This window comes from Bufo gargarizans, chromosome 2 (genome assembly GCF_014858855.1).
Source record: "Bufo gargarizans isolate SCDJY-AF-19 chromosome 2, ASM1485885v1, whole genome shotgun sequence".
Lineage (NCBI taxonomy): Eukaryota > Metazoa > Chordata > Amphibia > Anura > Bufonidae > Bufo > Bufo gargarizans.
The window spans coordinates 523627263-523771441 of record NC_058081.1 but is presented as its reverse complement, the minus strand read 5'-3'; the positions used below and the strand labels follow the sequence as shown (position 1 = coordinate 523771441).

Below are 144179 nucleotides of genomic sequence, written 5' to 3'. Positions count from 1 at the left end.
TCCGGACTTTAAGTAGTTGACTACACAGAGCGCCACCCAGGGATCTCCCTGCACTTACTATTATTCCTGGGCACCGCTACGTTCGCCCGTTGTGGCCCCCAATACCATCTCCTGCTCCGTATGCTAATTACTACTATCGGAGCAATGGGGAGGAGACATCAGCTTCTCTCCTGGGCGTTTCTTCTCCCTGGATGTGACGTTCTGAGCTGAGATTGGACAGTGCTACAGCAGGGAGAAGGAACGCCCAGGAGAGAAGCTGATGTCTCCTCCCCATCCCTCCGATAGTAGTAATTAGCATACGGAGCAGGAGACGGAAACTGGGCCACAACGGGCGAACGTAGCGGCGCCCAGGAATAATAGTAAGTGCAGGAAGATCCCTGGGCGCCGCTCTATGTAGCCTGCTAACTTAAAGTCCGGACCCATGAAAGGTCGTCTTTAACTTTTAATACAGGAGGCAGGTGCCGGCAGCAGAATCACATTGTCAGCACCCTGCCTCTGACAGGGAGCTGCGCTGATCTGCTGCCGGCACCCGCCTCCTGTACTAAAGGTTAATTATCTTTGGTGGCGCAGTGCGCCCTCAGCCCCCCCCCCAGTATTAAAATCATTGGCGGCAGTGGCCACAGGGTCCTCCCCCCTCCTCCTCATTGGTGGCAGCTTCAGATCGGAGCCCCAGCAGTGTAATCCTGCTGCCATGGTAATCTCCTGAAGCCCTGGCTGCCATGGTAATCTCCCTGCTGCTGTGTGCACAAAGCCCGGGGCAGCAGGGAGAGTGTGAAGTCCTATTCACCCTAATAGAGCTATATCAGGGTGAATAGGACAAGGGATGAAAAAATCCCAGGTTCTAGCCCCTAAGGGGGAAATGGCTATTAAATAAAAAGTATATAAAAAATACTTATAAGTATATAAAATAATATAAGTATATATAATATATATATAATAATATAAGTATAGTATATATAATAATATAAGTATATAATAATAATATAATATAAGTATATAAAATAAGTATATAAAATAATATAAAAGTATATAAAATGGCTATTAAATAAAAAGTAGACCCTGTCTTTGCTATGGAGCTCATGCCTGTAATAGGGCTCCATAGGAAAGTAGTAAATAATCATAGACTCCAATGCAAATGCATCTATGATAATAGCAATCAGATGATCGACTGTTATAGTTCCCTATGGGAACTATAAAAAAAAGTAAAAAATAAAACTCCCCTTCTTTTCCCAAAATAAAAATAAAAGAACTAAAAAAAAAATTTAAAAAAAAACACACACACATCATGTTTGTCGCGATGTGCGAAAACGCCTATAGTATAAAAATATATTCCCCATATGGCAAACAGCAAAACGGAAAAAAGCGTCAAAATGGCCGATTCGCCGTTTTTGGTCGCTTCATTTTCTACAAAAAAATTAAATAAAAAGTGATCGAAAAGTCATACACACCACAGAATGGTATCAATGACAAGTTCAGCTCAACCTCCAAAAAATGAGCCCCATACAGCTCCGTACATATAATTACAAAAAAGTTATAGGGGTCACAATATGGCGACAAAAAATAAAACTTTTCAACATTTTTTTATCACTATCAAAACGCAAGAAAAACTATACATATAAAAGGTATCGCTGGATTCGTACTGACCTGTAGAATAAAAGTAACTGGTCAGTTTTATCGCACATCAAAAAAAAAAAAAAAACTGTAAAACTGTGGTGGAATTGCTTTTTTTTTTTGCAATTTCACCCCATTTGGAATTTTTTTCCCGCTTCCCACTACATCATATGCAATATTAAATGGTGGCGTTGGAAAGTACAACTTGTCCTGCAAAAAACAAGCCCTCAAGGCAGGGAGCACAAAATGAAAACAAAAAAAACATCAGGGGTGAAAGGGTTAAAAGTATAGAAATTGAAATGACGAGTGTCAGATTTGCAAAAAATGGCGTGGTCCTTAACCCGTTCCCGACTGCCATACGGCTATATAGGTGCTATCTGCACATACCCCGTGCAGATAGCATGTATATAAAAGTTCTGGCAGCTCTTTAATCCAAGCGCTGCAAAGAGCTTGGATTAACCCTGCTTTCACACCTGAGCGTTTCTCAAACGCGCGTTTTTATGCGCGTTCTTTGTAATAGTAAACGCGCGTTTGACGCGCGTTTGTGTGATTGACTGCAGTGTCCTATGGCCACAAACGCGCGTCAAAACGCCCCAAAGAAGCTCAAGTACTTGTGTGAACCATTCCCATAGGGAAGCATTGGTTTTCATGTCTTGAGCGTTTTACAGCGCGTTTGAACGCGCTGTAAAACGCTCAGGTGTGAACTTAGGGTAAAGCTTCTGCCCCTGCACTGCCGCTGTCAGGGACAGTGCAGAGTCCAGTAATGCCGGCAAGGGACCAGAATGGTCCCTTGTTGGCGATCGCTCCAACTGGTTAGTCTATCTTTTTATATCTCTCCGGGCAGTCCACAAAATCTGGATTGGAATCTCATTTTCGCATGATGCGGTTTCAGTGCGTTTCTAATGCGGTTTTAAAATCGCATATGCGTTTTTTGTTGTATTTGAACCGCAACATCTTGGTATACAATCATATGCCAAAACACAATGATAAGACAATATACAATTAATCTACAAAATGTCAAAAAATATTAAAAAAGGAGTAAATATTGCATTAATATTGCATTATAACTAGGTTTGCAGAAAAATAAAAAAGTTATGGGTCTTAGATTTTGGTGATGCAAAAAATAAATAAAAAAAGTTTACTAAAAAGTGATTTTATGATATCAAAGTCGTAGAACAGGAAAAAACCAATACAAATTTGGTGCTGCCATAACCGCATCAAGGTGCTGCCATAACCGCATCAACCCGCAGAATAAAATTATCATATCAACTATACCACATGGAGAACCCCATAAAAAAATAAAAATAAACACTGACAGAAATGCAATTTTTGCTTGCTTCACCTCCTAAAATAAAAAAAATGGAATAAAAAAAACACTCAAAAAGTCATATTGACCCCAATATTGTACCAGTAAAACTTACAGTCCTGTCTTGCAAAAAAAATAAAAAAATCAAGCTCTCACACTCTGATGCAAAAAATAAAAATACAAGTTTAATAAAAAGTGATTTTATGATAAAAAAAAGTGGTAGAACAAATAAAACAATATAAATTTGGTATCACCATAACCGTATCAACCCACGGGTTAAAAGTATCTTATCAAATATACCACATGGAGAACCCCATATAAAAAATAAATAAAAAAAATAAAAAACAATACAATAACAATACAATATTAACCCACTTTACCTCAGAACAAATTTAATAAAAAGCGATGAAAAAAGTCATATGTACCTAAAAATGGTACCATTAAAAACTACAGCCCATCCCACAGGAAATGAGCCGCTACACGGCTTAATAAACCAAAAAATAAAAAAGCTGTGGCCTTAAAATCTATTTCGGCAAGTTTCACATTAGAAAATGCAATTCTGCCGTCTGCTCATACGGCAGTTTACGACCACATGTGAGGTGTTGCTGTATTCAGGAGAAAATGGGTAACAATTTATGGGGTGCATGTTCTCCAGTTATCCTTGTTAAAATGAAAAATTTGAACTTGAGCGACTTTTTCTTGTAAAAAATAAAAATTTTCAACACCCGCTGAGGTAAAAGTGGTCAGTAAACCCCTCAATAAATTCTTTGAGGGGTGTAGTTTCCAAAATGGAGTCACTTTCGGGGGGTTTCTTCTGTAGGGGTGCCTTAATGTGCCTTCAAATATGACACGACACCCAGAAGCCATAACCTCCAAAAACCATATGTTGCTCCTTTCCTTCTAAACCCTGCCGTGTGCCCATACAGCAGTTTACGAACATAAATGGGGTGTTTTTCTAAACTGCAGAATCAGGGTAATAAATACTGAGCTTTGTTTTGCTGTTAAACCTTGCTGTGTTAAAGGAAAAATTTGCACAAAAACTGAAAATTGTACATTTTACCTCCATTTTCATCTAATTCTTGTGGAACACCTAAAGGGTTAACGGTTTGTGAAACCAGTTTTGAGTAATTTGAGGGGCGTAGTTTCTAAAAAGGTAATTTATGGGTGGTTACTATTATGTGGGAACTTCGAAGTGACTTCAGAACTGAGCCGGTCCTTGAAAAAGTCTGTTTTGAAAATTTAAAAAATTGATTCTTAAATTCTGAGCCTTTTAACATCCTAAAAAAAATAATAATAAAAAATGTAATTTTTAAAATGATGCCAACATAAAGTAGACATATAGGGAATCTTAAGTAAAAACGCTAATGAGGTATCACTATATGCCTTTAATGCGTAGAACTAAAAATTTAGAAAATTATTTTTTTGCCCAAATTTTGGATTTTTTAGAATATCGTCCCAAATTTACTCCTAACATGAAGTACGAGTACGATGGATAAATAAAAGCATTCCAAAGTTATTAGCACATAAAATGACATCTCAGATTTGCAAAATTAAGCCTGGTCACAAAGGTGAAAAATGGCCTGGTCCTGAAGCGGTTAATATCAACCACTTGAAATGTATTATTGTCCATATTGCTTCCTTTGCTGTCTGGATTCATTTTTCCATCGCATTATTCACTGCTCGTTTCCATGGTTACCACCACCTTGCAATCCATCAGTGGTGGCCGTGCTTGGACTTGGTGGCCAGGACCGTGGGAGCTCACGTCAGCTGGTACTCATTTAATTTTTTACAAGTACCACTTACTTTTCCAGCCGGTTGGTAAGGCCTCATTCACACGTCAGTGACTGTGAGCCAAAACCAGGAGTGGAGCCTCCGCAGAGATGAGGTCTAAGGGAAAGATCTGCTCCTGTTCTGTGTTTAGGCTCAAAATCACTGATGGAAATCACTGACCAAACACTGACGTGTGAACCTGACCCAACTTTTTGGATGCTTTGCTGCCACCAAGTTCTAAATGAGTTATTTTTTTTTCATGAAATGGTTAAATATCTCACTTTCTACATCTGATATGTGTTCTATGATCTACTGGGAAGAAAATACGGGATTTGTAAATCGCTGCATTCTGCCGTTTTACATTATACACAGCGGATGGACTTTTTTAAAATTGAGGTTGTAAAAGGCTACGTTCACACTCGCGTTTTGTGCGGATCCATCATGGAGGGATCCGTTCAGATAATGCACCCGCATGCATCCGTTCTCAACGGATCCGGTTGTATTAACAGAGCCAAGACGGCTCCGTCATGAACTCCATTGAAAGTCAATGGAGGACGGATACGTTTTCTGTTGTGTCAGAGAAAACGGATCCGTCCCCATTGACTTACATTGTGTGTCAGGACGTATCCGTTTGGATCAGTTTCGTCAGGCGGACATTTTGGTGTCTGCCTCCAGAGTGGAATGGAGACTGATCGGAGGCAAACTGATGCATTCTGAGCGGATCCTTATCCATTCAGAATGCATTAGGGCAAAACTGATCCGTTTTGGGCCACTTGTGAGATCCCTGAGCGGATCTCACAAACGGAAACCAAAACGCGAATGTGAAAAAAGTGTGCTGACCCCTTCATTATGTATCTACTCAGCATGAGACATCCTCACTCCAGGACTCAGGGAGAAGAACCACTCCCATCATCACCACTCCAGGACTCGATCACGTGACTAGCTCACATGTCCCAGAAGCGTAAGCGTACACAAATACAACGCTTCAGGGCTCCGATTATGTGATCAACTGACGCGACCCCGAGAGATGACGTGTATGTGGCACTCAACACAGTATGTTCCTATAATACTCAATAAAAAAGTTACGGCATTTGAAAGGTAGGAAATAAAAATTAAAAAACTAGACAGCGGCTGAGGTAGGAAGGGGTTATGCTGAAGGTAAATGCAGGTGACAGATGGTGGAGGAGGAAATCTCTACTGAATCCAAGTGTCACATGAAGACTACACCGTTCTTCACCGTGTGACCCAACATCAGCGCATCATCATACAACTCCCAATGCGGAGCACAGCCTCCCGGTGAACTACACGCCTAAGGCACAGCCACCAACTTATCTGGCCACTGCCTGAAGAGCACTTCCATTACCCAAGAGGATGTGAAGGACTTTCTGGTCTCAGGGACACACAGGCAGGTTACAGACATGGTCCCCCCAGATCCTCAGGATGCAAAGATGAAGCCCCCCCCCCCCCCCCAAAGGCAGAGGTGAGACATGTCGCCCCCAATAGCTCAGGTGATACAGATGTCGGCCCCCCATAGCTCAGGTGACACAGATGTCGGCCCCCCATAGCTCAGGTGACACAGATGTCGGCCCCCCATAGCTCAGGTGACACAGATGTCGGCTCCCCCATAGCTCAGGTGACAAAGATGTCGGCCCCCCATAGCTCAGGTGACACAGATGTCGGCCCCCCATAGCTCAGGTGACACAGATGTCGGCCCCCCATAGCTCAGGTGACACAGATGTCGCCCCCCCATAGCTCAGGTGACACAGATGTCTGCCCCCCACCATAGCTCAGGTGACACAGATGTCGGACCCCCACCATAGCTCAGGTGACACAGATGTCGGACCCCCACCATAGCTCAGGTGACACAGATGTCGGACCCCCACCATAGCTCAGGTGACACAGATGTCGGACCCCCACCATAGCTCAGGTGACACAGATGTCGGACCCCCACCATAGCTCAGGTGACACAGATGTCGGACCCCCACCATAGCTCAGGTGACACAGATGTCGGACCCCCACCATAGCTCAGGTGACACAGATGTCGGACCCCCACCATAGCTCAGGTGACACAGATGTCGGACCCCCACCATAGCTCAGGTGACACAGATGTCGGACCCCCACCATAGCTCAGGTGACACAGATGTCGGACCCCCACCATAGCTCAGGTGACACAGATGTCGGACCCCCACCATAGCTCAGGTGACACAGATGTCGGACCCCCACCATAGCTCAGGTGACACAGATGTCGGACCCCCATAGCTCAGGTGACATAGATGTCTGCCCCCACCATAGCTCAGGTGACACAGATGTGAGCCCCCCCATAGCTCAGGTGACACAGATGTCTGCCCCCACCATAGCTCTGGTGACACAGATGTCGAACCCCCATAGCTCAGGTGACACAGATGTCGGACCCCCATAGCTCAGGTGACACAGATGTCTGCCCCCCACCATAGCTCAGGTGACACAGATGTCTGCCCCCCACCATAGCTCAGGTGACACAGATGTCTGCCCCCCACCATAGCTCAGGTGACACAGATGTCGGACCCCCACCATAGCTCAGGTGACATAGATGTCTGCCCCCCACCATAGCTCAGGTGACACAGATGTCTGCCCCCCACCATAGCTCAGGTGACACAGATGTCTGCCCCCACCATAGCTCAGGTGACACAGATGTCGGACCCCCACCATAGCTCAGGTGACACAGATGTCGGACCCCCACCATAGCTCAGGTGACACAGATGTCGGACCCCCACCATAGCTCAGGTGACACAGATGTCGGACCCCCACCATAGCTCAGGTGACACAGATGTCGGACCCCCACCATAGCTCAGGTGACACAGATGTCGGACCCCCACCATAGCTCAGGTGACACAGATGTCGGACCCCCATAGCTCAGGTGACATAGATGTCTGCCCCCACCATAGCTCAGGTGACACAGATGTGAGCCCCCCCATAGCTCAGGTGACACAGATGTCTGCCCCCACCATAGCTCAGGTGACACAGATGTCGAACCCCCATAGCTCAGGTGACACAGATGTCGGACCCCCATAGCTCAGGTGACACAGATGTCACCCCCCCCCCCACCCCCCACCATAGCTCAGGTGACACAGATGTCTGCCCCCCACCATAGCTCAGGTGACACAGATGTCGGACCCCCATAGCTCAGGTGACACAGAAGTTAGTCCCTCCCACAGCTCACTTTACGTTCTTGCTGACAACTCTCTACTTTTCCTGTGGCGCCCCCGGCCCCCACACAGGTGACAGAGCTGACGGCCTCCCTCATGACTGTCCATGTCAGGTCCCAGCTGTCCCGGGCACTCACCTTGTTAGTAGGGATAGAGCGGAGCCGCTTGAAGATGGCGGCAATGTCCTGCTTGTGAGGCTCACTCATGATTCCTCCGCTGACTACACACCGAACAGCCGGCGCCGTACACAGCTAGGGCCACGTCAACGGCTAAACTACATGCACGGATTGGACCTCCTAACGTCACTCGGTCACGTGACAGTCTCTTGTCACGTGCGCTCATGCTGATTGTAGATCGGGTTATGGATGGCTGCTCATCACTCAGAGAGTGTCTGTCAGTGCTGCAGGTACATGTGTGGGGAACTGTATGCAGGGAGATTGTAAGCAAAGGTGGGGGCCCTGTAATATTGTGTGCGGGGGGAAGGTGTAAGATTGTATGGAGGGGAGGGGGGGGGGGGTGTAAGATTGTATGGAGGGGGGGGGGGGGGCAGGTAATATTGTATAGAGGGGGAAGGTGTAAGATTGTATGGGAGGGGGAAGGTGTAAGATTGTATGGGAGGGGGGAAGGTGTAAGATTGTATGGGAGGGGGGAAGGTGTAAGATTGTATGGGAGGGGGGAAGGTGTAAGATTGTATGGGAGGGGGGAAGGTGTCAGATTGTATGGGGGAGGGGGAAGGTGTAAGATTGTATGGGAGGGGGAAGGTGTCAGATTGTATGGGGGGGGAAGGTGTCAGATTGTATGGGAGGGGGGAAGGTGTCAGATTGTATGGGAGGGGGAAGGTGTAAGATTGTATGGGAGGGGGAAGGTGTAAGATTGTATGGGAGGGGGAAGGTGTCAGATTGTATGGGAGGGGGAAGGTGTCAGATTGTATGGGAGGGGGAAGGTGTCAGATTGTATGGGAGGGGGAAGGTGTCAGATTGTATGGGAGGGGGAAGGTGTCAGATTGTATGGGAGGGGGAAGGTGTCAGATTGTATGGGAGGGGGAAGGTGTCAGATTGTATGGGAGGGGGAAGGTGTCAGATTGTATGGGAGGGGGAAGGTGTCAGATTGTATGGGAGGGGGAAGGTGTCAGATTGTATGGAGGGGGGGCAGGTAATATTGTATCGAGAAAGAGTGTCTGTATGTAGGCCATGTAAGAGTTAATGTTGGGGGGAGGGGTCGTATGGGATTGTATACTGAGACTCATTTGCATATTAATAAAATACTTGATTTCTCTGCATCGGATCAGAATGTAGGTCCTGTGTGGATCGGTGTGACGTGCCTGCAGTGCTGTGAATTTACTATGGGTAAGGCCACATGCACACAAACGTTGTGTGTTTTGCGGTACGCAAATTGCGGATCCGCAAAACACGGATGGCGTCCGTGTGCTTTCCACAATTTGCAGAACGGCACGGACAGCCATTAATATGACTGCCTGTTTTTGTCCGCAAAACGGACAAGAATAGGACAGGTTAAGTTTTTGGGGCGGACCACGGAACGGAGTAACGGATGCAGACAGCACACAGAGTGATGTCCTCATCTTTTGCTGCCCCATTAAAGTGAATTAAAGCTGCAAAAACTGCGCCTCGGATGCGGAACAAAGCAACGTTCGTGTGTATGAGGCATAAAGCCTCCTGCATACGAACTTGTGCTGCCCGTTGCAGTATTGCGGACAGCGTTTGCGGATCCGCAATATACTGGCGCCGTTCTGTGGGCATTCTGTATCACAGATGTGGACCCATTCACTTTAATGGGTCCGCGGAATGGAACCCCATGGCTTCCGTGGGGTTTCGTCCCGTGCTGCCATTCCGCAAAAAGATAGAACATGTCCTATCTTTTGCGGAACGAGCGGATCGCAGACCCATTAAAGTGAATGGGTCCGCGATCCGCTGCAGCTGCTCCATGGTCGGTGTTTTATTGTAACAATGCCTAAAACAGACAAGAATAGGACATGTTCTATTGTGGTTTTTTTTTTGCGGGACTATGGAATGGTTATACTGATGCAGACAGCATGCGGTGTGCTGGACACATTTTTTGTGGACCTATTGAAATGAATGGGTCCGCATCCTATCCGCAAAAACAAAACGGAATGGACATGGAAACAAACAATGTTCGTGTGCAGGTAGCCTAAGGCTACATTCACACTGCTGTGCCCATGTGGCAGACTGTACAAGAAGACCACATTGTATGTAACATACCGGCTACTATCAGTACGGGGAGACCACATTGTATGTAACATACCGGCTGCTGTCTGTACAGGGAGAACACAATGTATGTAACATACCGGCTGCTGTCTGTACGGGGAGAACACAATGTATGTAACATACCGGCTGCTATCTGTACAGGGAGAACACAATGTATGTAATATACCGGCTGCTATCAGTACGGGGAGAGCACAATGTATGTAACATACCGGCTGCTATCTGTACGGGGAGAACACAATGTATGTAACATACCGGCTGCTATCAGTACGAGGAGAACACAATGTATGTAACCTACCGGCTGCTGTCTGTACAGGGAGAACACATTGTATGTAATATACCGGCTGCTGTCTGTACGGGGAGAACACAATGTATGTAACATACCGGCTGCCGTCTGTACGAGGAGAACACAATGTATGTAACATACCGGCTGCTATCAGTACGGGGAGAACACAATGTATGTAACATACCGGCTGCTGTCTGTACTGGGAGAACACAATGTATGTAACATACCGGCTGCTGTCTGTACGAGGAGAACACAATGTATGTAACATACCGGCTGCTGTCTGTACGGGGAGAACACAATGTATGTAACATACCGGCTGCTATCTGTACGGGGAGAACACAATGTATGTAACATACCGGCTGCTGTCTGTACGGGGAGAACACAATGTATGTAACATACCGGCTGCTGTCTGTACGGGGAGAACACAATGTATGTAACATACCGGCTGCTGTCTGTACTGGGAGAACACAATGTATGTAACATACCGGCTGCCGTCTGTACGGGGAGAACACAATGTATGTAACATACCGGCTGCTGTCTGTACGGGGAGGACACATTCTATGTAACATACCGGCTGCTGTCTGTACGGGGAGAACACAATGTATGTAACATACCGGCTGCCATCTGTACGGGGAGAACACAATGTATGTAACATACCGGCTGCTATCTGTACAGGGAGAACACAATGTATGTAATATACCGGCTGCTATCAGTACGGGGAGAGCACAATGTATGTAACATACCGGCTGCTATCTGTACGGGGAGAACACAATGTATGTAACATACCGGCTGCTATCAGTACGAGGAGAACACAATGTATGTAACCTACCGGCTGCTGTCTGTACAGGGAGAACACATTGTATGTAATATACCGGCTGCTGTCTGTACGGGGAGAACACAATGTATGTAACATACCGGCTGCTGTCTGTACAGGGAGAACACATTGTATGTAACATACCGGCTGCTGTCTGTACGGGGAGAACACAATGTATGTAACATACCGGCTGCTGTCTGTACGGGGAGAACACAATGTATGTAACATACCGGCTGCTGTCTGTACGGGGAGAACACTATGTATGTAACATACCGGCTGCTATCAGTACGGGGAGAACACAATGTATGTAACATACCGGCTGCTATCTGTACAGGGAGAACACAATGTATGTAACATACCGGCTGCTGTCTGTACGGGGAGAACACAATGTATGTAACATACCGGCTGCCATCTGTACAGGGAGAACACAATGTATGTAACATACCGGCTGCTGTCTGTACGAGGAGAACACAATGTATGTAACATACCGGCTGCTGTCAGTACGGGGAGGACACAATGTATGTAACATACCGGCTGCTGTCTGTACGGGGAGAACACAATGTATGTAACATACCGGCTGCTGTCTGTACGAGGAGAACACAATGTATGTAACATACCGGCTGCTGTCTGTACGGGGAGAACACAATGTATGTAACATACCGGCTGCTATCTGTACGAGGAGAACACAATGTATGTAACATACCGGCTGCCGTCTGTACGAGGAGAACACAATGTATGTAACATACCGGCTGCTGTCTGTACGGGGAGAACACAATGTATGTAACATACCGGCTGCTATCAGTACGGGGAGAACACAATGTATGTAACATACCGGCTGCTGTCTGTACTGGGAGAACACAATGTATGTAACATACCGGCTGCTGTCTGTACGAGGAGAACACAATGTATGTAACATACCGGCTGCTGTCTGTACGGGGAGAACACAATGTATGTAACATACCGGCTGCTATCAGTACGGGGAGAACACAATGTATGTAACATACCGGCTGCTGTCTGTACGGGGAGAACACAATGTATGTAACATACCGGCTGCTGTCTGTACGGGGAGAACACAATGTATGTAACATACCGGCTGCTGTCTGTACTGGGAGAACACAATGTATGTAACATACCGGCTGCCGTCTGTACGGGGAGAACACAATGTATGTAACATACCGGCTGCTGTCTGTACGGGGAGGACACATTCTATGTAACATACCGGCTGCTGTCTGTACGGGGAGAACACAATGTATGTAACATACCGGCTGCCATCTGTACGGGGAGAACACAATGTATGTAACATACCGGCTGCTGTCTGTACGGGGAGAACACAATGTATGTAACATACCGGCTGCTGTCTGTACGGGGAGAACACAATGTATGTAACATACCGGCTGCCATCTGTACGAGGAGAACACAATGTATGTAACATACCGGCTGCCATCTGTACGGGGAGAACACAATGTATGTAACCTACCGGCTGCTGTCTGTACGGGGAGAACACAATGTATGTAACATGTTTTACTGAATACAGTATGTTCTCTGTGCCTGATATGTATTTCTATATATTTTCTACTGTACAAGTCTAATTGAAAGTTGCTGGTTTTACTGCTTTTAATAAAAACTTATTGTTGAAGGAAAAAAAATGTTTTCTATATATATTTTTTCATTTCTCTATTTTTGTAAATTTGTTTTTTTTAAGTAACTGTTGGCATTCTTCTGATTTGCTAGTAGCTTGTAGCTGTGCATAGAGATAGGCATAGATGTTTACAATGGCCTAACAGACACACACATTACACCGCCCTGCTGTCCTGTCCTAGTGAGGAGCAATAGGACTCCCTGCATTGTACAATGCTTTAACCCCTTCCCGAACGCCCAACGTAAACATACGTTGGTGGGTGGGTATTTAAAATAAGCGTACTTTCACACTAACGTTATTCTTTTCCGGCATTGAGTTCCGCCCTAGGGGCTCAATACCGAAAAATAACTGATCAGTTTTATCCTAATGCATTCTGAATGGAGAGCAATCCGTTCAGGATGTCTTCAGTTCAGTCTTTCTGCCTTTTCTGGCTGGAGATAATGCTGCGGTTTTATCTCCGTCCACAATTCCAGAACACTTGGCGGATCCGGCATTTTTTCCCATTGAAATGCATTAATGCCGAATCCGGCCCTGAGTGTTCCGGCAAAACGGATCCGTTTTTGTGGTCTGCGCATGCTCAGACCGCAAAAAATGTGAAAAAAATAAATGCTAGATTCGTTTTCCTAGACACCAGAGAGACGGATCCGGCATTTAAATGCATTTGACCCTTTTGATGCGTTTGATCCTGATCCGTTTGATAAATGCCATCAGTTTGCATATTTTTTGACGGAACTGCCTCCAGGAATCCTCTGCCGCAAGTGTGAAAGTACCCTAAGGCTACTTTCACACTCGCGTTTTGGGCGGATCCGTCATGGATCTGCAAAAACTGATCCGTTACAATAATACAACCGCATGCATCCGCCATTAACGTCATCAAATCCCCATACATATAGTGAGTTTCCTAATCACCTACAGTGTAGAGTAAAACAAAAATGACAAATTACATTATAGATCAATTGGGCTGAAATCATATAAGTAGCTTCATTGCGGTAAGTATCTATTTCATCCCAAGTAAAGTCCGATTCACTGAGTTAGATGGGGTTAGGCGAGGTATCAATTAACTACGGATTCAATGCATGCAAAATAGTTCCTTATATATGGCAAAAATAGGGCGTTGCCCCAAGATGGAGTAATGCTGGTAGTGCAAAGATAATGTATAATAATCGGGTGCTCAAATGATGGTTAGATGGTTGGTCCCAATACGTATATTCAAATATAATCGGTATAGTTATATCTCTTATACCCCAATTAGTTTGGTTTTACCGTATTGTTGGCTTCTGCATTGGTGGTCATTGGTAGGTGCGTTTGTGTTCCACTCTCCGTCAGAGATGTATATTACCTTATCTTGCGGTCTGTGGATCTCCTGGTAATCCAGTTCACTGCTGCAGCCATTTGTGGCGAAAGCGTTTAGTGGCCTATGTCAGTGCAGAAAGAAAAATATATTCTCAGTTCACGTTGGCGGTTATATATATATATATATATATATATATATATATATATATTACCACAAATAGTGCAGCACAGTCAGAAGTTGTGCACTGGTTGCAAGATTCCTCAGAGAGGCAGGCTTCTCCTCCAGGATATATATTCAGCAAATGAAGAGGCAGCACTTCCAGTTTTTGGTGATAGGGTGACGACCCCAAACTTTATTCCCAGCAACGTTTCAGCCTTCTCAATGAGGCCTTTGTCAAGCTACAACAGTGCTCAACTGTGGGGTCTATATACCCACAATTCATTACAAATTCAATGCAATCAGTGAAACCACATGTTAACAATAAAATCACATGACCATCAGACATCACATTATCACATGACTTTCTGTGTACATTCAATATATATATCAAAAAGATAAAACTATCATAAAAACTGTATGACATCAATCAATAGTGTGGATCATACATCCTAGGCATTATTCAATTTATACAAAGTGGTCTGATGTACTGTGTTCTTATCCCTTGTATCCAACATCCAATCAAACATATGTGAACATAAAAGTGCTCTGTACACTAAGGGTTAAAATCACCAGTTCATAATACAGCTGTATCTTATTACACTTTAAAAACTCATGGGTCAGCCAAGTGCGCCTGCTTCAGCGTGTCCCCATCTGCCAAGCGCATGCATCGCGCAATGCGTCCCTCGTCCACCTCCCCACGTAGCCGCGTCATCACGCACGTACCCTGGACTGCAGCGTCGCCCAGTGGAACGCATCGCGAGTACAGCGGCAATGGGGGGAGGGAATGAGTAGACACACGCCCGGACCGCATCACCAAGGCGTCAAGGGGGCGTGTAAGTGGCCATGGTAACGCAGTATAGTACAATATAAAGAAGAGGCAACAAAGTAGCCACACAGCGCACAATTTTCAGACCGACCTCTATCCAGATGTGTAAATGTACCCAGGAGTAGCGACCACCAAGGCATCGGTATAAAACCGAAGTAGTGTCGCCCCCTAGGTCCATAACCACATCCTCGACAATGATGTATGTGCAGTTACAATGGGAGGGACCCTTCCCATCTCCATGCACTAATAGCTTGATATACGTAAAAGTGCCATCTGGCATATAGGTTCCAGGCCAGAATTAGCATCTAATATCATCTCAATGTAAATTGGTGCAGGTCAGAAATCCATAGCATGCAGTGTGTGGCTCGTCATTAATGCCCCTCCTTCACATCAGCCAATGGTCACCGTCACGCACGCGCACCGGGGTGGTCCATATACGGTATAGTCCAACCATAAGACAAGGGATCATTAAATTTTCCATGCTTCTATCTGTGAATACACAAGAGAGTATATAAATAAACTTATACTACAATAAATTCAAAGTAGCACTGTATATCCTCCCCACTTGACTAAACAAGTATTATCACCTCCACGTCTGATGAGCAAATAACACATTATCTATCCACATAATTCCCATCTGCATTCCGCATTAAGACCTTCAGGCCTAAGTGTGCCTAACTTGTGTATCCACATAATCTCACGTTGTTTCAGCTTCTTCTCCCTGTTACCTCCCCTTTTAAGTGGGGGGATATGGTCTATCACCCTAAACTTAAAGGGACACTGACAGCCCCAATTAGCATATTTAGGTATATATACGTGAGTACAGGTCTTATAAAGTCTATTAAAATGATCTAAGTATCCCCCTGTCCACCTTATAAGTACCAAAATATAAAGTTATATAACCTGCTTGTCCGGTCACCAATCTGCCCAAGGGGCGGCGTTTCATCACAAAATGCGCCCAGCCAGCCGCTCCCAACTGCCGTTCTGAAGCCCCGCCCAGCTCATCAATATTCACTTAGCTGGGCGGCGGCTACAACTCTCCTGTCACCTCTGCTGCGGAGGATAAGTTCATCCAAGTCACCAGCCCCAGAAATCGCAGGTTAACAGCAACTCAGATTTTCATAGTCATGGAAATAAAGAAAACTCTTTGAATGAGAAGGTGTGTCCAAACTTTTGGTCTGTACTGTATGTCGACAAATTTCTCCAAAAAAACGTCCAACTGCTTCCTTTCCTACCTGAAAGACACTGCCCACCTCATTAATCTCTTAGATTTATTGCAATGGCACAGGGAATACATGTGGGTTACTTTATATGTTACCTCCCTATACAGCAATATTCAACACGAGCTGGGTCTTTTGGCCATAAAACATTTTCACGGAACAGATTTCGCTATGCCAGATTCTAAAAAATAATTCATTTTGAGAGCAATCGAATTCATATTACATCACAACTACTTTACTTTTAACAAGGTGTTCTACATTCAAAACAAGGGGACCGCAATGGATACTAAATTCGCCCTCTCCTATGCTAATCTTTTCATGGGGTTCTTCAAAAAACAATATGGCTTACTCTCCCATCCAAACATAACGTTTTTTCGCCGTTGTATTGACGATATCTTCTTCAAAAAAGTAGATGCAAATGGTTATTTAGATTACACCAGCTGTCATCTTTCTAAGTGGAAGAGAAACATTCCCTTTAGTCAGATGAAAAGAATAAGAAGAAACTGCTCTGACAACCACACCATGAAGCAACAACTTCACACTCTTTGGGACTGTTTTAAAGAAAAAGGATATCCCAAAACACTTGTCAATGAGTCTATAAAGAGAACTATGAAATTAGACCAAAAAGAGGCACTGAGACCAAAATCAACAGAAACAGTTTGCCAAAGAGACCCCCAGTTTAATCTCATTACTAGATATAACATAAAACATACAGTGATTAGGCAGATATTAACTAAACACTGGGGGATACTTTTAAAAGACCCCATCCTGAATATTACCTCTTTCCCCGTCCATAACCTTGAGAAGGGCACAAACCCTAAAAAACATTATCGCACCTTCTTGCCCCAAGGTCAGAAGAGATAAACTCTCCTCCCTAAAAGTTGACAACCAAAACAAAAAAGGGCTTTCAAATGCAAAGTAAAAGATGTAAATGTTGTGACATGATTACCCACAACAAAAAAGATGTAAGCATCCCCACCTCTGACGAGAAATTCGTTCTCAAACATGCAATGAACTGTGGGACGAAAAATTTAATCTATCTCCTACAGTGCCCATGTAAGCTGCAATATGTAGGTAGGACTACCCAAACCCTCAGAGGGAGGATGAATGTACACCGTTCAAATATCAACCGCAAAACACTAATGCATAGTGTTCCTAGACATTTTTTAGAATATCGCAAAAGTCACCCCTCACCGTCACTCCTTTTGGAATAGGTTCCACACTCCTACCAACAGCTATCCAGAAAAGAGATGTACTGGATATATCGACTGAATACTCAGGATAGGTCAGCAATATCAGATCTATGACGCGGTCTTCCCTACACATATAGCCACTAGTGGCAGCCATCCCCTATATCCTCTTAGTCAAATCAATTGGCACCCTGCAGTTATTCCTTGACCCCTTTGGAGGCCCATCCAGGAGGGTCTTTGATTAACACTCTTTTTTATAATTTATCCTTACCCCTAACTCCAGATTCTGTCATTGTGCCACTTGGTGGTCTTCTGATGCTGCTGCTGCCGCCACCTTCAGACTCTGTCATTGTGCCACTCGTTGGCCTCCTCATACTGCTGCCACCTCCAGACTCTGTCATTGTGCCACTCGGTGGCCTCCTCATACTGCTGCCACTTCCAGACTCTGTCATTGTGCCACTCGGTGGCCTCCTCATACTGCTGCCAACTCCAGACTCTGTCATTGTGCCACTCGGTGGCTTCCTCATACTGCTGCCAACTCCAGACTCTGTCATTGTGCCACTCGGTGGCCTCCTGATACTGCTGTGCAGTGATTCTAAGAGCGTCGCCTGTCATCTGCATGTCATACGGACTCACAGTATTATTTCACTACCAAGGCAGACTCCTATGCGTGTTACTGCAAGGCATAGTATTCTACCCCACTATAAAGGCTCTCTGCAGCCAGGAAATAGAAGTTTTTAACTAAATTTGTCGCAAATAAATTCAGATAAAATCGAATTTTGGGCAAAAAATTTGGCAAACAGGCAAATCGAATTTTTGAAACATTCGCTCATCTCTAGTAACCACCATTTGAGATCTTGACCTGTGGATGCTCTTAATTTGACCTGGGCTCCCAAGTTGTGATGATTGTAATGCCAGACTTGTAACATGTCTTGTTGGAGATCTCTCATATGAATTCTTGCCCAGGTAACAGCATCTATCACTGCAGTTAGGTGACCAAGAGTCTTCATCACCCTGTGGACTTAAGGTATTGGAGAAGAGATTAGAGCTTTTACTTCTTTCTTTAGAGAATTGATCTTCGGTAGAGGTAAGTAAAGGGTAATGGCACATGTATCTATCTGGAATTATCACGACCGGCGTGCTGATCACATACGTGACGCAAAGGGAGGGAAAAGGGAAGGCCCTGTCCAAGGGAGAGGGAAAGGTGGTGACCCCTAACTCACCTTGAGGCCGGCACCTGACTGCCCTGACGTCCCTAGACGGGTTTCTCACCCGTACGCCAATCACGTGCCTAAACCCTGGCTTTCCCTAAGATGAGCCCTAAGTAGTGAATAGGGCAGTGGGGACACTAGTCCTCACCACTAACACTAAAGGAAAACACCAATGAGAGGATAGACAATACAGACAAAACATATAATCCCAGGTGGGCGACAACAGCGGACAACAAAAGCCCAACAGGGATCCGGAGGGTAACGCTCTGGAACGACAACCAGGAATCACAGCTACACAACACAGCTCCAGTGGGTCAGTATAGAAGTCCAGGCAGGAAACTCTATATCTGGCAACCAGAAAAGTGGGAGGGAGAATATAAGGAGGTTGGGAGTGACAGATAAGAAACAGCTGAGGAGAAGAAGCTACGGATCCCTGAGTGAGACAAAAAGGATTGCAAGGCAAATATAGAAAGCTACCATTAAGAAACAGCGGGATCTTTAGACATAGAGTGCGCAGCCACCTGCTGGGACTTCCTGACCCCGGGTATAATGGAGTCAGACGTGGCTCTTGACACCCTCGTGACAGGAATCCCAGAAAAAGCTTGGAAGTGGTAGGGTAGATGTCTGATTTTTTCCAGTTGATCAGGAACCCTAGAGTGAAGAAGGTTGGTGACCGTAAGATAGTGCTTTGAACTGGAAATGTCCTATTTTGCCATTCTTGAGAATAGTCACTCTCAGGAATTTTCTTGAAGACTGTCTTAGGGCTCATGCACACGAACCATGGGCATAGGGATCACTATAGCGGCAGTCCTACTGGCCGGAAGTGGAAGAGGCGGCGCGTACAGCGATGCTGCGTGCTGCTGGGCCAGGCAGCGCTGCTGGAGTGTGGGCGCGCAGGCGTTCAAGTGGCTGTGAGGTGAGGGCTGGCTGACTCTGGGACTGGTAAAATTTACTCTGGAGTCCTGGACCATTATATCTAGGGAGGAGGGGGGAGCAGGACCCTGAAGGTCTGGACCAGTACATTTAAGGAGAAGGGGGGAGCTGGACCCTGGAGGTCTGGACCAGTACATTTAAGGAGAAGGGGGGAGCAGGACCTGGAGGTATGGTCTGGACCATTATATAGGGGGGAACAGGACACTGGATCATTATATCTGGGGAGGAGGGGGAGCAGGACCCTTGAGGTCTGGACCATTATATTTAGGGGAGAGCAGGACCCCGGAGGTCTGGACCAATTTATTGAGGGGGGAGCCGCAGGATGTCCAAGGTCTGGACCATTAAATTGAGGGGGGGAGCAGGACACTTGATGTCTGGACCATTATATCTGGGGACTGGCGGTGGGAGATTTAGGATGAGTGTGGGGGTGGGAGGTCTAGGAGGGGTGTGGGGATGTTGGGGTGGGAGGTACTGGAGGGGTGTTTGGGTCTGAGCTCTGGAAGGGGTGGGAGGTCTGAGAGGTATGTGGGGGTGGGAGATCCGGGAGGCGGGGCCCATAATTTTTTTTTGCTATGGGGCCCAGTCATTTCTAGCTACGCCCCTGACACGAACATTTATTTTTCCCATTTACGGGCCGTTTTTTGCGTTCCGTTATTCGGTCTGTATGCGGAACCATTCATTTCAACGGGTCTGCAAAAAAAAAAAAGTACTCCCTAAGCATTCCGTTTCTGTTCCTCTCAAAGATAGAACATGTCCCAAGTCAATGGGTCTGCAAAAAATACGGAATGCATTCGGAACACATCCGTATGTCATCCGTTTTTTGAGGATTCGTGATTTAGAAATGCTAGGCCCAGCCCACTGATGCCATGTGTTTGGTGTTTACAAATATTACCAGAACACATGTCCAAGTGCTGAAACAGACCCCAGCATGTCTGCCTTGCATGATAACAAGCAACATGGATGTGGAGAAGCTCATCTCGCTGATACAAGAGCGTCCCGAGCTATGGGACACCAGAAAGGATGCATATTATGACTGCATTACCAAGGAGCGAGCATGGGACGATGTGACTCGGGATATGTTGGCCAGAGAGTGGGAGAAGGCCAATGCCTCCAAACGCCACAAATTAGGTAAGTCAACACATGCGGATGTGTTGTCTTTTACAAATATGTAGTATTTTTATGTGCTAACTGAGATGTAGTGGTGTATATATTTGCGAAGCAGGGAAATGAGGGCATGTCTTTTTGAAGGTGCACCATGAGGATGTTTAATACAACAATTAATTTCAAAGTCAACGTCCACAGCACTATATATTGTTTCATGACATCAGCCATGGCCACCGGTGGCTCTCCTGCTGTAGTGAAACTACAAATGTCACCATGCCCTGCTGTAGGCTGCTATATTTCTTATGTGTGGACATGCTTTCAGTTGTAGTTATTATACAGCTGTCGACCTTCATATTGTTTATCCATGTATTTTAACCTGTTGGGGACACATGACGTACCAGTACGTCATAATGCCCTGGTACTTAAGGACACATGACGTACCGGTATGTCATGTGTATTTACGATCACCGCCACGCGGTGATCGGAACAGAGTGCCTGCTGAAATCATTCAGCAGGCACTCTGTGATAATGCCGAGGGGGGTCCTGTGACCCCCCTGTATCGGTGATTGCTGCAAACCGCAGGTCAATTCAGACCTGCGATTTGCAGCGTTTACGGGCCATTTCGGCAGGGATCAGCGGTGCCATCGCGTCCCCGTGCTGCTGTAATGGGGACCCGATGGCATGGAAGGCAGTGCAATGCCTTTCTTAGGCATCGGGGCTGCCTTCCATTGAAGAGCCTGTGAGATCCAGCCCCCTGGATCTCACAGACAGGTAGCTGTATGAGTAATACACACTGTATTATTCATACAGCCAATGCATTCCAATGCAGAAGTGAAAAAATAAAGTGAAAAAAAGTTGAGAAAATAAAGTTTCCCCCCCAAAAAATTAAAAGTTTCAAGCAAAAAAAAACAACAAAAATACATCATTTTCCCCAAATAAAGCAAACAAAAATTGGGGAAAAATAGGGAAGAAAAAAAAAGTACACATATTAGGTATTGCCGCATCTGTATCGACCGGCTCTATAAACATATCACATGACCTAACCCCTCAGATGAACACCGTAAAAAATAAAAACTGTGCTAAATAAACCATTTTTTGTCACCTTACATCTAAAAGTACAACAGCAAGTGATCAAAAAAGCATATGACCACCAAAATAGTACCAATCTGTCACCTCATCCCGCAAAAAATGAGCCCCTACCTAAGACAATCGGCCAAAAAATAAAAAACTATGGCTCAGACTATGGAGACACTAAAACATAATTTTTTTTTGTTTTAAAAAAGCTGTTATTATGGAAAACTTAAGTAAAAAAAAAAAAAAAGTATACATATTAGGTATCGCCAAGTCCGTAATAATTCTATAAGAATATCACATGACCGAACCCCTCAGGTGAATACCGTAAAGAAAATATATATAAAAACTGTGTAAAAAAAAGCAATTTTTTGTCCCCTTACATCACAAAAAGTGTAATAGCAAGCGATTAAAAAGTCATACGCACCCCAAAATAGTGCCAATCAAACCGTCATCTCATCCCGAAAAAAATGAGCCCTAACACAAGGTCGTAGTCATATTTGGTATTGTCGCATCCGTGACAACCTGCTCTATAAAAATACCACATGATCTAACCTGTCAGATGAATAACAAAAAATAAAAACTGTGCCAAAACAGCTATTTTGGTTATTAGTGTAATATAGAGCAACCAAAAATCATATGTACCCTAAAATAGTACCAACAAAACTGCCACCCTATCCCGTAGTTTCTAAAATGGGGTCACTTTTTGGGAGTTTCTACTCTAGGGGTGCATCAGGGGGGCTTCAAATGGGACATGGTGTAAAAAAAAAAACAGTCCAGCAAAGTCTGCTTTCCAAAAACCGTATGGCATTCCTTTCATTCTGCGCCCTGCCGTGTGCCCGTACAGCAGTTTACGACCACATATGGGGTGTTTCTGTAAACTACAGAATCAGGGCCATGAATATTGAGTTTTGTTTGGCTGTTAACCCTTGCTTTGTAACTGGAAAAAAAATATTAAAATGGAAAATCTGCCAATAAAGTGAAATGTTATCTCTATTTTCTATTAATTCTTGTGGAACACCTAAAGGGTTAACAAAGTTTGTAAAATCAGTTTTGTATACCTTGAGGGGTGTACTTTCTAAAATGGGGTCACTTTTTTGGAGTTTCTACTCTAGGGAGGCTTCAAATGGGACATGGTGTCAAAAAAACTGTACAGCAAAATCTGCCTTCCAAAAACTGTATGGCATTCCTTTCCTTCTGCGCCCTGCCGTGTGCCTGTACAGCATTTTACGACTACATATGGGGTGTTTCTGTAAACTACAGAATCAGGGCAATAAAAAGTGAAATTTTGAAATGTTATCTCTATTTTCCATTAATTCTTGTGGAACACCTAAAGGGTTAACAAAGTTTGTAAAATCAGTTTTGAATACCTTGAGGGTGTCGTTTTTAAAATAGGGTCATTTTTGGGTGGTTTCTATTATGTAAGCCTCACAAAGTGACTTCAGACCTGAACTGGTCCTGAAAAAGTGGGTTTTAGAAATTTTCTGAAAAATTTCAAGATTTGCTTCTAAACTTCTAAGCCTTCTAACGTCCCCAAAAAATAAAATGGCATTCACAAAATGATCCAAACATGAAGTAGACATATGGGGAATGTAAAGTAATAACTATTTTTGGAGGTATCACTATCTATTATAATTAGTAGAGAAATTGAAATTTGGAAATTAGCTAATTTTTCCAACTTTTTTTAAATTTGGAATTTTTCTATAGATAAAAATGTATTTTTTTGACTCAATTTTACCACTGTCATGAAGTACAATACGTGACGAGAAAACATTCTCAGAATGGCCTGGATAAGTAAAAGCGTTTTAAAGTTATCACCACATAAAGTGACACTAGTCAGATTTGCAAAAAATGGCCTGGTCCTTAAGGTTAAAATAAGCCTGGTCCTCAAGGGGTTAAACATATAACTGGTGACTACTGTTTTAGCCCTGTCACATTTCCGTGGTTACAACAACCCTGCTATCCAGCAGTGGTGGCCATGCTTGCATAGTATTGTTACATGTGCCACACTCTCTGTTGGCTAGGACCGCTGGAGGTGGGATAGTTCAGCTTGTTTTCCTGTACTGGTCAAGTGTGGTCACTGCAGATAGATTTCATGGTTTATGTAACCATAGAAACAAGAAGTTTTGGAAGTTATGTTAACATGAGGTCAGCCAGCATAGGAAGATATAAAAGTTACTGTATATGATATCAACTAAAATGTATTTGCATGTATAAATGTTGTAGTAACCATGTATTTGCATGTGCTTTTATACGTGTTTTTAGATATCTTAATCTAGAATGGTTGTTATGTTATATTTCTACAGTCCAACGTGTCAAGACCCGCTTGCAGTCGTGCCGCGACCAATACCGCTGGGAACGTGTCCAATCAAGGGGACATAGTGGCGATGGGGGCCATCGGAAAAAGCCCTATCTATATACTAGGCAACTCCGTTTTTTTTAAACCAGTGCTGGACCTTAGGCCATGAGTATCAAATGTATTTATTCTTTATAATGTAATGGTATTAATAATTGTGATAAAATATTTGCTAGTGGCATTTCTTTTGTAAGATAGTTAACATCAGAGAAGTAATGGTTTAGCCTAGGCTACAACTAGGCCTGCATTGCACAAGTCAGGTACACGTTGTTCTCTGGCGGTAATATACTGGCCTTTTCAACACCATGCTAGAAGAAGTCTTCCATCTACCATTGTTTATCCTAATATGACCTGCACAAATGGCTGACATTAGAAACAGGTGAGGAGAGCGATAAGGAACATCCATCTGTGCAGGTCCCTTTAACAGGTCGTCAACATTGTTAGGCGGAAGTCGGTCTCTGCCATAGTGTGGACAAGGACAGTACATCACTGTCCGTACTGAAACAGGCCTTGACCTCTGCAATGCAGCACATAGCAAAAGGGAAAAATGGACCAAGACAGGAAAATACATGATGTACTTAGTTTAGCGTATATGAGATATAATGGGTGTTTATTCGTGTTCAATGTAAAAAGCAAATAAAATAGCACTTTTTTATGACCTTCTCCAGCCTTATGTTAAAAGGCTACTGGACCCATGTAATGTAGTGTTGGTTCTGATATGTGGTTTATTTTTTAGTAAACTTTTATATATACACTTTTTTTTATTGATCTCTCATTCAACAGCACCGTTGACATCCTGGAGGAACAGGGGTGCCATTGCTCAAGCTCCTGTGAAGAGGAGCATGCTGCTGCTCCCCTGGAGTGCCTTCATCCTGGGCAAGAAGAGACGGAAGCATCCCAGCAGATGGGTCGGACCGAGAGGGAGGAGTCCTCTGCTGTGGAGGGAGTTGCAGATTTACCTTCAAGCCCAGAACCCCCAAAGAGACAAGCAAGGCGTAGAAGGGTGGTGTCACGATACTAGTGGAATACTGCTGGAATCCAATGGCAGGGACAAGGCCTAAATACAGGAAGCACTGGAGTCTTGAACAGGAGGTAGCAGGAATGCAGATGAAGGCAAGGATCCAGACGAGAAGTCAGGAGGAAAACCGGCGAGCGGTCAGCAGGTGTCCAGGAGTTGCAGGGTAAACCGCAAGGAGCAGGACCAAACCAGAGAGAAAGTTCCAGGCGAGAGGACTGCACAAGCAGGAGGTAAAACACAATACTGAAGCAATGAGTAACAGGCTTGAGAGGTCTATATACAAAACAGGAAATAAGATGGCACCCAGCTGAGACACAATCCATCTTAACTGAGGGATAACTTAAAGAGGACCTTTCATCAGAATTAAACTTCTAAAGTAACTATGCAGGCATGTAGAGCAGCGCCCAGGGACCCCCCTGCACTTACTGGGTATACCTGGGCGCCGCTCCGTTCTCCGGTAATTGCCTCCGGTATCTTTACAGTTAGGCTCCACCCAGGGGAACCTGCCGTGGGAGAATGAGCCGACGGCAGGTTCCCCTGGGTGGAGCCTAACTGTAAAGATACCGGAGGCAATTACCGGAGAACGGAGCGGCGCCCAGGTATACCAGTAAGTGCAGGGGGGTCCCTGGGCGCCGCTCTACATGCCTGCATAGTTACTTTAGAAGTTTAATTCTGATGAAAGGTCCTCTTTAAGGGCAAGATAGTCTGAACTAAACAGCAAACACCAAACATAGCACGATGATTCCTGACAGGTGGCACCACAACCTCCCAAACCTGCCTCAAATGCTCGAGCCCTGGTTGATAGACAGGTGCTCGAGTATTTGAGGCAGAGACGGGCAGAAGTAAAGGAAGAGCGCATGCTCTGTGGGCTTGCTCCACTTATAGAAACATTAAGTTCAGAAAGAAAAGATACTTTTGTTTCTATAAATGCTACTGTGGCCCAAATTTTAAAAAGCCCTCTTGACCCCATCAAAATTGTTCGTGCGGTGGATAGCATTAAATACAGAGCTTTAATGTTAGCCACAGAGGCACAACTTGGGCCCAGCATGGTGTCCCAACAACCGAGGGCAAGCTCCTATTCACAGCCTATTCACTATTTAGTCAGGAGCCAGAATTTATTGCTCACCCCCATTATCCTGGGCCCAGGATGAACAACCCACCACCAAGTAATGTGGCTGGACCTAGAGCAAAGGGCCCTTTTATGCAAGAACTTATGGAACTGTAGATTTTGTTTTTATATGTGAATATTTTCTGAATATTAAGCATTTTTTATTTTAAAAAAGTTTTATTTTGCATGTAAACATATCTGAAAATTTACATGTCTCGTGTTTTATTTAACATTTGCGAAAAATTAAAACTTTACAACATTCCATGTTTTTATTACATTCCAACAGTAGAAACGTCATGCACATATCATTTAGTTTCATCCTTCCAACTAGGGCTGTGCATATACTTTAAAAGTCAGCGCTGCTCAACCTGCCACCCTCCAGCTGTAAGAAAACTACACCTCCCAGCATGCCCTAAGAGCTGGAGACTATCCAGCCATACCGGGACTTTGGCTGGATGGCCACCAGACGTTCTTTACCAAAAAGATACATATGCCACATCTATTAGCAAAAAGTTGTAAGTGCTGGGATAATCTCCAAATCTGGGACCTTGGACAGCTCCGTCAAGTCTTCAGCATGCCTTAAATAAAAATAAAATATGTTGTCATAAGTATTTAAACACATGGGCATGTATGCAAACACGACATAGTTCATAGAGGTATTAGACGCTTTTAATCGACACACATTAACCAAAATCTATAGTCAGGAAAAAAATCTAATATGACACATTTTTTAAGACAGATGTTTTTAAAATTTGCATATATTTTAACCCCAGCCCACATCAAGGGTCCTCTTTGTCTTGTGAGTCCCTACACTATCAACATATAACCCCACCATCCAAAACAAAACATCTAGAAAATAATAAATACTACGATAACCAGAGTCGAGAAATATTCAGAGTCTGCCATGCACTACATCCATCTGCCACGGCAATGCATCCTCAGAACTTGAAAAATACTCTTCATAGAGGGCCCGAACTGCAAGGCCTGCAGTTCCAGGTCATCCATTAAGGGTCTGGTCCAATCCTGATGAAGAAGATGTACCAGGTTCTAAAAATTCAACTTCGGAGGGACCATCACGAATCCTGACAAAGTTATGTAGGCTCAAACATGCTTTAATACCCAAGGTGGCATTCTCCAGGGCCATCTGTAAGGATGACAGTAATATTCTACTACTACAGAACATGTCATGTGTATATACACTGTATACTGCTACAAAACCAAGTCATGTGTATATACTGTATACTGCTACAGAACCAAGTCATGTGTATATACTTGATATATGATGTCCAGTGAGCAGGGACTGCAGTGATAATATTACACTGTATAAATTGACAGCAAAGCTGAATGAAATAGCAACTGTCCATTGATGGGCATAATGCCATTTGCCTACTGGATAAAATAATAGGGTCCTTTATACAATTGAGCTGACCTATACAGACTAAGCGAAAGGTGTATGTCTCGCAGATGTATTACTGATATAAATATAAGAAGTAACAAAGGAGTGGTTCGCAATGAATAGAATTAAGATTTTAAAATGTATCCTGGACCATAATTATTATTATTTTTTTGAAAATTCTCTTTTTGGTATAAGACTTGACTATGAAAATTGATCTGAATTGTAGATATTGGAGTTTTAACTTAAACACATAATTAAATTATCTGTTTTAATGGCTGTTAACAATTGATGCAAAATGGCCGTTTAAAATGGACAAAAAAATTGATGTACAAATGGTTGATAGGTCATCAGTATCTGATCTGTGTGGGTCCAACACCAGGGACCCCCATGATCAGCTCTTTGAGAAGTGTCGGGGGGTAATAATTGAATTAAGAATTATTAATTATGGTCATAAAAATAATTAACCATAAAAAATAACATTTGTCATAAATTCTTAAAATCATGACCTGGTGAATTGTAGACAACCTAATTGATACAATTCACATCTGAGTCCGACTATTTCCTCAGATAAATAAGTTATTTTTGACGTGAGATGACGTTAATGATAAAACTGTAGTCCTACAAAGGTATTATAAAATATGCAGATTTATTGGATACAAGGTTATAAACATATATAAGTAAATAAACACAATGATACATGCAAATTAATATATATAGCATTAATATAAAGCATTACAAGCTTAACAATACACGTGAGTGGAAATAACTTGTCACATTATAACCAAGCTATTATTAGGTTAGGATATCAAAGTAGGAACATAATATATACATCACTTCTGTTCAGAGAAAGCCTCATGATATCAGGACGGGCATGTCTAATCCTAGACATCAATATAGAATACTAAATACATTCCGCCCCCCGCTAACCAACTACACATCACATGACTTCAGGCATGGGCAAATCCATTCAAGGATATAACTTAGAAGAGATACCTGTATCCTTCCGCCCCATCCTGGACTATTTTCACACATATAACTTTGGTAAGACTATTAAGACAAATAACGGGGATCTAGGATCTTTCCTAGACCATATCTTAAACGGGAAGGACTTGAAATAAGTCTTTCCTGTGGGAATCCATCACTTAGCTTGGCGAAGAATGTTCTATCTATCTATCTATCTATCAAAATTCACCAGCAGCACCACCAGGTCAAAAAACAAATATAGAGGGTGCACTGTCCGAGTATGGTAACTGGTGCTTACCCACTAATACGGAACAAAGAAATCGGACTGCACTCCAGTTGAATCTTCAGTGAAAAAAAGGTTTATTCACCCATAGGTGGCACAAGCGACGTTTCGGCTCGCATATGAGCCTTTCTCAAGCATTGGTAAGATGTGAACAGGTTACATATAAAGGTGTGTCAATCATAACACTTAGTGATTAAACTTAATTGATACTTTAGAACATATCTGCAGAAAAATATTACAAATAAAACAACATACTGCCAATTCAATGTGATAAATTAAAGTGAGAGGTACAATGAGTGCATAAAGTGCATAGTGCATCAAAATTATATCTAAATTCATCCAACTCCAAAAGTAGTCTCAGCTGTATTCTACTCGGAACGTGATGATTACATAAATCCTAATGATACACATGTGTGGGAGGAGAAAATGAGTTGATTGATACCTTGGTCAGTGCTAGCGACCACGCTGTCCATCGCGCTGTACAGCGCGTCCTTGTATTGTCTATGCGCATGTCCCGACCGGCTGTTGCGTCACTCTCCGGCGCCCTCCATGGGACACACATACGTAATCCAGACACATATCAGTGACGTGAGCGACGCTTGCTGCAGTAACTCACGTCAACCTGTGTGTCTATCAAGGGAGGGTGCGCATGCGCATAAGTAATCCCCAATGTACTAGCCACCATTTTGGATAAGGGAATACTGCCCTATTGTTAATATGTACTGTATACTATACGGACTGCCGTTTTTCGTTCCACATTATGTCACTTCAATATGTCTGCAGGTTGGAAGAGTCCCCTCCCTTTCCAAGCAGGAGACTCAATTCCAATCGTTACCCCAGTCCTGTAAGCACGTCAGTGCCATCAGTGCTGCGGGTTCCTCACCTGCTGGAATACGTGACAGGGGGGTTCTCCCCATCTTCATGTATCAGAACGTTACCTATTAGCAGGTCGGCACCAGAAACAAGTTATAGACGTAAATTACATCCTATTTAAAGATTGGGAGAAAAAGGGGATGAATCAAGGAAAATTCCCTATTTTCAACCTTCGGGACATGTGCAAGACACCAAAAGACACCATTATATAAAAGAAAAAGAAAAAAATATATATTTTTTCAACGTAGGCCTCTCATCCACTGTCCAGGTCCATCAACTTTACAAGATACCTTCTCCAAAAGTATAAGTGCGCCTAAAATGATGAAATAAAAAAATTATCAGTGATATATATAAAATTTATTTCACATTTTTCATTTACTAATTTTTGAGTTACTGTTTTAAAAAAAATATATATTATTGCCAATAAATCCGTCTCCTGCAAGAGGATTACCTAACGCACAACCAAAGCATAAAAGGGCAAGCCACCACTCTCACACCCCACCTACATATCTATAGTCAATATTTAGTCCATTAGGGTGTAGACTGTTTAAGGTCTGTATCCAGTACATTTCTCTTTTTTTAAGTAGGGATATTCGATCCCCACCTCTCCGTGGCATATGAACCTGATCGATGATCCAGCACCTAAGGTCTTTTTCACTGTGCTTGTTTAAGCTAAAATGTCTTGGAACTGGAAGATCTACACGTCCCTTTCTAATAGTAAAGCGGTGGTTGTTCAGTCTGGTCTTTAAATCAGTGGAGGTCTCTCCCACATAAAGGAGTTGACATGGGCATGATAAAACGTATATGACATATGACGAGTCACAAGTCAGGTGAAACTTGATAGGGTATATTTGCCCTGTCACAGGGTGTGTGAATGCCCTCGACCTACAAATTACACGGCAGTTAACACAATGTAGGCATGGGTAACACCCAGTGCCCAATGGTGCTAACGTTGTTTGTCTGGAAACTACTTTGGGTCCCACGTCAGCTCTCACCAGCTGATCTCGGATGTTCTTACACCTGCGGTAGGCACACAGTGGTAGTGCCTTAAATTCTGGTACTGTCACCCGGCAACATCTTAATATTGCCCAATTTTTCTTAAGTATTTTGTTGATAGCGCTACTGTGCTCTGAGTAAGTGGACACAAACGTAATTCTACTACAGTCCTTTCCCTTTTGATTGCCCAGCAACAGGGTATCCCTGTCAACCGCTGCCGCCTTCAACTTTTGAGCCTCAAGCAGTGTGCTGGGGTACCCTCGTTGTTTAAATTTGGTAATCATACCATCCACTGTTTGTTCAAAAGTGTTATTGGCTGCCACAATCCTCCTAGCCCTTAAAAATTGTGAGTAAGGCAAATGCTTTACCATACTCCTGGGGTGACAGCTTTCATATCTTAACATCATATTTTTGTCAGTGGGTTTAGTATATAGTTCAGTAGAAATAACCCCATTGGACACCATTACATTAGTGTCCAAAAACTGAACGGCAGTATCCGAGTAAGTGACGGTGAACTGTAGTTCATCGTCAACTCCATTCAGATATCTGTGGAAGTCCTTCAGTTGTTGTTCGGTCCCAGTCCAGATGAGGAAGATGTCGTCTATGTACCTCCACCACCCCAGAATATACTGGGCATGGTGGGAGCCATAGACGACATCCTCCTCAAACCGGCGCATATATATGTTCGTATAGGTTGGGGCCACATTGGACCCCATCGCTACGCCCCGCCTCTGGACATAATATGTGTCTTGAAACAGGAAGTAGTTATGTTCAAGTACAATCGTGAGTAACTCAATGATAAAGGAACAAGCCTCTGGTGTCAATGATGACATATTCAACATGTTTCTAACTGCAAGGATACCTTTAGTATGGTCAATTGAAGTGTAGAGAGATACAACATCAAAAGAGACCAGAATACTTACTCTAGTCTCATCCAAATTCACTTGTCTTAGTTTTGTTAAGAAATCAGATGTGTCTCTAATATAGGACTGACCACCAGTAGAGAAGACACGTAGCACCTTATCAAGAAAGATTGCCACGTGGCCAAATACCGAGTCAGTGCCCGAAACAATGGGGCGCCCTGGTGGGTCCACCATTGTTTTGTGGACCTTGGGTAATACATATATTACCGGCGTGATGGGATGAGAAACCATTAAGTATTCTTCGAGTCCCTCATCTATAATGCCTGCCCTCAGGGCCCCAGAAACACATGTATCAATCATACGCATAATACTGAATTTTGGATCATGTGACAACGAATTGTACACTTTAGTATCACTCAATTGCCTGAGAATTTCTTTCACATACTTATCAGTGTCCATCACCACAACAGCACCGCCTTTATCGGCGGGTTTAACCGATTTGACGGTTAAACCCGCCGATAAAGGCGGTGCTGTTGTGGTGATGGACACTGATAAGTATGTGAAAGAAATTCTCAGGCAATTGAGTGATACTAAAGTGTACAATTCGTTGTCACATGATCCAAAATTCAGTATTATGCGTATGATTGATACATGTGTTTCTGGGGCCCTGAGGGCAGGCATTATAGATGAGGGACTCGAAGAATACTTAATGGTGGCAACGGTTGACAGGGATACCCTGTTGCTGGGCAATCAAAAGGGAAAGGACTGTAGTAGAATTACGTTTGTGTCCACTTACTCAGAGCACAGTAGCGCTATCAACAAAATACTTAAGAAAAATTGGGCAATATTAAGATGTTGCCGGGTGACAGTACCAGAATTTGAGGCACTACCACTGTGTGCCTACCGCAGGTGTAAGAACATCCGAGATCAGCTGGTGAGAGCTGACGTGGGACCCAAAGTAGTTTCCAGACAAACAACGTTAGCACCATTGGGCACTGGGTGTTACCCATGCCTACATTGTGTTAACTGCCGCGTAATTTGTAGGTCGAGGGCATTCACACACCCTGTGACAGGGCAAATATACCCTATCAAGTTTCACCTGACTTGTGACTCGTCATATGTCATATACGTTTTATCATGCCCATGTCAACTCCTTTATGTGGGAGAGACCTCCACTGATTTAAAGACCAGACTGAACAACCACCGCTTTACTATTAGAAAGGGACGTGTAGATCTTCCAGTTCCAAGACATTTTAGCTTAAACAAGCACAGTGAAAAAGACCTTAGGTGCTGGATCATCGATCAGGTTCATATGCCACGGAGAGGTGGGGATCGAATATCCCTACTTAAAAAAAGAGAAATGTACTGGATACAGACCTTAAACAGTCTACACCCTAATGGACTAAATATTGACTATAGATATGTAGGTGGGGTGTGGGAGTGGTGGCTTGCCCTTTTATGCTTTGGTTGTGCGTTAGGTAATCCTCTTGCAGGAGACGGATTTATTGGCAATAATATATATTTTTTTAAAAACAGTAACTCAAAAATTAGTAACTAAAAAATGAAAAATGTGAAATAAATTATATATATCACTGATAATTTTTTTATTTCATCATTTTAGGCGCACTTATACTTTTGGAGAAGGTATCTTGTAAAGTTGATGGACCTGGACAGTGGATGAGAGGCCTACGTTGAAAAAAAATATTTTTTTTTCTTTTTCTTTTTTCTTTTATATAATGGTGTCTTTTGGTGTCTTGCACATGTCCCGAAGGTTGAAAATAGGGAATTTTCCTTGATTCATCCCCTTTTTCTCCCAATCTTTAAATAGGATGTAATTTACGTCTATAACTTGTTTCTGGTGCCGACCTGCTAATAGGTAACGTTCTGATACATGAAGATGGGGAGAACCCCCCTGTCACGTATTCCAGCAGGTGAGGAACCCGCAGCACTGATGGCACTGACGTGCTTACAGGACTGGGGTAACGATTGGAATTGAGTCTCCTGCTTGGAAAGGGAGGGGACTCTTCCAACCTGCAGACATATTGAAGTGACATAATGTGGAACGAAAAACGGCAGTCCGTATAGTATACAGTACATATTAACAATAGGGCAGTATTCCCTTATCCAAAATGGTGGCTAGTACATTGGGGATTACTTATGCGCATGCAGGTTGACGTGAGTTACTGCAGCAAGCGTCGCTCACGTCACTGATATGTGTCTGGATTACGTACGTGCGTCCCATGGAGGGCGCCGGAGAGTGACGCAACAGCCGGTCGGGACATGCGCATAGACAATACAAGGACGCGCTGTACAGCGCGATGGACAGCGTGGTCGCTAGCACTGACCAAGGTATCAATCAACTCATTTTCTCCTCCCACACATGTGTATCATTAGGATTTATGTAATCATCACGTTCCGAGTAGAATACAGCTGAGACTACTTTTGGAGTTGGATGAATTTAGATATAATTTTGATGCACTATGCACTTTATGCACTCATTGTACCTCTCACTTTATTAATCACATTGAATTGGCAGTATGTTGTTTTATTTGTAATATTTTTCTGCAGATATGTTCTAAAGTATCAATTAAGTTTAATCACTAAGTGTTATGATTGACACACCTTTATATGTAACCTGTTCACATCTTACCAATGCTTGAGAAAGGCTCATATGCGAGCCGAAACGTCGCTTGTGCCACCTATGGGTGAATAAACCTTTTTTTCACTGAAGATTCAACTGGAGTGCAGTCCGATTTCTTTGTTCTATATATATATATATATATATATATATAAATAAGCAATTATTTAATGCTTTGCTAGATTATGAGTCTTGATTCTTCTGCAGGTAGAATGAAGTCTCACAATATCCTAAGACTACATCTCAATATGGAGATGATCAATTAATTAATGTATTTATTTATTTGCCAATCTAGATGGTATGATTTCACCCACACTATCAAATTAGTCTTAATAAAATGAAATATAATTTTCTGTGTCTCTTACCAATTCGTAGTAGAAATCTCACTTCTGCTCCTAGGAAAGCTGGGTGGTCCATCATAGCGCATCTCACCATGGCTTCCATCCTGATAGACCCCTCTAGAGAGCTCCACTTCTCTCTCCTCTTTCTTGTGTGTGTTTTCGTCTCCCTCTATGTATGGTTTATGATCACAAACTTATCAGTTAGACACACCTTCCTAGTTTGGAACTTTCCAATCATAGTCGGATGGGCATGACCATTGATAAAAAATGGGACATCATAACCTTACCCAGAATGCACTTTTGCTACTGTTGTAATGTCACCTACTGATTCTCCTAATGAGAAATATATATAATATACTGGATACATGTCTTCATAACATATAACAATATAATATAAAGTTATATATACACTCACCTAAAGAATTATTAGGAACACCTGTTCTATTTCTCATTAATGCGATTATCTAGTCAACCAATCACATGGAAGTTGCTTCAATTCATGTAGGGTTGTGGTCCTGGTCAAGACAATCTCCTGAACTCCAAACTGAATATCAGAATGGGAAAGAAAGGTGATTTAAGCAATTTTGAGCGTGGCATGGTTGTTGGTGCCAGATGGGCCGGTCTGAGTATTTCACAATCTGCTCAGTTACTGGGATTTTCATGCACAACCATTTCTACGGTTTACAAAGAATGGTGTGAAAAGGGAAAAACATCCAGTATGCGGCAGTCCTGTGGGCGAAAATGCCTTGTTGATGCTAGAGGTCAGAGTAGAATAAGCCGACTGATTCAAGCTGATAGAAGAGCAACGTTGACTGAAATAACCACTCGTTACAACCGAGGTATGCAGCAAAGCATTTGTGAAGCCACAACATGCACAACCTTGATGGGCTACAACAGCAGAAGACCCCATCGGGTACCACTCATCTCCACCACAAATAGGAAAAAGAGGCTACAATTTGCACGAGCTCACCAAAATTGGACTGTTGAAGACTGGAAAAATGTTGCCTAGTCTGATGAGTCTCGATTTCTGTTGAGACATTCAAATGGTAGAGTCCGAATTTGGCGTAAACAGAATGAGAACATGTATCCATCATGCCTTGTTACCAGTGTGCAGGCTGGTGGTGGTGGTGTAATGGTGTGGGGGATGTTTTCTGGGCACACTTTAGGCCCCTTAGTGCCAATTGGCCATCGTTTAAATGCCACGGGCTACCTGAGCATTGTTTCTGACCATGTCCATCCCTTCATGACCACCATGTACCCATCCTCTGATAGCTACTTCCAGCAGGATAATGCACCATGTGACAAAGCTTTAATCATTTCAAATTGGTTTCTTGAACATGACAATGAGTTCACTGTACTAAAATGGCCCCCACAGTCACCAGATCTCAACCCAATAGAGCATCTTTGGGATGTGGTGTGTAAGGGATCGCCTCTTATTTGGGGGTCATTCTCACAGATACGACTTTAGGACACCAGGTTTCAGGTCCAAACCGTGCATTTATTGTGCACACTCCAACCAATACAGGTCATCATGTGACAGCTTCACCTAACACATGTGACATCCACATAAAATAATAAACACTTGCCCGGCTAGGCTCTAACTAACACAGAGTTTCCTGACTCACCTAAGTCCCTGTTCACACCCTGTGAACACGTGCGGCTTTCTCAGCCAATGTCCCCCAGCCTCCTGGCTGTACAGAGCACAGTACGCCCACTGCCTCCAGTCCAGTGTCTCAGCACATATGGGGAATAGTGGTCTGTCAGCCCTCCTGGCTTGGACCACACAGAGCCTCCAGGCCTCTGTCCACAGGCAACACACTCCCCCCTTGCTGACACCCTGGGAGGTGCTTTGTGCCAGCCTGATTACTTCCAGCTGGTCTTACCTGTGGTGGAATAGGGGTGTGGACCGAACTATCCACCCCTTCCTTGCCTCTAACCTGTGTGAGACCTGTCACTGTCTCACATATCTACCCCCCCCCCCTTTGTTTAAGCCTGTGAGGGTGAACACCTGCATAACCACGGGAGGCTGGTGAGAGGGCATCCACCTGGCCTGAACGTGGGGAACAGCCACCCACCCTGCTCTTTGGCTGCTCCCAATGAGAACCGGCCCAGATTGGCTTTACAGCCACACTAAGTAACACAGTGTCAGCGAGCACTAGCTGCCGCTGACCCAGAAAATGACCGGTTCTTATTTCACCGAGGCCAGGAACCTCGGTGACACGTACCTTCCCTTTGTTCTGCCAGACCCACGCCAGCAGAGCTTGGTTGATCACCAAAACCAACATCTTGCCTAACCGAAACTGCCTAAAGGCCTCATGTGCCCATCTCATGACCAGATACTCTTTTCCAACTTTTTCCCAAGTGATAATGATGTGCTGTCGTATATTTTGATCTCTTTCTCTTTTTAGATCCTCTGGCTCCTGTACATGCGCCTCACGTCCTTTCTTGGACTGCTGCAGCTCTTGCCTGAACTGTTCCCAGTCATGGTCATATCCCGACACTTTCTCCTTTGCTTTGCAGGGCTCCTTCAGCAGAGCATGCTTTCCCCTACTTGCTTCTTTTACGTGCATCACTTATTCCTTCTTTCCAGCAGTAGTTACCTCAGTTACTATGGCAGTTTTAGAGACCTCTGTTTCTTTAGCGGCTTTTGCCACTTCGGCCGCGGCTCCCTTTGGCTTAACTTTGGTCTCTGTAGCACCTGGGGACTTCACGTCAACCAACACATTGGCCTTAACTTTTTCAGCCTTTGTCTTCTTGAAGTCTCCAGTCTCTTTGACCGCCTTCTCATCCTTCTCGGACATGGCACCATACACTTGCCCTGTTAACCCCTCCCCCTCTTTCTCATCGAGGCAGGAGGCACCAGGGTCTTCAGCAGACTCCTCGTCTTCTGTCATTTTCTCCAGAGGCTCACCCAGGACACTGTTCTCCTTTTGGGGAGGAGTCAGGAGAGACAGCCCATCGTAATAGCCCGGATCTGCATACTGGTCGTCCATCTCCTCATATTTCTTCCCCAGCAGGCAGCTGGCTACTGGGAAGGCCTTGTAGGCGGAGGGGACGTCTTTTGCGACCTGGTCCTGGTTACACACTGTCATGAGACTCTTGGCCTCTGCATCAACATCAGCCCCATCAACTGGTTCAGCCGATACCTTTTCCACCTTCTCTGCCTTGGCCAGCACCCTGGCACCACCATTTCCAGACCCACTCTTACCAGGCTCTGACTTCTTGGCACCTTCCAGAGGATCTTCCTCTTCTGGTTTCTCACTTTTTTCCACCTGCTGTGCAGGAGCACGCTTAGGCTTCTCCACCTCATAGATGGCATCTTTTGAGCTCATGAGAGCTTCCATCTCTGCTCCGAGTTGCTTGTTCAGCCTCTCTAATTCATTTCGCTCCTCAAGCACTTCTTCAAGGGCTCTAGCCAAGGAGATGGCCTTGGACTCTTTCTCCCGAGCATCAGCCTCCGCTCGGTCACGTTCTTCGGCATATCGAGCTGATATGTATTTCTCTTCAACCAAGAGCTGGTCAAACTTCTTTTGTTTCTTCTCCAATCTAGACACAGTTTGTCTCTGGTGGTCCAGGTCCACCTTGCGATCACATAACTCTTGATCAAGTTGAGCCATCCTGGCTTCCAAATGTCTTTTCTCCTCCAAAAGAGCAGATTTTTCTGAGGCGCTGTTTAGAACCTCATCAGCCAGCTCATCTCTTTCCTGCTCTGCATGAAGTCTGGATCGCTCAGAAGCTGCAAGTTCCTCTTGAAGTTGGAGAATTTCCGCTTCTATTAGTGACTCTAGTTCCTTCAGTTCATTCATCTCTTTCTGTGACTCCTCTAGAGATTCCTGCAGTTGCTCTGCGAGAACCGCTAGCCCCATCTCTAGTGTATTTAGGGACTGTGCAGAGTGAGCGAAAACATCTTCAAGTTTGTAGCTGTACTGTCCTGTCAGGTCATCTACAACTGTCAGGATATGAGCTTCAGACACTAGGCTGTCACCCGACTGAACTCTCGTCTCGTCAGATATAACTGTCATCTGGTCACTAGACTCGCTACTAGTAACCACTTTAGTTTTGCTGGGTCTTGACATGGTAGTCTCACTCTCGGAGTTGCTAACTGTCACGGCACATAGGCCACTTATACTGCTCAAGTCATTATTAACCCTGGCCTCTAGGAGCACTCCTGAGTCAATCCCCACCTGGGACATTTTATTAATCATAGAAACCTGTGGAGACAGCACATCCACCTCTGATCCGTGTGGTACACCCTCTAGACCCGCCACATTGTCTACAATGGGGTCTCCTAGCGGTGTTTCTTCAACATTTATAAACACTTTTATATCAGACACATGTTTACCAACAGGGGGAGCTTTTTCCCCAATCACAGCCTGCAAAGGAAAAGGCATGTTATTATCACATATTTCATATGACATCACATTTTCCTTATGCATTTCCGCACTTTTGTCACCATCACTTTGCATTTGACCAGCACCATTGTTTCCAATGGTCAATATTCTTTCCCCATGCAGGTCAAAGTGCAGCTCCCTTAAAGGGACAGGTACAGGTTCTGCAGGAGTTTTTGCACTCTCTGCAGAAGTGTCTCCATTACTCCACAACTTCCAGCATAAGGGAAAATTACACCCCAACACTCCCTCATGCATAAGCTTATCTGTAACATCAAGTTCATCAGTCTCTGTTCTCATTGGAGTCTCACGCTCAGTGAAAATCAGTGGATAGTCCTTCTCCGCACAACTGTCCAGCACCTTTATTATTTTACCAGTCCCAGGTTTCAATATTGTGCTACCCCTTACCCGGGCTAGCATGGGATCCCGGATCCTTGTCATCCCAAAACTAGCTTGGTCATGGGCAACTGAGGTAACACAGAAACCTTCTCCCCTGCAGGTTTCTGCGAGGGAGCAATCACCGCAGGCTTATCCGCCTGTCCAGACACTGCTTTTTCTCTGTGTGACTTATCACCTCCCGGCCCAGCAGGTATCCCCTGCCGCCGGCTCACTGTCACTGGCTCTGCCACATAGTTAATAACAGGAACAGTCTTACCCTTTGTAATCAACCATTCTGGTAAAGCAGTGACATTCTCTCCCGCGGACTCGTCAAGGTTGTGGTTGCTCCTAGCAACAGCTTTACTGCACCTCCGCACTTCTTCTCTAGGACTCCGGGCACAGTCGCAGGGAAGATATGCACTCCTGAGAACCGCACCGCTCTCCACCTCTTTGTCTTCCCGACGGTTCCCCTTGGCAACGGCATATATCTGCTGTTCATTGGATTCTCCAGGTACACAATTTGTAGCATTTTCTCCGCTCCACAGCTGCCAAAATAGTGGGAAGTCTTTGTCAAGCACAAACTCCACTTCCAGGGTCTCACATTTTAAGAGCTCCCATTGCACAGGGCCATAGTCTGTTATAAAGGTCAGAGACACGGTGACATCTGTCTCTGGCCCTCTCTCCAGAAAGTCCAGCACTTCAGGCCTGACGCGAGACACCTGCTGGCGGGCATCTAGAGTGACCCCCAGCGGGATTCCCCCAATCACCAACTCGCAGGATCTTTCTGTACAGGGTCCATACAGTGTTGAGAACCCATTTCTCAAGGCCAGCTGCAACTGTGCCTTCAAAGCCTCTCGCTCTGCATCAAATTTCACCAATTCATTTTTAGTGTAGCCAATTGCTATGGCCATTTCTTCTGCCTGCTGTATGCGCCAGCGCTGCCGGAAGTACTCTTCCCCGAGACCCATGGTAGCAGGAAAAGCTTTCAGCCACAAGTCCACTTTTGCTGGGCTACTGGCCCTTTAATTCACTGCAGTTTTACTTGCACCACAGCAAAATAGTTCCCACTCTTATGAGCAGCACCTGCTCCACTGGACAAAAAAAAAGCTTCCGTTCCTTTAACGCCACACACGGCAAAAACAGCTTTTAGCAGCATCTGCAGTCTCAGCATTGCCCCTAGCAACCGACTGTTGCCCTTCTCATGGACAACTTGCCCGCATCCGACACCAATTGTAAGGGATCGCCTCTTATTTGGGGGTCATTCTCACAGATACGACTTTAGGACACCAGGTTTCAGGTCCAAACCGTGCATTTATTGTGCACACTCCAACCAATACAGGTCATCATGAAGTCGCAGCTTCACCTAACACATGTGACATCCACATAAAATAATAAACACTTGCCCGGCTAGGCTCTAACTAACACAGAGTTTCCTGACTCACCTAAGTCCCTGTTCACACCCTGTGAACACGTGCGGCTTTCTCAGCCAATGTCCCCCAGCCTCCTGGCTGTACAGAGCACAGTACGCCCACTGCCTCCAGTCCAGTGTCTCAGCACATATGGGGAATAGTGGTCTGTCAGCCCTCCTGGCTTGGACCACACACAGCCTCCAGGCCTCTGTCCACAGGCAACACACTCCCCCCTTGCTGACACCCTGGGAGGTGCTTTGTGCCAGCCTGATTACTTCCAGCTGGTCTTACCTGTGGTGGAATAGGGGTGTGGACCGAACTATCCACCCCTTCCTTGCCTCTAACCTGTGTGAGACCTGTCACTGTCTCACAGGTGGAACGGGAGCTTCGTGCCCTGGATGTGCATGCCTCAAATCTCCATCAACTGCAAGATGTTATCCTATCAATGTGGGCCAACGTTTCTAAAGAATGCTATCAGCACCTTGTTGAATCAACAATGCCACGTAGAATTAAGGCAGTTCTGAAGGCAACAGGGGGTCCAACACCGTATTAGTATGGTGTTCCTAATAATTCTTTAGGTGAGTGTATATATATATATATATATATATAAAATATATATGTCCTACTGATTGTCTTATGCTAAGGACTCTAAGCCTCATTAAATGAATACATGAATATTATATATTTAGCTTCATTAATAAATGCCTAATTGTATAGGTAATTATTACCAGCTGCATAGAGCTTATCTTTATCTCCCGTCATAAATGTATCAGTAGACAAGGAAGATTCTTCTCAGACTGGTACATTCATGAGAAGAATAACACTAAAGAGTAGAAACCTTTGTGCGACCTTACTTTGGCCTACTCAAGACATACAAAATTGTAAATATAGTCGAGCATGGCTCTTAAAGGCAATGAACATCCATCTTGACTAGAATGAATTGGATATCAATGCATTTACCTATGAAAAGGCACAACAGAAGGCATCGGTGTTCTCAGTAGCGGTGCAGTCTTCTCACCAACCACAGCGCTGTACATTTTACATCGGCTGTGCTTGGTATCGCAGCTCAGCCCTATTCAGTTCAATGGGGCTGAGCTGCACCTAGGCCATGTGACCGATGAACCTAACATCACTGGCCTAGGCAGGGGTGCACCTAGCCTTTCTGCTGCCTGAGGTGAAAATTGAAATGGCCCCTTTCCCTCCCCAATGCCAATTTCTTAACCTAACCCCTTCCCTTAGGCCCATGGCCCTTTGGCTGCCCCTCTCTTGCCCCTAACTGGTGCTGACTGAGGCAATGGCCTCACCTGGCCTCATTGGTGGTGCACCCCTGGGTCTAGGCAAAGTTGGAGAAGGCCACGGCTCTATTGCGAGCACCAGTTCCTATTCAAACAGCTGATTGGTGGGGGTCCCGGATGTTGGACTCCCACCAATCAGATACTGATGACCTATCCAGAGGATAGGTCACCAGTAAAAAAAACTCTGAGAAAGCCCTTTTAAAATGGGTAAACTCTTTTAGGAAATGGGATCTGTGTATCAGTAGCGGCAGTAATAAACGTTTGATTCCTCTATTATTGTTCCTACGTAATGAGGGGGAGACTGAGAGAAAGGTGTTTTCCTTGTTCCCATTTCTAAAAAAAAATCAGAGAGAAGTGAAATCACAAATGTTCAATATAAGTGCTGGATTCTCCAACTGCTCTTCATAGAGCACAAACCAGGTCACCTACACCTCACAGCAAATACAATGCAAGATTCTACCAGAACCTTCCGCTATCTTCTGATCCTGACACGTAGGTATACATATAACCTAAGCAATGTAGAGGACCTGAGTATAATATACTGGGATGATGAAATTATCTTCTATCAAAGTGCTGTCCAGTTGAATGTAGGCTATTGTCCAGTTATTAGAAATTTAAGTCTAGGAAGAGAATAACTGTCAGAGAGGGGACTACAATCTAAATAACTACCTTAAAGGGGTTCTGCACTTTCATTTAACTGATCCTCTGGATAGATCATCAGCTTCTGATCGCGGCCTTCTCACTGTTTACTGCCGGGCCGCCGGCCCACTGACGTCACGACTAGTATCAACTAGCGTGGGCATGGCTAAGCTCCATTTAAGTGAACAGAGCTTAGCCCCGCCCACGCTAGTTGATACTAGTCGTGACGTCAGTGGGCGGGCGGCCCGGCGGTAAACAGTGAAAAGGCTGGAGCGCTGAGGATAGATCATCAGTTAAATGAAAGTGCAGAACCCCTTTAACACTGCTCCCTATGTACAGGATTATACTATATTACTGCCTCCTATGTACCTGAATATAACTACTATAATACTGTCCCTATTTACAAGAATATAACTACTATAATACTGCTCCTATGTACAAGAATAAAACTACTTCAATACTGTCTCCTATGTACAAGAATATACCGGCAAATACTACAATACTGCTCCTATGTACAAGAATATCACTACTATAATACTGCCTTCTATGTACAAGAATATAACTACTATAATACTGCCTCCTATGTACAAGAATATAACTACTATAATACTGCCTCTTCGATCGGATTGCGCTTCGAGCGCTTCGATCGGATTGAGTTCCTCTAGAGCGCTATATAAGGACTTAGTAACATAACATAACATAACATATATTCAAGAATATAACTACTATAATACTGCCTCCTATGTACAAGAATATAACTATTATAATACTGCTCCTATGTACAAGAATATAACTACTATAATACTACCTCCTATGTACAAGAATATAACTACTATAAAACTGCTTCCTCAAAAACCAAAAGCATCAGGTGAACCCTGCAACAGGAGGACTTGGAAGTTGGAACCAAAGAACAGCAATATAAAGAAATTCCGAATCATAGGATAAAATTCCAAGGCTTTATTCCATCTTCTTAAAAACTCTCCAGTAAAAGAGACACAGGCAGGCAAGTCTACACATTCATGCATTTCAGGTGCACAAGACCCTTCTGCATTCTAATGGTGTTGTACACCTAAAACGTGTCAGTGGGGAGTCTTCCTGCCTATGTGTCTTTTACTGGAGAGTTTTTAAGAAGATGGAATAAAGCCTTGGAATTTTATGCTGGGATTGGGATTTCTTTCACATTACTATAATATTGCCTCCTATAGAGAGGGATATAGATATGATGGGATATAGAATAATTGTTGCTGCTTCTTACAGATCTCTCATCAGTATCAGCTGGACATGTGACAGCAACAGTTGGGGACATGGTGACACTACCCTGCACATACTCCATTAGTTATGGTACCACCACTATGTGCTGGGGCCGAGGTCAATGTCCTTCTTCCAAGTGTAACAATCAGATCATCTGGACTGATGGCAAGACAGTGACCTGGAGGAAATCTGACAAATACCAGCTAATGGGAGACATAGAAAAGGGGAATGTGACCCTCACCATTACTGGAGTGACGTCTGAGGACGCTGGATCATACTGCTGCCGTGTGGAGATCCCAGGAATCTTCAATGACCAGAAGTCAGAGATCAATGTGAAGATAAAAGAAGGTACAATTTTTTAAATCTCAAAGCTTCTATACAGAATTGTTCTTACCTTTTAAAAAAATAAAATAAAAATAACATGAAATGTATTCATTTTTTTCCAGGTATTTTTGGAGGCTGTGTTTTTTAGTCACACGCTGCTTGTGGTTTTTTTTCAGACATTTATTTTTCCTACAGAGAAAAATGTCAGAAAAAATCCCATGCCAAGAGCATGCTGTGATTTGAAAAACCACCAAGGCACAAAAAAGCTGCAGGGAACTTTCTCAAAAAGCCATTACAAAAAATGCAGAGTTTAATAGGGTATTTTATAATTTTCTTTTGGCCAGCAGTTTTTTCTCCAAAGGAAAAAAAAACAATTTTTTACTCTGTGCTTGACAAATGAACGCTGCAGTTTGATTGGCTGATATGGGCAACAAAGGCAAACTTTTTCTTATAGACAGTTTCATAAAAAAAAATTAAAAAACTATTGGGGTAATTTATTAGGACCAGCGTTTTAGCTTAACACCCCTTGCAATGGCACATCCTCCTCCGGCCTAAATCTACGCCAGCTCCCTTGCTGACGAAGATTTAGATATTTTTCTAAGCCTAAAACAGGCGTAGAAAATGATAAATGAGACAAGCTGGCCCGCCCACACCACGTCCCCTTTTTTTAGACCTGGTTTGAGCGGGAAAAAGTCACAGATTCGGCTGCAAATTCCCTTTGCGACTGAATCTGCGACAGATATATGCCAAAAATTGGGGTCTATCTAATAATAAATTACCAACCAGCAACTATACGGTAGGTTTTTAGTTGCATTTTTCAGCACTTTTTTTTTTGTGTGTGGTAAAGATGCAACCTCCAGATGTTACCTGAAAGTCTAAGGGAAATATGAAACGCAAGACACAAGAGTTTTTTTGCTACTGTCTTTGTTAAGTAGGTGGCATTTTTTGGATCTCTGAAGATTTTTGAAAAGACATAGCATGCTGACCCTTATGACTTTTCTTCTAGCATTTTGACTAGTGTTGAGCAAATCGAAGTATCCAAAGAAAAATTTGGATCGCCGCCAAGGCAAATCACCTTGCGTTTCGCGGTAACGAATCAATTTTTCCTTAAATGGTGGCTGAAAGTAAAAAAAATTATTCTCGCCTCATCCACTTGCTGGCACAGAGGCCACCCGCTCCCGGCTGAAAAAAAAATATATTATACTCCCTTCATCCACTTGATCGTGGAGAGGCCGTCCACCCCCATCTTGATTGACGAAAACGACCTGTGGCAAGGGTAATGTCCTCACCATGTGATCACACTGGGCGCGCGAGGTGACATCATCACTGATGACATCATCACACGTGCCCAGCATGATCATGTGGTTACAACATCACGCTTGTCGCAGGTCCTTTGGAGGGTTTTCTTCAATCCAGACTGGAGCGGACGGCCTCTCCAGGATCAAATGGATGGAGTATAACTTTTTTTTAACTTTCAGCCTGGAGCAGATGGCTTCTCCGCCATCAAGTGGATGAGACAAGAATCTTTTTTTTTTTAACTCCAGTTTTGGCGGCTCGGATGCGGACCCATTCACTTCAATGGGGCTGCAAATGGTGTGGACAGCACTCCGTGTGCTGTCCGCATCCGTTGCTCCGTTCCGTGGTCCGCCAAAAAAATATAACCTGTCCTTTTCTTGTCTGCTTTGCGGACAAGAATAGGCAGTTATATCAATGGCTGTCCGTGCCGTTCCTCAAATTGCGGAACGCACACGGACGTTATCCGTGTTTTTCAGATTCGCAATTTGCGGACCTCGGTCGTGTGCATGAGGCCTTAATGTGAGGCAGCGCTGAAGTTCACTTGCTGTTGGTTTAAAGCCCCGTCACAGCAGGTCGCCTCTTGGCATGTTATGCGGACAGCTGCCGCTTGAAGCCATGGCGGGTGTCCACTCATGATTTAGCTCCATTAAGCTGCAAGCAAGTCTGCGGCATCCAAAGTGAACATTCGCAGCAGCGACAAAATCCGCTGTGTGCCTGTGCCCTTATGGAGTTTTCCTTCTTTGCAGAAAGTTGCAGTCTCCACCTATACACTTCATCTCCGGTCAATGTTTCATGGACCACAACTGTAAGTAATCAACTTTATATTATTTAACGGAAATAGACATTTTGCCGTTTATATGCTGCTCTGCTACACTTATCCTCCCCCAAAAGTTTCCTTTTCCATAAGGCCTCATGCACACGACCATATCTATTTTGTGCTCCACAAATCGTGGATCCGCAAAAAACAGATACCATCCATGATGCATTTTTTTACAGACAGATGTCTTCCGTGTGCTTTTAGCATCAGTATCTCTATTCCACAAAAGATAGAACATGTCCTATTCTTGGCCACAAAGTGTTACCCACAGATCTGTTCGGGTAGGCAACAAAAGTCCAGACGCAACATGAACGTTATCTGTATTTTGCATTATACTCCAGAGCTGTACTCACTATTCTTCTGGTGGAGTCACTGTGTATATACATTACTTATCCTGTACTGATCCTAAGTTACATCTTGCATTATACTCCAGAGCTGTACTCACTATTCTGCTGCTGGAGTCACTGTGTACATACATTACTTATCCTGTACTGATCCTGAGCTACATCCTGTATTATACTCCAGAGCTGTACTCACTATTCTTCTGGTGGAGTCACTGTGTATATACATTACTTATCCTGTACTGATCCTAAGTTACATCTTGCATTATACTCCAGAGCTGTACTCACTATTCTTCTGGTGGAGTCACTGTGTATATACATTACTTATCCTGTACTGATCCTAAGTTACATCCTGTATTATACTCCAGAGCTGTACTCACTATTCTTCTGGTGGAGTCACTGTGTATATACATTACTTATCCTGTACTAATCCTGAGTTACATTCTGTATTATACTCCGGAGCTGTACTCACTATTCTGCTGCTGGAGTCCCTGTGTACATACATTACTTATCCTGTACTGATCCTGAGTTACATCTTGCATTATACTCCAGAGCTGTACTCACTAGTCTGAGCACTTTGCTTTATTGTGGCTTCTGTTTTATATTTTTTACAGAGTGAAGGAGGTTACTATTTAGTGCAGTACACGGTAATCGCCCTCCTCATTGTCCTCTTCCTCCTCTTTGGGATCCTGCTGTATAGAAGTAAGTCATGCAGACTGTAGACTGTGTATCCGCCACTCCATTCAGCTTGATGGGACTGGCGGAGATAGCTAAGTACAAGTGCTCGGCTATCTACAGCAGTCCCTCAGAGCTGAAACACACATGCGTGGCTGCCGCTCTATTCAAACTATGGGAAAAATGATAAATGTCCAGCTGAGTCAATAAACAATAAATAGAAGGATCATAGAGTTTACAGTGTTCCAGCAGAGATGACCCTTTAAAACATAACTTTTAATTACTTTTTCTAGTAAAATTATACCACCTTTGTGATTCACTAGTGAAAAAATTTGAAACTAATACTATATAATGATAAAAACTATTTATACGGGATAGCCGACCAATAGTATGGCTACAGAGGTTTGGTGTACATATGGCAGTATTCGGGGGAATGTTCAATAAGCTAAACTGTCCCTACATTCACCCTGAATGAGACCTCAGCCCAGGGACGTCCCCTGATGGTGGAGACTCCCTGTCCTCGTTCCTGGACTGACTGCCCTATGTATACCCTCCTCTCAAAAAACAAAAAATCAATACCCGGCTCCCCCGTATGGACAACGGATATTTACTGGGTCACAGTAAATTGATACCTGTAGAGACCACAGCCCATCATAATAAAGAGACTGAAACAAACAAATAGGTGCAGAGGAGATGAATCCTACAACACCATTATGAGAAGCCTAAGGAAAACGTTGTGATGATACTACGCTCCCAGGCTAATTCTCATCAATACCCCGACGTGTTTCCCCTATTACTAGGTTCATCAGGAGGTCAGGAAGCAGTCATGGATAAACTGTTACATGTAGATAATTAAGATATACTCATGATATATAGGAGGCATAGGAACGGACACACAGATGTTGACATGTGTATGGGACAAAGTGGACCATTAGATAAATCCCACTCAGAAAAAATGGGAAAAATGGCCCTGTTCTGGTGATCGGAAGGGGTTCCAGAAGTCTAACCCCCACTAATCAGACACTTATACCCTATCCTATCCTTAAAAAACGGAAAAATAATGAAGAAACATGATTGTCCTCCCATTATCACACCCCTTGTCCAAAAATTCAACCAATGGAAGGTCACTTGCCCTGTTTCCAGGTAAAAGTTATAAAAGTGAATCGTTTTTTTTCTTTTAAAAGCATCAGCTTTTGGAGTTGATTCAGTTTCTCTAAAAAAAACACCTAATTCTGTGGAACAAAAAAATGTGATGTGAAAAAGGCCTACATTTCCACATCTGCTTTTGAAAGGATTTATTCTCCAATCTGATTCCAAACCAAGCAAATTAAGATTTTTTTTCTGTTCTTGTTTTGTGAACGTCATCAATGTAGCGTATACTCTTATTTATCACATTCTGCCACTAGGGGCGCTGTTTAATCACTCAGACAGTGTTTATCTTATTTTATATCACAGATCATTAGGCATATCATCATTCTTTATGTTATGATTATTTCTTTAACATAACTTATACATGACATACACTGACAAAAGAAACAGGACTGGACAAATATCAGGCATAAATATGGTTAAAAATATAATCTTTATGGTGCATAAAAGTAAAACACACAATTAATAAGATAATGACTCCACAGCAGACCAACAGAAAATACAAATATATGAAGGGACATCTGGTGGAATAAATCTGTAGGCAGTATCATATACAAATCACAAGGAGAAAGCCCATCCTGCATCCCTGTATGAATGCCCAATCACAGAGTGAGTATAAAGTACAAACCACATTGAGTAATAAATAACAGGGGTACAGACCTCCAATATTAGATGTCCAAAGGCAGCCCTGGTGCCACACACCAGAAGGTCCCACCTACCCAGGAACAGACTGGCCATAGATCCTACAGGGAAATTTTCCGGTGGACCGATGTCATCAGAGCAATGCTGTCAGCCACCAGTGGAGTACATAACAATCTGATGCTCTCAGCTTTAAATAATGCTAGGAGCGCAAGGTGGGATCCAGCGGGACAGTCACGGACTTCAGTGGTTGTCCCACTGTCAGCTGTCTCTGTGTCCATAGGATGCAGAGACAGCTAATTGTAATGGTGAAGCAGGTTGCTCCCTGCTTCACTGTTCAGTGGCCGCCCGGTGCTCCTCAGCAGCAGCACAGTGCACTCACACATCGCACTGCTGAACTGTGTAGGAGGAGCGATACAAGCTCGGAATCAGCCTCTGCCCGCCTACACAGCAGCGCGGTGTGTAACAGTATCCTTCTTGGGAGCGTTGGCATCTGAGCTGTGATCATCAGAGGATCTAGATACGCTTTTTTTGTTTGTTTTTTATATCTGGCATACCTACTGTGAGGGAGCACATCTGGGCACAGCAACTGTGAAGGGGGCACATGTGGGCATAACTACTGTGAAAGGCACAATGTGGGCATAACTACTGTGAAGGGGGCACATGTGGGCATAACTACTGTGAGAGGCACAATGTGGGCATAACTACTGTGAAGGGGGCACATGTGGGCATAACTACTGTGAGAGGCACAATGTGGGCATAACTACTGTGAAGGGGGCACAATGTGGACATTACTACTGTGAAGGGGGCACAGTGTGGGCATTACTGTGTACTGGCACAAAGGGGAAATTATTACTATGTGGGGTCATTAAGGGGACTGGGTGTGTATAGTTATGTTTTGGGCAGAGTAAGAGGCGTGGCCTAGTATGAAAAAAAATGCTTCACCTCCCTGTACATGTTGTCCCTCCTCGTGTTTTTCAACAGTTGGGAGGTATGCATATGCACCTGGCTGGCGGCTGTAGCCACCCTCCTGAATTCAACTGTATCGCTGTCCTTGCACTATGGTATTTGGTTCTGCTGTAATGGCATTTTTGTGCTGCACTAAGGTACTGCTGGCCCCCACCTTCTTCTGTGGGACCTGCCTTCTATCAGTATAGTTTTTAAAATGGGGACAGCTTTTTTTTTTTTCTAGAGCCACTTTAAATTCCCAGTCCACCATTGCACCTACCCAGTGTGGTTCTTTCAGAGAGCTTCATTTGGAAAGTGGGGCCACTGGCGAAGCACGTCAGGTGGGAGGGACCTTCTGCTGTGTGGCATCTGAGCTGTCTTTGGACACTTACTGTTGGAAGTCTGTACCCGTGTTATTTATTGTGGTTTGTACTTTTTACTTACTCTGTGATTGGTGCATTCCTATATACATGCATCGGTTCATTCCTTCATTGATACGCGTGGGGCATGGCGGTTTCTCCCTGTGGTATGTATATGTTACTGCCTGGCCGCCTTTACAGATTTATTCCACCAAATGTCCCTCCATATACACTACCAGAAAATGAAAAAACACCTGGAAAACTTAATGCAATTGAGCTCATACTGACAAAGTAGAAAGTGCTAGTGGTGCTTGGTCAGTGATCACACAACCAAGGTGGTGCACCCTTTATTTTGGATTCTGCAGCAGGGTATATGATGAGGCAGGGTTACATTAATACTGAATGGTATCTCCCCTTGCTGTAATAGCGGGCGCTCTCCAGACCTACTCTGAACTCTGATGCGGCCATCAATGGCAAACAATAGTGCTCAGTGATGAAAGCAGGTTCTGCATTGATCCTAACAATGGTCGCATCACAGTTCATAGGAGGAATGGAGAGTGCCTACTAACATCATGCATAGTACAGAGACACACAGGACCATCACCAGGTGTTATGGTGGGGGCGCCATTAGCTACCATGACCGTTCCCATCTGGTATGGCTTTTGATATGTCCAGGACATTGTGGAAACAGTCCTACTGCCACAGGAGATGTGGTGTTCCAACAAGATAATTCCCCGCCACACACTGCCCACGCTACACAATGTGCTCTTCAGAGTAACCAGCATCTCCCGTGTCCAGCTCAATCACCAGATCTGTCACCCATCAGGAATGTCTGGGACTGGATGGGCCGAGGGATCTCCCATGTACAGCAGTCAACAACCACCTTGGCTGAACTACAAGTCCAAGTTGAAAGAGCTTGGAATGACACAGGAGGATCTGTATGACCATTACCAGAGTGTCAGCCTGTATCACAGCAAGGGCAGTATTAATGTGACCCTGCCTCAACATATACCCTGCTGCAGATCCCAAAATAAGGAGTGCACCTCCTTGGTTGTGTTTATACTTTGTCAATCTTTCCTAAATTGTGTCGTTTACAGGTGTTCTATTTCCTGCTGATGTATTTTTTTTTTTTTTTCTGTTGGTCTGCTGTGGATTCATTTTCATCTTTTTAATTGTATGTTTTAATTCTATGCACAATGAAGATTATTGGGGTCATTTATCAAACTGATGTAAAGTGGAACTGGCTTAGTTGCCTATAGCAACCAATCAGATTCCACCTTTCATTTTCCAAAAGAGCTTTCAAAAATGAAAGGTGGTATCTGATTGGTTGCTATGGGCAACTAAGTCAGTTCTACTTTACACCAGCTCGATAAATGACCCTGATATTTCTCCAGCCCTTTTTGTTTTGTCTGTGTTCATACTGTATGTATTTGGGCATACGGTCCCCAATATGTGCTGGGGATTTGGATTGGTGTTCTATAATATATACTTCTATAGCATCGCAGTGCTTATACAGTATTCCCAGACTTCCAAAATCAATTACCGCCATTGCATATTGGTCAGAGGGGCTCCACTGATTTTCTAATGGGGCCCTTCCTCATCAGGGTAGAAATATTATACCACACAAACTGCCATGATGGCTGTAAATGGGTATTCCCTATAGGCACAGTATATATATTGGGGTACGGTATATATCTGTATATAACAGATTTATTGTCGTGTCTTTCTGTATTTTGTTTCTAGATCAATATCATGAAAAGAAGGTGAATGATTCGTCCAAGTATGTATGAGATCTCTGCTCTGACAAATAGGGGAAGTGGTAGGGCCCAAAACAGGGACTTCCTGTATACGGTAACCTAACAGGCCATATAGAAATGATAACTTAGAAGTGGGCATCTCCGTTTAACCACATGGGTTATTATAGAGCAGGGGTGCCCAACTTTTTTTGGCCACATTGTCACATCGTTCTATATAAAGGAGCCACAAATAAATAAATAAAAAATGTTGATCAGAGTTTGTTTGTATTGGTCTATTACACAAGCCAATGCAAAGTGACTGGGAAGGAATGATCACTTCCACAGTCATTCCTCCCTCATTCAGTTCTATTGATTATCGGCAGCACATTCCTGATTACACTGGGAGATGTGCTGACAATAATCGTACATCTCTCATCCTGATAAAGGTTTACTGAGAAAAGTGGCGACATTGTTTTCCTATCCATTAGGGTCCATTCACACATCCGCAAGTGTTTTGCGGTCCGCAAATGGCGGATCCGCCAAACACGGACACCGGCCATGTGCGTTTCGCATTTTGCGGACTGCACATGGGCAGCACTATGATAGAAATGCCTATTCTTGTCCGTGGCTGCGGACAACAATAGGACATGCTCTATGTTTTATACGGGGCCGCGGAACGGAAGTACGGATGCAGACAGCACACGGTGTGCTGTCCGCATCTTTTGTGGCCCCATTAAAATGAATGAGTCCGCACCCGTTCCGCAAAAGTGCGGAACGGATGCAGACCCATTCATGCGGACGTGTGAATGGACCCTAAATCAGAGCTTGGTGCAGAGCATGGTGCTCACTTGTCATTACCACCTCCTGCCTCCCAGTTACAGGCGCCATGCAGTAACCAGTAAGCACTTTACCTTACTAGTGGGGAGAGAGAGAGCTTATTGGTTAACCCTTTAATAACCAGGCCTGAAAAGGCCTTAATAACTAAACACTTTTTTGGGATTAAGCGCACGTTGTTCAAACGGTTGGAACTTTTATTTGTTGGACTACCAAAATAGTTTATGCAAGATTTTTGTACGTGACACATAGAGTTTATAATATATTTTTTAGTTATTTGGGGGAAACATTTTTAAAAAGTAATGTTTTTAAACTATAGCTTCTTATTCTTTAAATATGCAAACTGACACCAAAATAAATTATCTCTATTTTGTGTCGGTTGTTTTGTTATATAATATGTATAGTTTTATGTGAATGTGGCAGTAATGGTGACGGTTTTGGTTGGTGTGGGTGTTTTTCCTTTTATGCATTTTATTTATTTTTTTAATCTTTTTTTTTACTTCATTTTTAATATATTCCTGCTACATAATATGTGCCCCAAGTATCACCTAAAGGCCATAAAGGCCATAAAAAGAGCTTTGGGTTAAAATGACACTTTTTTTTATTTTACACTTTTTCCTTTTTATTTTTGCTTTTATTTGTAATATATATATATATATATATATATAATTTTTTATTTTTATTTATTTTTTTCATGATTGGTTTATTACCTAATTTTTTTTTAATACATTTTTGCCACTTTCTATGTCTCGCAAAAGGTCAGAAAAAAACCATTGGGGGACAGTGAACACTTATTCTGTACTTTCCTTTTTTGTATTTTTTTTATCATAAATCTGTTTATTGAGAGTCATGAAATAAAACGAATACAGATAAACATGAGATACGTGAAGGCCGGGCATTTTTGTTACAGCAAAATAGGGCAACAGACCCGACATCTGGATGGTACAAATATCTGCATCAGACAATCATAGGTCAGATAGCCATTTTAATGTAGGTGAGAGTGAGAAAAAAAAGGTGTGGGGGTAGCGGGGGGCAATGGAAAAGGGAGGCATGGGAATTAGGGGGAAAAGGGGGGAGGGATAGCAAGGAAAAAAAACATTAGAATTAGGGGATATTATTTGTATTTTTTTTTATAATGTTATTTTTATTTTTATTTTTTTTGCCACATAATATGTCCCCCAAGAGGTCTTTAAAAAGGCAGAGCTGATGAGGGTCTACTGACCCTGCAGCTCTGTGCTCCTCTGCCCCCAAGATGCTGTCCAAACTGCATAGCGCTCATTGAGAACTATGCCACCTATCTGAGGAGAAGGCAAAAGCGCTGATAAACCTCTTCTGCCTTCTCCTTCACTCCTCCACTGGAACCAAACCTGCTCCTGCACTCTAGCTCGAGCTGTAATCCAGCACTGTGTAAAAAGTACAAGGGTCCAGCTTCTGAAAAAACAATATCCTTTATTTGATGCGGTAAAATTCATACAAAACAAGACAGATGCAAAAATCAACACATTTCGGATCTCAAGTTAACAATCCTTACTGATGATATATATCATCAGTAAGGATCGTTAACTTGAGATCCAAAACGCGTCGATTTTGCATCTGTCTTGTTTTGTATGGATTTTACTGCATCAAATAAAGGATATCATTTTATAAGAAGCTGGACCCTTTTACTTTTTACACAGTTTATGTTGGCTCTGTCCTGGCCACATCTGTGCCTCTGATACGATACGCAGGTGAGCGCTGCAATCTGACTTTATTCAATCCAGCACTGTGCAGCGCTCTGGGCAGAAACACAGTGATCGCAGGATCAGCTGTGTTTCTGCCCAGAAGGATGGGGGCCGCAAACCTTCATTCTGGGGGCCGCATGTGCCCAGGGCCGGTGCTACCATAAGGCAGACCAAGCGGCTGCCTTAGGGCGCACCCTGGGGGAGGGCGGAAAAATGTGACATGGAGGGGGAGAAATGTGACATGGGGGCATGATGGCTGACATGGGGGCATGATGGCTTAAATGGGGGGCTGATGGATGGGGGCATGATGGCTTAAATGGGGAGCTGATGGATGGGGGCTGATGGCTGACATGGGGGGGATAATGGCTGACATGGGGGCTAATGGCTGACATGGGGGGCTGATGGATGGGGGCTGATGGCTGACATGGGGGTCTGATCTGAGGTCTGATTAACATTGGGGGTCTGATTGGGGCTGTTAGCTGAGGTCTGATTAGCATTGGGGGTCTGACTGCTGGTCTGACCTGAGGTGTAATGGAAAATATTTTTTTCATATTATCCTCCTCTAAAACCTAGGTGCGTCTGAGAGGGCGAAAAATATGGTCCTCAAACTAGTGATTGTCTGAAGCAGAGAGAAGATAACAGGACCACACAGAGGAGAAGCCAGCTGCTGCAGATGGGACCAGAGTCAGGGGAGCTGCGAGGGTGGGGGCGCCAAAATGTAGCTTCGCTTGTGTTGGCAAAAATCCTTGCAGTGGCCCTGCATGTGCCCCCGCGGGTTGGGCACCCCTACTGTTGAGTAAACGGGCAAAAAGAGCCACTGTTATAGGCTAGACTTGGGTCTGTAACTAGTGTTGCCTATTGTGGTCCATGAAACATGAAACCGATGGAATTTTCCATATGTTGATTTGAGTTTTTCTTTTATAGCACAGTGTCTGCCATCAGCCTGGGGACCTTGGAGGCTGCACAAGCCGTGGAGAACGTGTATGTGAAGATGCAGTAACCCCTATATCTGGGAAATCAGACATGTGTCAACATGTTGCAACTGTTGTATACCCATATCAAATCCTACTGTATAACCACTATACACTGCAACCCCATGTTACCAGTATACCTCCATATAACTACACAAATCACCATATAATCAGTATACAGCACCTTTGTATAACCACCATACCTCCATATATATAACCATATAATCAGTATACAGCACCTCCATATAACCAGTACATCTCCATATCACCACATACATCTCCATATCATACATTACCACAAAATCAGTATACAGCACCTGCATATAACTAGCACATCTCCACATATTCAGTATACAGCACCTCCATATAACCAGCACATCTGCGTATCACCACACACATCTCCATATCATACATCACCACATAATCAGTATACAGTACCTCCATATAACCAGAATATCTCCATATCACCACATACATCTCCACAAAATCAGTATACAGCTCCTCCATATAACCAGCACATATCCATATCATATATCCAGGGTTGTGGAGTCAGAGTCAGTGTCCATTTTAGTGGAGTCGGAGTCGTTATAAAATAGACCTACTCAGACTCCAAAAAAATATAATAAATTGGTACAGTTAGTTTAACGCATTATGTGCTGAATACATTTTCATAAGAATTTGGGAAAAGGATGAAATGTCCTATAAATGTCTGTTCCTGTTCTAAGGATCTAGGCTTTTAGGTGAGATGTATGTGTGCTGCCCTTTATGTAGATGCTCAGTAGTTAAGCTCCTCCGCTACAGATCAGAGAAAAAAGGCATTGGGAAGGAATGGCTGCACTCATCTCAGATCTGCTAGAGAAAACTGCCAAGAGCAAGAGGAATTGGGTCTTGACAGTGCTACTGCTACCATATCTTCAGCCTTATCAGATGAGGAGTTGGATGACATGGAGCAAGCAAAGCGTTGCCGCAGGGAAAAAGATTCCGCTCCCGTAGCAAACAGATTGACCTATTTCAGCAAAATTTTTCACTTGCTCTCAAAGAAGTAGAAGAGTTCAATCGATCATCAAAACTGACTGTGCAGGAGGCAATTCCTTTATACCCTGAGATTGTTAGAGATGTTGCCCATGTGGCCACCGCTTTGCCACCTACCCAAGTTAGTGTAGAGAGGCTGTTCTCTAGCCTTAAAATAATTTGAACAGATTTCAGGTCATCTATGAAGGAGGATCTGATATAGGCAATACTATTTCTCGGAACAAATTCATAGACTTACCCCACAATTGTTATTTAGTACGTTTTTGATGAAAACTTTTTTTTCCCACTTACTGCAGCGTTTTGCATATTTGCAATTTATGAAAGTTTTTTGTGTTCTAAAGTTGTAGCCAATTAATATGTTTTATGTTCTACCTAAATAGCTTGATTATTGTATCATAAGGGTGATAAAAAGCTTAAATTAAGTTATCACTTAAACATGCGCCATGTATGAGGGAGTGGGAGTCAGAGTCGGGAGTAAGAGTTGAGGAGTCGGGGCTTTGGCTTACCGATTCCACAGCCCTGCATACATCACCACATAATCAGTATACAGTACCTCCATAAAACCAGAATATCTCCATATCACCACATAATCAGTATACAGTACTCCATATAACCACACAAATCACCACACAACCAGTATATAACTAATATACCTTTATATAATCATTATTATACATCATTATAGTGTTATGCACCACTAAACAATCAACAGGCTTTCAGCAATTCCCCTATACTAGTTATTGCTCAATAGCTACAATAGCCTTTTAGTGGTGTCCATACATAACGTGCAGCCATATAGTGATCACTAAAACAGTGAGTGCTGCTAACCATGATGTAGTGACCATAGTGATAACCAGAGTGAGCACTGACAACCATAAAGTAGTACCCAAATGGTACAGCCAGCAACATAATAATGCTCATAGCGCCATTCACGTGGTATTTCTGATATTTTCCAGATAATAATGCCATATCTATAGTAATGACATCCACATACTTCCTGGTATTTTCTCTAGTTACCAGAAATAATGTTTATTTGAAAGGACAAACGTTTTTTCGGTGATAATCTATTTTGATCGATTAAAAAACATTTTTCTCTTCGCATTTTTTGGTCACTTTGTTCAGACTCTGATGGTAAGAGATTTCTGCTTGGATGGCTCAGGAGCAGACCCAGAAATGACGGTGCCCCCCAGAATAATAAGGCTCATGGGGTCCTTACCACAACATGTGTGAGGAAAATGGGGAAATATAATTTGATGCCTGCTAATTTTCTGTCAGGGTTGATGAGGATCTTGCATAGGAAATAGGCTCCACAGGTGGCCCAACCCTAAAAGCCTCAAAGTGATAACATTTCACATCTCCAGCAGCCAGACTGGAAGCAAGCTTCTCTGACAGGAATACTCCCTGCTTGGGGGCCCGAGTTGGCCAACTGCATCAAAGCCCAGACAGCCTGGAACTGTGAGTTCATTAGGATTTATGAAATTACCGTACATCTTAGCCGTATACCAGTTACATATTCGAGATCCAGGGAATAAGCTGGACGTTCCCCTGGGCCTTCCTTGCTTGTAAGACCCAGGGAAGGGGAGATATGGAGAACTCATAGTAGAAGCCAAGTATCAACGTCGTGTTTGGTTTCCAAATGTACCAGGGATCCAGCTGGATCCAGTGGTACCATAACTGCCTCCCTACAGTATGACCTTTCGGTGTCATGATCCTTATTAGGTTTTTGGAGTTTTAGCCACCATACCCAAAGGGAGGGTGAATGTGACCCCCCGAGAGGTTATGAGGGAAGTGGTTGACCAACAGTTTAATTGCCTATGCAAGGCAGTAGCGGGGTCTTTCTTATGAAGGGAGGTCATGACGTGTATTGTGTTGGAAGAGACCCTGCGTGGTGGCCTTTGTTTTTGTGGCGCTGTGCTAGTGGGTTGGTGGGACCCAGTGCCATGGGTGGCATTGTCAGACAGCAGGGTTGCTGTTTTACTCCTGGGTCCTGCCGTCTACTAGGGCAGTGGCACTTTGTGCTGCGCCTTTTTGTCAGAGTAGGTCTCACTCAAAGAGGCAACCTTGGCGAGGTGAGTGGGCTTATGCCTTTTGATCAAAATGTACACTAATGCCTCTTGTACAGCATGCAGTATAGGGGGCTGTACACTTTAATATTGCGCTGAGAAGCGAGGTCAATTAGATCTAAGTATAGCATTGTGGATGTGCGATCCAGTTCTGTTTTTCTCACCTTGATATAGGACTTTCACAATATGCACTAATTCTGATTACTACCACCTGTATTTTGCATCTCTGACCATTGTATATATCCTTTGTGTATATAGTGTTGTTGTCTAGTGTGCCCTTATGGACATTAAATATACAATTTTATCTTGGGTTGTTCTTTCATCTCGATCCAAAAATGCACACTTCCGAGTCTCGGATTAACTTTACATGCTACCTGGGCTGGTTTCTGGCCTGATATAATCCAGTTAAAGGACCGGGCTTATATCTAACGAGGAAATGGTGGCAGTCTACCGGACTGACAGGGCTCTGTTTCACTGGGGCACTGAAAGGTCTCTGTCTCTCCGGGTTGTCAGTGAGTGTTGTGCTACACGGGAGGTCACGTGGGCCACCCTCTCTCACTCTCCGTGCCTCCCTGTGCCTGTGTAGACAGGGGGTGCCTGTGTAAAACTGTACCAAGCTGACCTTACGTACCCCCCAGGGGGTGCAGAACGTCACATCTTGGTGAAAGTGAAGAGACCTACTGCGTGCTCCTGACGTAGTAGTGACCTCTGGAGGGGCTGTGAGGTTCGGAGTGTAGTATTTCTTCTCCAAATCCCTCAATTACTTTAATGCTACAAGGTAAAATTGTCTGCTTGCAGCCACCATTAGTGGAGGCTCACTGCATGCACAATGACACAGCTCCCATTATTTTAGATAAAGTGAGCTCCCTCCAGTGGTGACTGCTGCCAGACAGAATTCTCAGAGAATTTGTAATTCTGTGTAAGAAAAACAGAACCCTAATCCCCCATAAAGTTATAATGCATTTGGAAAGTCTTCAGACCCCTTCACTTTTTCACATTTTGTTATGCTGAGGCTTTGTACTAAAATTTTTAAATCCAAGTTTTCCTCCATCAATCTGCACTGAATACCAGGCCTGGACTGGGCCACAACATTTAAAGGGGTTCTCCCATGAGTAACATACCTATACCTTACATGGATCCAGATAGCTCCCCATTTATTACTGCAATTGCCGTTTTAGATTTCCTTTAGACTGGCAGTTCAGAGAGTATGCTCTATTTCAGGGGATGTGTCATTCCTGCTGCAACTCTCTATCACAGTTCAGGAGGGTGTCCTTTCTGCAACTGTCACTCTAATGGGATATACGGCTGGTAGAAATTCAACGATGGAACCAAGTATGTGTGTGTCCACCTCTGCAAGGTGAACAGAGAACTAAAGGAGTTGTCTCACTTCAGCAAGTGGCATTTATCATCTAGAGAAAGTTAATACAAGGCACTTACTAATGTATTGTTATTATCCATATTGTTTCCTTTGTTGCCTGGATTCATTTTTCCATGACATTATACATTGCTAGTTTCCATGGTTACGACCAACCTGCAATCCATCAGTGGTGGTCGTGCTTGCACTCTATAGGAAAATGTGTTGGTATATGGTGGCCGTGGGAGTGCACATAGGCTAGTGCTTTTTCCTATAGTGTACAAGCACGGCCACCACTGATGGATTGCTGGGTGGTCATAACCATGGAAATGAGCAGTGTATAAAGTTATTGAAAAATGAATCCAAACAGCAGAGGAGGCAGTATGTACAAACACATGCCATGTATTAACTTTCTCTACATGATAAATGCCATTTACTGAAGTGAGACATCCCCTTTAACCCCTTAGGGACCCATGACGTACCGGTACGGCATGTTTCCCGAGTCCTTAAGGACCCATGACGTACCGGTACGTCATGAGTTTAAATTGAGATTGTGGCGCCCCAGGGGTTAATCTGCACAGGATGCCGGCTGAAATCATTCAGCCGGCATCCTGTCACAACGCCTGGGGGGGTCATATGACCCCCCCGTATCGGCGATCGCAGCAAACCGCAGGTCAATTCAGACCTGCGGTTTGTTGCTATTTCTGCTGTTTCTGATCGCCGCGGTCCCTGACCGCGGCGATCAGAAACTTTAGTGTGGCACAAATCTATAGTGATCACCCCCCCTGCACCCCTGCATGATTTTAGCCTGGTGGGAGGTGCAGGGGGGGTGTTGCGGGCTGTGTGGGCGGTGCGGGAGGCGGGCGGTGCGGCAGGCGGGATCGCGATCCCCCGCCCGCCTCCCGCCGAATAATCGTTGGCTTTTAGTGGGTATACCAGGGTGCCAGCACATTGCTGGCACCCTGGTATAAACGGCTGACATCTGTGAATGGATGACAGCCGTTTAACCCTTTCCATACAGCGGTCCGTACGGACCGCTGTATGGAAAGAGTTAACAGTAAGATGCGGCTCCCTCCCTCTCCCATCTGCTGTGCCTTTGCAGCCCCCCGATGGGAGAGGGAGAGAGCCCCCAGACAGCCCCCGACACCCCAGTCCTTACCCTTCCCCGTCTGCGAAGTTGTGGCAGACGGGGAAGGTTCCCATGGCAACAGGACGCCTGCTCAGGCCTCCTGCTGTCCATGGTGCTGAACAGATCTGTGCTGAAAGCATAGATCTGTTCAGTGTAAGTAAAATACAGTACAGAAACATATATAGGTTCTGTACTGTATTATGCAGACACCAGACCCACTGGATCTTCAAGAACCAAGTGGGTCTGGGTCAAAAAAAAAGTAAGAAAAAGTAAAAAAAAAGTGAAAATCAAAAAACACATTTATCACTAATTAAAAATGAAAAAAATAAAATTCCCTACACATGTTTGGTATCGCCGCGTCCGTAACGACCTGATCTATAAAACGGTCATGTTACTTTCCCCGCACGGTGAACGCCATAAAAATAAAAAAATAAAAACTATGAGAAAATTTAAATTTTGGCCACCTTACTTCCCAAAAAAGGTAATAAAAGTGATCAAAAAAGTCGCATGTACGCCAAAATAGTGCCAATCAAACCGGCATCTCATCCCGCAAAAAATGAGACCCTACCCAAGATTATCGCCCAAAAACTAAAAAAACTATGGCTCTTAGACTATGGAAACACTAAAACATCATTTTTTTTGTTTCAAAAATTAAATCATTGTGTAAAACTTACATAAATAAAAAAAAGTATACATATTAGGTATCTCCGCGTCCGTATCGACCGGCTCTATAAAAATATCACATGAGTTAACCCCTCAGGTGACCACCGTAAAAAAATAAAAATAAAAACGGTTTAAAAAAAGCAATTTTTTGTCATCTTACGTCACAAAAAGTGCAATAGCAAGCGATCAAAAAGTCGTATGCACCCCAAAATAGTGCCAATAAGACAGCCATCTCATCCCGCAAAAAATGAGACCCTACATAAGATAATCGCCCAAAAACTGAAAAAACTATGGCTCTTAGACTATGGAGAAACTAAAACTTTTTTTGTTTTAACAATGAAATCATTGTGTAAAACTTACATAAATAAAAAAAAAGTATACATATTAGGTATCGCCGCGTCCGTGAGAACCTGCTCTATAAAATTACCACATGATCTAACCTTTCAGATGAATGTTGTAAATAACAAAAAAAAAAACTGTGCCAAAAAAGCTATTTCTTGTTACCTTGCCGCACAAAAAGTGTAATATAGAGCAACCAAAAATCATATGTACCCTAAACTAGTACCAACAAAACTGCCACCCTATCCCGTAGTTTCTAAAATGGGGTCACTTTTTTGGAGTTTCTACTCTAGGGGTGCATCAGGGGGGCTTCAAATGGGACATGGTGTAAAAAAAACAGTCCAGCAAAATCTGCCTTCCAAAAACCGTATGGCATTCCTTTCCTTCTGCGCCCTGCCGTGTGCCCGTACAGCAGTTTACGACCACATATGGGGTGTTTCTGTAAACTACAGAATTAGGGCCATAAATAATGAGTTTTGTTTGGCTGTTAACCCTTGCTTTGTTACTTGAAAAAATATATTAAAATGGAAAATCTGCCAAAAAAGTGAAATTTTGAAATTGTATCTCTATTTTCCATTATATCTTGTGCAACACCTAAAGGGTTAACAAAGTTTTTAAAATCAGTTTTGAATACCTTGAGGGGTGTAGTTTCTTAGATGGGGTCACTTTTATGGAGTTTCTACTCTAGGGGTGCATCAGGGGGCTTCAAATGGGACATAGTGTCAAAAAACCAGTCCAGCAAAATTTGGCTTCCAAAAACCAAATGGCGCACCTTTCACTCTACGCCCTGCTGTGTGGCCGTACAGTAGTTTACGGCCACATATGGGGTGTTTCTGTAAACGGCAGAGTCAGGGCAATAAAGATACAGTCTTGTTTGGCTGTTAACCCTTGCTTTGTTAGTGGAAAAAATGGGTTAAAATGGAAAATTAGGCAAAAAAATGAAATGCTCAAATTTCATCCCCATTTGCCAATAACTCTTGTGCAACACCTAAAGGGTTAACAAAGTTTGTAAAATCAGTTTTGAATACCTTGAGGGGTGTAGTTGATAGAATGGGGTCATTTTTGGGTGGTTTCTATTATGTAAGCCTCGCAAAGTGACTTCAGAGCTGTAGTGGTCCCTAAAAATTTGGTTTTTGTAAATTTCTGAAAAATTTCAATATTTGCTTCTAAAGTTCTAAACCTTGTAACATCCCCAAAAAATAAAATATCATTCCCAAAATAATTCCAACCTGAAGTAGACATATGGGGAATGTAAAGTCATCACAATTTTTGGGGGTATTACTATGTATTACAGAAGTAGAGAAACTGAAACTTTGAAATTTGCAAATTTTTCCAAATTTTTTGTAAATTAGGTATTTTTTTATGCAAAAAAAATAATTTTTTTAACTTCATTTTACCAGTGTCATGGAGTACAATATGTGACGAAAAAACAATCTCAGAATGGCCTGGATAAGTCAAAGTGTTTTAAAGTTATCAGCACTTAAAGGGACACTGGTCAGATTTGCAAAAAATGGCCAAGTCCTTAAGGACTCAGCCAGTCCTTAAGGGGTTAAGAAAAAGAGCAAACAGTGGCTATACTAAATTTTTAATTACATGCTTTTACAAAAGTATTCAGATCCAGGTGCTGGCTTGAAAAATGTAGAATATATTTCATGGGACAACCCCTTTAAGTGGACTTTCAATCCCGGTCACCCCTTTGATTATGTGCTGTGGGGGGGAAAGGGCCTTGGTAAGTAAGGTGACCATGAACTCAATGGTCATTCTGGATGAGCATTATGAGAGACCAGAATTATAACATTGTATTTGTTCGGGTTTTGTTTCTCCACTCCACCCTTCCCACTAGAACGTTCTAGTTCAGATAGAAACTGTATATAAGGAGAGCAGTCAAAGCCCCTAGTGTTCTGAAGTTAGGGGACAGAGCTTAGGAGACTCTGCAAGTCTACTTGAGTGACCAGAAGAAGGTGCTAAAACAGGGATACTCTGCCACAGACCCTGGATCAGCAGCCTTTGGCCAGGGTACCAGCCTTCTGAGAGACAGGCATGGCTAGCTCAGGCCTTTTCTCAGCATCACACCCTTCTTCTGCCAGGCAGGAGACGCCTGTATTGTTTTGTACCTGAATTCATCCAGTAAAGAAGCATACAGGTTCACTGCAGAACCTGACTGTCTGGACTTATTTCCCATTGGGTACACCACACCTTACCATCCTTTCAGGAGAGCAGCAACACATGGTGACACCTTGATGGTGTCCAGGACACCCAGCATAGAGTCAGGGCTACCCCAAACCTGTCAACTGCAACATAACAAAACGTGAAAAAAGTGATAGGGTCTGAAGACTTTCCAAATGCACTGTATATGGTGTGTCTCCTATATGTGGGAAGCTGGGGACCACTAACACCAACTGCCGGTTTGCAAGGGTACGATCACATGTGGTGGGGCCCCTGGCTGTTCTTTTTTTTTTTTTGCAGTGATGCTTACTCCTGCCTTATAAAAAGTATAGTTCTCATAATTAAATATCACGTTATGTTCATACACTAGATTTTTTGAGAGGGATTTGGCACCGAAAACCATGCAGAGTCTGTGCCGAAACCGCCTCCCATTGTTTTCAATGGAAGGCCTCACCACAGTATGCAGCCTAGGATATTTTATGTGCGGTTTTCCAGACCGCACCAAGAATGGACATGTCCGGGGAGGTGGGGAATTCCTCGGTGGGCTCCTGCAACATAAGTGAGCCATTATGTTTGAAAGGTCACTGTCACTAAAAGTTTTTCCTTGAGCTGCAGGCAAGTGGCGGTCAATGAGCTGCTGCAATCTACAAAAGATGTCAACCACTGGGGGCCCACCATGCTGCCCCAAGCTGTAGTACAGGCAGTGCTTCCTTCCTGAATAGGGGGGCTGATAAAGCGGAGGAGAGCCTGGGAGTACTTTTAACTGACAGCGGTTCCTCCAGTCAGCACTCCTCGTCAGTGAGCTAAACAAGCTTGTATTCACATGTTCTGATTTTCACAAAAATCATGGCAAAATGCAACATTTTTTGCCGCGATTTTTCTGAAAATCAGAACATGTGGATACAAGCTCACTGACATGAAGTGCTGGCTGGATGCACCCGTTAATTAAAAGTTCTCACAGGCTCTCCTCCGCTTTATCAGCCTTCCTGTTCAGTATGGAAGCACTGCTGACACCACTGTGGAGTCCTGCTGCTACGAGGAGGACACAACAGGATGCTGCAGCTGCCATACACATGCCAGAGAGGCCACCATATGAAGTAGGTGTCCAGTATGTAGTGCAGTGTTAAAGGGTGCCTTTATATGTAACAGTGTGTATAAAACCGTGCCTGCCTGTGATGTGTGTTAGGGCTTGCGCTATACACCAACTTTGCCACCAAAAATTGCAGCAACAAAATTATTCTACATTACAACTAACGAGGGTGAATGGTGTTGTGACTCGACAGTCGCCCCATTCACTTAACTGTAGCACCGCATTGCTGTGCAACATGTGGCACAGGCCAATAATGCTGTGTAGCCCAAGCTTTAATGTGTGTCTATGTGGGTGAAAACGCCTGCCTATGTTGTATATAAAAAGTGTGCCTTTATGTGTAGAAGCATAAAGGCACTTCCATATAATAGTAGTGTGCGACACTGGTGTTCCAAGTTATATTTCCTTTTTGGGGCGATGGCAGGAACATGAATAAAATAATAAAATAAACGCACCTTCCCACTCCTCTCCAATCCAGCACTACCACTTCCTATTCTTCCCCAGGCTACAGCACTGATATACTGTTGTGGTTGCAGTGGTGACGTCCCATATACCGCAAATCACTGGTCCCATTTGATGGCTGCAACCACAACAATACGTCACTATTGCAGCCTGGGGAAAAATACTAATTATAGAACATGACGTATTCTGTTACGTATTGTAGCCGAGAACAGTTATTTCTAGGGGGAGTGAGAAAAATGTGGAGAGATCCATTCTTCCCTACATCACTTTAAATCAAAAGAAGCATCTAAGTGTGACTCAAAGGGGAAAGGAAATGTTCACTAATATTTTCTTAAGAAAAAGAGAAACCATGACGGGGGTATTGGTTATACCCCGCTCACTCCCCCTTTTACCCACCACACCGTCCCAAACCACTCCCCAACCCACCCCGGCCCATCCCTTACCCCGGGCTCGGCCAACTCCCAATAAAAACACTGACACCCAGTTTGGATTAAATTGGCTACAGCAGTCATTTTATTACATAAATACATATAATAAATAACCTTTTAATACCAAACTGTAACATATCCCTGAATCCCAACGGGGGAGGTCCTGGAAGCCCCAAACAGCAGGTTTATTACCAGGTTAAGCCGCCTTGCCACTAGCCGTTAAACGCCAGCTCGGAGGCACCACTGACGGCCCACCCCCCAAAATTATCCACAACCGACCACCAACTATGGAAGTCCAGCCCTAACCGTGGAGCCCTCCCATCCTCATCCTTTAGGCCTCTTTCACACGGGCGTCATGTTTTTTGCCCGGATAAGAGCTGGGTGCGTTGCGGGAAAATGCGCAATTTTTCCGCGCGAGTGCAAAACATTGTCATGCGTTTTGCACTCGCGTGAGAAAAATCGCGCATGTTTGGTACCCAAACCCGAACTTCTTCACAAAAGTTCGGGCTTGGGATTGATGTTCTGAAGATTGTATTATTTTCCCTAATAACATGGTTATCAGGGAAAATAATAGCATTCTGACTACAGAATGCATAGTATAATAGTGCTGGAAGGGTTAAAAAAATAAAAAAGTTAACTCACCTTATCCTCTTGTTCGCGTAGTTCGTTCCCGGTCTGTAGTTTGCTAGCTGTGGGCTTGGGCTAAAGGACCTTTGATGACGTCAGATCACATGCTCCAATCACATGGTCCATCACCGTGGTGATGGGAGCATGTGATCTGACGTCATCAAAGGTCCTTTAGCCCAAGCCCACAGCTAGCAAACTACAGACCGGGAACGAACTACGTGAACAAGAGGATAAGGTGAGTTAACTTTTTTATTTTTTTAACCCTTCCAGCACTATTATACTATGCATTCTGTAGTCAGAATGCTATTATTTTCCTTTATAACCATGTTATAAGGGAAAATAATACAGTGAATAGACTGTCACCTAGAACCCATGCGTGAAAATCGCACCGCATCCGCACTTGCTTGCGGATGCTTGCGATTTTCACGCAACCCCATTCACTTCTATGGGGCCTGCGTTGCGTGGATTATCGCACCGCAACGCACAAAGAGGAGCATGCTGCGATTTTCACGCAACGCATAAGTGATGCGTGAAAATTACCGCTCATGTGAACAGCCCCATAGAAATGTATGGGTCAGGATTCAGTGCGGGTGCAATGCGTTCAACTCACGCATCGCACCCGCGCGGAATACTCGCTCGTGTGAAAGGGGCCTTAGAATCTCACCAACTTCAAGGACCTCCCACCGCCACAGCCGCCGTGACAATTGTAGCCCCTCCACCGTCCCCCACCGCTCTCTTCCGACTCTTCCAATTCCATTTCCATATCTGGCATCAGACGCCCCCCAAACTTAAACAGACCAATCCCTATCCCCCCGGGGGCTCGCTAAACCAAACCCCCCATCATGGTAGCCTCCCCCCAGGCTACGCCCCCAGTCCGGCTATTTCTTTCCTAAAAACACTCCAGTCCTCCTTTTGATCTGAAAACATGTAAGGGAAAACAATCTCCCAAATGTGAAGTAAAAGGGAATGGATTTTATTTTGGGGATAGACAGAAGCTGCATGCAACTTAGTGATTTCATAAGAAACAAAACTGCATGAGTTACATGGAACAGCGGACAAATCTCCCATCAAAATTAGGAATTGCTGTGGCAGTTGCATGCAATGTAAAAGAACACATGTAATCACTGCAGTATCAGTATTCTGTTATGTGCTGGTTGGTGCGATTGTGGACATATTTGAGACTTACTTCTGTTGCTTTATCTAAATTAGCTCGGTTCCGTTACAGTCTCTGTGCACAGAGCTCGGTTCCATTGACTTATCCAAGTACAACGCTTAGTTATGATAGTTCTGTTACTGTCTATGCACAGAGCTTGGCTCCGTTATCGCATCTACAGGCGCCGAGCTTGGCTCCGTTATCGCATCTACAGGCGCCGAGCTTGGCTCCGTTATCGCATCTACAGGCGCCGAGCTTGGCTCCGTTATCGCATCTACAGGCGCAGAGCTTGGCTCCGTTATCGCAGCTACAGGCGCAGAGCTTGGCTCCGTTATCGCAGCTACAGGCGCAGAGCTTGGCTCTGTTATCGCAGCTACAGGCGCAGAGCTTGGCTCCGTTATCGCAGCTACAGGCGCAGAGCTTGGCTCCGTTATCGCAGCTACAGGCGCAGAGCTTGGCTCCGTTATCGCAGCTACAGGCGCAGAGCTTGGCTCCGTTATCGCAGCTACAGGCGCAGAGCTTGGCTCCGTTATCGCAGCTACAGGCGCAGAGCTTGGCTCCGTTATCGCAGCTACAGGCGCAGAGCTTGGCTCCGTTATCGCAGCTACAGGCGCAGAGCTTGGCTCCGTTATCGCATCTACAGGCGCAGAGCTTGGCTCCGCTATCGCATCTACAGGCGCAGAGCTTGGCTCCGCTATCGCATCTACAGGCGCAGAGCTTGGCTCCGCTATCGCATCTACAGGCGCAGAGCTTGGCTCCGCTATCGCATCTAAAGGCGCAGAGCTTGGCTCCGCTATCGCATCTACAGGCGCAGAGCTTGGCTCCGTTATCGCATCTACAGGCACCAAGCTTGGCTCTGTTATCGCATCTACAGGCACAGAGCTTCTTATCCAAGTACAAAGCTTAGTTGTGATGCTATCTGTTAGTGTATGATAGTTCTGAGCATGGTTCGGTTAGCATTTCTTAGTGCTCAGCTTGGTTCAGATATTGTATGTTAGTACTGAGCTTGGTTCTATTACTGGGTCTAAGTACTTATTTCTGTTACCATATGTGAGCACATCTTATTGCACAGCTTAGTTCGGTTAGCATATCTAAGTAGCAGCTTAGGATAATATAGATAATTTAGTGTATATACAGCATATGGATATGTTGCACGGAATTAACTTTACTAAAATGTACTCCTTTCAAAGACAATAACTTATATGCATCTCTAACAAACTAACCACTTGCAAAAAAAAAAAAAAAAAGCCCTCATTCAGCTACACAGCTAGAAAAATAAGGTTATGGCTCTTGGAATACAAAGACATAAAAATTACTCTCCACAAAACATGCTTTTACAGGTCAAAATTAGCAAATATGAAATAATCTATACAAATCTTTTTCAGAATGTTATTTATACTGCACTGTTCATGCAATAAAAAGCCATGTAATGATAGCGGTTTTACTATTTAAAACGTTACATGTCCTGGAATTCTGTGAGAAATTGCTGTGTCATAAAGGCCCAACAATGAACTAGCAATATTTGCATGCAACTGTAGGGTGGGCCCCCAAAGTCCCTTCCACTGGTGGGCCCTAGGGTTCCCAGTCCGACAGTGGACATGTCCATTCTTGTTTCTGCCATGGGATATGTAGCAGATTTAGGGGATAACTATAAGATCAGTGGGGGTCCTACTGCTGGACACTCCCACCAATCACGAGAACAGATCTCCCTGCAGCCCCCTGAAATAAACGGATCAGTCGGTTGCACATGCGTGTGGCCATTCCATTTATTTCTATGGAAGTTCCAGAGATAGCCAAAACAGCGCTCATTTATCCTGGAACCCCCATAGAAATGAATGGAGCAGCCGCACACATGCCCAACCAGCCGCTCCTTTCATTTCAAGGGGGCCCCTGTTCTTGTCTCAGCGGTAGGGCCCTCACTGATCTAATAGTTATCCCTTATCGTGTGGATAGGGTATAACTTCAAACAACCGGAATACCCCTTTAATACTTTCAATCCTTTTATAATCCACTCCTGATTTTGGCTTCAAAAACAGCAGAAAAAACCTGCGCACCTTTAGGTCACTCTTTGACCCAGGTCACGCATTCTTTTCAGTGCCTACATTGACCTGCATTGTCAATTAGGATTGCGGTTTTAGCTGCAGAATTGCACATAAATCCGCACTGAAGTTCGTGCGGATCTTATGTGTGTTCGCCCACACCCGTGTTCAAGTAGCCTCTGGCCGCCGGCACACCAAGTGTGGGTAAACGCACATAAGATCCGAAAATTTCTGTGCAGATTTATTAGTTTGGGGATTTTGTTGCAGATATGGTGCACAATTTCTAAAAAAAGCCGTTTTTGGGTGCAGATTTGATGTGGTTTTCCAGCAGATCTCACCAGTCATTTGGAAAAGGGTGAATAAAATCTGCAAACATAATTGACATGCTGCGGATTTGGAACACCACGCGGCACGTCAGAAAAAAAACCGTGCCGTGTACATGATTTGTCTAATCTCATACACGTCGCTGGTGATGTAGAACACTGCACGTATTCAGGGGAAACTCCTGTAAAATATGTAAAAATGGCTTTTGGTTATTAAGTTGGTGACTATGGTTCGAGTGCTTGTAATACTGGGTCCTCCTGGTGCCCACTGAGGTAACACTCTAGGGGCTTTATGTAGATGCACCATGTGCAGTGCACCCGTTTCCCATGCATTCATTATGCAGCTAATTCTAGGTCCCATGTCCGGTGCACACTGACAGTAAATAACTGACAAGTGACCACTGAAGCCACATTTCCTGCATGTAGCAACACATAACCTGAGAACATAACTAGCATTTACCCTATAATCACTGACAACTATGCATCAGGAGCTCATCACTGTTGGACTGATCCTCCTGTTTCACCCAGGTAAGAATGCATCATTTATACAGCATTTCCCCTGATACAACCATAGTTTTTCCCGATGTTCTCCTTATAAAGGGGCAGTCATTTGAAAATATATATAGAGCAAAGACTGTAGATTCCTATATGATAACAAGGTGCAATCCAACTCTAATGCGTTTCCACAGCTTTCCTACGAACAGATAAGGTGCAATCATTCCCAGGTATTGTGCAGATCACCTGCAAGTATACCGTCCACACACACAAATACAGCATGTGCTGGGGGCGAGGCGTCTGTTCACTTTCTAGCTGTAACAATGAGATCCTCTGGACTGATGGCAGCAAAGTGACCTGGAGAAGATCTGACAAATACCAGCTAAATGGAGACATTGAACAGGGCGACGTGACCCTTACCATCATCGGGGCAACTATGGACGATACTGGAAAATACTGCTGCCGAGTGGAGGTTCCAGGACTCTTCAATGACCTAAAGGAGCAGACAGATGTGAACAGAGGTAAGGTCCTAAAGGCCAGAAGGATAGTGCTTATAACTTGTACATAGGGGGCTGTATTATAGCAGTTCTTTTGTACATATCAGGCAGTAATATAGTAGTTATTTTTTTTCGTGTGCATAGGGAGTAGTATTATAGTTATAGTCTTAGACATAGGATGCAGAATTAGAGTATCTGTTCTATGACTGGATGATTTGCTTGGAGATTAGAATGGAAAAGGTGGATTTCATGCAATCAAAACCAAAATATATTCTCAAGGTGGCCATACACATTAGTCATAGACATAGCAGCAAGCAAGAAGACATGAGATAGCACTGGTGCACAGCCTTCTCTTCATACAGCTGATTGGCGTGGTGCCGGGTGTCGCACCCCACTGATTTGATATTGATGACCTATCCTGAGGAAGGCCACTGACACTGATGGCAAAAATGTTAGGGGGGGGGGGGGGGGGGAGCGTTGGGAGCTCCTTATACATATTAATCTGTCAAATTGTTCGCTGTGGGTTCGGCTAACAATACACTATGTATGGGGTTTAGCATAAATTCCTAGGCGATAATTCTCTAATCTCCTCCTTTTCCATGGCTGAAGTTTACTATATATTATATTTTTTTATACCGTATATTTCTAATTCTTAGCTTTCAGGATGTCAGTTCAAAGTTCCACCAGACAGGAGTGTCCTCCCTGTGGGGTTACTTCTTGCCAAATCCTTATTATAGTGCTGCTAGCAGGGTGCAAGGAAACAGATTTCGAAAAATTTATCTGTTTCCCTTAATCCTGCAGCACAAGATTCCCGTCTTAGTTAGGTTACTTTTTAATAAACACAAGGTGGGAGGGACTAAATGTCCTTTAATAGGCTCAATGGGCTCTAGTAGAGTAGTGTAAACAAATTCAATTTGTCCTACTAGTATACAGGGACAGAACAATCCCATATTTTCCACTGTTAAGGACTAAGGGAAAACAGATTAGCATTAGAAATCTACATTTACACGGATGCCTCATTTACGGTCATGCACACAAAACCAGTGTTAGTTATATGCTTGTACATTATTTTGCAGTTATGTCGTATTTTATCTAATACACACACGCTCATTTATTCTATAGAATACAGTATTAGTGGATGTTACATTGTACTAGTGTAGTATTGGCTCTAATAAATCACACATAGTATTAGGATTACTGCAGTATATATGAACCATAGTACTGGGATTACTGCAACATCTATGAACCATACCCAAAATTAATGTATATTCCAATTAATTTTTTGTTTCAGAGCATGTGGAACATGAAGATGTTCTGAATGATCCTAGGGTTGCTCTGGTTTATGTCCCTAAAGAATCTACACTGCTTCATCCTAAAGTCACTCACAAGGAAATTGAGGTACACATTCTATTCCAAATCAAAACATGAAGATATCAAATTTGTGTTGTATTCTTTACAAACTCAAACAAACATTCACTATATAAACCGAAAAAGGTTTGAAGATTTTGCTTTCCTCTGAATAACTTAACTAATGTTTAGCTGTTTGAGAACTGCTATACATCCGTGTTGCATGGAGTCAACAAACTTCTGGCACCTGTGAACAGGTATTCTAGCGCAGGATGATTGGACTACATTCCACAGTTCTTCTCTATTTCTTGGTTTTGCCTCAGAAACTGCATTTTTGATGTCACCCCACAAGTTTTCTATTGGATTAAGATCCGGTGATTGGGCTGACCCCTCCATAACGTCAATCTTGTTGGTCTGGAACCAAGATGTTGCAGGTTTACTGGTGTGTTTGGGGTCTTTGTCTTGTTGGAACACCCATTTCAAGGGCATTTCCTCTTCAGCATAAGGCAGCATGACCTCTTCAAGTATTCTGATGTATTCAAACTGATCCATGATCCCTGGTATTCGATAAATAGGCCCAACACTGTAGTATGAGAAACATCCCCATATCATGATACTGGAGCCACCATGTTTCACCCTCTTCACAGTGTACTGTGGCTTGAATTCAGTGCTTGGGGGTCGTCTGGCCACTAAACCCAAAAAGTTCAATCTTACCTTCATCAGTCCACAAAATGTCTTTTTGCTCTTTGGCAAATTGTAACCTCTTCAGCGCATTTCTTTTTTTTTTTTTTTCAAAAGTGGGACTTTGCAGGGGCTTCTTGCAGATAGGAGTCTCCTCATTATAACAGTACTCACAGGTAACTTTAGACCTTCTTTGATATTCCTGGAGCTGATTGTTGGCTGAGTCCTTGCCATTTTGGCTATTCTTCTATCCATTCCAATGGTAATTTTTTGCTTTCTCACATCTTTCAGGGTTTGGTTGCCATTTTAAAGCATTTGCGATCATTTTAGCTGAACAACCTATCATTTTCTGCACTTCTTTATATGTTTTCCCCTCTCCAATCAACTTTTTAATCAAGGTACGCTGTTCTTCTGAACAATGTCTGGAACAACCTACTTCAGAATTTCAGAGAGAAATGCACTGTAACCAGCACGTACAACATTTGCTGCCTTCCTCCTTAAATAAGTGCAATAATTGCCACCTGTTTTTCAAAGAATGAATGACCTCACTCATTGAACTCCACACTGCTATTATTTTGAACATGCCCCTTACAATTAGTGATTCAATTACACTGAATCAGCAGCATGCATGTCATGACTGTTGGATTTCTATTACTCTACTGCACCTGCTAGTAAATTATTTGCCATGTAGAAATATCATTTCTACCAAAAACAGTGATCGATCAGGTTAGTGATGTCTGATTGCTATTATTTTGAACACAACTATCATTTCCAGGGAGTTCTGGTTTCTCACCATTTTCTTTTATTTTCTAGAAAGTGTTTGATGAAGAGACTTTGAATCCCACAGAACCTGAGGGAACATTGAGAGAAACACTGCCAATAAATTAAGTGAATTAATGTAGGCTATAGGAATGTCCTCAGTATAAACATATCTGCACAGAGTATTTCAGAAGACAAATGAAGAGGCGATGGGTTGGGGGTTGTCCTGACTTCTCTAAAAGACTATAATATAAGAACTCCAGCAATAGCGTTGCAAAAAAGGAATCTTTTAATAGACATATGCGGCTGTGTAGAATTCATGACGTTTCGGCCATACATTAGCCTTCATCAGACTTCTGCCGCTTCGGGATAGATATCCAGGATACAGGCGTCTGTGTGAATGTGCAATCGCACTGTCTGGGATGGCGCATATGTCTATTAAAAGATTCCTTTTTTGCAACGCTATTGCTGGAGTTCTTATATTATTGTTGAAACGGGGTGGGAACCAGACTTCCAGCAGCAAACGGACGGCAGAGTGCCACGAAGTTTTGCTTATTCTCTAAAGACTAGTAAGGTATAATTAGATGAGTGTAATGGAGTGGGCTTTGGAAGGAACTTGCAGAGTTGTATAGGAAAAGATCAGGATTATGAAGTACTCAATGTGTGTGGTGCCCTTGAGCTAAATATTACATAAACCATCAGTCCATTTTGTTTTTAACATTGCTATACTTAATACTTCCACATAGTTAAAACCGTACCATCCAGTACTTAAATAGTGCCATATAAACTGTGCCACCCAGTGTAAAAATGTCCACATAATACTGCATAAACTGATCATACAAAAGCACTGTCCAGTAGAAAGAGTGTACTAGTGTCCAATTAATAGTGCCATAGTGAACATAGTTTGATCTAGTGTTTAAATACTTTATGGTTAGATAGAGATGAGTGAATTTCATATTGTGAAATTCATTCACATTTCGTTTTGTGGTAAAAGGAGAGTTGCGTTATGGTCCGTGGTAATGAAATACATAACAAAATTCTATGACAGAATGCCTTTAGAGGCATCCCGTTATAATAGAAGTCTATGGGCTGCAAAACAGATCAGTTCCATTTCCGTTATGCATGAGATGAATGCCTCTAAAGGCATTCCGTTATGGTCTGTAGTAACAGAATCCATAACGCAATTCACCTTTTACCAGAATACAAAGTGTGAACGAATTTCCTAACATGAAATTCGCTCATCTCTAGTTAGAGTTTAGATAATGAACACATGCCAAGTTCATTCAGTGACCAACTATTGCTATATAAGGAATACACATCAGTACCATCCAGCAAGCAGCATTTTATTGTGGGAGTCCAGCAGGAAAGTTCTCTAAATGGTGGACAGTCTGGGGTATGTTTCTCCCAAATTGCAGTTAGCCCTCGTTCCGCTTCGGAGATCTGGTGAAAATGCTGGTATTTATGCTGGAAATCAGCCAGACACCGGCCCTCATTGCAGGCAAAATAAACAATCTGTCAGGCTGCTCTGTACAGGATCTCCAAGCGGAGATGTGAACAAGGCCTGAGGTTGAAGATTCATGTGGACAGGGATTTGGTCCGCATATTTCATCAGAGGTGTACATCTTTCTTCTTTAGGAAGCATCACCTACAGAGGTGAAGAGAACAAGCACCCCAGAAGAAGCTGTAGAGGAGACCAAGTCATTAACCATTATAGTAAGTTTTCTCCTGAAAAGAACAGGTGAACACGTTTTTCCATAAAGGATTTTTCTCATCACTTACGAGATGACTGCTTCTTGCAAAGTCTCTGTGCTGATCAGCTTCAAAGCTCCAAGTCCCCTGTATAGACAAGTGCAGTGTCCCAGGGGGTCAGTAGTGTCGCTTTAGGTATGCTGGGCTTTGTAGTGCAGGGTAACCCACTAACCTGGGACTCACTGTCGTCTTCAAACGGGTCAGCACTGGAACAGGCAGGTGACGAATGTCGTGACGCCAGTGTCAATTGAACGGTGACACACCGTGTAATGATAGGTGGAATAATGGAGTAACTCAGGTATTCATACAACAGGTCAACTTTACTGCATGAATATGTAGTAGGGTAAACAGCCAGATAACACAGGTCCAGAGCTATTTCACACTTTATCATGCAGTTAACAGTGGTGGTTCAGGTTTTCACCTACAACAAGGTTAACTTCGAGACAGGCCTCCTAGGTTCAGGGATTTCCTCTTACTCTACTTGCAGAAACCCTCAAGGTCCAGACACCTAATTCTTGGTAATAACCCTTGAGCAAATACTTGGTAGAGGTCTTCTTCCCTCCTGACGGCTGGCTCTGTCTTTGGAGTTCTTCAGGTATCACTAACCTGGAAAGCTGGGTGGGTATGACCCTCCACACCAGGGATGCAATCTCTGCACTGCTGACTGAGCTCTGACCCTCTCAACACTGAGTCTAGAAACTTCTCTCTCTTCCTGGGCTAGGCCCTAACCTATTTATACTGAACTGGGGGCTCCCTCTGCTGGCAGTGACAAGGATTGCCTGAAGCAGGCCTGACTAGCTTAAAGGGAAACACATATTTCAATCTAGCAGTGTCAGGTAGCCTACCCGTATGCTGCACAAGCATTAAAAAGACAAATCTGGCAGTTTTCAGCCACCACTAGATGAGTAGCTCTTAAGGAGTTGCCTGGCCTAAGAGTCAACCACCCCAATGGTGGTAAGGAGCAGTGATGTGAAGTTCTTGCACTTGGAACCAAACCACCTCCAGTCCATCAGGGCAGGGGAGTCAGAAGGTGGACAGACTATTTTATTTAAACTTGGCCACAGCTTACCACCACTGGGATTGTCTGCACATAGGGTAGGTAACCCATTTAATGCTTGTTAAGGGCTCATGCACACAAATGTATTTTTTTTTGTCTGCATTTTGGATGCAGACCCATTCACTTCAATGGGGCTGCAAAAGATGTGGACCGCAGTTAGTCTGCATACGTATGTCCATTCCGTGGTATCCGCAAAAACATAGAACATACCCTAAGGAATTATATACATTAAAGGATTTACACTAACCACAGACCGGGTCTCCATTTGGGGCAACCCTAGTAAAAATTACTAGGAAACCGTAGCATGTGATATTCTATCACCCCGGGCCTGCATTATTCAAATCTAGGCAATGCTAGAGTAAATAACCACCTCCGCTGTATCAGATTTTGTATGACACATCACTAGAGGTCTTGTCCAGTAATGGATCCCTGTACCCCAATATTAGATATCCAGGAAGACATTGAATTGGGAACCTGCTAATTCTAGAGCACTTGTACCTCTTCTACATCAGGTGACCGATATCTCCTTAGCAGTGGTGGCATAGATCCTCTTTTTATTTACTACAATGTATCTGTTAGGGTCCATGCACACGTCAGTTGTTCTGGGTCTGCATCCGTTCTGCAATTTTGCGGAACGGGTGCAGACCCATTCATTTCAAGATCCGTAGATCAGTTCCACGGCCCCACTAAAAATATAGAGCATATCCTATTCTTGCCCACATTCGCAAACAATAGGCAAGTCTATTATTGCCTATTCTCAACGTGCAGTCGGCAAGATGTGGAACGCACACAGCCGGGATCCACAATTTTCAGACCGCAAAACACCTACAGATGTGTGAATGGACACTTAAAGGGATGGGAATAAATAAAATAAAAACATGATGTAAACCCACCCTAACCTGTTTCACTGTTACCATGCTAGCACAACAAGCTACCGAAAATTACTAAAAATGACCCCATGCATTTCTAATGTCCATTATCAGGGGTCGGAGGGGCAGACTAACATTTAGAAACAAAGCGCTTGGTACATTTTTTGATACATGTACTCCACCTCTATTCAGGGCACTGGCACTGATGGCAGCTGCACACACCAAATGCAACGCCCAGTATAAACAGAAGAGACCCCTCACCAGCCCACTCCCATTTGTCAGTGTGGAAGCCCATTCAGGGCTCATTGCTAGGGACCCTACATCAGTGCCTCGAGCAGGACCTGTTAAATAGTGCCCCAAAAAATATTCGGCATTTTTCAAGCCAGCACCTGTATAGGAATACCTTTATCAAATTGTATGTAATACATTTATTATAGCCACTGAACTATTTGATAAAATGTAATTCCAGTATAGCACTACCTGCTATTTGTTAGTTTCCTTATTTCTGTCCACCTCACCGAGATGGTTGCACACACTCAGTTGAAAGCTACAGCTACCACCATCCTTACTGTGGCAATCACAGAAAGATAGATCCAGCAGAAGAATGGAAGACAGAACAGGGATGTGAATGCACAGAATGGAGTAGCCAGTCATTGGACAAGCTCTGACCACACATCCTGCAACCCCGCTCTGACCATGTAGGAGAGCAGAGGACTAAGCCAGCAGAGATCTTGTCCTGACAGATTTTATACTGAATGGGAGGGAATAGCCTGCAGTATGAGAATACAGCCAAACTACAGAAGACAAGACGGTGTACCATTTTGAAGACAACTTGCAAATATTTTTATTCCATAATACAGTAAACAATTAAAACCATTTGCACCAAAACGATCCATAGCTTTTAAAATAAAATGTAAAAGCTTTGCCTAAGGAAGGGTTCTTATAAAGTTACTGGACCTGTGAGAAAAAAAAAGCTGAGATCATACTATATTAAAAGAGGGTTGTCTACTTCACATTGATGACCTATATCAGGCTGGAGGGGGCTGACCCCTAGCAATTAGCTGTTTCACAAGCCCGCAGAGCTCATACGAGTACCACCTTCTCTTCACGGTTTCACCTGCTCACTGACATTTCAGAGGCAAGCAGGTGTAATTACAACTACACTGCACTTCAATAGGACGGCTCCATCCTATTCTAGTGAAGGGGAAGTGTATGGGACTGAGGAGCTGTAATTACACCTGCTATTCTCTGCATTGTCAACAGCAAGCAGGTAAACCACGAGGAACACACCGTTCATATGAGCACTGCGTTCTCTTCAAACAGTTGATCGGTTGGGATGCCGGCAGTCAGGCCCCTGCTGATCTAATATTGATAATCTATCCAGAGGATAGATCAATATAAAGTGGACAACCCCTTTAAGAAATTAATGACATTCAAGATTTCTTTACCCTTTATATTCTAGGAGATTGCAGAGATAAATTACAGCCTCATTATAAGAGTGACCATTGTTTTTTCCCTCGCCTTCATGCCTCTGCTCATCTATTCATGTAAGTGCTGGAAACCACAAGTTGTGATAGAAATAAACATTTGCCTAGATTAACTAGTCCTGGCGGTGGTAATCTGGGACAGACCATCTCAACCTGCACAGGGGCTCAGGCTGGATGATAAACGTGGTGCAGGGAAAGACGTCTGACTCCATACCAACTATTGATTATCTTACCCCGATACAGGTTTTCCCAACAAGGCTCTACCTTTCCACTAGGACCCACCCCTGGTCAAACATGTAGGGGGGGGGGGGGGGATTTACACAACCCTAGATGCACTAAATTGCACCACTTTGTAGGCAGATTTTTGGTGCAGACACATTAGTAAATCTAGGCCTTTGTGTCTGGAAACAAACATACCTGTTGTGGAAAACAGCTTTGCTTAGAATAAGCCAGTGTGTGATCTGGTAATCCTGCTGGTTGAACAAGGGGAAACAGTAGTCCCATCATGGTTATTTCAGACAGTTGCACATTCCTACTTCTAGCTTTGCCCTATTCACTTTGAGAGGAAGTGTTCCAACTCATTATTTGCCCTGATCAGTGTTCAGAGGATTATCAGAACCTTATGAATTATACTAAACTGTCATTCAGATCACTCTCGCAGATGTGATCAGAGACCATTTTTTAGAGTTAGTATTATGGACCCAAGTTAAAAGGGGTTCTGCAGGAATATTGATGACGTATTCTCAGGATAGGTCATCAATATCAGATCAGTGGGGGTCAGACGCCTGAGATCCCCCACCGACCAGCTGTTAAGTGGCCAAATGCTTTGAGCGCTGTGGCCTCTTCCTAGGCCATGTGACATCACTGTACATTGTCACATGGCCTAGAGGCAGCTCAGCTCCATTCAAGTCAATAGGACAAAGTTGCAATACCAAGCACAGCCGCTGTACTTGGTAAGCACCCGGGAGGCAGCTGCACTCCCTAGAGCGCCAGTAAGTGCTGCAGTGTCTCAAAACAGCCAATTGGCATAGGTGCTGGGACTTGTGCCCCCGCCAATGTGATATTGATGCCTTATCCTTTGGAAAGGTTACCACCATTTACAAAGGTTTAATGACATACGTATAAAGAAGCAATTTCTAAAATAGTTACCCCCTCCATGACCTTACCTACACACTTAGTCTACATGAAGTTTATACAGAGCAGCCCGACAGGCAGAATTATTAATCTTCAGCCAGGAAGTTAGATTTTACATACCAAGGCTTCATGCAGACAACTGTCCATACTGTATTTGTCTGCCTTCCATGTGCATCTCACACAAAGACTTGTCGCCCTCCGTACAAAGCATTCTATAAATTTGCAGAAAAACTACATTATGGGAAGGGAGGAATCTTGCTCAGAAATATTTGTGTCAGTGAACAATCATGCATGGCATATGAATGGAATCCGAGTGTGCATGAGGCTTACCAATGACATCCCCCCCCCCCCCCCATCTTGTGCCATTTTCTTCAATATCATCCCTCTGAGTGATTTTCTTGTCTTCGCAGGCATCATGAAGGTGAACAAAGGATAAGCCCTGAACGTCTGGCCCACATTATATTGGCTGCCATTTAAACACCTGTACATTGGGCTTGTCTGCTAAAAACAGTCACTTATCACAGCCGCTGGAGAAGACTAGCAACCACTAGAAGGCAGTTTATTGGGGAACTCCAAAGCAGGTTTTAAATATTTTGAAAAAAGAACAAACAAGAAAAACACTAAATTAAGATCCCAGGGAGGAATCGTTGGTCTTAACCCGTCTGCCACTATCAAAAAATAAATAAATCAGATGAACCATGGGTGATCTGCAATTTTTTTTCCATAGAACACCTTAACTCAATGTTGAAATGTGGACTCTTAGGATTTGAGAGAGGATTGCGTCAAGCGCAAAAGGCACTTCAGTGTGCTGTGCCTGTCACATTTTTTCAAACCTGAATCTATTTTTCTTATCCATTAAGTCTTTTAGGGACCCCATGTCTTCAAAAGGAAGGGCATTTGCCCCTTTGGCCAATTTTGATAAATCTACATCTACTCTAAGGAGCAGGGATCCCTGTAAGGCTATCAGCACCTCAAACCCCAAATAGGCCATGGGTGCTGCCTGCTTCCCTCATGTGGAGAGGAATGCAATCTTCTCCCAGCCGCCTCACAGATGCGGACTCAGCAAATGCCATGAGAACAAGTCTCCCATCTGGAGGGACAAGAAGGCTATGAGGAGGAGCTGGAGAAGGGTCAAATTTATCTTCCTGTCCCTACCTGGTTGGAGGCGGGTCATCTCTCCTGGAGGATTGGGGGGGGGGGGGGGTAGTTTAATTGTTTAAAGCTTTCCTAAGAACAGCCATATTGGGAATATTTCCTTGAACCTGCCAAATTCAGTGGTTCCTGCTAATCATTTGTGTATTGGGGGGGAAATCTGTCAGCTAAATTTTTCAACCACCTGATACTTTTGTTCTTTTTCCAGGTTCAGGACACCTGCATTTTTAGTCAAATAAGTGTTCATTCAACAGCTGTCTAATCTTTGTTAACCCTAGGCTAGGTTATTACTTGCAATGTCCTCTAGGATAAAAGGACCCAGTTCTACACCGCAAAGCTATAAAGTGAGCTGCAGAAAACAGTGTCAACCAATTGTGTGCACAACCCCATTATAATTTTCCTGCTCATCAACTAGCTTCCCGTTTATCAACTAGCATCAAGTAGGTCTTTGAATGTCAAAATTTGACAGGGTGACCAGAGGTTCAGATGGCTAGGATTGCCAAGATTCCAGTAGTGGACAGGTGATCACATCAGTGCCATAATGGATAGCAGTGGTAAGAGATAGAATTATCTTGAGTGCATGACTGATAGAAAGGGAATGGCCACCTCATTACCAGAAAAAGAACTGCACAACTGAACTAGCCAAACTGGATTGCAATCATTGTTTATTGGAGCCACTGTCTCCATACCACACACCAAAATCTGCATTATTTTTGACACTGCAATAACATCTCCTGCACAATATCATGCTCAAGTCCTTTGGCTTCATCGAGGTCATTGGCCAAGAAAGGTGCACCAACTTCTACCCAGGTCAGATGCGAAAAGTCTCTGGACCAGTTAAGTTCTTCATTGGTACCTTAACAGAATTTGGACTCCCATCATAACCACAAACTATTCTCCAATTTCAATTGCACAACTCATTCCAGTGGTAGGTCTGAAGAAACCTAGTCCTGATACAGCAAATAGCCAGAGAATGTAGAGTATTTCCAGCTGCTGCCATAAATGGCTCCTCTGTGCAGCCGTAACCAGATCTGGTCACCCTGATAGAGTTGCAGAACGGCATGGTTACTGGCTGTCTCATGGTCTGGGGCTCCATCATTGGCATAAGCAGATACCATCACCTCCTCATTCTTCATCAGGTTCACATACAAAGGAACATTCACGGCCAGTTTTAACATGTGGAATATGAACACGTAGGTGCCATTAACTGGACACATAAAACGCCCAACCTGGAAGTCAAAGGTATCCCCCAGATTGTTAAGCAACAGTTCAAACACAATTGGTTGATCTAATGTACCAGGGGTAAAGTTAGATGTTCTGGCTGCAGAGAACGCTACCCTCATTTGCTGAGGAAGAGGGTAGACGTGGACTGGCAGAATGGTGGCAGCTTGGCTGCTAATGGACATATCAACAGATGTCATACTGCGAGAGTCCCCCTGCCCAGAGTCTGTACTGTTGAAACTTTCCTCCATCTCTGGGCTCCCAAACTGGGTTGAGTCATTCCAACCTGCAAAAAAAGGCCATCATTTATTATAAGAAAATGCCATTTCTATACAGAGTACAGTTTTACCTAGAAATTACATACCTGTTAAAATCAGTACTGCTCCCCAATTGTCAAAGACATTAGCTTAAAGGGGTTATCCGAGTTAATCAATATGTGTTAAGGTGGCTTAAAACATTAATACATTTCAAATGTACATTAGTTATTAATTCTGCTGTGTTTACATACGCCTGATGCGGGTCACATGACGTCACTCACCAGGCTCCGGCAGTGACTTCTTGTTTACAGGCTTCTCCCTGCTTGAGGGAGGGGCCCGGCTCTGTAAACGAAACGTCAGCCTTTGGTGCCCACCCACTGTATCCATGAAGGAATCCATGGATTCCAAAGCTCCCTCCCTCTGGTCCACCAGTGTGCCTGTTGCCCTGTATCTGGCGATCTTTACTAGCCTCAGCTGGTAGCTCAAAACCACCCCCAGGAACATCAAAGTAAATCATTGTTCATAATATAGATATTGCTGTGATGTAGCTTAGATATAGGTGTGCTCTATGACTGCTATATCCATCCTGTATGACTATATCTAATTGAGCTTAGATACATATATCCCCCCCCCCCCATAACTTTGATAACCCTACCACTGGGCAGTGTTAGACATTCTACAGGGGCAGTATCACAAGTTTTGCAGCCAGGAGGTAATCAGTCTGCTTATTTGATATTTAACAACTCTACCAGCTAAATACAGGAGATACAGACCCAATAGAGAACTATTTAGCCAAACTGACACTTATTAGGACCTCCATTACTGGTCCAGACTCTGCAGTACTCACCCCTTGAAGTCAAGCGGCCAGCCGGTGTGACAGATCCTCTCTTATGGCAAAGATGGGAGTTTGAATCCTAGGAAGTTAAACACAGCATTGACTTAAAGAAGCCCAGATCATATGTACTATAGACTACGCAACCTCAATGATGCCATGTAGAAATAGCAGACTCAGGTTAGCACCATCTACCATCCTAATAGAGGGTTGAGCCATTCAGACATTGGACTACTGGTCTTGTCTTAGGGCGTGTTCACATGTCTTTTGCAGAAAACAGGTGGTTTCCACTGCAAAATACTCGGAAAAAAACAAAGCCAAACCTATTCCAAAACACCTCTAAAGCCACCAAAAACAACCAGTTTTCAGCTAGTAATCTACTACATAATTTTCTAAGGCTGATTTTGCTGTATGAGCTCAGCCTTAGAGACAGGAAGCATTTTCCTACCCTATGTAACCCTTCCAGTACATGCAGCTAGCCTTACCCGTGGTATATACTGGGTAACTGGATAGTCTCGCCCAGGGCAGGTTGCATAGCTTCCACCAGATGGACACTGGGTTCCTCTATAGGTCTCAGGACCTGCACAAAAGTGTAAATTCTATTAAATATAAGCCACCAAATCATGTAAAACAGGACAAGATATAAGTTACATAGCTTGAAGGGAAAATAAAAATAAATCAATCCACTGGCCTTTAAAGCTAGTCTGGCAGCGATAGCCATTCGTCATTACCCGGGCTCCACGACTGGTTCCTCTCACCATTCCACCTCTGTTACTTATGAATTGTTGGGGAATACGAGGCATGAGGTTAGGGGTGGATGTGTAACCAGGAACACTTCCATTGCTTACTGGAGGCATTCCAGAAGCATAGGGACTCCCTAAGATAGAAAAAGGAAGTGTGTTGTCATCTTAGTACAGTAATGCATGCATAGCCTTTGCCTAGAAAGGCCATTGCCTTCACATACCCACTAGTGGCTCCTGCATGAGCGAGTGCTGTTCACCATTCAGCTCTAGTAAACCATATGGAAGGGTCTGAGTACTTGCAGTGCTGAAAGTCTGCTGGTATTCTGTAGGATACGGTGGATCGTCTTTAATTTCTTTACGAGCTGGCAAGGGAGGATTCACTTTAAAAACCTGAGTAACATAATGTGACATTTTAGAATACATTTTTCCAGTAGGTAGAGCAATTGTTGCTTGTAGAAGTATTGTTACTGTTTTTTCCAACCATTTTGTTGTCTGTTAACATTACTATATAGCTGTGTACAAAGCCCATAGCAGCAAAAATGGTGAAGAAAATAAAATGTTGTCTTGTATTAAAGTAGCACACCATAATATTCCCATTATGTGTTCATGGAACCTAGTCTACTAGGTGTAATGACCACCACTATGTGAAACCACTAAATGGAACAAGACTCACAGCCTGCATTCCTTGGAAAGGAGAATTATGGGAGGAGACTGGAGGGCTCCTGGCAGACAGTGGAGTTTCTTCTTGTTTGAGCTGCAACAGTGGAATGTTGGTTGGAGTCTTAGGAGACTGGAGCTTCTCAGTTTGTAGAAGCACAGGAGTCTAGAATGACAAAGTATATACAGCTAGCACATATACCCATATGGTCTTGGTCTTAACTGGCAGCTTAGATTTGATCAAACCTATAGACCATTGTTCCTCAACTCCGGTCCTCAGGGCCCACCTGAAGTCATGATTTGAAAATAATCCCACACAATGAATACCTGTGGTAAGTCCTGATGCATTGACACCAATTATATCGCCTGCTCAATACTAAGGAAATCCCAAAAAATAAAGTGGGCCCTGAGGATTGGAGTCCAGGAACACAGCAACTGAGGACCCAAAAAAAGGTTGCGCTCTCCAACTGCTGGAGTTGAATTCAATAAGAGCACAGCAAAAAAGTATTAAATAAAATTAGGGAATGCTTAAAAAGCTTAATACTGTCATGTAGGCCAAGTTCCCTGAAACAACCAAACATTGGTGAAATGCTGTGCCTCTAAACACAAATCTCTTGGAGTAGCATTTTTGCCCGCCTATCCCACAGGCAGCCTTGATTAGGTGGTACATATAGCTGTGCGGGCTCTCCTCATTGGCTGCTGATGCACACAGAGGTAACTAGGAGCAGCACATATCTGCAGGGTCTGCTATCGTGAATGTAGATGCCCAACAGCATAGGCAGATTTAGAGTTATTCCAGCCTGACAGACTACCTTGGCGCTGGTAGATGTGCAGATATGTTTTGATCAAAATATGTTGTCTGAGAGTCCGATTTCATCATATTAGAGTGAGGGCTTAGTAGATATATAATGTTTGCATCTATTGTGTTTTTTTTCTGTGATTTTTCTTTAATAAATGTAACCATGCACATCCGCATATTCATTTATTCCACTGTTCAGGATGTTTTGTACCGCTATGATTTTTGCTAGAGAACAAGAAGTCTGATGACTAAATGTGAGATCACGCTGCATTCTGAGTTTTATTACCCGAGCGTAGTGTTCTACCAGGACATCATTGAGGTGTAAATGGTTCAAGCCTAATGTTTTATCGATTCCCTACTTCAAGCCTTTACAGCAAAGCTGAATTGGACCATAAGTACTTAAGCAACTCTTCCATAAAGAAGTTGCTGTGGACAAGTCTCCTCTTCTCAGACAATATATACTGCTATTTGATATGGGAAATCAAGAGTCCCCATGCATGGGACACAATATATATGACCTTGCCCCCTTAGGAGCACACCTGTGAACACATGATTATGCTTCTAGACCTGGGGGAGCCAAGAACTGTGCTGACCCGTTCTGCAAGTTTGACCTTTAGAGGAAGGACAGCTCTGAATTAGAGGATGCCATCTACAGGAAGGTGTTGACAAACTACAACTAGGCTGTGCCAATTTGGTAAGATAATATCTTTGAGGTGTCTCAGGGATGGGCGTAGGGCTAGTACAGAAAACTGCACATAGATAGCTACTTAGGCACTTCCTTCCCTACCCCTTACCTGTATGTTCCCTTTTTTTAGTTGACCATTTCTAATACCCTGTAACATTAATAAATCCCTTTTAAAGATCTAGTAGCCATTAAAAAAAAATATATATTAACTGCCAACCCAAAGCTCAGCAGATTTTACAGTAACATGCTGTAAGCAAACTTACCGGACTTCTCTCTGGAAGAGCCTCCGTTAGAGGAGGGTTTGGAACATAGATGGGATCTGTAGACAGTGTTTCCACTTTATGGACTGGTGACACAGGAGGAACCTACCACAAACAGAGGTGGATTGAACTTTCTTCATCTAGCATGCTTACCCTCACCTGTATACCAAAAAAAGTTTCATAATTACCTTAATGGGGGAGCATGCAGGTTCTGGAGAATCTGGTTCTGACAGAATGGGGCAATCTGGGGCAACTGCTGATTCCTTGGACTTTTCAATCTTGTCAACCTGGAAATAGCACCATTCAGTAGAGAGCAAATGTATTATCTAGACATCTTTATGTGAAGAGAAACAGTTTACTAATTGGCATTATCAGGTGTCAAAATGTTGCCAGTGTCTGGATTTTGGTGGAAAGGATCATACAGTGTCAATGGGGACTGAAGGTCCCAAGATCACATCCACTGACTATGAAAAATAACCCTGCTACTGTGAATACTGAGATGCCTCAGGTTAAGGCCATATTAGCAGAACATGTTACCTTTTCAGTTAGCACTGTTGGTTCCTTCGGGCCTTCAATGGCCTCAGAGATAACTGCTGGAACTAAAAGGAATGGATTCCATGGTAAAGGATTAGAGCATATATCATGCAATGTAGTAACTATTGCATCTTTTTGTAGTTCATTGGCAACACAAGCTCAAACTGATGCAGCCACTGCATAAACGAGTATATACCACTGGTAGTTGTCTACTACTGCACTTTAAGTCTATTTTCTCTGCAATGGGATACAATCTATTGTTCCCTGTTAACAGCTAGTCAGGTCAAATATAGGATGCCACACAGATACAAAAAGCTTCATGCCTCAGATTTACAATTTCAACTACAGGTGTTTTGTTCAGCATCACTGACCTATCAGAAGCTTTGGAGAGGCTGTTCCTGGAGGTGGCAATTCACAATCCAACATGGAGTCCTGTATTTAAAAAAAATTGGATGACACTAAACTGATTACTTTGAGTCACCACTTTTCCTCAGGGGGATCTCCATGCTCATCTTACCTGCATGAAGTTATACGTGCCTTTGATCTCATCGATCAGATCCTCCAGTTTTTGTTTCCGCAGTTCTGGATCCTTAGGGAGAGTTGGTGAGTAGCAGTACTCAGCAGCTGGCTGAGAGGCCACACGGTGGGGCTGGGAGGCAGAAACATAGTCAGTAGTCCACTGCTCAAAATAAATAAATATGTACTGTAGGCAAAACCGAAGGGGCAGTGCTTGGGGGCTTCCTTTAAGCAATAGCCCAACAACTTCAGGCATTTTATATCCCACCCACCATTTATAATAAACAAAACCTATAGCAAGTCTCCATACAACAGACCTGTGTGTTGTTCACAGCTGGTGACAGCTGGTTGATACAAATGGATGCAGGAGGTTCCCTCTTCTTCACTGTAATCTGCACATTTGGAACAGGCAGCATCTTAGGATCCTAACAGGAGCATTACACAAGTTACTATGCCAAAATTTTATTTAAAGTTTCTAGGAAAACACTTATCAATTTGTATGGGCCCAGTCAGCAGTGATACCAGTCATACAAAGTGTTAATGTACAGGCAGAAGACCAGCTCTGAAACATTTACCTTCAGCAGGGTCATGGACTTCACTTCCTGTTGAGGCTTTGGTGCCCGCTCACGTCTCTAAGGGGAAAATAAATAAAATGAACTGAAAGTTTCTGGCCACAAGAGACCAAGTGTCCTCTGCTCTCCATCAATCACACTGCATTTCTACTACTGCAGTCCTCCAAGAAAGCAGAGATGCAACACGTATGCCGTCACTAGATTCACCATGACTACTCCACATTAGAACTTACGTTTTACCCAAATACAGACCCAGAGAAATTACAGGATGGGAATTAAGAATGACTGTATTCCAGAAAGTTATGCATGAAGGCATAGTTGCAATATTTTCCTTTATTAGCTTGCCTTCCAATCATACCATTTTACTTAAGGCATGTTTACACCTCCCAACGTAAGCTAATTTTTGGGAAGAGTGCTCCTTGGACAGTCGGCTGCTTGTTCGTTGAAGGAGACAAGGATAGCTATTGCTAGTCCCCATACTGCTGCATTGTTTCTGGCAGCAGATAACCGCTTAGACAACAATCTGCGGCCCAGACATAACTGGTATGCCTGCACGAACAGGATCACTTGGAGCGTTTCTCTAGTTTATCAGGTGATCGGCAGGACATTTGGACAGGCAGATTCTCGGGAACAAGCATTTGCAGGAACTGCCTAAATATTGGGCAGTATAAATTCACCTTTAGACAGAACCCAAGGTGCTCTGCAGCATTTTCCTTTATCTAGTATGACATTGAGATGCCAACCAGGCATGCTCCAACCTATAGCCACCCATGTCACAATGTTAAACCAGGAAGTTGAAGAAATCATGGCATGTCCCACCAGCCAGGACTGTTACCTCCTTTGGTGGCCCCAGGTCACACTTAGGTTGAGGGGCTGCAGGCTGAGGGGCTGCAGGCTGAGGGGCACTTGTAGCTTCCCAAGGCTTATTCAGTGGCACCAATGTTGCTGGAGGTTGCCACCTCTTTGGTGGCTCTTGTAGCTTCACATTAGCAGCTACTGCCCAGGGTTTTATTGCCTCTGGTTTCATGCATTTTACTTGCACTGAATTAATCATTTCCGCAGCTTTAGACATCTTCTCAACTTTTGGCATACAATGCCTGATTGGAATCTAGAAAGTAAATACAATTGTTCAGATTTGTTCAACACTAAAGCAACCAAAGACTGGATAGGCACTTATCCTAAGACACTGAAAAGATTTTTAGCGCAAAATGAGTACAATGCCTTCCAATTAATAAATTAAGAATATGGATTTTTTGGGTGTTCATAGCTTAGATGCTCCACCAGCTGTGTGGATTTTCTGTCTTATCTGGGAAGGACATGGTCTCATCTCTGCTCTTATAAACACTCATTAAAGCTCTCTTTATCTTACTGATAAGAATGTTTAAAGGGGTTGCCTCACTTCAGCAAATGGCATCTAACACGTAGAGAAAGTTACAAGACACTAATGTATTGTGATTGTCCATATTGCTTTATTTGCTGGCTGGAGTAATTTTTCCATCACATTGTACACTGCTCGTTCCTAGTGTGCAAGCACGACCATCAATTCATTGCAGGGTGGTATGTAACTATGGAAACGAGCAGTGTATATTGTGATGGAAAAATGAATCCAACTAGAAAAGGAATAAAAAGTTAGTAAGTGGCTCGTATTAAACTCTACATGATAAATGCCATTTGCTGAAGTGAGACAACCCTTTAATATAAGTGTTTATGACCTCTTTAGAGAAGGTTTAAGTGAAAGTACCAGTTACAAAGTGTTAACCGTTTTTCTGACAGAATAGCTCAATATTTTTAATAAAGGCCAACTGAAAATATGATTTAGCCAAAAAGTAAAATGCAAATAAAAAAAAATTTGCCTCCAAAGTTGTACAGTCTTAAGAGCTGTCAGGAGTTCAGAAATTAAGGTTGTTAGCAGTAACAACTCATAACTTAGTATGAAACTGAAAGAAAAGGACAAAAGCTAGTACAAGCCTGAGTCCTAGTTTGTTAGTAGGAAAGGACAAAAAGCTGTTAAACATTTTAATTAAAGACCAGCTGAAAAGGTTGATAATCCAAAAAGGGGAAAAAAAAAAAAAAGTTTAGCCTTTAATGGAGAACGTACCCATATATACCCATCTTTGCACCATTACCTGTTGGGGAGGAAGAGAGTCCAATATCACATGTTCCTTAGACTCTGGAAGGGAAGGAAAACATTACACCAATTGAGAATATGCACTTCAGGTTCTCCAGTAACAGTACTATGCCATTAGAACACACCCTTGATCAGTGGGGGAATATTTCAAACCCTACATGCTTCTAAAATGACAGATTTGAAGAAAAAAAAAAAATTCTGACTGGATTTATGACATCCACCACTTTGATAAAAAACAGGCAGGGCTTAGTGTAGCATCAGGCTGTGGGAGCCATTCCTCCTCCCACTGACACTTAAGTTAGATTCCTGTAGTTACCTGCAGGGGCGTAGCTATAGGGGGTGCAGAGGTAGCAGTCGCTACCGGGCCCAGGAGCCTGAGGGGGCCTAAAAACCCTTGTGCCACATAAGACACTGGCATTATAGAAAGTGCATGCTGGTCAATTTACATCTCTGGCTGGGGGGACGCGTTAGGTCAAGAATTTAGATTAAGGGGGTGCCCTTTCAATATTTGCTTCTGGCAGCAGGAAGGCTATGTGCTCCCCTGCCAACAAGGGAAGGCCTTTAGCTACGCCCCTGGTTACCTGGTTCAGCTTTAGATACTTTTCTGGTTTCAGTGATTGGAGGTTCTTTAGGCAATGTTTCTGGCTTCTTCGGAGGAGGAGGGGGATCAGGGACACTTTCAAAATACCCACAATCCAGCATTCTGGCCACCAGATCCTTCAGGTACTTGTCTAAGAGTTACATAGACAAGAGTTACTCAAGATTAGAGGAAAGTCACTTTACATGAAAAATCTGATTTCAAATATAACCAGGCTACATGTTAGAAGTCTATATACTGTATGCTTGGAGGAGTTCTGTTATTGTCTATCCAGTATGACATACAGTAGGAGCAACACTTCGTCTACTTACAGTTCGCTCCTGCCACAGTTTTTTCATTGCCTTCCAGTAGGTTCCACAGGTAGATAGACAACTGATCCATCTCGTCTTCAAGACTGGAGAATAAGCAAGGAAGACAAAAAAAAAAAAAAAAAAAAAGGAAAAAATTAATTCTTGAGTAACATTTTTATAAATATATATGTTAGGGAACGCTAGACGACAACCAACATTCCAACAGCTTTTCTAGAGACCCGAGAAGTACATCTGCTGCTCTCCCCTAATGTATCCTGTATAAATAGACACTTGCTGTTCATAAGGCTAGGAAAGATATGTTATAAGAAAAACAATTCATATTTCCTGGAGACTTAAAAAGGAGGGAGTTGATTTTAAATAAAAGTTCAGAAAAAAAAAAAGGTTCTTGAGGAAAAACACACTTGGCATAAGACCTTCCCTTGAATTATGCCCAATTGCTTATGGTCATAAAATCAGCAATTCCTAGGCTAAGAAGATCACCTATCATACCAGTAGGTGGCCTGACCACCACAGTTCAAAACCTGGCAATATGGACCAAATCCAAGAGTTCACATGACCCCTGACAATTATGGAAATTTAAAAGCAGACTGAGGAGACCGTGCCTTTAAGGCAGTTACTGCCAAAATACCTTTGGCTGAGTCTTATTGCCTGGAAGGCAAAGGGATCAGACATTGAATTTCAGAGACTGTCAGCTGATCCTGCTTAAGACCACAGGTTTTAGCTGACCAGCTAGCCAACAAACGAGCATCATCAAGAACGAGTGCGGTATGAATACTTGTTCTCTGAATATCATTCAATCTAATAGGGCTTTCAAGAAAGCACACCCACACAAGTTTGTTCTGATGTACATGATGCAAGTTGTAATGAAGGCAATGTTCTCACCAGTGACTAAATTTGAGTCGTCTGCTCCCTTCTGATCCTCAGCTGTGTCATGTGGCCAACAGACTTTCCAACTGACAGCAAAGGAAGTAAGTTACTTCTCTATACATTCTATTACTTTACTATGAGGAGACATTGAGGCTCCCATAGGAATACATGAGAAACTGGCTTCTGGTCCACAAGATGCTCACTCAAATACAGTGACTGGCAAGAAAATACCTTAACTATGGTTTACATCATATACCTTTCTAACAGGTCAGAATAAAATTTGTGGGAGTGCTTCTAAGTTTACTTCATCTTAGTAAATCTGTCCCACTGTAGTCTTTAGATGACTACTTTCTGCAACATTATTCTTGTTCTTCTGAATAAAGTCTTGGTCCACTGATTGGGAAAAGTTTTCAACATATGGATAAGCGATTGCTAGTTCCCATATATTCTGTTGACTAGAAGCAGATCCCCATTTACACATGTGATCTGCTGTCAAAAAAATCTTATGTGCCACATAAGTGGTCATCAGCGAGTGTTTGGCTCATTTTTGTCGTCAGGTTATTCTATTTAGATGGGTCAATTAGGAACAAGTGATCACACATTTATCCCCCTCTTCTCAGTCTGGGCAAGAGGACCTACAGCCTCACCACACTTTTGTATAGTTAACCATATCAATAAAAAAAATAAAAAATAAATCATGTCTATCTAACATTACGTTGGGAAGAAAAAGTATCAGGCAAGTTAATTTATCAATCCTTTTGTTCTCACAGGGAGATAAGTTGCCACTAGTGTTCAAAAACCCATGTGCATCAGGAGGAATAAATATATAAAAAATTATATATTATATATATACACACACTAGATATTTTCATGACAGCACAAACTCAGAACTAACAAAGTAACTGGGGAGGGGGGGGGGGGGGGCACTACAGCACCTAGGACCTTACATCCAAAAGGCCAAGTCCTCGTCAGCAAACACATCCACCCTATAATGCTTGGTGAAGGCGTGGGCCCTCTTCCAGGTAGCTGCCCTGCAGATTTGTTCTAACGAAGCAGAGGCTCTCAGCCCAAGAAGTGGAGACCGATCTAACCGAGTGGGCTCTAAGGGATGGAGGAGCCTCCTTACCAGAGGCCTTATAGGCCTCGGAGATTGTGCATCTAATCCAGCGGGATATAGAGCTCTTAGCTGCCTTATTACCCCCATTTGGACCTGCAAACTGGATAAATAAAATTTGTAGATACGCCACTCCTCTGTGGCATGTAAATAATGAACTGAACGCCTAAATTGTGGAATCTAGATTCCTGCTTGTCTTTAGGGTTAGGAAAGAAAGAAAATACTATCTTGTGACCTGTGAAAAGAGAAAACCACTTGGGGAGAAATCAGGGGTCCAATTTGAAAACAAGCATGTTGTCTAGCACCTTGAGGAAGGGTTCCTGTATTGACTGCCTGGAGCTCGCAAACCCTCCTTGCAGAGGATATGGCCACTAGGAAGATGGTTTTCAGAGTGAGAGACTTGATAGGGAGAGAAGAGGCTCAAACGGTACATCCGACATCCCTAAAAACGACAGTGTTGAAGTTCCATGGTGTGACCATATTCCTGACTCAGGGGTTTAGTTGATCTGCTGCTTTCAGGAATCTAGCTACCCAGGGGACCTCATAAAAAGGCTGGTATTCTAGAGGGCCCCCAAGGCCCACACCTGGACTTGCAATGTGTTAGGAGCAAGGCCCAAATCCAACCCATCCTGGAGGAATTCCAAAATAAGAGGGATATTAGGGGTGGACTGGTTGAACCCGACTACCTTGAGGTGCGCTTTGGAGGTGTTGGACTTCCTACTGAGTAAGAGGGTCTTAACTACTCTTTCAGAGAGCTCTAGCAAGAGGGATTGCTCAAACTCCAGGTAGACAGCTTGAGGAGGTTGGTATTGGGGTGCAGTATGGGACCCTGGGTTAGAAGACCCTCCTCTGGCAGGAAACAGATGGGATCTTCTGGGCTGAGTTAGCCCAAACCAGCTTCTCCTGGGCCAGAATGGGACCACCATAATCAGTCTGCACCTGTCAGACTGAAACTTTTGGAGCACTCTTGGGATTACTGGTATCGGGGGAAAGGTGTAGACTAGACCAGTCATCCAGCTCTGAAGAAGAAATCCTGATCCTTGTTATTCTTTACTGGTCAGGTCTAGGATGGGACTCTCCAACGATCCTGAATCTGTTGGAAGGCGATCTGGGACAAAGACCATTTGCCTGGATCCAGACTTTGCCGACTGAGGTAATCCGCCTGGAGATTCAAGGATCCCTTCAGATGTACTGCCGCAAGGGATTGTAGATTATTTTCTGCCCAAAAGGAAGATTCGGTCCGAGAGCCTCTGGAGGTGACCATGTCTTGTTCCTCCCTGGTGCTGGATAAAAACCTGTATTTGGATGGACCTGAGGCCTTCCCAAACCACACGGAGTTCTCTGTAGTTGGAGGACATCCTTCTCTGGTCCTCAGACCAAATCCCCTGAAAAGTCTCTGAAGCCGTGAGGGCCCCCCAGCACCAAGAGCTGGCATCTGTTGTCAGTGAAAGCACACCCTCCTGCCTCCATGGAACTCCCATTTCTAGGTTCTTGGTATTGAGCCACCAGCCCAGTGAAACCTTTACCTCCCAGGACACTGACAACCCTTGGTCCAGGGATGATCAATACCCGTTTCATTGTTTTAGAACCAGATTCTGTAAGGGTCTCATATGGAATTTGGCCCAGGCTACCGCAGGAATGCAGGAGGTAAGATGGCCCAACATTTCCATGCCCTGCCTTATTGAGCAACAGGACTGCTTGGTGAAGTGGAGGACCCTTGACAAAGAGGACCTTTCATCAGAAAAAAAGTATGTAAACTGACTATACCGACGTGTAGAGCGGCGCCCAGGGATCCCCCTGCACTTACTGTTATCCCCGGGCGCCGCTCCGTTCTCCGGTTATAGCCTCCGGTATGTTCCTAGTTAGGCTCCACCCAGGGGAACCTGCCAGTGTCTCTCCTATGCTGTAGCGCTGGCCAATCGCAGCGCTCAGCTCACAGATACTACTGCCCAATGCATCTGTGTTTACATGTCATTATGCTGCTCCAAAAGTGGATGAACAATTGTTCATTCCTCTAAAAACTGGGCAAAACACCCCTGATTTCACAGGGGAAGTGCCAAAGGATTTAAGGTGCAATATGACATGCCATCAGCTTTGATCAGACAGCATCTGGTAAAATGTGCCCAGATTGATATTGAGTGTACCAATCATCCTACTATATGGAAAACTACCTATGGCATACCAGTCAGAATATAATCAGGTGTGCAGCAGATTTTTTTTTTTTAGCAGTTGACTAACCAAAATCTTAGTTTACCATTGCAGCTATGCCTGAACTCTGGCTTATGCACACAACCTTAAGTATTTTGCTGTCCGCAAAAAATATGGATGATGTCTGCATTCTCTAATAGAACAGTACTAGCCTTGTCTGTAATGCAGACAATAGAACATGTTCTATTTTTGCGGAACAGATATACAGAAACTGAATGCATACAGTGTACCTTCTTTTTGCGGACCCATTGAAATGAATGGTTCTGCATACGGTCTGAAAAATAAATAAATATGAAATACATTTGTGTGCATGAGCCCCAAATCTGAACCCACGTTTGTCACATCTCATTTCAGACATTTATGAAACCAGTAAGACAAATAGAATAATCCACTACTAAAGGAAGAAATACTTGGTTGGCCCTCTCGCTGCACTGGTGTTCGTGGAGATGGAAAGTTCCTGGTCAGCATGTGATAGCATTTGAGCTCACTTTTTATTGGCATGTTTATTCTGTAACTCAAGTGCCATGATTCTGTCTCACGGCTTACCTGCTTAGGTAGCATAGGTAAAGAAGCAGAATCTTGCAAAGTTGACAAAATTCTGTCAGTGCGCCAGCTGATAAGTGGCCAACAAATTGAGAGCCTTTAGATTGTCCAGTCTAAAATACAGACCTTGTAAACTTGAATTACACATCTTGTATTGAGCCTTTATTACATCCTATAGTATACTCCAGAGCTGCAAGACTCCTCTTGGCTCCAGTGATGTTATACAGTTTGACATCACCACAGCCTGCAGTGGTGTTAGGCTCCCCTTACAACCATTTGTCATAACACAAGGGGAACCTGACCCCAACTGAGCCTGTGATTGGCTGCAGCAGTGTCAAACTGAATGTTAACATCCATTGAGCCCAGAGATGGAGACCAATTGCCTTTGCAATTGCAAGCCAATGGTGTCTCCAGTCATGCACATTGAGACAAGTGAAGAGAAGTTACAGGCCATGGTAGCACATTTAGGCCATGCAGGCTGCTCACGGTAGCGTGAGCAGTGATGTATGGCATTTGGCCTTTTGATAAAACAGCTCCTGGGCACTTTGGTCGGTGAACCAGTGGTATGGTCATGTCTCTAATCTAATGCCAAGTTGTTAGCATACTCAATATGAAGACTAGAGAGGACCAGCTACTGTACATTAGGTCATCCCACATGGAGGACCATACGACATTCCCTTGCGAATACCTCTACATGGCATTGCACAGTCTCCAGCTATCATTGTGTCCGATACAAAAGTAGGACTTCTTGCTAAAGATTAGACCCTCACTCCAGTCTCAATTGCCATCTTGCTAGGCACCATGAGTCTGATTGCATTGGTGTAAGGTCAATGGGACATCTGGCTTGTAGCCAAATGTCATGTACATGCCTTCTGATTGTGTGAACACGGTTTCCTGCTCTAGACTTGGGATGTCCAGTTTCATTTGCAGTACAGAATGCATCAGAAGATGCCAGTTTTCCAGTCCATGCAGAGGTTAGTCTCTGTGCACCTCTTGAAGTCACTCCAGTTCATAGTTTCTCCCAACCACCGGGACACACAACATTAAACAATACCAACATACCAGCCAAGGTACGTAGTGATCGTCTGGAGTGATAAAGCAATGTCTCAGTTCAAGGATTTTGTACCCTGCAGTTTGCAAGCAGTTGCGATAACTGGCACATCAATTAACAGGCGGTATCACACAAATATTCCCACAGGACTTGATCTGAGTTTTCATGTGTTTATTTTAGCAAATTTTAAATCTGGCTTTTATGTCCCATCCTCGATTTGGACAACCCTATGGCTTGTCCTTCTTGGTGTTGCACTTATGGTGAGGGATGTTTAGCCCAAGTCTAAAAATTCAAGGAGAAGTTTTGTTTACATCAGATGAATGTACAGGGCTTGACAAAACATTTCCCAGAGCAAGCTCTGAGTAGACACTGGGCAAGCAAGGCATTCTGGGAGATTTTAGCTCTGAAGGCAAAACAAGTGCTGGCCTGGAGTACAAGACAGGATGCAACTCAGGATACATCTGTATAAGTAACGTAGGTAAACCGATTTAAACTTAAACTAAAATAAAGTTGACAGTAGCATGCATTTTACCATCTCACCTCATGTGTTTAAACCTCTGGTGACAAATTAGTTTGGCAAACTTTGAGAGACTGTCCAGCTCCTTGGAGGTAATGTACATGGCCCCATTTAATCCATCTTTGAAATCTTTCTGCACATGATCTTGACAGAACGACTGTAACAAGTACTTAACCTGCAGCACTGTACGCAGGCGCTTCTTCTCAGCTTCAGTCTTCTGCATGTGCTCACGTCTGAAGGCCTTCTTCTGAGCCTTTATTAACTGGGAGCAAGTACGTTAATTATGTACAGAGTTAATCATCAGCAAGTATCAGGTAATGGAGGGCTCTCACAATGTATCAGTACGCTATCAGCTCTAAACAGCATATGCAATGCTACACTGCAATAAAGCCACAGGTGTGTGTCCCAACTCCGTTATGAGTGTCCCCAGTCACAGGTCAGTAAGACAGGTTTATGTTTGAGGGGGCAATGGGGTCATCTGAGTGTTCCCTATTATGATAGTTATATGTAGTCAAGTCCCAGCCCACCACTTCATGTCAAACTTACATCTTGACTTAGAGCTGTAAAGATTTTTTGAAGTTCTTTGGCAAAATCCAGATTATGAATGACCGCCTCATACTTTTCAACCGCCTCCTACAAGTAAAGTAATGATCTATGAAAACCCTAGAGTTTCTTTAGGACACTGGGCAACAACCTGTGGTTCTCTGGCTGTTGTGAAACTACAGGTCCCAGGCCTTGTAGGTGCACAACAGTTAAATAGCCTCAGATTGTTGCCTACCATTGTGAAGTGATCTGCACTTCAATGACTACACAGTAAAAACTAGTTCCAACTTAAGGGAACCTGTCACCGGGATTTTGTGTATAGAGCTGAGGACATGGGTTGCTAGATGGCCGCTAGCTCATCCGCAATATCAAGTGCCCATAGCTCTGTGCTTTTATGGTCTCAAAAAACTCATTTGATACATATGCAAATTAACCTGAGATGAGTCATGTGAGAAGTTAGGGACAGGACTCATCTCAGGTTAATTTGCACATTATTATTTATTTAACACAATAAAAGAACAGAGCTATGGGGACTGGGTATTGCGGATGTACTAGCGGCCATCTAGCAACCTATGTCCTCAGCGCTATACACACAATCGCGGTGACAGGTTCCCTTTAATTATTCTTGATAACTGCACAGATTTAGTTCTTCAGGTATAAAAACCTTTGAGTTTGGTTCCTACCACACCACTAGTGTTCTTGTATGGACTTAAGGGGTGTCTCACTTCAGCAAATGACCATCATAGACAAAGTATAGGTGTGGCCACCACTGCTGTAACTCCTGGATACAGTGTCATTGATGTAAGAGTTAAAACGAGGCAATATGGACAATACATTAGCAAGTGCCTTGTATTAACTTTCTCTACACGATAATGGCATTTGTTGAAGTGAGACAACCACATCAAAGACAATAAAGTACCTAGAGCACAAGAGTAGTAGGTGTCATAGGGACACAGGAGACATGGAACTCGGATGCAACCAGAATATGAGGGCCTAAAGCGGTTAGCCAACACCCATAATGCTTGAGCCCTTCATATAGGTTATACTTGCCCCACTCCCCAGCACCCATGTAGCTTCTGATTCCCACATAGCCGCCATGCGGATTAAAACATCTGGCAACAGGAAAGAAGGGGGTTGGGGCAGCAGATCACAGGCCGTGACTAGCCTCCCTAGCATTGCAGGTGACACTAGTGAGGCTCAGCCCCATCACAGCCTGCTTTTGGCTGCTCCCCTGTTGTGGATTCTGGGGAGCAGGGAGAGTATAACCCATATGAGGGGCCTGGGCGTTAGGGGTGGCCCTTATAGGGGTTGGATAACCTCTTCACAGGAGAACAGATTTTTTTTACGTCAGATCCCCAGTTTGTCATAAGGGATAAGGTACTGTAGTGACTTACATTACTGGCTGTTTTATTGAAGTAAAAATTCCTAGGGTGTCAGACACATTAAATTGTTGCCACTAGCCTTGGACAACCCCCATGTATGAACATCTTTACAGCCAAATCATACAATAGTAAGGACAGTTGGTAACAGTGACATGACTGCAGAGTCACTACACAGCTGGACTGGAGTTTGTTGCCACAGAGAAAGGTCTAAAGATTGCAAAACAGTAAAAGGTCTCATGAAGGCCAAAATACACACCAGCTGGTCCTCATTCAGCGCCTCTCCATTTCTTAGACGTTCTCTGTAATCTTCTAGTTTTACCTGAAAGTGGAGGATAGAATGTTACTGGTGAAGCATCTGTCAACAGATTTGTACCTGTGACACTGACTGACCTGTTACATGTGCGCTTGGTAGCTGAAGGCATCTGTGTTGGTCCCATGTTCATATGTGCCCGCATTACTGAGAAAAATGTTGGATTACACTTACCGTTAATGGCTTTTTAATGAGCCAGTCTCCCATCCATGACCGGAACTTCCATGGACCGCTTTAAGAGAGTGAGAACTTGTCCCATTTCTTTTTCTTCCCCTTCATCTAGCCACACATACATATTCAGAATTTTTATTCTAGGGTGAAGAATTAAGGGACAAAACTGCAGATGTGACAAATCTTGCCCCCCATGGGGGAAGTAGGGGTGCCAGAAGCCAACAACCCTGAACTGCATACCAGAGGAGAAGAACACTTCAGCAAGACCATGAACAAGTCAGGGCTAGAGAACCTGGATGTCCGACATGACCATGGCCCACAAGAAAAAGAGCGAGGGAGAGAATAGACAAATTGAACAAGGCAGTGGAACTGACCAAACAAATAAGGCTACTTTCACATTAGCGTTCGGGGCTCCGCTTGCGAGTTCCGTTTAAAGGCTCTCACAAGCGGCCCGACCGCATCCGTCCAGCCCTAATGCATTCTGAGTGGATGCGGATCCGCAGAGAGAAAAAAAATAAAAAAAGTGCAACTACTCACAATGTGGAAGGGGAGAAGCAGAAGAAGCTGATGCGGCTCAGTAGAGAACCAGTATTAGTGGCGACAATAAGGACAGTACAACTGCTCTACCTGGTGAGGGAAGAAATGCAGACATTTAACCAGATAAGTGCATACCCAAACTCCACCAGGAGGTTATGCAGTCACCATAGCAGATGCTAGAAGTGATGCACTACATGTGAAGGGAACAAGGTTCTAAGCCAACAAGGTGCCAAGCCAGTGCCATAGAAAATAGGTAGGTTTTACCAGGAAGGGGAAAAAAAAAAAAAAAAAAAAAAAAAAAAAAAAAAAAAAAGTTTTAAATGCCCACCAGAACTGAACAAATGCATCACCTGCAGCATGGCTTGATATGGGCATTTGACCAGCGCCATAAGGAGAAAGTGTACCTCTCTGCCCCCCATCTCAGGAACACAATACATACCATGCTTGGTGGAGCTACCACACCCAGTGATGGCAGAACATGAGCACAGTGCCAACTGTGGGAGAAGGAAAAGTAGACAAGCACAGCTACAATAAGCAGGAAAGTTCCACCCCCAAAAAGTAGTGTTTTGTATAAACCACATGAAAAGCTAGGGCCGATATTCCATATGGAGGAAGGGGGTATGGCAAGAACCCCCGATGCCACACCCACTGACAATGCATCCTGTAGCCAGAACATAGTATCTGCCGCCATTTGAAGTAGGATTGCAAGCACTCCCGGGAAGGTGTCACAGTAGCCCAAAAATTTGCCAGCCAGCCCAAGATAGCCTCATGGGGAGGCCATACCAGCACCCATGGCCGCAGAGGGATGCCACCTGAAAATGAGGTCAAACAGCAGTAGCCACCATGAGTTGGTGCTAGCGTATACCCCACCTGAGAAGGAAGAAAACTGGCACCCAGTGCAGTCGTCTCACCTACTGAAGGAGTGTGGAGGCTGAGCATGCCAAGAAACATTAACAATATTAGAATGCTCCCCATAGGGACTCAAGGCACAAGGAAATGTATGTCATGATCAACACCCTGGGAAGACAGGCTGCAATCCAACACCAATCTGTACAATGACTACCTGAGGAAGGGGAGATGGTGAAAGTCACAGTAGCCAATGGTAGTGACAAAATACCATGTAATATGGGGGAGAAGGCAATTGTAGGAACCATATCCAGCAAATAGACCACCCCTGGAACAGGATGTAATGGGACAAGAGAAGTGAGTAGTTGTGGTAGTCAATGTGCAAGCAATCACTCCACCCAAGACATAATGCGATAGTGGAGAAGCCTCCAGGAGGTAGGGGAATTACTCCATCTATGGAAAACGGGGGACCCCGACATCATGTACAGTATCCACTTGTAGTGCAACTACTCTGCCCATGGAAAGAGAGTAATGCTACAGGAACTACAGTAAGCAGTTGTAGTGCCCTGCTCCACCTATAGAAGGGGGTTAGATCAACAGGACAATTGATATCCAGTATTAGTGCAATTATTCCACCTGCAGAAGGCGTTGTGGCAAAACATATGGCATCAGGTGGAAGTTCAATTACTTCGCCTAAGGAAGGAGGGTAATTGAGTCTGAAAAGGATCCCGTGGTAGTGCAAATACTTCCATAGACTAAGGATAATGCTACAGACTGTACAGCACCCCATGGAAGGGGGCAATGCTACTGGAAGTGTAGGATCTAGGGGTAGTGACAATACTGCCAGTGGAAGGTGGGTAATGGTACAGGATGTACAGCACCCTGTGGTATTGCCAATAGGTGGTTAGAGCCCACCTGTGGCCTGGACAAAAAAATAAAAATAAAGAAGCTTGGCAGACCAGCAGGAAAACATTTGCCTCCTATGGACACTAAGCTAAGGCTACTTTGACACTAGTGTTTTTGCTGGATCTGGCAGGGTTCAGCAAAAACACTTCCTTTACTGATAACACAAGAACAGATCTGGTTAACATGGCCAAGACGGATCAGTCATGAACACCATTGAAAGTCAATGGGGGACAGATCAGTTTTCTATTGTGTCCATCCTCATTGACTTGCATTGTGGGTCATGACAGATCCGGTTTTGCTCTGCATTTTGGAGCACTCCGTTCTGTTAAGTTTTGTCCCCATTGACAATGAATGGGGGCAAAGCGAAAGCGTTTTTTCCCCCCCGGTATTAAACCCCATGACTGATCTTAATACTGGAAAACATTAACGCTAGTGTGAAAGTAGCCTAAAAACTGATTAGCTCAGTGTCTGCTGGATGGGTATAGCTGAGAGGAGGAGCTAACTTTTTTGCTTAGAGTCACCTTCTAGTGGCAACAGCTATACCCATGGTCTTCTGTGTCCCCCCCAATGACACGAGCGAGAAAGTCTCCTTGACGGGATAGAACTGTTTTTAGACCAGCCCTTTAGCCAAATTAGAATGGGCAGCGGACCTAGCTTTTAAACCTGACAGTATCTGCAAAAAAAAAAAAAAAAAAAAAAAGAAGATGTTGGGAACAGAGAATTCATCTCTACAAGTCTTTTAAGATATGTGTTTCCAACTCCTGCAACCAAAGTTTTAAAGATCTTGCAGTGGAGGTAGTGGCTACATTTTGCTTAAAGGGAGTCTGTCAGCTCCATATGGCCATATACAGTGCTTACATTGCACTATAGCACACTTCTACATGAATATAATGGTACCTTTGTCTTTAGAGTTGCAGAAGCTGGAAAAACAAACTTTGATTAATATACAAATGAGCACTCGCAAGTGCCCAGGGGCAGCATTCACCGTGTTGGTGCCCAGGCTGCCCTGCATTTTTTCATTGTTCCCCCACCTCCAGCCTCTGCCCGCCCTCCTATTCCCTTGCTGGATCTCGGCCGGACCTTAGGATGATGCAAGGGAATAGGAGGGCGGGCATATGCAGAAGCTGGGGGGTGGGAATAATAAAAAAGACCGGGCAGCCTGGGCACCAACACAGTGAACGCTGCCCCTGGGCACTTGCGAGTGCTCATTTGTATATTAATCAAAGTTGGTTTTTCCAGCTTCTGCAAGTCTAAAGACAAAGGTACCATTACATTCATGTAGAAGTGTGCTATAGGGCAATGTAAGCACTGTATATGGCCATATGGAGCTGACAGACTCCCTTTAAGGGCTTGGGTAGATGTTTCCAATACTTTCTTAAAGTATCCTATGGATTGGAGGGCAGAGGTTTACTTAAAGATGCATAGGTTCTCAAAGGGTAAAGCAGAATTCTTTGAAATTCTAGCAACTAGAGCATTAAGTATTAACATTCCTGAATGGGGATAAGGGGAAGGGGGTTGTCACACTTCTTCCATTCTTTTTGAATTAGATATTTAATATTTTTATTAAGGGGAAACACTGGATTTCTTAGGCCCTAGATCCCCAAACATTATATCCTGTATGGATTTTTGTTCCCTACTGTTAATTGTAGTTCTTATGGCTTTGGGGAGGGGGAAATAGCAGTCTACCTGGGGATTCTTCGTCAGAGGATGACCTGAAGTCATCCAGTCTTTCTCCATGGTCATACTCTGCATTGGAGTGGCCCTTCTTGCTCGCAGCAGGTGAAGGGAGGCATTTTTTAAGAGCATTCATGGAATCAGACTTCTGACTCCATGCTCTGAAGGGATGGGGACTACTCCTCAACCACTGACAATGCCGATATAAGATCTTAGGCCAGGAAAGGGAGTTTCTTGCCTGGACCTCATTCCCTCCCTTTTGTTCCAGCTGTAGCTTTCCTGGGACCCTTCTTGGTACTATGACAGAAAATAAGGCAGAGTGCAGTATGAACCCCCTCACCCCCTTGGGACTACTGGTCTGCCATCATGGCCCTCTGGGATATCAGCATGCTGACTGCCTTCCTCCTCCATACTTCCAGACAGGCTTTTATAGGAGGATCATAGGCTGGCGTGGCTGCTTCTGTGTCCTCTTCCCCTTGCTTTTTAGGGATTTTAAATCAAATGCTGGCATTCACATTCAGCCAAAAACCTGGAAAATGCACTTCACGTGTCACTTCCATGGCACACCCCCCGATCAGAAACACACGAGTTCTGAACACTAGAAGTTGTGCCCCACGCATCAGTTCTAGTATTCTGATCTGACCCATGAGTGTTTCAAATAGCAGAAGTTTCGCTCTGAGCATACTTCCGATGCGCACGTCTCGCAACTGCAGACAGTGAAAAAAATAAATGCAAGATGGCCCAGACCTGCTCAAGGAGAGGATCTGGAATGCCTGGTTGACCTCAGTCACTCAGACTGCCGAGAACGCTGGCCCACCCTTAGGGCTTATGCACATAAACGTTGTTTGGTTCTGCATCCAAGCTGAATTTTTTGCGGCTTGGATACGGACTCATTCACTTCAATGTGCCCAAAAGATGCAGACAGCACTCTGTGTGCTGTCCGCATCCATTTCTCTGTGGTCCCACAAAGATAAAAATTGAATGTGTCCTATTCTTGTCTGTTTAGCGGACAATAGGCAGTTCTATAATGGGTGGCCTGTTCTTCAGAATGCACTTAGGCAGGATCTACAGACTGCAGAATACAGCACAGTCGTGTGCATGAGGCCTTAGTCCAGGACCCAAAAGGAGTGCCCCAGAATTTGCAAGCAGCTCCTAGTGGAGCACACCAGAACCTCCAGCATAAGCAAAGTGAGGTCCTGCAGCCTAACACTTGGCCCTCTACAGCAACCAATCTACAGGGCAGGAAAAAGGAATTGATGTTGTAGGGGCGGTACTGCCTCAGAGCTCTGCAAAGAAGTCCCCGATTCCTGTCCTGGATGTGAGGCGGTCTGAAGGGTGCAGTCATAGGCGTAATGGAAAAAAATTAGGTCTTAAGATATATGCAAATTAGCCTATAGGAGCAACAGTTGCTGTTCCACTTAGAGGCTTTGCTCTCTGCAATTGCCATGCCCTCTGACAGTGAAGTCATCATGTCTGGGCCCCCCAAAGTCAAAGTGGAGAGGGCATGGCAGTTAGAGAAAGCAGAGCCTCCATGTTGCATATAAAACCACTTCAGCAATGCGGGAACATATGACCATGCACAGATGTTTTCAGCTGCCAAGTGCACATGTAACAGGTCAGCCAGTGTCATAGGTACAAATGCCCTTTAACATAGCTAACTAAACCCACTTTCCCAAAGTGGCAAGAAGATTAAAAAAAAAAAAAAAAAAAAAAAAAAAAGTGTGCACAAGAATTCGCAACCAGTTTCAGGTAGACTTCTGGTGTTAAACTCTCCAACGCCTAATACAACGGGCCAAGTTCATGAAATCGCCAGCATATTAACTGGCTTTACAACCACAGGATCAGCCTTCTTCTTAGAGCAGTTAGAGTACTCTAGTTGTGGCATGTTTACCCCTATCCACAATATAGGATTACTTAGATTGGGTGGGGGTCCTATCGCCCGCTGACCGTGCGTGGCCATTTCCAGAACTCCCATAGAGATGAAGCGAGACATACCAAAAGTTGGGATCAATGAGTGCCGAGACCCCCCCACCATTCTCTAGAATGAGTACACACATTGCACTACTCTCTGCAAGAGACAGGCTCCATAGAGGTCTACAGGCCCATCTCAATTCAGTCTTCAGAAGTGAGGAGATATGTGCACTTCTCTCCCTCATGCTACAGAACAGTGGGGGTCTCGGCACTCAGACCTCCACCGAACACAACTTTGACATATCAAAAAGTGTGAGAAGTTAATATCAGTTCGGGTTTCTCTTAATAAACCCTTTATGCTCTCTAAACGAGTCAGAAATCGGTCTGTTACATTGGCCTCTACCTTCTTTTTCTCAATGTTGCGGATCTTATGTTTCAGGCTGATGAAGCCGTTCTCTATGTACGTCTCATAGACCTGGAGCGGAGTCTCAGAGGACAGGGAAGACTGTAGTAAACCTGAGATCCCCAGACTGGTTCTTGGGGTCACCCATGATGAGAGACAGCTGACCATTATTGCCACCACGACTGGATGGCGAGAGCTGGACCATTGTTCAGGATTAGCCTGGAGGAAAGAATAAATTATAGTTTAACAGCAGGCTTTAAACCACTATAACCCCCACTCAGATGCTTCCAGGACATTCTGGGAGTTGTAGTTTTGTAACAGAGCCAAAGGCATTTAGTCAGAAGCTGGCACTGGATTCGTATGTTTGCCAACACAAAAGGTCATCAATTCTCTGACTCAATGTAGTCTCAGGCAGGGGGTGTAAAACACAACCATGGGGCCCTAAAGTAAAACATGGAATGGGGCCCCCATAACACTATAGTCACTCTCAGCAATGATCGGTCTCCCTAATGCTAAGACACACTGATAGTACAGGTAGTGCACATAGTGGTGTCACAACTCTGAAGTTATGCAAACAGTGGCATCACATGCAAGTCAAAGGCCTCCTTTACACGGGTGCGATGCGTGACGTGAACGCATCGCACCCACACTGAATCCTGACCCATTCATTTCAATGTGTGTACATGAGCTTTTTTTTCACGCATCAGTTCCGTAAGAATCGCAGTATGTTCTACAGTCTACGTTTTTCACGCAGCCCTGGCCCCATAGAAGTGAATGGGGCTTCAGTGAAAACCGCATTTTAATCTGGATGCAGTTTGGGTGCGATGCGTTTTTTAAGTGATAGTTGCTAGGAGATGTTTGTAAACCTTCCGTTTTTTTATCATGCGCGTGAAAAATGCATTGCACCTGTGCGGAAAATACTGATCGCAGAAAAAAAAACCTGACTGAACTTGCTTGCAAAATGGTGCGAGTGTCACTCAACGCATCCCGTCACTCAAGTGAAAGTCCTAATGTATGTACAATGACAGTACAGGAATATATGATCTCAGCCCCCAAAAAACAAACGCATTGCAATTGTATCAACTGAAGACAATCATCTGCACAAGCCTCTCTTGCCCTGATGGTTACAATGTATCAGCGCAGGTAAAATGCATCAGTCTGTTCATCTCCGGATTGTTTAGACTGGATACAAATATGAAGAGATGACGAAGCTGATAATTATCGGGAAGGAAGTGTTCCTGAAAAATCTGCTTGTCAGTGGAGGCGACTGCTGCCATGACATACAGCGATCTCCTCCACAGTATGGGGGGGATAGATCAAATGCCATCGCTCATCTCCATACAGAATCATTGCCAGCAGCAGAGGCCGTTTAGGCAGCACAATCTGTTGCTGGAAAAGGATTGTTTGGTGATCCGAGCATTTCGCTCATTCATTCGGTAATATTTAGCTCCTTTACGCCGACAGATGTAAGGCTACTTTCACACTAACGTTCAAGGCTCTCACAAGCTGCCCAAAACAGATCAGTCCAGCCCCAATGCATTCTGAATGGATACGGATACGTTCAGAATGCATCAGTTTGGCTCTGTTGGCCTCCATTCCGCTTTGGATGTGGACACCAAAACTCTGCTTGCAGAAACCGAAACAATATGTTGCAATTGAAAACGGATCCGTCCCCCATTGACTTTCACTTAGAGAATAACGCAAACAGATCCATTCTGAACGGATGCAAGCGTTTGCATTAATCAGTGCGGATCCGTCTGTGCAGATACCAGACGGATCTGCACCTAACGCAGGGGTGAAAATAGCCTAACGCAGCAGCAGATTACTAGATGAAAACAGGCTTCTATTGGTGGCAGATTTCAAACTTTTTTTTTTTTTTTTTTTAAAACACACAAGTAATAGAGTATTAGGTTGAATTTTCTCGACTTCTTGGAAGCAGATTTGATTATGTATTCCATAGAAAGGTCACTTCAAGGTGTTCAAGTCCGCTACTGAAAAAACCCTACCACACTGTGCACAAGGTGGAGTTAAAGGGGTTTTCTCCATCACAGACAATGGGGCATAGCGCTAGAATATGCCCCCATTGTCTGAGGTGTGGGTCCCACCTACAGAGAACGGAGCAGGGAAAGATGGTGGAGGGCACACTGTGCAGCCACCCTCCATTCATTCATACTGTGGCCACCAAAAGTAGTCCCATAGAAATGAATGGGAATGGTGGCCATGCAAGCACAGTGCGCTCCCATTCACTTGTATGGGGAGAGCGCTTTGTTGTGGCCGGACCCCAGGAAACCTGGTGCCCTCCAGCCACCACTCTCCCTGTCCCATCCGCAACAAAACTAGCCAATGGGGGCATACTGGGATAACTGTGGGTGGAGTTTTGGTTGTGGCCCCTTTTCTGCTGCTGAATCAGGGGCAGATTTTAGCTGTGCGAATACACCCTGAAGGCTAAGGCCAAATCCTCTACTTCTCCGGACCCCCAGTGACTGCCATGAGGTCTGGCAGTGATAAGGCTGCCCTCCAGCATAAATGTCAGATCAAGCATTCCCAATATCCTTAAATAACATTGTAAAATCCACAGAAATCACAGTCCAACCTGCACCAAGTAAAGGCCCTAGCAGCAGAACACCAATGACTACTGACCGTCCACCTTCAGCGGACCACCAGGATTTCACACCCAACACTGCACTATCCACTTCCCACATCAAACTAATCCAGTGGCTCCAGAAAAGCCATCCTGCCCCTCAATATATACACCTGTGCTGGGCGGGGCTATGTTTTCACCTTGGCCACGCCCCCAGACACCTGGGCCCTTTGTGTCCTCTAATTAGCTGCAGATATGGAAGCATTCTTCTATTTCTCAGGGTAGAACCAGCCATGGTATCTGGTGGGCAGTAGAAACGCACCTTAGGCTACTTTCACACTAGCGTTCGGGGCTCTGCTTGTGAGCTCCGTTTGAAGGCTCTCACAAGCGGCCCCGAACACATCCGTCCGGCCCTAATGCATTCTGAGTGGATGCGGATCCGCGCAGAATGCATCAGTCTGGCACCGTTCGTCCTCCGCTCCGCTCAGCAGGCGGACACCTGAACGCTGCTTGCAGTGTTCGGGTGTCCGCCTGGCCGTGCGGAGCCAAACGGATCAATGGGGACGGATCCATTTGAAGTTGACACAATATGGCTCAATTTTCAAACGGATCCGTCCCACATTGACTTTCAATGTAAAGTCTGGACGGATCCGTCTGACTAACTTTCACACTTATAATTTTTTCTAAACTATAATGCAGACGGATCCGTTCTGAACGGATCCCATCGTCTGCATTATAGGAGCGGATCCGTCTGTGCAGAACCAGACGGATCCGCTCTGAACGCAAGTGGGAAAGTAGCCTAACAACCATCTGACCACATGGAAAGCAGATCTCTATGTATCCATTATAAAATTGCAAACCGCGCGGCTGCTAATAGTAAGAGTTCGTTCACGTGTTGCAGATTTTTATGCGTAAAAAATGCAGCATTGTACTAATTCCAGTAAAGTGGATGAAATTTTAAGAAATATTATCCATACATTGCATAAAACATCTGCAGCCTAAATTGACCAGCAGGGCAGAGTTGAAGTAAGGGCTCATGCACACGACCGTATGGCTGTGGTGCTCGTATTGTGGACTTGAATGGTTCCGCGATTCGCAAAATACAACAAAAGATAGGACATCTCCTATCTTTTGCAGTGTGGAGGCACAGGTCGGAAGCCCACTGGAGCACTTACGGTCCGTGCCTCCGAACCGCAAAAGACAGTTCCATCTTTTGTCTTATTTTGCGAATCAGCGGACCCATTCAACTCAGTGGGTCCGCATCTACACTAGGAGTGCACACGGCCGGTGCCCATGCATTGCGGACTGCTATGGGCACAGAGCCCTTTTTTTACAGGTCCATATGCGCAACCAATCATTTCAATGGGTCAGCAAAAAATAAAAAATGATTCCATGTGCATCCTTCCGTTTCCGTATATCCGCATGTCTGTTCCGCCCAAAAATAGAACATGTACTATTATTGTCCGTTTTGCGGACAAGGACAGCATTGTCACAATGGAACCGCAAAAAAACTAATGCAACACGGAAACAAAATACATACGGTCGTGTGCATGAGCCCTAAGGCTACATGAACGTATTTTCTTTTTGTGTCCATTCCATTTTTTTTGCGGACCGTATGCGGAACCATTCATTTCAATGGGTCCGCAAAAAAAAAACGGAAGTTACTCCGTGTGCATTCCGTTTCGGTATGTCCATATTTCCGTTCCGACAAAAAATAGAACATGTCATATTATTGTCCGCATTACGGACAAGGATAGGACTGTTCTATTAGGGTCCAGCTGTTCCGTTCTGCAAAATACGGAATACACACGGACGTCATCCGTATTTTTTGTAGATCCGTTTTTTGGGAACCGCAAAATACATACGGTCATGTGCATAAGCCCTAAGGCTGAGTTCACACTTCAGTTATTTGGTCAGTTATTTCCATGAGTTAGGGCTCATGCACTTGATAATATTTACTTTCAGTATCTGTTCCGTTTTTTTGCAGACTGTTTGTGGAACCATTTATTTCAATGTGTCCGCAAAAAAAAAACAGAAGTTACTCTGTGCGCATTCCATTTCTGTATGTCTAATCCACAAAGAAATAGAACATGTCCTATTATTGTCCGCATTACGGACAAGGATAGTACTGTTCTATTAGGGACCAGCTGTTCCGTTCCGCAAAATACAGAATGCACACGGATGTCATCTGTATTATTTGTGGATACGTGTTTTGCGGACCCCAAAATACATATGGTCGTGTGCATGACGTCTTATTGTGAGCCAAAACCAGGTGCGGGTCAGAAACAGAACAGGTGCAGCTCTTTCCATTACACCTGATCTCTGTGGAGGCGTCACTACTGGTTTTGGCTCACAATAACTGATCAAATAACTGACTGTATAACTGAAGTGTGAACTCACCCTAAGGCCTCATGCACACGGCCGTGTTCCGCGGAAACCCGGCCGGGATTCCTCCTGACAGCATGTGCGCACGGCGTCATTGGTTGCTATGACGCCGTGTGCTTCATGCAGCCGCTCCTGTACAGTAATTCACTAGTATAGTGTATTACTGTACAGGAGCGGCTGCATGAAGAGCACGGCATCATAGCAACCAATGACGCCGTGCGCTCATGCTGTCAGGAGGAATCCCGGCCGGGTTTCCACGGTCCGCTCTCGGCCGCGGAACACGGCCGTGTGCATGAGGCCTAAGGCCTCATGCACACGACAGTTGTTATTTTTTGGTTCGCAAATTCTGGATCTGCAAAACATGGATACCGGCTGTGTGCATTCTGTATTTCGCGGAACCCTAAAAGAACAGTCCTATCCTTGTCTGTAATGCGGACAATGATAGAATATGTTCTATTTTTTTTTGTCATTTCCGTATTTTTATTTTTTTTAGGTCACTTTGAAGTGAATGGTTCAGCATACGGGCCACACAAAAAAAAACGGGCCACGGAAAAAAAATACACAACGCTATCAGTTTCTGCGGTCTGTAAATCCTGGATCCACAAAACACCGATAACGGCCATGTGCATTCCTCATTTTGCGGATCCGCACGTCCTTCCCTTTGTTAGAAATGCCTATGGCCTCATGCACACGACCGTTTTTTTTTAAGGTCCGCAAAAACAGGGTCCGTAGGTCCGTGATCCGTGACCGTTTTTTCGTCCGTGGGTCTTCCTTATTTTTTGGAGGATCCACGGACATGAAAAATGAAAAAAAAATCTAAGTCAAGTTTGCCATTGAAATGATAGGAAAAACGGACACGGATCACGGACACGGATCACGGACACGGATGCCAATCTTGTGTGCATCCGTGATTTTTCACGGACCCATTGACTTGAATGGGTCCGTGAACCGTTGGCCGTGAAAAAAATAGGACAGGTCCAATTTTTTTCACGGCCAGGAAACACAGATCACGGATGCGGCTGCCAAACGGTGCAATTTCCGATTTTTCCACGGACCCATTGAAAGTCAATGAGTCCGTGAAAAAAAACTGAAAACGGCACAACGGCCACGGATGCACACAACGGTCGTGTGCATGAGGCCTATTCTTGTCATGCCGCAGAACAGACTTACAGAGGTGTAGAGTACACGGTGTGCTGTCCTCATCTTTTGCAGCCCCATTGAAATTAAAGAGTCCGCACCGGATCCGCAAAAAATGCAGATTGAAACTATGGTCGTGTGCTTGAGGCCTAAAGCTGCATGTGAATTTTTTTCCGTTTTCTTTTACGACAGTTTTTGCGGATCCATTGTTACAATGCCTGTCCTTGTCAGCAAAACGAACAAAAATTTGACATATTCTATTTTTTTGCAGAACGGACATGCAGACATACGGAAACGGAATGCACACGGAGTCATTTCTTTTTTTTTGCAGACCCATTGAAATGAATAGTTCAGCAGACCTGTAAAAAAACGGAACGGAAGCGGAAAAAAATAAGTTTGTGTGCATGAGCCCTTACCAACATTTGAGTTAGTAAAATCGGGGCATATTAGTGGAAATGCACACGATCAGAATTGCGTGCGGACAATCAGCACTGAAATTCGCAAGTGTGTGCTGGGAAATTCCTGCAGTCAATCCGCATCCATTGGTGCAGATTTGCATGCGGACTTGGTGCGGATTTTACTCTCCCCATTAAAGTGAATGGAGAAAATACGGTCAGGAAAAATAAAATAAATTGACATGCTGCGGATTTTAAAATCCGCACCGTAGGTCAAAATCCGCACTGAAAAAAATCTGCATTGTGTGCATGAGAATTAAAAATTTTCATAGAATACAATGTACATGACCTACGGTGCAGATTTTCCGCACGCAAATCCACACGGAAAATCTGCACGCAATTCATATCGTGTGCATTTACCCTAAGCCCCGCCCCCAGGATTGCCCCAGACCCGCACAGAAACAACTGTTTGTGGGTGGGGTTTGTGTGAGCCCCACCCATTTTCAGCCCTTAAATTCAGGGACAGTTGGCAGCTATGAAATCAGTGGTGGGAAAAGACGCTACCATTGCACATGGTGGCGTTTCCCCATTGAAGTCAATGGGCAGCAACAGTTGGTGGTTTAATTGTGGATGACAAGATCTGCAGTGGATTTTACCTGTGTGAACAGTCACATTAAAAGTCGCAGTCAATGTTTCCTTACAGCATAAAAAGTCTCAAGCAACCTTGTGACCACTGCAAAAAATCCGACAAGCCCCCAATTTTTTCAAACTGCTTCATGATGGAGGTTAGAGACGAGTGAGTGTTTCCTGTTCGTATGTGCTGGAGGCAAATCTATTCTTTCGTTACAGCTTATAGACGGGAGCTTGAGGTGAAACGATGGGGGTCATTTATCCAGGGAGGTGCAACTATTTTAGCTGTAAAAAAAAGTCCCCTTTTTGACCGGCCATGTGACAATATTAAGTCGCACAGCTGGTGTCAAAGTTTTCGACAGTTGGACAGGACAGGGATGAAGTGGAGGAGTGTCAGGGGCCATGCCGTGCCAGGTCTACATGTTAGCGAAAAACGATGCCAGTCTGGGGCATGGCTGCCTTATTAGGCTACTTTCACACTAGCGTTTTTCTTTTCCGGCATAGGGTTCAGTCCTAGGGGCTCTTTACCGGAAAAGAACTGATGAGGCATATCCCCATGCATTCTGAATGGAGAGTAATCCGTTCAGGATGCATCAGGATGTCTTCAGTTCAGTCATTTTGACTGTTCAGGACAGAGAAAATACCGCAGCATGCTACGGTTTTATCTCCGGCTTAAAAAAACTGAACACTTGCCTGAATGCCGGATCTGTCATTTTTTTCCATTGGAATGTATTAGTGCCGGATCCAGCATTCAAAATACCGGAATGCCGGTCCCGTCCTTCCGATCTGCGCATGCGCAGACCTAAAAAAAGGTGTAGAAAATAAATGCAGGGTCCGTTTTTCCGGATGACACCGGGAAGACGGATTTGGCATTTCAATGCATTTTTCTGACTGATCAGGATCAAATGCCATCAGTTGGCATACGTTTTGACTGCGATGGAACTGCTTGCTGGATCATTCTGCCGCAAGTGTGAAAGTAGCCTTAGGGTACTTTCACATTAGCGTTTTTCTTTTCCGGCACTGAGTTCCATCCTAGGGGCTCAATTCCGGAAAATAACTGATCAGTTTTATCCTAATGCATTCTGAATAGAGAGTAATCGGTTCAGGATGCATCAGGATGTCTTCAGTTCAGTCTTTTTGACTGATCAGGCAAAAGAGAAAACCGTAACATGCTACGGTTTTATGCTACGGTTTTATGTCTGGTGAAAAAAACCGAAGACTTGCCTGAATGCCGGATCTGGCTTTTTTTTCCCATAGGAATGTATTAGTGACGATTCCGTCCTTCCGGTCTGTGCAACAGACCGAAAAAAAGGTGGAAAAAAATAAATGCTGGATCAGTTTTGACACCGGAAAGATGGATCCGGCATTTCAATGCATTTTTTTTGACTGATCATCCATTTTTAAGACAGGCTATTTTCACAGTTGCGGCAGTGTAATCCGGCGGACAGTTCCGTCGTCGGAACTGCCCACCGGATCCGTCGATCTGGATGTGACTGAAATCATTTGTGAGACGCATCCGGATGCGGATCCGTCTCTCAGCTTGTCATGTGGACAGACGGATCCGTCCTGAATCTTTTTTCACATTTTTACCGGTCTGTGCATGCGCAGACCGGAAGGACGGATCCGGCATTCCGGTATTTTGAATGCCGGATCTGGCACTAATACATTCCTATGGGGAAAAATGCCGGATCCGAATCATTGAGACAAGTCTTCAGTTTTTTTGGCCGGAGATAAAACTGCACCATGCAACGGATTGCTCTCCATTCAGAATGCATGGGGATATGCCTGATCAGTTCTTTTCCGGTATAGAGCCCCTGTGACGGAACTCTATGCTGGAAAAGAAAAACGCTAGTGTGAAAGTTCCCTTACTAATGCCATCAATTGGCATACGTTTTGCCGGGTCCGGCAGGCAGTTCCGGTGATGGAACTGCTTGCCGGATCACTCTGCCGCAAATGGGAAATTAGCCTTAGATTAGCCTCTGGCCGCATAAGGGGAAACAAAGACAAGCATAAAAACACTGGTCTTTGTAAAAGTGCCCCGATACTCTTATCTCTAGGTGCATCTGTGGTATTCTGATTGGTCATTGTCCAAGATGACAGCAGCCCCATACTTTCCAAGTGTCTCTTTTACGGAAGGACAGCTCCTACTTGTGACCCTCATCCCTCTGTGCTGATTTGCTCCTTGAGTCATAATGGGGGAGATTTTTTCAAAACTGGTGTAAAGTAGAACTGGCTTAGTTGACCATAGCAGCCAATCAGATACCACCTTTCATTTTCCAAAGGAGCTGTGAAAAATGAAAGGTGGAATCTGATTGGTTGCTATGGGCAACTAAGCCAGCTATACTTTACACCAGTTTAATAAATTTCCCCTGGCATTCACATGGTAGAATTTTAAAGCTCAAAATATGGAGTGGATTTCAAGAGAAATCAACTACTAAAATCCTGCTTTTGGCTGCATTTCTTTTTTTCAGCACGCCAAATAGAAAACAAGTATATTCAGAGTGTATTTTGGTCAAAGTGCTTGCAATTTGTAGAAGTATATTTCAAATCAGTGACGTAAAAATACGTGACCACGTAAACGCTGTGGGTATTTCACATACTTATTTCTATTTTATTAAAGTGACTAAATATGTTGCTGTTTTGCCATCTGAGTATAGGCTTAGGGCTCATGCACGTGAATGTAAGTGCCTGTGCTGCCGACCGCAAATCGCGTATGCAATGCTCCGGCACTGGCCGTGTGCACTCTGTGCTGCAGACCCATTGACTTGAATGGGTCCGCAATCCGCAAGATACAGCCAAAGATAGGACATGTCCTATCTTATGCGGAGCGGAGGCACAGATTGGAAGCCCACAGAAACATTCCAAAGAGCTTCCGTGGGCTTTCGGGTCCGTGCCTTTGCACCTCAAAAGATAGGACGTCCTATGTTTTGCCATATCTTGTAGATCGGAGACCCATTCAAGTCAATGGGTCTGCAGCACGGAGTGCACATGCCTGGTGCCCGTACATTGCAGACCGCAACACAGTCACTGAGCCCTTACGTTCGTGGGCATGAGCCCCTAGGGGTACAGCTACACGTAGCATAAAGGTGCGGAAAATCCAAATTTATGGTAGCAGCGAAATGGATGAGATTTTAACAGACGTTATCCACGCACGGAAAACATTTGTCACAACAAACTCCACACATAACTTGGTGGCAGGGGACACATTTCTTGAAACCGTATAACCTTACCTAATAGATAATTAAAACACGAGACAATTCAGTGTGGAATAAATAGTGTTGCTTTATTTGGGGTTTTACCAAGTTATCATACCAATTTATCAAAATACTGAATTAATAAATATCAATAAATAATCCAACCATAAAATATAAATAATTGAATAAATACTTAAATCTCATTAACTTATGGACCATTAAGTCCACCCAGCACGAGCTGGGTGACCGATCACCCCCAAATATGCAACACGACATTAAAATGGGAGGGAGGGCGGGGCGCTGCTCCTTGAAGGGTGCTCCACTGGAACTGACAGCTGGGCACCTGTGCGCTGTCACTTTTATTCACATAGATTCCCGCTCAAAATGACAGCTGCCAATCAGCTGTCCAGCATTTCCCGCTTCAGAAACAGCTGGCCAATCCTGACAGCTGTTCAAAGCGTCCCGTTTCCAGGCAGATCACTAGGGGAACCAGCCAAAACCGGATTCCTGTCAGGAAAACCCTAGAATTGAATTAAAAGAAAGGGGGAGGGGGGGGGGGAGAAATCCTACAAACCAACATCAATAACCAAAAACCCATATAATTGCCTCAAATAAAACCAGTGCCCCTGCCACCATGTGTCCCCCAAGCTATACGCTCTGGGGGGGCCCCTTCATGACCTGTGGTCTAATTAGTATTTGCAACTAAATCAGAAGCACCTACATAAATAGGTTGGAAAATAAGGCATAAAAAATCAAAACAGGCAAATGACTCCAAAACAGGAGCATCTTCATTGGTTAACGCAACTACGACGGTCTAAAAATGCATTTTCACGCCTAAAAAACGGGCGCAGACACAACAGTAAAGGCGGAGTCTTGTCATCCAGGGGGCGGGACCTCCTTGGATTTACTGGAGATTCTACAGAGCAGGTTGTTGGAGAGAGGAGTAGAGGCTGCAGGTCAGTGCGTGGAGGAGAATAGTGACTGGTATTTTTTATTTGGGGGCCTTTTTGCAGGGGCTGAATAATCCTTGTACTGGAGACTGTATGTTAGAGTGGTCTGGGGGGGGGGGGGGTAATTTAAGTACATGGGACTGTATGTTGGAGGGGCTGAAGGCAGGGGAGAATGACATATTTTACATGGGACTGTATGCTGAAGGGGCTGAAGGCAGGGGAGTGATGTGTTTTACGTGGGACTGCCTGTTGGAGGCACTGAAGGTAGGGGGAGTGATGTATTTTAGATGGGACTGTATGCTGAAGGCAGGGGAGTGATGTGTTTTACATGGGACTGCATGCTAGAGGGACTGAAGGCAGGGGAGTGATGTATTTTACTTGGGACTGCATGCTGGAGGGACTGAAGGTAGGGGGAGTGATGTATTTTAGATGGGACTGTATGCTGAAGGCAGGGGGAGTGATGTATTTTACATGGGGCTGTATGCTTGAGGGATCTGAGGGGGTGGGGGTGATATTATTTACACGGGACAGTATGCTGGAGGGACTGTAGGCAGGGGAAGTGATGTATCTTACATTGGACTGTATGTTGGAGGAGATGAAGGCAAGGGGAGTGATGTATTTTACATGGGACTGTATGCTGGAGGGGCTGAAGGCAAGGGGAGTGATGTATTTTTACATGGGACTGTATGCTGGAGGGACTGAAGGCAGGGGAGAATTATTTATTTTTACATGGGACTGTATGCTAGAGGGGCTGAAGGTAGGGGAGGATGATGTATTTTACATGATACTGTATGCTGGAAGGACTGAAGGCAGCAGAGTGATGTATTTACATGGGACTGTGTTCTGGAGGGACTGAAGGCAGCAGAGTGATGTATTTATATGGGACTGTATGCTGGAGAGGCTGAAGGCAGGGGAGAATGATGTATTTGACATGGGACTGTATGTTGGAGGGATCTAAAAGGAGGTTAGTGGTGTTTTTGTATTGGTGAAGGTAGGGTTGGGCGATAAACCGGTATCTAAGATATACCGCGGTATTAACCGCTTGCCGCCGCGCTAACGCCGAAAGGCGTCATCGCGGCGGCTCTCCCAGGTCACACTAACGCCAATAGGCGTCATCTCGCGAGACGCGAGATTTCCTGTGAACGCGCGCACACAGGCGCGCGCGCTCACAGGAACGGAAGGTAAGCGAGTGGATCTCCAGCATGCCAGCGGCGATCGCTCGCTGGCAGGCTGGAGATCCGAATTTTTTAACCCCTAACAGGTATATTAGACGCTGTTTTCATAACAGCGTCTAATATACCTCCTACCTGGTCCTCTGGTGGTCCCTTTTGTTAGGATCGACCACCAGAGGACTCAGGTAGGTCAGTACAGTCGCACCAAACACTACACTACACCCCCCCCCCCCGTCACTTATTAACCCCTTATAAACCCCTGATCACCCATGATCACCCCATATAAACTCCCTGATCACCCCCCTGTCATTGATCACCGCCCTGTCATTGATCACCCCCCCCTGTCAGGCTCCGTTCAGACGTCCGTATGATTTTTACGGATCCACGGATACATGGATCGGATCCGCAAAAAGCATACGGACGTCTGAATGGAGCCTTACAGGGGGGTGATCAATGACAGGCGGGTAATCACCCATATACACTCCCTGATCACCCCCTGTCATTGATCACTCCCCTGTAAGGCTCCATTCCGACGTCCGCATGATTTTTACGGATCCATGGATACATGGATCGGATCCGCAAAACATATGCGGACGTCTGAATGGAGCCTTACAGGGGGTGATCAATGACAGGCGGGTGATCACCCATATACACTCCCTGATCACCCCCCTGTCATTGATAACCCCCCTGTAAGGCTCCATTCAGACATCAGCATGCGTTTTGTGGATCCGATCCATGTATCCATGGATCCGTAAAAAATCATGCGGATGTCTGAATGGAGCCTTACAGGGGGGGTGATCAGTGACAGGGGGGTGATTACCCTGATCACCCCCTGTCATTGATAACCCCCCTGTAAGGCTCCATTCAGACGTCCGCATGCGTTTTGTGGATCCGATCCATGTATCCATGGATCCGTAAAAAATCATGCGGATGTCTGAATGGAGCCTTACAGGGGGGGTGATCAGTGACAGGGGGGTGATCACCCTGATTACCCTGATCACCCCCTGTCATTGATAACCCCCCTGTAAGGCTCCATTCAGACGTCCGCATGCGTTTTGTGGATCCGATCCATGTATCCATGGATCCGTAAAAAATCATGCGGATGTCTGAATGGAGCCTTACAGGGGGGGTGATCAGTGACAGGGGGGTGATCACCCTGATTACCCTGATCACCCCCTGTCATTGATAACCCCCCTGTAAGGCTCCATTCAGACGTCCGCATGCATTTTGTGGATCCGATCCATGTATCCATGGATCCGTAAAAAATCATGCGGATGTCTGAATGGAGCCTTACAGGGGGGGTGATCAGTGACAGGGGGGTGATCACCCTGATTACCCTGATCACCCCCTGTCATTGATAACCCCCCTGTAAGGCTCCATTCAGACGTCCGCATGCGTTTTGTGGATCCGATCCATGTATCCATGGATCCGTAAAAAATCATGCGGATGTCTCAATGGAGCCTTACAGGGGGGGTGATCAATGACAGGGGGGTGATTACCCTGATCACCCCCTGTCATTGATAACCCCCCTGTAAGGCTCCATTCAGACGTCCGCATGCGTTTTGTGGATCCGATACATGTATCCATGGATCCGTAAAAAATCATGCGGATGTCTGAATGGAGCCTTACAGGGGGGGTGATCAGTGACAGGGGGGTGATCACCCTGATTACCCTGATCACCCCCTGTCATTGATAACCCCCCTGTAAGGCTCCATTCAGACGTCCGCATGCGTTCTGTGGATCCGATACATGTATCCATGGATCCGTAAAAAATCATGCGGATGTCTGAATGGAGCCTTACAGGGGGGGTGATCAGTGACAGGGGGGTGATCACCCTGATTACCCTGATCACCCCCTGTCATTGATAACCCCCCCTGTAAGGCTCCATTCAGACATTTCTTTTGGCACAAGTTAGCGGAAATTTTTTGTTTGTTTTTGTTTTTGTTTTTTCTTACAAAGTCTCATATTCCACTAACTTGTGTCAAAAAATAAAATCTCACATGGACGCACCATACCCCTCACGGAATCCAAATGCGTAAACATTTTTAGACATTTATATTCCAGACTATTCCATTTATATTCCAGACGCTTTAGGGCCCCTAAAAAGCCAGGGCAGTATAAATACCCCACATGTGACCCCATTTCGGAAAGAAGACACCCCAAGGTATTCCGTGAGGGGCATATTGAGTCCATGAAAGATTGAAATTTTTGTCCTAAGTTAGCGGAAAGTGAGACTTTGTGAGAAAAAAACAAAAAAAAATCAATATCCGCTAACTTATGCAAAAAAAAAAAAATTCTAGGAACTCGCCAGGCCCCTCATTGAATACCTTGGGGTGTCTTCTTTCCAAAGTGGGGTCACATGTGGGGTATTTATACTGCCCTGGCTTTTTAGGGGCCCGAAAGTGTGAGAAGAAGTCTGGGATCCAAATGTCTAAAAATGCCCTCCTAAAAGGAATTTGGGCCCCTTTGCGCATCTAGGCTGCAAAAAAGTGTCACACATGTGGTATCGCCGTACTCAGGAGAAGTTGGGGAATGTGTTTTGGGGTGTCATTTTACATATACCCATGCTGGGTGAGAAAAATATCTTGGTCAAATGCCAACTTTGTATAAAAAAATGGGAAAAGTTGTCTTTTGCCAAGATATTTCTCTCACCCAGCATGGGTATATGTAAAATGACACCCCAAAACACATTCCCCAACTTCTCCTGAGTACGGCGATACCAGATGTGTCACACTTTTTTGATGCCAAGGTGGGCAAAGGGGCGCATATTCCAAAGTGCACCTTTCGGATTTCACCGGCCATTTTTTACACATTTTGATTGCAAGGTACTTCTTACACATTTGGGCCCCTAAATTGCCAGGGCAGTATAACTACGCCACAAGTGACCCCATTTTGGAAAGAAGACACCCCAAGGTATTCCGTGAGGGGCACGGCGAGTTCCTAGAATTTTTTATTTTTTGTCACAAGTTAGCGGAAAATGATGATTTTTCTTTTTTTTTCTTTTTTCCTTACAAAGTCTCATATTCCACTAACTTGCGACAAAAAATAAAAAATTCTAGGAACTCGCCATGCCCCTCACGGAATACCTTGGGGTGTCTTCTTTCCAAAATGGGGTCACTTGTGGCGTAGTTATACTGCCCTGGCAATTTAGGGGCCCAAATGTGTGAGAAGAACTTTGCAATCAAAATGTGTAAAAAATGCCCTGCAAAATCCGAAAGGTGCACTTTGGAATATGTGCCCCTTTGCCCACCTTGGCAGCAAAAAAGTGTGACACATCTGGTATCGCCGTACTCAGGAGAAGTTGGGGAATGTGTTTTGGGGTGTCATTTTACATATACCCATGCTGGGTGACAAAAATATCTTGGTCAAATGCCAACTTTGTATAAAAAAATGGGAAAAGTTGTCTTTTGCCAAGATATTTCTCTCACCCAGCATGGGTATATGTAAAATGATACCCCAAAACACATTCCCCAACTTCTCCTGAGTACGGCGATACCAGATGTGTGACACTTTTTTGATGCCAAGGTGGGCAAAGGGGCACATATTCCAAAGTGCACCTTTCGGATTTCACCGGCCATTTTTTACACATTTTGATTGCAAAGTACTTCTCACACATTTGGGCCCCTAAATTGCCAGGGCAGTATAACTACGCCACAAGTGACCCCATTTTGGAAAGAAGACACCCCAAGGTATTCCGTGAGGGGCATGGCGAGTTCCTAGAATTTTTTATTTTTTGTCGCAAGTTAGTGGAATATGAGACTTTGTAAGGAAAAAAGATAAAAAATAAAAAATCATCATTTTCCGCTAACTTGTGACAAAAAATAAAAAATTCTAGGAACTCGCCATGCCCCTCACGGAATACCTTGGGGTGTCTTCTTTCCAAAATGGGGTCACTTGTGGCGTAGTTATACTGCCCTGGCAATTTAGGGGCCCAAATGTGTGAGAAGTACTTTGCAATCAAAATGTGTAAAAAATGGCCTGCAAAATCTGAAAGGTGCACTTTGGAATATGTGCCCCTTTGCCCACCTTGGCAGCAAAAAAGTGTCACACATGTGGTATCGCCGTACTCAGGAGAAGTTGGGGAATGTGTTTTGGGGTGTCATTTTACATATACCCATGCTGGGTGAGAGAAATATCTTGGCAAAAGACAACTTTTCCCATTTTTTTATACAAAGTTGGCATTTGACCAAGATATTTTTCTCACCCAGCATGGGTATATGTAAAATGACACCCCAAAACACATTCCCCAACTTCTCCTGAGTACGGCGATACCAGATGTGTCACACTTTTTTGCTGCCAAGGTGGGCAAAGGGGCACATATTCCAAAGTGCACCTTTTGGATTTCACCGGTCATTTTTTACACATTTTGATTGCAAAGTACTTCTCACACATTTGGGCCCCTAAATTGCCAGGGCAGTATAACTACCCCACAAGTGACCCCATTTTGGAAAGAAGACACCCCAAGGTATTCCGTGAGGGGCATGGCAAGTTTTTAGAATTTTTTATTTTTTGTCGCAAGTTAGTGGAATATGAGACTTTGTAAGAAAAAATAAAAAAAATAAAATCATCATCATTTTCCGCTAACTTGTGACAAAAAATAAAAAGTTCTATGAACTCACTATGCCCATCAGCGAATACCTTAGGGTGTCTACTTTCCGAAATGGGGTCATTTGTGGGGGTTTTCTACTGTCTGGGCATTGTAGAACCTCAGGAATTATGACAGGTGCTCAGAAAGTCAGAGCTGTTTCAAAAAGCGGAAATTCACATTTTTGTACCATAGTTTGCAAATGCTATAACTTTTAGGCTAGGTCTACACGACGACATTTGTCGCGCTACAAAAAGTTGCGCGACAGATAGGGCGCAACAGTTGTCGCGCGACATTTTGTTGCACTAATGTCGCGCGACAATTTTTATAATGGCAGTCTATGGTGTCGCACTGCAACATGCGACATGTTGCGACTGCGACGCGACAGTCGCAGAAAAATCCATCTTGAATGGATTTTCTGCGACTGTCGCGTCGCAGTCGCAGCATGTCGCATGTTGCAGTGCGACACCATAGACTGCCATTATAAAAATTGTCGCGCGACATTGGTGCAACAAAATGTCGTGCGACAAATGTCGTCGTGTAGACCTAGCCTAACCCAAACCATTTTTTTTTTGCCCAAACATTTTTTTTTTATCAAAGACATGTAGAACAATAAATTTGGCGAAAAATGTATATATGGATGTCGTTTTTTTTGCAAAATTTTACAGCTGAAAGTGAAAAATGTCATTTTTTTGCAAAAAAATCGTTAAATTTCGATTAATAACAAAAAAAGTCAAAATGTCAGCGGCAATGAAATACCACCAAATGAAAGCTCTATTAGTGAGAAGAAAAGGAGGTAAAATTCATTTGGGTGGTAAGTTGCATGACCGAGCAATAAACCGCTAAAGTTGTGGAGTGCCGATTTGTAAAAAAGGGCCTGGTCACTAGGGGGGTATAAACCTGTGGTCCTTAAGTGGTTAATTAATGGCGATATCACCATTTCTTAATTACCACAGTATTTTAGTGACGTTAGGCTCGCTTCTACTATGAGAAGGCCTGAAGCCCACGAGGCAGTAGAACGGTGCAGGTGGTCATGATAACATTATCAAGAACTCACCAGGTCATGGGCGGCGCAACAGCACGGTCACGTGCCTACATCATCACGCCTCCTGTGACCTGGCACACTAGCGTTTTTGTTTTCCGTCCTAGGGGCTCAATACCGGAACAAAACTGATCCGTTTTATCCTAATGCATTCTGTCTGGAAAGCAATCCGTTCAGGATGCATCAGGATGCATCAGTTCAGTCCCTCTTACGTTTTTTGGCCGGAGAAAATACCGCAGCATGCTGCAGTTTTCTCTCCGACCAAAAATCCTGAACACTTGCCGGAAAGCCGGATTCGGCATTAATTTCCAGATCCGGCCCCAAGTGTTCTGGCAAAACGGATCCGTTCTTTCTGTCCGCGCATGCGCAGACCATTAAACAATTAATCTGTGAAAAAAAAAAAATACCGGATCAGTTTTTCCGGGTGACAACCGGAAAGACGGATCCGGTATTGCAATGCATTTGTGAGACGGATCTGCAAATGCATCCATTTTCGTCTAGATAGCCGGATCCGGCAGGCAGTTCCGGTGACGGAACTGCCTGCCGGAATCCTCTGCCGCAAGTGTGAAAGTACCCAAATACAGGTGAGTATAATGTTTGCCGGAAAAGAAAAACGCTAATGTGAAAGTAGCCTTAGAGGGGCAGAGCATTATATATGGGGGCATTATATTAGAGGGGCAGAGCATTATATATGGGGGCATTATATTAGAGGGGCAGAGCATTATATATGGGGGCATTATATTAGAGGGGCAGAGCATTATATATGGGTGCATTATACTAGAGGGGGAGAGCATTATATATGGGGGCATTATATTAGAGGGGCAGAGCATTATATATGGGTGCATTATACTAGAGGGGGAGAGCATTATATATGGGGGCATTATATTAGAGGGGCAGAGCATTATATATGGGTGCATTATACTAGAGGGGGAGAGCATTATATATGAGGGCATTATACTAGAGGGGGAGAGCATTATATATGGGGCATTATATTAGAAGGGGAGATAATTATATATATATATATATATATATATATATATATATATAGATATATATATGGGGGATTATACTAAAGGGAGAGAGCACTATATATGGGGGCCTTGTACTAGAGGAGGAGAGCATTTTAAAAATGGGCATTATAATAAGGGAGGGGAACACATTGTACTATATGGTGAAAACATTATATATACAGGGGAGAGCATTATATTACAGGGGGAACATTATATATAGAGAGGCACGATGCTACAAAGGGGGATATGGGGGGGGGGGGGTGAGAGCATTATACATATTAGCACTACAGAATTTGGCATTATACTGTAGTGGCCACTGTAGGGGAGGCATTATAACACAGGGCAGACAACTACAGGGAGCATTATAATACAGATGAAAATACAGGGAGGCGTTATTATACAGGCCGGAGCACTACAAGGGCCTTATACATACTGGCACTACAGGGCACATGATACAGGGTACACTGCATTATAACCAAAGGGACACTGCATCATGGACACTTCTTAGGACTCTAAAGGGGTACCTTATAAGGGGGCCTTGTTACTGCTGGGGGCACTATAGGGAGGACTTAATTCCCTATGGGGGCATTATTAATATCGAAAGTACTGTGGGGGCTTTATTAGGCACTATATGGAGGGCACTACTATTGGGCACTATTACTATTGAGGGCAATCTGTGAGTTATAGAGTGGGGAACTATCTGTTTAGCGCTATTATTTCTAAGGTGGGGGAGGCCGGGTGGTCCGCCCCGGGTGCCTGCACTTGGATGGGTACCAGAGCCCACAAGTGATGAGCGCTTCCATCAATACAGATGGAAGCGCTCATTGCTGGAGAGCAGGGAGCTGTGGTCCTGTCACTCAACTCCCCACACTCCGTCTCTCCCACACTGAATGGTGAAGCAGGAAGACTTGATACAGATGGTGCTGCCTGCATGTGTGGGCGGAGCCTTCAGCTTAGGAATCTGCCTAAGCTCCTCCCACACCATGCTGCAGCGCGAACTGGGGCTGCAGGGGAGAGAGGACTGTGAGCTTCAGGAACGGGACAAGGTGAGTAGGTACTGTGTGTGTGCACAGATGGTATTTTGACCATGGAGGGGGCACAAAGGGCATTTTGACCATGGAGGGGGCACAGATGGCATTTTGACCATGGAGGGGGCACAGAGGGCATTTTGACCATGGAGGGGGCACAGAGGGCATTTTGACCATGGAGGGGGCACAGGGGGCATTTTGACCATGGAGGGGGCACAGGGGGCATTTTGACCATGGAGGGGGCACAGGGGGCATTTTGACCATGGAGGGGGCACAGGGGGCATTTTGACCATGGAGGGGGCACAGAGGGCATTTTGACCATGGAGGGGGCACAGAGGGCATTTTGACCATGGAGGGGGCACAGAGGGCATTTTGACCATGGAGGGGGCACAGAGGGCATTTTGACCATGGAGGGGGCACAGAGGGCATTTTGACCATTGAGGGGGCACAGAGGGCATTTTGACCATGGAGGGGGCACAGAGGGCATTTTGACCATGGAGGGGGCACAGAGGGCATTTTGACCATGGAGGGGGCACAGAGGGCATTTCTACCATGCAGGGGGCACAGAGGGCATTTCTACCATGCAGGGGGCACAGAGGGCATTTCTACCATGGAGAGGGCATTTTGAACCTTGGAGAGGGCACAGAGAGCATTTCGACCATGGAGGGGGCACAGAGGGCATTTCGATCATGGAGGGGGCACAGAGGGCATTTCGACCACGGAGGGGACACAGAGGGCATTTCTACAACGGAGGGGGCACAGAGGGCATTTCTACCATGCAGGGGGCACAGAGGGCATTTTGACCATGGAGGGGGCACAGAGGGCATTTTGACCATGGAGGGGGCACAGAGGGCATTTTGACCATGGAGGGGGCACAGAGGGCATTTCTACCATGCAGGGGGCACAGAGGGCATTTCTACCATGCAGGGGGCACAGAGGGCATTTCTACCATGGAGAGGGCATTTTGAACCTTGGAGAGGGCACAGAGAGCATTTCGACCATGGAGGGGGCACAGAGGGCATTTCGATCATGGAGGGGGCACAGAGGGCATTTCGACCACGGAGGGGACACAGAGGGCATTTCTACAACGGAGGGGGCACAGAGGGCATTTCTACCATGCAGGGGGCACAGAGGGCATTTTGACCATGGAGGGGGCACAGAGGGCATTTTGACCATGGAGGGGGCACAGAGGGCATTTTGACCATTGAGGGGGCACAGAGGGCATTTTGACCATGGAGGGGGCACAGAGGGCATTTTGACCATGGAGGGGGCACAGAGGGCATTTTGACCATGGAGGGGGCACAGAGGGCATTTCTACCATGCAGGGGGCACAGAGGGCATTTCTACCATGCAGGGGGCACAGAGGGCATTTCTACCATGGAGAGGGCATTTTGAACCTTGGAGAGGGCACAGAGAGCATTTCGACCATGGAGGGGGCACAGAGGGCATTTCGATCATGGAGGGGGCACAGAGGGCATTTCGACCACGGAGGGGACACAGAGGGCATTTCTACAACGGAGGGGGCACAGAGGGCATTTCTACCATGCAGGGGGCACAGAGGGCATTTTGACCATGGAGGGGGCACAGAGGGCATTTTGACCATGGAGGGGGCACAGAGGGCATTTTGACCATGGAGGGGGCACAGAGGGCATTTCTACCATGCAGGGGGCACAGAGGGCATTTCTACCATGCAGGGGGCACAGAGAGCATTTCGACCATGGAGAGGGCATTTTGAACCTTGGAGAGGGCACAGAGAGCATTTCGACCATGGAGGGGGCACAGAGGGCATTTCGATCATGGAGGGGGCACAGAGGGCATTTCGACCACGGAGGGGACACAGAGGGCATTTCTACAACGGAGGGGGCACAGAGGGCATTTCTACCATGCAGGGGGCACAGAGGGCATTTCTACCATGGAGAGGGAACTTCTACCATGGAAAGGGCATTTCTACCATGGAGGGGGCACAGAGGGCATTTCTACCATGGAGGGGGCACAGAGGGCATTTCTACCGTGCAGGGGGCACAGAGGGCAATTCTACCATGTAGGGGGCACAAAGGGCATTTCTACCATGCAGGGGGCACAGAGGGCATTTCTACCATGCAGGGGGCACAGAGGGCATTTTTACCATGGAAAGGGCATTTCTACCATGGAGAGGGCATTTCTACCATGGAGGGGCACAGAGGGCATTTCTACCATGGAGGGGGCACACAAGGTATTACTACTACAAATGGGGCACAGAAGGCATTACTACTACAAATGAGGCACAGAGGGTAATACTACTAAAATGGGGGCACAGAGGGCATTACTACTACAAAGGGGGCACAGAGGGCATTACTACTACTACAAAGGGGCACAGAGGGCATTACTACTACAAAGGGGGCACAGAGGTCAATACTACTACAAAGGGGCACAGAGGGCATTACTACTATTATGGGGCACGATAGGCATTACTATTGTGGAGGGGAACAATAGGCAATACTACTGTGGATGGTGCACAATTGGCATGACTACTTGGAGGGGGCAGAATTGGCATTATCATTATGAAGGGGGCACAGTGTGCATTATAACTATGAAGGAGGCACAGAGGGCATTACTACTATGAAGGGGGCACAATGGACATTACTACTATGAAGGGGGCACAGAAAGCATAACTGTTATGGGACATTGAGTGGGCATTATTACTGTGAAGGAGGCATAATGGGCATTACTACTATGAAGGGGCAAAGAGGGAATTATTACTGTTATGGGGGCATAGTGAGGGCATAACTACTCTGAAGGTGAACAGATAGGGCATTATTACTGTGAAGGGGGCACAGATAGGGCATTACTACTGTACAAAGGGGCACAGAGAAGGCATAACTACCGTGAGGGGGCACTTATCTCGACAAAACTACTGTGAATGTTGTACAATGAGGGCAATACTACTGTGAGGGGGGTAAAAAAAAAGTAAGTATTGGGGGGGGGGGGGGGGGGGCTGTCGTTCATTTCTAAATCTGTGTACTGTCTGCATGCATCCGGACAAGAAAAAGCATTTCTATCACCGGACACACACAGACTGTATTTTGCAGGTCCATGATTTGCAAACAGAAAAACGGATATGGTTGTGTGCAGAAGGTCTAACAGTAGGGCTCGGAGAATTTGGGGGCACCATAACATTTTTGCCTCAGGCAGCAGAAAGGCCCCGAGTAACATCATAGGAGCGGTTTTACTTTATAGCTCTGAACGCTTCTAAAACGGGCGCAGCGTAGGCGCATACAGTGGGGCCACAACGAGATATTACTATAATGTATGGGGGCCACAGACATTTAACTGTATAAGCCCCATTCAGTATACTGTCTCCTTGTGGCCCCCATACAGTATATTGGCTTCAAGCGTTTTTCATATTTTTTCTTATAAATGGGTATTTATCGCAATCATTTGAGATAGGTGTCAGATAATTGCATGATTTTCCTATTTTATGACGTAAAGTCATGATTTTATGAAAGACACGGAGGCGAGTATTGCTTAACCCTTTCTTTACTGAACCACACAGCAGCAAAGAAAAAACAAGAATATAACCACCAATGGGCTGATAGCCCCGCCTCCCCAGTCCCCTATAAAGGACGCTCCATCTCAGCATATCTTCCTCTTTCTTTGTCGGCTTGACACCCTCCAAGAAAACAACAAAACTGCATCCGAAGAACAAAAACCAATGAACTGGAACCAGCCATTCAACTTGAAACAAACGAAGCTGAGACGACAGCGAAGTGCTGTCAATCAACGAAGATGATCAACCTCTCATCCGACGTACTCCAGGATCAACCTATAAGGAGGTCTTCAAGGTAAACTGCGTCTTCAAGGTAAACTGAAACAGATAATCAAGCGCAATAAAAAAATATATACATATCATAATATTCACAAACCCCCAACGTCACAGCAGGGAGGGAGAAGGGTGGGGCAATATTTGCCTCCGTGTCTTTCATAAAATCATGACTTTACGTCATAAAATAGGAAAATCATGCAATTTTATTTCCATTTCAAGACATGGAGGCTCCTATTGCTAGTTTAAAGCCGGTTGACAATAGAGGCGAACACGTGTGGATCCGTCCTAAAATAAAATTCTCTAAATGTGGATGTCCGAGACCAATCTGCCTGCCTCATAACATCCTCCAGGCGTGCGGAGTAATTCCTTGCGAATCGTCCGAACCTTTACCGACGGGAGGCTGAGTGTCAATAAGGTAGAATTCACCAGAAAACCAAGAAACGCCATGGTCTGGGAAGGAGAAAGACATGACTTCTCGTGATTGATTATGAACCCCAAGCTGGAGAGGAGGTTCATAGTCACGGGAAGATGGACCTGAAGTGTAGCACAATCCCTGGCCATGATCAGGATGTCGTCCAGGTAAATTATAAGTCTCACCCCCCGGCTGCGGAGGTAAGCTACCACCGGCCGCATGAGCTTGGTAAAACACCAGGGGGCAGAAGACAGCCCAAACGGGAGGCACGTGAAGCACCAAATGTCCTTGCCAGCGAAACTGGAGAAGATCCCTGGAGGAGGGAGCAACCGGGACCGTTAAATACGCATCCTTGAGGTCCAGCTTTGCCATCCAATCGCCCGGCAACAGCATGTTCCTTAGAAGGTGAATGCCCTCCATCTTTAGGTGTAGATACCTGACGAAGGTATTCAGAGCCTTCGGGTTGATGACGGGGCGATGCTGGCCCCCTTTCTTTTCGACTACGAAAATACTGCGTCCGAGACCGGGTAATGGACAGTGGGGGAGGGGGAACCAGAGGGGGCCCCACGAGGTCTATGTGAAACCCCCGAATCGTGGTTAACACCCAAGGGTCGCTGGTAATGGAAGCCCAAACATGCAAAAAATGTTGGAGTCTGCCCCCTACATAACTGTCCGAAAAAAGGAGATGAGGTGGAAGACTTACCAAAGGGTCGCCTGAGGTTAGGGTTTCCTCTATACGCTCTCGTAGCCAGCGGCCTCCATTATATCCAACATGTCCTAGCAGGCTCGTGGAGCCAAATCTAAGCCTCTACGGGGGTTAAACCCTGATTTAGATAAAAATTGGACCATCTTAGGGTCCACTACTGGCGTCTCACAAACCTTATTAGGGATGGTCGGACGTGGGCACTCGGCCCGAAGCTTATTCATAGAATGAATGAGTCGGCAGATAAGAACCATTTGGCCCATCTAGTCTGCCCAATATATCTGAATCCTATGAATAGTCCCTGGCCCTATCTTATATGAAGGATAGCCTTATGCCTATCCCATGCATGCTTAAACGCCTTCACTGTATTTGCAGCTACCACTTCTGCAGGAAGGCTATTCCATGCATCCACTACTCTCTCAGTAAAGTAATACTTCCTGATATTACTTTTAAACCTTTGCCCCTCTAATTTAAAACTGTGTCCTCTTGTGGTAGTTTTTCTTCTTTTAAATATGCTCTCCTCCTTTACCGAGTTGATTCCCTTTATGTATTTAAAAGTTTCTATCATATCCCCTCTGTCTCTTCTTTCTTCCAAGCTATACATATTAAGGTCTTTTAACCTTTCCTGGTAAGTTTTATCCTGCAATCCATGTACTAGTTTAGTAGCTCTTCTCTGAACTCTCTCTAGAGTATCTATATCCTTCTGGAGATATGGCCTCCAGTACTGCGCACAATACTCCAAGTGAGGTCTCACCAGTGTTCTGTACAGCGGCATAAGCACTTCACTCTTTCTACTGCTTATACCTCTCCCTATACATCCAAGCATTCTGCTGGCATTTCGTGCTGCTCTATTACATTGTCTTCCCACCTTTAAGTCTTCTGAAATAATTACTCCTAAATCCCTTTCCTCAGATACTGAGGTCAGGACTGTGTCAAATATTCTATATTCTGCCCTTGGGTTTTTACGCCCCAGGTGCATTATCTTGCACTTATCCACATTAAATTTCAGTTGCCAGAGTTCTGACCATTCTTCTAGTTTTCCTAAATCCTTTTCCATTTGGCGTTTCCCTCCAGGAACATCAACCCTGTTACATATCTTTGTGTCATCAGCAAAAAGACAAACCTTACCATCGAGGCCTTTTGCAATATCACTTATGAAGATATTAAACAAAATTGGTCCCAGTACAGATCCCTGTGGAATCCCACTGGTAACATGACCTTGTTTTGAATGTTCTCCATTGACTACAACCCTCTGTTGTCTGTCACTCAGCCACTGCCTAATCCACTCAACAATATGGGAGTCCATGCTCAATGACTGCAGTTTATTGATAAGTCTTCTATGTGGGACAGTGTCAAAAGCCTTACTAAAATCTAGATATGCGATGTCTACTGCACCTCCACCGTCTATTATTTTAGTCACCCAGTCAAAAAAATCTATAAGATTTGTTTGACATGATCTCCCTGAAGTAAACCCATGTTGTTTTTCATCTTGCAATCCATGGGATTTTAGATGTTCCACAATCCTATCCTTTAATAGGGTTTCCATTAATTTGCCTACTATTGATGTCAGACTCACTGGTCTATAGTTGCTCGATTCCTCCCTACTACCTTTCTTGTGAATGGGCACGACATTTGCCAATTTCCAATCTTCCGGGACGACTCCTGTTACTAATGATTGGTTAAATAAATCTGTTAAAGGTTTTGCCAGCTCACCACTAAGCTCTTTTAATAATTTTGGGTGTATCTCATCAGGCCCCTGTGACTTATTTGTCTTTACTTTAGACAGCAAACTTAGAACATCTTCCTCTGTAAAGACACATGCATCAAACGATTTATTAGTCATCCTTTCTAGTGGAGGTCCTTCTCCTTCTTTTTCTTTTGTAAAAACTGAACTGAAGTATTCATTAAGGCAGTCCGCTAGCCCTTTATTCTCTTCTACATACCTTCCGTCCTTTGTTTTTAATTTAGTTATTCCTTGTTTTAATTTCCTTTTTTCATTTATATATCTGAAGAATGTCTTATCCCCTTTTTTCATAGACTGAGCTAGTTTTTCTTCTGCCTGGGCTTTAGAAGTTCTTATAACTTGCTTGGCCTCTTTCTGCCTAATCTTGTAGATTTCCTTATCTTTATTGCTCTGTTTTTTTTTATAATTACAAAATGCTAGCTTTTTATTTTTAATGATTTGGGCCACTTCTGCTGAGTACCACAGTGGACTCTTCCTTTTTTTGCTTTTACTGACAAGTCTTATGCATTTTTCTGTTGCCTTCAATAATGCACCTTTTAAGTAGTCCCATTTCTCCTGGACTCCATGTAATCCGTTCCAGTCTGATAAGGACTCATTTATGACTAATTTCATTTTTGAAAAGTCTGTTTTTCTAAAATCTAAAACTTTTGTTTTTGTGTGGTGGGACTCTTTCACAGTTCTTATATTAAACCACACTGACTGGTGATCACTAGATCCCAAGGTTTCGCCTACAATGACATCATATACCGAATCCCCATTTGTGAATATCAAATCCAAAATGGCCTCCCTCCGGGTTGGCTCCTCAACCATTTGTTGTAGGGATAACCCCAGTAGGGAATTTAGAATATCTGTACTCCTGGTAGAACTTGCTATTTTGGTTTCCCAGTTTATATCTGGAAGATTTAAATCTCCCATAATGATAACTTCTCCTTTCATTGTCATTTTAGCTATTTCTTCAACTAGTAGATCATCTAGTTCTTTAACTTGATCAGGTGGTCTATATATCACACCTACACGAGTTACTGCATGATTAGCAAACTGCAACGTAACCCAAACTGACTCTATGTTGGCCTCACCAACTTGTATTAGGTTAGATTTAATGCTATCTTTCACATACAGGGCCACTCCTCCTCCTTTCTTGCCTTCTCTGTCTCTTCTGTATAAAGAGTACCCTGGTATGGTTATGTCCCAGTCATTTCTTTCATTAAACCATGTCTCCGTAACAGCCACTAAATCTACATTCTCAGATGCCATTATTGACCCAAGTTCATTGATTTTTTTTACCTAAACTGCGAGCATTTGTAGACAGGACTCTGAGCTTATCATTTCTTAACCTCTGTGCTTCTGACCTGTTCTGGCATTGTTTCGGGGGGCAATTGGACTCTTTTATTTTCACTCTTTTGCCCCCCCTTCCTAGTTTAAATACTCTTTCGCAAATTCTTGGAGTTGTTCACTAAGTACATTTGTTCCTTTGAGAGAAAGATGCAAACCATCTTTTTTGTACAGTTCCTTTCTATTCCAAGTAGAGCTATCATGAGAAACAAAGCCAAATCCTTGCTCTTGACACCATTTACCAAGCCATATGTTGAACTCCTTTATGCGCCTCTGCCTATCATTCTGAACATTATGCACAGGCAGAACTTCAGAAAATGAAATGGTGGATGCAAAATCCTGTACGTCATTACCAAGTGTGATAAAAGATTTTTTCACCTCTGACACTTCATTGCAAGCCAGGTCATTTGTCCCTAGATGGACAAGAACATCCACGTCCCCTTCCTGCTTTGCTTGCTTAACAATATTAATAATACGTCTTCTATCTCTTCTAGCAGTAGCCCCAGGGAGACATCTCACAAAACCATTTTCTTTCAGCTCCACACTTCTTATGATTGAATCACCCAGCAACAGCTGCTTCCTTTGAGACTTCACTTCATCTTTTTTGTCCTTGGCTGCAGTCTTGCATACATTAGACATAGGAGTCGATGGTTTCTCACCCTCTGTGCTTGAGTCCATATCCATGTTGTCCTTACATTCTGAGAGTGCTGCAAATGAATTTTGGAGAACCACCGACTGTGGGACATGTCTTCTATCCACCACTCTAAGTCTTCCAGAACCTACAGTAACCCATCTGCCATTTCTGGGGGTCCTCTGTGGCAGTGGCATTGCAGCAGTCCTAGCTGGAGTTTGTTTAACAGATAATTTTAATATCTCAGATTTCAAAAATGCAATTTCCTGCTGCAGTAAGGAGAACTGTCTACAGATCTGACAGCATCCGAATCTCCAAAGAGTGGAACATGAAATAAATGCACAACAATTCCTGCACTGAACCAAGTCTGCCATTTTAAAGAGGAGAAAAAAAAAAAAAAAAGAAATAAAAATTTGTCAATTTAAATCAAACAAATCTTACCTTTTTTTTTGTATTGTTTCCACCTTCCAGCCTACCTCCTGACTATCTCCTGCAATATCTCTTCACTGTACTTAATGTAGTACTTGAAGGTAGAACTTGCAGCTTCAGCGTCTCTTTACTAAGAGGTCTGCGGATCATAGACTCTAAGTAACTGGCTACATGAGGGGCTGGGAGCCACTCCGAGGACCTAGGGTGGTGGAGGGAGTCTGGATCAAATAACAGACTCAGGATGAACTGCCTGCCGGATCATCACAATGCTAGTGTGAAAGTACCCTAAATCAGTCCCTCTTCCAAGAGCGCCTCCCCCTAAAAGGAATCTGTCACCACGGTCTTGGACTGTTATCTGTAGTAATATGTGAGGAGTCCTGCAAAGAAGAAGTCTAGATCTTTATTTTCCTACTAACCTCGGTTCCTCTGATGTCAGCGCTCAGAGCTGCACTGAAATACAGAGTCCAGACCGCCGTGCTAACCCTAACAGGAGTCCCCTCGATTAGCACGGCATGGCACCATGAAGTGTAATAGCGATGAGGGAGGGAGGAGGTGAAGCGGTGCTCCGAGACTAGGACAGCTCCCCAATCAACCAATTTGCATATGAATAAAAGATTTTGCTGCGACCGCACATCTATTTGCAGCAATACAGGCTAATTTTAAAGGAGGTTATCCAGGAATTGATAATGATTTACTATCCTCAGGATAGTTCTTGATTATCACTTGGGGGAGGGAGGGTTCCAGCACTCCCACCGATCAGCTGTTTCTGAAAGCCGCAGCGCTCACTGCTCAGCTGGCGCCCTGGCAGCTCTCCAACCACAGCACAGTACATCGCATAGTGGCTGTGCTTGGTATTGCAGCTCAGCCCCATTGACTTGAATGTCATTGGCCTAGAAAGAGGCTGCGTCATTCACGGACCACCAGCATCTTTTAACAGCAGATTGTCAGAGTCCTGGTTGTCGGACCTCCACTGATCTGATATTAATGACCAATCCAGAGGACAGGTCAATATAAATTCCCAGATAACCCCTTTAATTCACCATGTTCTATTCTACCAGGCAGTATGAATGCTTTAGTACCATGATCACGGTGACAGATGCTTGTTAAGTTTTATATTTAAACATATTTCTGTTTTGTGTGGTTTATATTTTAATAAAACAGTTGGATGAGAAAGTTTAGATTTTTCTTTTTTTTTCTTTTTATTACAACAATAAAGCTGGAATCGGGCTACTTTCACATCTGCGGCACAAATTCAGACAGGCGGAGTTCTCCGGATGCTACCGGATCAAGCATTGCTGGATGCTAGCGAAATGCCTGCCAGCCCCATTAACTATAATAAACTAGAGAGGGATCTGGCAGGTAAGTAATCATTTATGGGGTCATTTATCAAACTGGTGTAAAGTAGAACTGGCTTAGTTGCCCACAGCAACCAATCAGAGTTCACCTTTCATTTTTGACAACTCCTTCGGAAAATGGAAGGTGGAATCTGATTGGTTGCTGTGGGCAGCTAAGCCAGTTCTACTTTACACCAGTTAGAAGATTGACCTCTAATAAAGAGTAGTAGGGTCATCTATCATAGTTAACTGGTTTCCTCTTAAAACCGGACAACCCTTTTAAATATGTTTAGTTGGCTATGTACTTCCATTCTGTCACTAAGGACGCCATGTTGTCTGAAATGTTTAGGGCACCTGCACACAGAATTTTCAAGTTTTTTCTATGTGGATTCCCATGCACTTGTGATAGGAGTGATGGAGCAGCAGGTCGGGCAGGAAGCCAGTCATTTTCTTTAAGACAGCCGGAGATAGTCGAGTACAACACTGGGCAATTTCAGTCGGCTCCATAGAGAATGAATGGAGTGCAGGGCACATGGGCGACCTACTGCTCCATCGGATCAAGAGAAGGGAACCTCCATTCTTAGAATCAGTGGGGGTCCCAGCAGTCGGACCTCCACTAATTAGCTAGTTATCCCCAGTGGATTGGGGGAACGGGATTCCCGTTCTCAGGATCAGTGGAGTCCCAGCCTCCACAGATTCAGTCAGTTATCCCCTATCCTGTGGATAACTTACACAAACTCTTTCAAAACCACTATTGTGACACATTATAATGTGGCGGCAGACCCCATGAATATGGAAACATTTAATAAATGGGGAGCCAATAATATTTACTATAGATTTCTATTGGTAGCACATCAGAGCTGGGGCGTTACCCGTCTGATATCTCTTATGTGACCAGAGTCTAACTCCTACCAGACTGCCTATGTGACCAGAGTCTAACTGGCTGACGAGGCTGAAAGTGTTCATGCTGCAATTCTTATTTTGGCCACCAGATGGCAGGCCAGGATAAGAAATTAGCAATTTTGAGTTTAAATGGCATTTTAAAATTCCCTGATAGAACAAATTTTTAAAAAGACTAATTTATATGCTCATATATTAGCCACAAAATTATTACAAACATTTTTTTATTTAAAAATAAAAATAAAAATATTTAAAAGTTTAAATCACCCCCCTTTCCATATAATGAAAAAAATAAATACCTAAATAACAATCAATATAAACATTATGGTTATCACTGTGAATGAAAACGCCAATACTATAAAAATCCAATATGGCGAATGGCCGATTTGCCATTTTTTCATTGCTTCTCTTATCCCAACAAAATGGAATAAAATGTGATCAAAAAGTCACGCACACTCAAAAATGATATCAATAAAAACTACAAATTTATTTTTACACTATTTAGACATAAAGAACCTATACATATGGGGTATCGTTGTAATCTTACTGACCCAGAGAATGAAGGGCATGGGTCAGTTTTGCCGTAAAAGAAATGCCCTGGGAACAAAACCCGTAAAACGGTGGAGGAATTGTGTTTTTTTTTCCAATTCCACCCCATTTGGAATTCTTTTACCGCTTCCCACTACATTTTATGCCATAATTAATGGCATTAGAAAGTACAACCTGTCCCGCAAAAAATAAGCCCTCATACAGCTATGTGACCGGAAATATAAAAAAGTTATGACTCAAGGAAAATAGGGAACAAAAATGAAAACGAAAAAAACTCCAGATATATTAAGGGTTAAATCCAATATAGCCTCGAAGACTTTTCCCTAAAGCAACATAGGCTGTGCAAACCGCCCGCCTTTAACATGAGTGATCATGTTATACACCTAACCTACTGCCTATGTGATACAACTGACCCCACTCTACTTGTTTCTATGCGGATGTAGAACCGCATTTCATCAGGAGCAGCTCTACAAGTTGCAAGTCAACAAGATAAGCCTCAATGATATGTGGTATAATAGCACAGCATATAGTGGTGTGCAGCGCTGACCGGGCTAATATCAAACAAGAAACTGGTGTCAGTCTTCCCGGGCTGAGAACGCACTGTTTCACTGGGGCAGTGAAAATGCTATCTCAGCTTGCTGCCTCTCTGTGTCCGTGTGGACAGGAGGAATCTGTGAAAACTGTACCAAGACTGACCTTACCCGCTCCTCCAGGAGGGCGTAACGTCACGCCTTGGTAACCAGTGACCATACCATATCTCGTGAGCACGACGTAGTTGACGTCCGGCGTCAGTCGGGGTACGGTATTCATCACAGGAATGATGGGGGTCTGAAGGACAGTCACCTTGTTCACTTTCTGGAGATCATGCACCATAAGGTAGGTTACTGGCTGTCCCTTCAGCCCCTTTTTCTTTACTGTAAACAAGGGAGTGTTTGCAGGGGACTATCACAGATGTAGTAGGGGAGAACACCAAAAGACAACAAGAAGGAAAAAAAACCTGCTCCTGGCCCTAACTCCTATCCGTATCAGGTACCTCTCGATGGTAGAGATACTCATACACAGGAACCTAGAAAACCCTGGTGACCCTCAGATGCCCTAAAGATAATGACAGGGCAGAGACCACCTGTTCCTTTCCTGGTGAAGGAACTAGCGTCTCACTGAGGCCTAGTAAACAACCGGGGGGAGGGGGGGGGGATACAAAACTACAAAACACAACAAATGGAACACTTAACTTCAGAGGATGATGGATGAACAGGACACCAACAATAACCATACTCCAGCTTTTCCAAGACCAAATGAAGTTATCCCAAGCAAGGAGTGATGGGTAAAGTCAGACTAAATAGGGCGAGGTAAAGGTCACATGATCCACACAGGAGGTGTGGATATACCAGCAACACACAGACAAAGTGAAACCAAAAGAGGCTGTCAGATCACTAGTGCGTAGATAATCTTTCAGACCTTCTGAGACCTGTCACAGATGTGACAGGGACATGGTTTTTATGAGGACCCCTGCTTGAAATCTGGCTGTCAACCGCAAATCCTTGGACAGGACTAAGGGGATACTGCTTGACACGAGGGGGTTGACAGCCGGGCTTTAGATGGACAACCACGGGGGCTACTGGTAATTTTGGTTTTAGAGGTTGCCCAAAGTTTCTGGGGTACTACCTTCAGAGCACTACAATGACCAGCATCCATACCACAATCAAGTTGATTGCTGGCTAGGGAAGCGATGAGTGGACACAGGATTTCTTCTGGGGTCCCAAAATCTACATGGGTGCTGCCATCTGGATAAAACTGTATATGGGCCCCTAGTGATTGTAGTACATCAGTGCCCAAAAGAGGTTCAGGAAGATTTTCCTGGACCAACAGCTGAGTCACCACCGTAGAATCTTTAATTTTCAATTTGACAGGCTCTGATTCTTGTATATACACTGTATCCCCAGTAAATCCCATTGTTGGGACTGACCAGAGATTCATTTGATCTTCCCTAAGAAATGACTAATCAACCACTGGTTTGGCTGCCCCGTGTTGATCAGGAATGGTACGTAATTTTATCCCCACGTTGGCAGCCTGAGCAAGCAGTGCCGGCACGGGGTTGCCAGTGTCCTATGCTTGGGACCCAGCATTAGGGGCTCCCGGGACCAAGCCTTGTTCCGAAGGAGGTACATCCTCCTGCCTGCGAGGAGCACAACAGTTCCTTTTCATATGACCAGGTTTCCCACAATTGTAACATTTGAAACTCTGTTGCGGGGCCTGCGTTGGTGTTGACCAGCATACTTTACTGGAGCTGGGTTTTGTTTCTTCATATCTAGCTCCAGTCCTTTAGCATCAGAAATTAATTGGGGCAGCGGTGTAACCTGCCACTCTGGTTTACAGGCTTTCAATTTTGCCTGGAGGGTGGGTCGAAGACCCTCCATAAAAGCAGATGTCAATAATTTTTCATCCATAGTACCTGCCTAATCCCAGCCCATGTCAGTCCATATGTTCCTTAGACATGCAGCATACATTTCTACAGTCTCCTGTGGTCCCTGAACTACGTCCTACAGGCTCCTAGCCCTTTCTCTTTATTTTGAGCCCAGTCAGTAAACAGACGACAATATTCGGCCCCTAACTCATGTGTCTTCTCCCAGTCATCTATAATCGCTACTTGTCCTGCAGGTCTGACAACTCGTTCAACGAGATAAGTGTCCACAAGCTGATATTGGGCTTCTCCCAACTTTAGTAACATTAAATCCTTCAAATCAGCCCATGCGGCATGTGGATTGGATCTGTTGCAGCATGCTAGTGGTAGGCATGGGTCTCATTAGGGGATCTGGCAGTCTGGTCAGGAGTCCTAACTGGTCCTTCGGTCTCGAGGGGAGAGACTGTTGTAGTAGCAATAGAGTATGGCAATCCTCCTCCCGCCGCAGCAGCACCTGGCTGACCTGGCACACCATCCTGTAGGTCAGCCGCTGGGGCAGTTGGCTGGGGAGTGGGAACAACCTGGGTTCTGTGGATGACACTTATGGGGGATCTATGGATGACACTTATGGGGGATCTGTGGATGACACTTATGGGGGATCTGTGGATGACATTTATGGGGGATCTTTGGATGACACTGATGGGGATCTGTGAATGACACTTATGGGGATCTTTGTATGGCACTGTTATGGATTATCTGTGGAGTTGCCCAGACGGCTAGGCCCTTCACTGTAGTTATTAACTTACCATTCAGCAGTCCCCCATTCACTTAATAACTACTGTGAAGGCCCCCCGATGGTGATAAGGGCGTGGCTTTGTGGGATGGGGGCATGGCTTCATGTGGGCTCGTGCCCCGGATCTCTTCAGACTCTAGCAACGCCCCTGGGCATGGGGCTGATGGCGCTGGCTGGGGGAAATGGATGATATGGCAAAGGCATGGGGCTGATGGCGCTCGCTGTGGGACATGATGATGGTGGCAATGGCATGGGGCTGATGGTGCTGGCTGTGGGACATGATAATGGTGTCAATGGCATTGGGCTGATGGCGCTGGCTGGGGGACATGGAAAATATGGCAATGGTATGGGGCTGATGGCGCTGGCTGGGGGACATGGAAAATATGGCAATGGCATGGGGCTGATGGCGCTGGCTTGGGGACATGGATGATATGGCAATGGCATGGGGCTGATGGCGCTGTCTGTAGAACATGATGATGGTGGCAATGGCATGGGGCTGATGGCGCTGGCTGGGGGACATTGATGATATTGCAATGGCATGGGGCTGATGGCACTGGCTGTGGGACATGATAATGGTGGCAATGGCATGGGGCTGATGGCACTGGCTGGGGGACATGATGATGGTAGCAATGGCATGGGGCTGATGGCACTGGCTGTGGGACATGATGATGGTGGCAATGGCATGGGGCTGATGGTGCTGGCTGGGGGACACGGATGATGGCAAATGGTAATGGCATGGGGCTGATGGCGCTGGCTGTGGGACATGATGATGGTGGCAATGGCATGGGGCTGATGGCGCTGGCTGGGGGACATGGAAAATATGGCAATGGCATGGGGCTGATGGCGCTGGCTGGGGGACATGGATGATATGGCAATGGCATGGGGCTGATGGTGCTGGCTGGGGGACATGGATGATATTGCAATGGCATGGGGCTGATGGCGCTGGCTGTGGGACATGATGATGGTTGCAATGGTATGGGGCTGATGGTGCTGGCTGGGGGACATGGATGATATTGCAATGGCATGGGGCTGATGGCGCTGGCTTGGGGACATGGATGATATGGCAATGGCATGGGGCTGATGGCGCTGTCTGTAGAACATGATGATGGTGGCAATGGCATGGGGCTGATGGCGCTGGCTGGGGGACATTGATGATATTGCAATGGCATGGGGCTGATGGCACTGGCTGTGGGACATGATAATGGTGGCAATGGCATGGGGCTGATGGCACTGGCTAGGGGACATGATGATGGTGGCAATGGCATGGGGCTGATGGTGCTGGCTGGGGGACACGGATGATGGCAAATGGTAATGGCATGGGGCTGATGGCGCTGGCTGTGGGACATGATGATGGTGGCAATGGCATGGGGCTGATGGCGCTGGCTGGGGAACATGGATGATATGGCAATGGCATGGGGCTGATGGTGCTGGCTGGGGGACATGGATGATATTGCAATGGCATGGGGCTGATGGCGCTGGCTGTGGGACATGATGATGGTTGCAATGGTATGGGGCTGATGGTGCTGGCTGGGGGACATGGATGATATTGCAATGGCATGGGGCTGATGGCGCTGGCTGTGGGACATGATGATGGTGGCAATGGCATGGGGCTGATGCCGCTGGCTGTGGGACATGATGATGGTGGCAATGGCATGAGGCTGATGGTGCTGGCTGGGGGACATGATGATGGTGGCAGTGGCATGGGGCTGATGGCGCTGGCTGGGGGACATGATGATGGTGGCAATGGCATGGGGCTGATGGCGCTGGCTGGGGGACATGGGAAATATGGCAATGGCATGGGGCTGATGGCGCTGGCTGGGGGACATGGAAAATATGGCAATGGCATGGGGCTGATGGCGCTGGCTTGGGGACATGGATGATATGGCAATGGCATGGGGCTGATGGCGCTGTCTGTAGAACATGATGATGGTGGCAATGGCATGGGGCTGATGGCGCTGGCTGGGGGACATGGATGATATTGCAATGGC

General features: G+C 44.4%; 4 protein-coding genes across 7 annotated transcripts in view; 2 read left to right on the top strand and 2 right to left on the bottom strand.

Annotated features, from left to right (window-relative positions):
- ARFGAP3 (ADP ribosylation factor GTPase activating protein 3) overlaps nucleotides 1–8164 on the bottom strand; it is a 94733-nt gene extending 86569 nt beyond the window's left edge. For both annotated transcript variants that reach the window (XM_044281418.1, XM_044281420.1), the window contains exon 1: nucleotides 8010–8164. In XM_044281418.1, the coding sequence (XP_044137353.1) occupies nucleotides 8010–8078 (69 nt within the window). In that variant the 5' untranslated portion in view covers nucleotides 8079–8164. The remainder of the gene's footprint in view (nucleotides 1–8009) is intronic.
- Nucleotides 8165–24990: 16826 nt separating this feature from the next.
- Nucleotides 24991–57952, top strand: LOC122926598 (hepatitis A virus cellular receptor 1 homolog). 3 transcript variants are annotated; one of them, XM_044278019.1, is made up of 6 exons: nucleotides 24991–25463; nucleotides 44061–44402; nucleotides 46421–46479; nucleotides 47447–47534; nucleotides 52346–52382; nucleotides 55818–57952. In XM_044278019.1, the coding sequence occupies exons 2-6, from the start codon at nucleotides 44108–44110 to the stop codon at nucleotides 55891–55893; spliced, it is 555 nt and encodes a 184-aa protein (XP_044133954.1). In that variant the 5' UTR covers nucleotides 24991–25463; nucleotides 44061–44107; the 3' UTR covers nucleotides 55894–57952. The 3 variants fall into 3 exon arrangements, with proteins under 3 accessions (XP_044133954.1, XP_044133952.1, XP_044133953.1); XM_044278017.1 differs by lacking the exon at nucleotides 24991–25463 and adding an exon at nucleotides 42575–42656; XM_044278018.1 differs by lacking the exon at nucleotides 24991–25463 and adding an exon at nucleotides 42580–42660.
- Nucleotides 57953–71504: 13552 nt separating this feature from the next.
- Nucleotides 71505–81456, top strand: LOC122926109 (hepatitis A virus cellular receptor 1-like). The gene is made up of 5 exons (XM_044277495.1): nucleotides 71505–71745; nucleotides 73013–73119; nucleotides 76144–76221; nucleotides 79646–79730; nucleotides 81215–81456. Exons 1-5 carry the CDS (start codon nucleotides 71505–71507, stop codon nucleotides 81238–81240), a joined length of 537 nt encoding a protein of 178 aa, XP_044133430.1. The 3' UTR covers nucleotides 81241–81456.
- A 1077-nt stretch (nucleotides 81457–82533) lies between these two features.
- On the bottom strand, nucleotides 82534–141444 carry CAPRIN2 (caprin family member 2). The gene is made up of 24 exons (XM_044277494.1): nucleotides 141267–141444; nucleotides 139750–139911; nucleotides 131354–131688; nucleotides 107053–107271; nucleotides 100551–100613; nucleotides 98916–99002; nucleotides 98393–98631; nucleotides 92070–92152; nucleotides 91742–91891; nucleotides 91159–91202; nucleotides 89868–90140; nucleotides 89036–89092; nucleotides 88778–88885; nucleotides 88462–88593; nucleotides 88316–88376; nucleotides 87948–88009; nucleotides 87599–87697; nucleotides 87414–87515; nucleotides 85683–85832; nucleotides 85231–85399; nucleotides 84958–85143; nucleotides 84752–84846; nucleotides 84282–84348; nucleotides 82534–83463 (listed from the first exon to the last, which is right to left on the bottom strand). Exons 1-24 carry the CDS (start codon nucleotides 141442–141444, stop codon nucleotides 82901–82903), a joined length of 3684 nt encoding a protein of 1227 aa, XP_044133429.1. The 3' UTR covers nucleotides 82534–82900.
- Between the last annotated feature and the right edge of the window lie 2735 nt (nucleotides 141445–144179).

Excerpts from the sequence above, each read along its gene's own strand:
- LOC122926598 (XM_044278017.1), top strand. The coding sequence starts at position 42,611 with ATGCAAGATTCTACCAGAACCTTCCGCTATCTTCTGATCCTGACAC. Across the intron at positions 46,480-47,446 it reads ATGTTTCATGGACCACAACT|AGTGAAGGAGGTTACTATTT; the intron begins GTAAGTAATCAA and ends TATTTTTTACAG. Across the intron at positions 47,535-52,345 it reads TGGGATCCTGCTGTATAGAA|ATCAATATCATGAAAAGAAG; the intron begins GTAAGTCATGCA and ends TTTTGTTTCTAG.
- LOC122926109 (XM_044277495.1), top strand. The coding sequence starts at position 71,505 with ATGTGCTGGGGGCGAGGCGTCTGTTCACTTTCTAGCTGTAACAATGAG. Across the intron at positions 73,120-76,143 it reads TCACTCACAAGGAAATTGAG|GAAGCATCACCTACAGAGGT; the intron begins GTACACATTCTA and ends TTTCTTCTTTAG. Across the intron at positions 76,222-79,645 it reads CCAAGTCATTAACCATTATA|GAGATTGCAGAGATAAATTA; the intron begins GTAAGTTTTCTC and ends TTTATATTCTAG.
- CAPRIN2 (XM_044277494.1), bottom strand. The coding sequence starts at position 141,444 with ATGGATGAAAAATTATTGACATCTGCTTTTATGGAGGGTCTTCGACCC. Across the intron at positions 89,093-89,867 it reads ACCTGGGGCCACCAAAGGAG|AGACGTGAGCGGGCACCAAA; the intron begins GTAACAGTCCTG and ends TTTTCCCCTTAG. Across the intron at positions 85,144-85,230 it reads CATGCAGGAGCCACTAGTGG|GGAGTCCCTATGCTTCTGGA; the intron begins GTATGTGAAGGC and ends TTTCTATCTTAG.